Below are 121,896 nucleotides of genomic sequence, written 5' to 3'. Positions count from 1 at the left end.
ATTTTCACTCAAGTCCTAAAAGTAGATAAAGAGAAACCAGTTAAACAAATGAGCCAAAAATATTATACTTAGTCATTTATTTATTAAGGAAAATGATCGAATATTACATATTTGTGAGTGGCAAAAGTATGTGAACTCTAGGATCAGCAGTTAGTTTGAAGGTGAAAAATCGAGTCAGGTGTTTTCAATCAATGGGATGACAATCAGGTGTGAGTGGGCACCCTGTGTTATTTAAAGAACAGGGATCTATCAAAGTCTGTTCTTCACAACACATCTTTGTGGAAGTGTATCATGGCACAAACAAAGGAGATTTCTGAGGACCTCATAAAAAGAGTTGTTGATGCTCATCAGGCTGGAAAAGGTTACAAAACCATCTCTAAACAGTTTGGACTCCACCAATCCACAGTGAGGCAGATTGTGTACAAATGGAGGAAATTCAAGACCATTGCTACCCTCCCCAGGAGTGGTCGACCAACAAAGATCACTCCAAGAGCAAGGCGTGTAATAGTCGGTGAGGTCACAAAGGACCCCAGGGTAACTTCTAAGCAACTGAAGGCCTCACTCACATTGGCTAATGTTTATGTTCATGAGTCCACCATCAGGAGAACACTGAACAACAATGGTGTGCATGGCAGGGTTGCAAGGAGAAAGCCACTGCTCTCCAAAAAAAACATTGCTGCTCGTCTGCAGTTTGCTAAAGATCATGTGGACAAACCAGAAGGCTAGTGGAAGAATGTTTTGTGGACGGATGAGACCAAAATAGAATTTTTGGTTTAAATGAAAAGCATTATGTTTGGAGAAAGGAAAACACTGCATTCCAGCATAAGAACCTTATCCCATCTGTGAAACATGATGGTGGTAGTATCATGGTTTGGGCCTGTTTTGCTGCATCTGGGCCAGGACGGCTTGCCTTCATTGATGGAACAATGAATTCTGAATTATATCAGAGAATTCTAAAGGAAAATGTCAGGACATCTGTCCATGAACTGAATATCAAGAGAAGGTGGGTCATGCAGCAAGACAACGACCCTAAGCACACAAGTCGTTCTACCAAAGAATGGTTAAAGAAGAATAAAGTTAATGTTTTGGAATGGCCAAGTCAAAGTCCTGACCTTGATCCAAACGAAATGTTGTGGAAGGACCTGAAGCGAGCAGTTAATGTGAGGAAACCCACCAACATTCCAGAGTTGAAGCTGTTCTGTACGGAGGAATGGGCTAAAATTCCTCCAAGCCAGTGTGCAGGACTGACCAACAGTTACTGGAAACGTTTAGTTGCAGTTATTGCTGCAAAGGGGGGTCACACCAAATACTGAAAGCAAAGGTTCACATACTTTTGCCATTCACAAATATGTAATATTCGATCATTTTCCTTAATAAATAAATGACCAACTATAATATTTTTGTCTCATTTGTTTAACTGGTTTCTCTTTATCTACTTTTAGGACTTGAGTGAAAATCTGATGATGTTTTAGGTCATATTTATGCAGAAATATAGAAACTTCTAAAGGGTTCACAAACTTTCAAGCACAACTGTATATATATATATATATATATATATATACGCGTTTATATCTGAAATTTGATTTTATCCGTACTCCCCACATCCTGGAAATCATATAGACCTACCCACAAAAAGCTCAGCATTTCCTGGCTATTTCACTTCAACTCTGTAAAGTCCATCTTCTACCTTTGGCTCTCTCGTTCTAACAACATTACCTTTGTTGTGAAAAGGTAATTTCACAACAAGCATAAACATGTTAATTTTTTAAGCACTCTGACAGATACATACTGTACTAGATCATTTGTCTGTGAAGTACATATGTATGTCATTTATACCTTAAGTACAGTAAACATCTACATTTTATGAAACTCACTTTGTAGCTGTAAAAAGCAACAGGGATATTTTTATAAATCTGGATTTTGCATCACTGCATAATGGTCTTCTTCTCAATTAAGTGAAGTGGTCTGTTACATTACAAATAAGCCTGGATAAATATTTATTACATCCTCATTAAAGCCCCCAAATGTTATTCTGATGTCCTCTTAATTTATGTTCCTATGTTGCTAAATTACAGCAGTATCAGAAGGTGCAATCAGGCTTTAGCACAACAGAGTTGTTTTTCTACATCTAGTTTATTTTCTTATCTATTCAAATGTTTCTGCTGTGGAGACAATATTTAAATAAGGAATAACATTTGTGCTACTTTTATTTCCTAAAATAAGTAACTGAAATTTCGTTGATAATTTTCTTTATCATGCAACCCCTTTCACCAATTAGTCCACTGAATTAAGAATTTACTACACAAATACATATAGTTGTAAATGAATAACAATTAACACACTGTATATTTTTATTGATTGCTAACTTGAAAACCACATAATTACAACTTCTAATTCATTTTAAATATGAGTGAATCTACTCAACTTCCGAGTTCTTTATTTTTGACACTTAATCATAATTTCTTACATTATCTTCTAACAAAAGCACAGTCCTCTACAGTTCCGATTGCTATTAAGATGCATACTACACATGTCATCACACATATGAATTACATAGAGACACTAAATCAATTGCAATATACATTATAACTACCAAAATTAAATCTCTGTGTTAACTTTCCAGCTTTATTCTTTATTTTTGGTCTAAAACCATACAGCAGGCATCACCAAAAATGGCTCTGTCATTGAACAGTATGGGGCTACAGTGATAAGGTATGGTATCAGCTCATCTTTAGCATTGAGCTCTGCTTCTATATTGGGACTCACAACCCTCATTTAGTAATTTTGAGACTTTCTGCACAATGGTGCTAGAGTATATTCTTAAAAGAAATGTTGTCAGTACAGTAAGTATCACATTGTTGCTTGCTATTCCCTGAGATTGTCAGTCCTGTGCCCTGTGTTTGTAAGGACAATTTGGCTATTTACGTATGCATATGTCACAAAGATCCTTTCATTCACTGTAAGACCTCTCATGGCAGGCATGCCTGATATAATTTCACAAAAGAACAATGCCCAACTACAGAAGACTGTAATCACTAAGGTTTCCATATACAAATGTGATCAGTTGTTTCCTTGAACCTCTCATCAAATACCAACTACAATCTGCACCACACCCTTCACATCGAGTTTCCTTCCTGGAACAGCACATTCTCATTATGCATATACTGCATTTTGTTTACAACACACAGATAATTATATTTTCATGCCTAAATCCTTAATATACAATAAAATGTTTTAAAAATAAAAAATAAATCCAAAAATACTTGTATGAAATTAAATACTAAATGTACTTATGGTTTACATTTCTTCTTTGTTTCAAATAGCTTGGAAAGTAATTTATGGACACCTCAAAGAGACACATAAGGAAAGAAAAAATATGCATTAGTAAATTGTTATTAAAAAATGTTAAAAGGTTTACATTCTGGCTCAATTATATTTTTCTATAGTGATGTTTTGTTTACACAAGAGATGCAATACTTGTACGGTACCCCAAACACATTCGTGTTTGGACATGAATTAAAAAAAACAATACAGCTTATAATTAATATAAATATTTATTTAAATATTTATTGAACATATATGCTGATATTTGCTGCTCTTTGAAGTAGTGGCTCTTGTCTCTTCCACTGCAGTTATGCCATCTTTTGCTGACAGACAGCTGGCTTCTGCTGCACAAGAGGTTCAAACAGTAATTAACCATATTGATTGTAAGTCTATGGGCGTCTGTACGTGTTGTTGCCATGAAACCCTGACAAGGTCGTAAAGGGCAGTGTCTGAAGTGAATGAAATGATGAGATGGCTGCAAAAGAAATCACTGCAGCAGGGAAAGCGAACAGGCTGGCATGTGAGAAAAATCTCAGAAAACCTCAATAGCACACACACAGGAAAGCTCACTGATTCAGATGGAGGACACATTCACTGTGTGCAAGCTACTCACAGGAACTGCAATGGTGTTTGATAAAATATCACTGTAATGTCCTCTGACTCATAACAATTGAAGAATTTAAAAATAAACTGAGCAGCAAAATGCAAATGAGCAGCACTATGGACAAACAAATTAAGGCAACATTATTTGGTAAGTTAAATATTTATCTTATCGCTTTACATTTAGAGATCATAGCTGTTAACACATTGATGTATTCAGTCTTTCACATTGTAATTTTTAAATTTTAACTGTGCATTTCAAATGATAGAACATAAACACATCTTCTAAGATAACATGGGTACATGTTACAGTATGCATCTCTGACATAAATATTTGGGATAATTCAAAGACATAATAAATAAATGCCAAAAGATGAAGTTACAACAAAACTAAAGCATGACAAATACCATCTATAGCCAACATAAAGCATAAGCACTAAAAATGACCATAAATGTAATTTAACAGTTATAATGTATTATAAAGTTACTGGTATTTTTGTCAAGTGATACATATACCCTTTTGAAAAAGAGAATAAGGTTATGCTATAAAATACTGACATGAGATTAAAACCATAATTATTTGCAAATTATTTCATTTGATTACAGTTTTATTAATGAAATTTCAAGTATCAAAATGATGGTGTAAAATTGACATAACATGGTGATTTAAAATGAAAAATGGGAATAGAGCATTAAGTTCCTTAAAAACTGATGACACTAAATAATAAACCCTTTCTTTAAACATAGATTATTTATTAATTAGATCAATGTGTCATCTAACCATTTACTAGCATTTATAACTCAAGTATAAGAGGTTTGTTTTTTCCCAACTTAAATTATGTAATGCAGTGAATATAACACCGTTCTCCAATATTTTAATCATACTCTGCATAAACCTACTTTGAAGAAAAAACACTCTAATATTAAAATTTAATCAGTTACTGTTAAAGAAAATCAATTGAAATGCTGATGAAGAGCTCGAAAAAGGCTCTATAGCATTTTATCAATTTATTTAGTGAAGACCTAGGGCGGATGCATAATAGATTATTTGTTGCAGTAATACAGTATATTGCCACTTTACTTATTAACTGTCATAAACATCAGCAATTTTGTTTACCCATTTCATTTATATAGTTTTTACATAAGCATTATTTTAACACAATAAACACTTGGCATATTTTATAGCCAACTGCAGTGTAGACATTAACAGATATATCATAAGGCTCTATATTGAAACTATATGTTATATATATATATATATATATATATATATATATATATATATATATATATATATATATACACATATATTTGCAGCTGGAGATCCACAAAGGGAGAAAAAATTAATCAAGTATCATAAAGTACTTTTTATTCCTGAGCTATAAAATGTAAAATAAGTCTTCAATCTGTAGTATTGATATGTAATCCAAAAAATTGTAAATGTATTATTCTTGGCTCTCCAGTGAAAGGAAACTATTTAAAGTGGACTTAAAGGGCATGAACAAATAGGGGGAAGGCAAATAGGACTCCGCGCATTTTCTGCTTCTTCTTTCTTGCTTGCGTCTTCCTATTGATGGTGGACGTGAGACTGCGTTTTTGGTAAGCAGTGCGAGTATTATTGAAGTTGGGCTTGGTAATGGGCAGGATTCCTGGAAGGTTCTTTATGTCAGCGAGTACCTCATACTGTATGCTGCGACATTTTCAGTGCACAACATTCCCCGATTCCCCAATAGGCAATAAATCAGCGCATAACACACACACACACACACACACTTTTTTTATTCTTAAATTTAAGATGGTGAAGGTCGCCATCCTTTTCATAAACATGGATCTCCGATTACTTTCATTGGCCTGTCGGTTATCGAATGCTGGGTCGGCGGAGGCTAAAGCCTATCCCAGTTGTCTCAAACTTGGGTCCACTTTCGGATTTTCACGCCAGTCCATTACATGCAAACATCCAAACTCAGGGCATATATGGGATCAGTTTAACGTCGAAAACCTATCCAACTAGCACATCTTAAACACAAAAAACTTGAAGTGGTAAACCCTAGTCAAGTATTAAACAGTCGGGATTCTAACCCGGTAGCAAGAAGCAATTCAAAAGCAGAGTATTCTGTTTCTCTATATCCAATTCGCTACCAAGTAGTGCCCACCTATAATAATTAGTTTAGTTTACTGTAGCAATGTATTCACCTTTATCATATGTGTTTAAACACGTCTGAAAATATAAAGTCCTTGACTCACTGAGAAAGAAACTGTTTTACGAAGCAAATCCACAGAGAAAGCCTCCAAAAGACTGAATGATAGCCACATTATGTCGCGCCACCTTGACTCTGAAATGTGAAAGAAACATGGATGATAAAAAAAATCAAACTCTTACCAACAAACGATGCAAAAAGTGTGACCTTTTGACACGCGACGCCGCGCGGAGCCACTGAAACAAACAACTGGTCACGCGGTCCTCTCCACGCGCGTGCGTTTGTGCGCCAAAAACGTTGGACGATGTACACCGTACTGCCACGCTGCACCTTTGGGGAAAATCAAGGGAATTGTTTAAGAATATGAAAAGAGTTTTGAACATGTTCATATTAATATGACTGCGAATGATTCTTCTTATGTTGTGCCTATATGCCCGCTAAAAGCTGTAAGCTAAAGTTTAAATGGAAACTGTGGATTTATTACATGAATGGATGCACCAGCACTTAAATGCATATAAGGGTGTTAAAACGAATTTTAGATTAACTGACAATAAACCTGACAGAGGTAATCTCTTTCTTAAGGGAGAGGTTGGAAGCATGCGCTGATTGCGCGTTGCCGCACCCACCATACACTGAACTACCTGGACTGAGACCCGAGTGAAGTGGGTGACCCCTCAGCCTCACACTGGAATGGCGTGAGTTTTTTTTTTTACAGTGGCTGCAGTGCCATTTTTACCACCAATCCCCACGTTTTCCATGTAAATTGGAGGACCTTTGCTGGCAGATTAATGTCATACCCACGACGAAGCAATTGCAGGCCTTGTCGAGGCCCAACGGAGATTCGGGATTCAAACCGGCAAACTTTCCGATTGCCTGCACAGATCCCTAGCCTCAGAGCCACCACTCTGTCTTGGTTTTCTTAAGAACCGTGTAAAATGAGTACTGAAATGAAATTAAGAGGCACGGTACCAGCACACAATGTAACAAAACGACAAGCGGGTTTAGCAACAGATGGATTGTCAATTCAACGTACGAAAATACAAATGAATGAAAACATATTTCAGCAGGTAAGAAACACAAATGAGAAGGGGTTGGAGAAATGGGGAAATGGATGACCAGTTTTACAAATCTGCCAGTTTTTTTTCTGCATGGGCAATGCACAAATACAAGAAAAAAATTAATTCTCCCTTATGTTCACAAAGTATACAGAGATACATTTGATCGATTTGCATAATTGTACGGTGAATGCAAATTAATTGATTATGAACATCCATCCATCCATTATCCAACCCGCTATATCCTAACTACAGGGTCACGGGGGTCTGCTGGAGCCAATCCCAGCCAACACAGGGCACAAGGCAGGAAACAAACCCCGGGCAGGGTGCTAGCCCACCGCAGTGATTATGAACATCAAGTTAAATAAAAACAGGTGTGTTAAAGGACTATCAGCTGATATTTATACAAAACAATCATCTTTGAGTAATATCTGTTAATCAAATTGAGCCTCAGCACTGTGGGCCATGGTAGGGCTCCACACACAACTATACTGTAAATATAAACTTTTGGACAATTTGGAAATGCAGAATTTAAACTTCCGGGCATTGTGGATATGGCATTGTAAAAGAAACCACACTGGAGAACATGCAAACTCCACAAAGACAACTCCCTGGATTGGGATCCATTAAGAGGTAGCTCTAACCACTAAACTTCATTACATACTGTATTTGAAAGTGAAACAAATGCATTAGTGTGAAATTTTAATGATTTAATATACAGGGTCCTGTTAACAGAAGTGAATTAATCATTCAATCAATATTAAAGAATGTCAGTTAATTAGTTATTACATGAAAACTTTTAACAGCGAAGTAAAGTATTAAATGGAATACAATCAAATACATAAAATCTAATCATAACTGTGTTTCACATTTATTTTTATCGCAAAATTTCATACAACAGTGTAGCTCAAAGTGCTTTGCAAGATGACAATAAGAAAGTTACAAGAAAAAAAACAATGAAGATTAGGCAATAATCTTTATATATAATACGATACCGTGGATGTTCATTTGTCTGTCCAGGATTTTAAATCACCTGTAGCTCGCAAACCGTTTGACCTATACACTGAAATTTGGTACACATATACAGTGCATCCGGAAAGTATTCACAGCGCATCACTTTTTCCACATTTTGTTATGTTACAGCTTTATTCCAAAATGGATTAAATTCATTTTTTTCCTCAGAATTTTACACACAACACCCCATAATGACAACGTGAAAAAAGTTTACTTGAGATTTTTGGAAATTTATTAAAAATAAAAAAAATGAGAAAGCACATGTACATAAGTATTCACAGCCTTTGCCATGAAGCTCAAAATTAGGCTCAGTTGCATCCTGTTTCCCCTGATCATCCTTGAGATGTTTCTGCAGCTTAATTGGAGTCCACCTGTGGTAAATTCTTTATCAAAAATCCATGATTTGGAAAGGCACACACCTGTCTATATAAGGTCCCACAGTTGACAGTTCATGTCAGAGCACAAACCAAGCATGAAGTCAAAGGAATTGTCTGTAGACCTCTGAGACAGGATTGTCTCAAGGCAAAAATCTGGGGAAGGTTACAGAAAAATTTCTGCTGCTTTGAAGGTCCCAAAGAGCACAGTGGCCTCCATCATCCATAAGTGGAAGAAGTTCGAAACCACCAGGACTCTTCGTAGAGCTGGCTGGCCATCTAAACTGAGCGATCAGGGGAGAAGGGCCTTAGTCAGGGAGGTGACCAAGAACCCGATGGTCACTCTGTCAGAGCTCCAGAGGTCCCCTGTGGAGAGAGGAGAACCTTCCAGAAAGACAACCATCTCTGCAGCAATCCACCAATCAGGCCTGTATGGTAGAGTGGCCAGACGGAAGCCACTCCTTAGTAAAAGGCACATGGCAGCCCACCTGAAGTTTGCCAAAAGGCACCAGAAGGACTCTCAGACCATGAGAAGGAAAATTCTCTGGTCTGATGAGACAAAGATTGAATTCTTTGGTGTGAATGCCAGGCGTCACGTTTGGAGGAAACCTGGCACCATCCCTACAGTGAAGCATGGTGGTGGCAGCATAATGCTGTGGGGATGTTTTTCAGCGGCAGGAACGGGGAGACTAGTCAGGATAAAGGGAAAGATGACTACAGCAATGTACAGAGACATCCTGGATGAAAACCTGCTCCAGAGCGCTCTTGACCTCAGACTGGGGCGACAGTTCACCTTTCAGCAGGACAACGACCCCAAGCACACAGCCAAGATATCAAAGGAGTGGCTTCAGGACAACTCTCACAGGTGGCGCAGTGGTAGTGCTGCTGCTTTGCAGTAAGGAGACTGTGGAAGATTGTGGGTTTGCTTCCCGTTTCCTCCCTGTGTGGATAGCGCTTTGAGTACTGAGAAAAGCGCTATATAAATGTAATGAATTATTATTATTATAACTCTGTGAATGTCCTTGAGTGGCCCAGCCAAAGCCCAGACTTGAATCCGATTGAACATCTCTGGAGAGATCTTAAAATGGCTGAGCACCGACGCTTCCCATCCAACCTGATGGAGCTTGAGAGGTGCTGCAAAGAGGAATGGGCGAAACTGGCCAAGGATAGGTGTGCCAAGCTTGTGGCATTATATTCAAAAAGAGTTGAGGCTGTAATTGCTGCCAAAGGTGCATCAACAAAGTATTGAGCAAATGCTGTGATTTCTCAGTTTTTTTATTTTTAATAAATTTGCAAAAACCTCAAGTAAACTTTTTTCACGTTGTCATTATGGGATGTTGTATGTAGAATTCTGAGGAAAAAAATGAATTTAATCCATTTTGGAATAAGGCTGTAACATAACAAAAGGTGGAAAAAGTGATGCACTGTGAATACTTTCTGGATGCACTGTATATTGGTGCAATAAATGCTATTCAGTGTAAATAAGTAATAAGTTAACACAAGCCTAAAGTCAATTTTTGCCAAAGCTCTTTGCACAGTAATGTTAAAAAGAAGAATGAAAAAGTAAATGTAAAGAAAAAGAAATGATGAAAATATTACTATACTATTTAAAAATAAAAAGACAGTAGCTGGCATTATCTATAAATAATTATTAATAAAAACTGGAAGCAAGTACTGTATAGTACAGTCCTCACAGGTGGCGCAGTGGTAGTGCTGCTGCTTTGCAGTAAGGAGACTGTGGAAGATTGTGGGTTTGGTTCCTCCCTGTGTGGATAGCGCTTTGAGTACTGAGAAAAGCGCTATATAAATGTAATGAATTATTATTTATTATTATTACATGAAAAATAAGAAAAAATATGTATTTATAGTATGTGGGAAAAAAGGCGTATTACAAAGCACAAAACTGACCTCATGAAAAAGAAAAGTGAAGGCAAAAAGATGTTAATTTATAATAAACATATAAACATGTTCAAGCAGTTACAACCCACATGAGATTACCAGTTTAATGTGAATGTAAAAATGTACTGTTGAAATGTAAAAGAAAAGGACAGATTAAAGGATATAGGAAAAACTGAGAACAGAGTTGTGATGGATGCAACTATCTACCTGCGATTAACTGTCTAAACCCAGGAACTCTGTATTGCCTGTTGGTTTCCATTCCAAAACAGAACCAGTGCTTCCACCTTGTAATGACAGTTCGCATTATTCTATTTATATTTAATTGTGATTGTTTTCCTGCAAACATTTATTGTCTTAGAGATAAAAGATCTGTATTTGCTTTGTTTAGTAGATGATTATTTGATTAACATCTCATCCCTTGTGATATTACGCATTATCAGTGAGTATGAAAATACTATCTATCCATCTGTCCATTCCAGTTGAGGGTTGCACTTTTTTAGGCCTTTAAAAATACAGTAGTAGGGTGTACTATTATAATAAATATGCAATTTATCATTAAATATTATAAGTTTATTAGCTAAGACTCTGTGGAAAATGTAAATTAAAACTGAATGTGAAGATAATATTTAATTGAAAATAAAACAAAGACAATATGTCAGTTGTTGAAACTGCAAAAATTGTATAGTTTTTTGAAAAATATATTCTCATTTTGAATTTGATGCCAGTAACATATTTTTAAAAAGCTGGGACTGGTAAACAAAAGACTGTAAAAGTTGTATAATGCAAAAAAAAAAACAAAAACCTGCTGGAACATCTCACAACTAATTAGGTTTTTTGGCAATAGGTCAGCAACTTGATTTGGTTTAAGAAGAGCATTCCAGAGTCTTTCATAAGTAAACATGGTAAGGGGTTTACCACCCTGTGAAAAACTGCACAGGCAAATAGTGTAATAATTTAACAATAACATTCTTCAACTTAAAATTGCAAAGAATGTGGGGATTTCATTATTTATGGTAAATAATATCATTAAATGATTCAGAGAATCCTGAGAAACCTCTGTATGCATGGGAGAAGGCTGAAAATCAATATTGGATGGCCGAGATCTTTGGGCTCTCAGGTGGCACTGCCTTAAAAATGGACACATTTCTGTAGTGGAAGTCTCTGCATGGGCTCAGGAGCACTTCCAAAAACCATTGTCTCTGAACACAGTTTGTCGCTGCATCTACAAATGCACATTAAAACTCTACCAAGCAAAGAAGAAACTATACATAAACATGATCCAGAAACACTGCCTCCTTCTCTGACCCAAAGCTCATTTAAGATGGACTGAGGCGAAGTGGAAAATTGTCCTTAGGTCTGATGAATCAATATTTGAAAGTCTTTTTGGAAATCATGGATGCCACATCCTCTGGGCCCATCAGGATTGCTATCAGTGCTTAATTCAAATGCTAGCATCTGTGATGGTATGGGGGTGCATCAGTGCAGATGGCATGGGTAGCTTGCACATCTAGGAAGGCACCATTAATGCTGAACGATAGATACAGGTTTTGGAGCAACGTAGGCTGCCATCCAGACAGGGACGTCTTAACACGTGGGCACACTGGGCAGTTGCCTGGGGGCCCCACAAGCATGGGGGCCCCATGTTAATCTATGTATGTTGTGACTTGCTGAGTGGTTGTGTAGGTGGTGAGCCCAGTGCACTGCTTTGCCCGGGGGCCTATAGTGCTGTTAAGATGGCTCTGCATCCAGCATACGTTTTTTGCAGGAAAGGCCTTGCTTATTTCATCAAGACAATGCCAAACCGCATTTTGCACATATTACAGCTGCATGGATCCATAGTAAAAGAGTCTGGGTGCTAAACTGACCTGCCTACAGTCCAGACATGTCATCCATTGAAAACATTTGGCACAATATGAAACAAAATATGACAAAAGCAATCTTTGAACTGTTGAGCAGCTGAAAAACTATATCAGGCAAAAATGGGACCATATTTTACTTTAAAAAAAATTGTAATTGGTCTCCTTAGTTCCCAAATGTTTACAGGGTGTTTTTAAAAAAAGAGATGATGCAACAGTGGTAAACCTGCACCTGTCACAACCTTTTTTGAAACATGTTGCTGGCATCAAATTAAAAATAAGCATATATTTTTCAAAAAGCAATACAATTTCTCAGCTTCAACTTTTGATACCTAATATTTATACTACTTTTAATGAAATTTAAGATTTACATGATTTGCAAATCATCACATTCTGTTTTTATTTACATTTTATACAGCATCCCAACTTTTTTGATAAAGGGGTTGTATTATCGTCTTCTTCATTTTACAAACATTGTCTTATCCTCTAGAGTGCCTGCATATATTTTTCAAACACTTGAAAGCAAACACTTCTAGAACAGCACTGTCTTTAAAGTGTGTGTCACAATACCAAAACTAGGTTGATCAGGCTCTCTTCAGTATGTTAAACTGCAAGGCATTGCCAATACCTTTTCAATTTTTGTTGATTTACTGATATTGAGTACATGAATCATGAGACATAAGAAAGATGAGCCTCTCGTCTATTTGTGTAGTCCAAAACACATTTTCCTTATTCCTTGCAGCTGGATTATATACTGTCACACAAATGAGACATACTCAGATAAAGGTCTGGGGCAGCCACTCCTAATCTGGTATCCTGGCTGCAAAGTCGTTTTTATGAAATAAACAGCACTGATGTGCATACAATTGAGTCCAAGACAAGACTGAGGAATTAGGAAAAAGGGCAGGGTTTTAAAGGGGAAGACAGGAAGTGAGGTCATAAGGATCAGGGTCATGTTCGTTCTCCCTTGGTTCGAGCCTGGACGTGATGTCAGAGGGGCTGGAGCCAGTAAGGTCTCCTTCCATTGGCTCGGTCCAGGAAATGATGTCACGAGAGCCAGGTGGAATCTCCCGGGAATGGTCTGCAGGCAAGAGAGAAAAAGAGTCAGTGCACTCTGCCACCTCCCGGCATGTCTCAGAACTGCCGTCACTCAAGCCCTTTAGCTGCCTCCCATGCGCACGTGTGTGACAATACATTATGAGCTGAGCGCTCATTGGTTCTTAACTCTTGCACATACAGAGTCCACCTTATGACTTAAGTCAAGATCAGACTTGTTTCATTTGTTTTGGGTGAGTCACAGACTAGTGGGACTGAGTCATTGAGTATATGAGATTGCATGAATGGCTACCATGGAAGAGCGTCTCAACTGCTCCTGACTTGCTTAGTGTATGTAAATGAAGTCTGCAACTGAAAACCCTGGGAAAGTTGTGTAATGTAACAGGGCCTTTAAACACAAGTCTCTCACTGGGTCTTTCGTTTAAGGAGCTTAAAATCTGAATGCATCTTACTGTGTACTGCAGTCTTTTACAACATTTACACAATGGCATCCCATGCAACATTAAGCAAAAAAAGTAACCATCAACAGCATCCTTGATAAATAATGGCTATGTAAAAGAAAAATGGCACTGTTCTCAGAAAAACAAATTCACAAAATAGTGAAGAGATGACATTATCATGATAAAGATTTAATATACAGAAAAAGAACATAAAATTTAATATATTTCAAAAAGCAAGTGGACAGATTACTAATGTGTTCCTGATACTGGGTGTGACAATTAGAATGGGCTCACAACTACAAGTCACTGAAATAATGTCTCTGCACAGGGTACTGTAGTTTGAGCATGTGTTGTGAGTGCTTCATGGACCCAGATGTGAAAAAGGCTTGCCCACTAGAAGACTACTTGAGGCAGTGCCAGGACACACTGGATTCACAGTATATAATCTGGTTTTGGAACTCCTGAAAACTTCCTCGGAGGAGTTGGGGACCTATGCTAGGGACAGGGTGCCTTGGTCTTCCCAGCTCCTGGAGTTTAATAAATGATTAAGCAGATGAAAGTGTGTTTACCTGTGACCCTCTTCGAGAGAAAGATGTAACAGAGAGATGATGGATGGATGGATGGATGTTATAAAGTCAAAACTGTAATTCTTTGGAAATCTGTTATTGCCTATGAAGAAACAAACAAGATAAGATCGTATGATCAGCAAATGAAGGTTACTGAAAGCCAAGCCTAAATTCTTTAACCAAAAGTCCATCCTGTATTTCACCAAAACTGAAATTCACAAACAAAAATCAAACTCAGACAACAAATCATTAAACCCAGAAAATTAAACAAGAAAGTACACATGAAACTGGAAAAATTTGTTATCCTGTTTTGTTCTTCATAAACCAAGAAGTGTATGAAGCTGCCCTTTTGGTCATTGACCAATATTAACACACACAGCATACCTTCAGACATTGCCCATAGCAATGCTAAAGCAACTACTACACAAAAAAGCTCCACAAAATAACTGCATCAATTATCAAAACAAAATAGCACCAAGGGAAGATTCTAAATATTTTTAAAATCCTTAAAATTAGGGTAATAGCAGACATGAACTCAGCGTGTAACAGAAAAAGAAAGATTAAATAGAAATAAAAATAAACCCAGAAAAAATTGATTACGAAACTTTATCTTGACAAAATGAAGACATTAAATACAATAATAAATAAAACTCCTCTGAATTTTACATGCAGTCTCCCTCTCTCTGTTAAGGAAGCATACTAGATCAGTTAGTGAAGCCTTATCTATCTATTGTACAAGCAATACCTGGTTTCATGGTATTAATGCACACAGATTGGTAGAACATAACTAAATGAACTGTCCTAATGATGGAGCTTAATTTGTTTCATAATTTTAATAAATAAATTGACTTTTATGTAACCAAACACTGTCTATGCAGCATTCTCACATTCTCTGTGTTTTGTCACAGTTTTTTCTCCGTGAACTATAGTTTTCCTTTCTCATCATGTTGATGTGTGCGTTAGATTGATTTGCAATGCTTAACTAGCACCCTACAAATGTTTGTGTGGTGTGTGAATGTGACATACAAGAGGATTAATGTGCTGTCTAGGATCTGTCTCGATATACATGATTTAGTGTAGGTGAGGCTGTATGTGTGTCATCACAAACAAAATTGTTATTCTAGTTTTGAAACCACACCCCCATTTAAATTGTTACATTCCCCCTGTTAGAATTACCTCCATAAATAAGGAAATGTCTCCAGTCCTGGTGAGGTAATCTTGCAGCATCCCTTGTTCTTCCCTATGATGCTTACAAAACACTGTACTTAATTGAGACCACCTCTTTTATTTTTCTTGCATGCATATAAAAGTTGCATAATGAAGCTTTTGACTGGGGCTGACATTGCTTGTGCCAGGCAGAATTACTATAAGAATGTTTACTAAATGGACGGCACTGTGGTGCAGTGGTAGCGCTGCTGCCTCACAGTACGGAGACCTGGGTTCGCTTCCCGGGTCCCCCATGTGTGGAGCTTGCATTTTCTCCCCGTGTCTGCGTGGGTTTCTATGCAGGTTAGGTGCATTGGCAATCCTAAATTGTCCCTGGTGTGTGTGCCCTGTGGTGGGCTGGCACCCTGCCCGGGGTTTGTTCCTGCCTTGCGCCCTGTGCTGGCTGGGATTGGCTCCAACAGACCCCTGTGACCCTGTGTTAGGAAATAGCGGGTGGGAAAATGACTAACTGATTGACTATTTACTAAATATTCACAGCAAAAAATGCCCTAATAGCCAGCCATAGATGTGTTTGCATGTAATTTGTAGTGGAGAAGTGTGCCACATGGTACACGTTGTACACCACATGGTGTCCACTTTTGCTGTTAAAATTTGGCATGAAGTGGATGAATTAGTACATATATTGCTAAAACTCCCATTGAAACACATTTATTCCGTTTCAAACCAACAGGTAAAGATCTATTTATTGTTATTACTGTATTCATTTTTGCTAGGTTTACATGCATGTGCAGTTTCAAAATGAACTGATCCCAAGTACTGCAACACACGGATGTATCACCTGTTAAAAGCTCAAGCACACATGTGGGATTAGAGTACTGTAATCATAGTGGACAATTTACTTTTAACTAATGAAGTAGCATTAATAAATAACGGCTTTTAATGAGTTTAATTGTAAATCTATTTTTTCATGGTGAACAATATTAAGATATATTTACCAAATGTAGCACTAGCACTAAAACTGTAAAAATAACTGACCCCCTCAACCATTTTCTTTTATCCATCCATCCATCCATTTCCGCTTATCCGAGATCGGGTCACGGAGGCAGCAGCTTGAGCAGAGATGACCAGGCTTTCCTCTCCCTGGCCACTTCTTCTAGCTCTTCCGGGAGAATCCCAAGGCGTTCCCAGGCCAGCCGAGAGACATAGTCCCTTCAGCATGTCCTGGGTCTTCCCCAGGGCCTCCTCCCAGTTAGATGTGCCTGGAATACCTCACCAGGGAGGCGTCCTGGAGGCATCCTGATCAGATGCCCAAGCCACCTCATCTGACTGCTCTCGATGTGGAGGAGCAGCGGCTTTACTCCGAGCCCCTCCCGGATGACTGAGCTTCTCACCCTATCTTTAAGGGAAAGCCCAGACACCCTATGGAGGAAACTCATTCCAGCCGGTTGTATTTGCAATCTCGTTCTTTCGGTCACTGCCCATAGCTCATGACCATAGGTGAGGGTAGGAACGTAGATCAACTGGTAAATTGAGAGCCTTGCCTTGCGGCTCAGCTCCTTTTTCACCATGACAGACTGATGCAGAGCCTGCATCACTGCGGATGCCGCACCGATCCGCCTGTCGATCTCCCGCTCTATTCTTCCCTCACTCGTGAACAAGATCCTGAGATACTTGAACTCCTCCACTTGGGGCAGGATCTCGCTCCCAACCCTGAGAGGGCATTCCACCCTTTTTCGGCTGAGGACCATGGTCTCGGATTTGGAGGTGCTGATTCCCATCCCGGCTGCGAACCAATCCAGAGAGAGCTGAAGATCACGGCCTGATGAAGCAAACAGGACAACATCATCTACAAAAAGCAGTGACCCAATCCTGAGTCCACCAAACCGGACCCCCTCAATGCCCTGGCTGCGCCTATAAATTCTGTCCATAAAAGTTATGAACAGAATCAGTGACAAAGGGCAGCCCTGGCGGAGTCCAACTCTCACTGGAAAAGGGTTCGACTTACTGCCGGCAATGTGGACCAAGCTCTGACACCGATCGTACAGGGACCGAACAGCCCTTATCAGGTGGTCCGGTACCCTATACTCTCGGAGTACCCCCCCACAGGATTCCCCGAGGGACACTGTCAAATGCCTTTTCCAAGTCCACAAAACACATGTAGACTGGTTGGGCAAACTCCCATGCACCCTCCAAGACCCTGCTAAGGGTGTAGAGCTGGTCCACTGTTCCAGGACCAGAACGAAAACCACACTGTTCCTCCTGAATCTGAGGTTCGACTATCCGACGGACCCTCCTCTCCAGGACCCCCGAATAGACTTTTCCAGGGAGGCTGAGGAGTATGATCCCTCTGTAGTTGGAACACACCCTCCGGTCCCCCTTCTTAAAGAGGGGGACCACCACCCCAGTCTGCCAATCCAGAGGCACTGTCCCTGATGTCCATGCGATGTTGCAGAGGCGTGTCAACCAAGACAGTCCTACAACATCCAGAGCCTTGAGGAACTCCGGACGTATCTCATCCACCCCCGGGGCCCTGCCACCAGGGAGTTTTTTGACCACCTCGGTGACCTCAGCCCCTCCTTGAACTGCCACCTTATCGTGGTGGAGGGGTTTGCGTGTCCCAATGATCCTAGCAGCTCTGTTGTCTGGGGCTTTAATCCCCTTTTAGGGCCACCCAAGGCAAACTGGTCCTAGGTGAGGGATGAGACAAAAAGCGGTTCAACAAACCTCCAATGATGAATCAAACCTTTGGACAACGTTTTCCCTTGCCCGGACGCGTGTCACCGGGGCCCCACTCTGGAGCCAGGCCTGGAGGTGGGGCTTGATGGCGAGCGCCTGGTGGCCGGGCCTGCACCCATGGGGCTCGGCTGGGCACAGCCCGAAGAGGTAACATGGGTCTCCCTTCCCATGGGCTCACCACCTATGGGAGGGGCCAAGGAGGTCGGGTGCAGTGTGAGTTGGGTGGTGGCCAAAGGCGGGGACCTTGGCGGTCTCATCCTTGGCTACAGAAACTGAAACTGAAAACATTTTCTTTTATAAGTGTGTTTTATTGCAAGAACCATTAAAAGGTGGACTACAGTGGCAGAATGTAAAGCATTACTAGGATACAAAGACAGTTCCAATTTTAATAAAACCTTAGAAAAATGACATAATAATGAAACTCTAAGGATAGCCTGTAGATTCCCTGTCATTAAAATAACATTAGAAAAAAGATACAATGAATTGAATATACAACATTTTGTAATATGAGTATAAATATTAAGTTAAAGAAGTGAAGCACATTAAATACAAAAGTAAGTTCGTTGAAGTATAAGGGTAGTAGGAGTTTGGAATAAATTGCCAATCATTCTGGAGAAATGGGTTTTCTTTTGTGTTTCTGAGTTTGTCTGAGTAGAACAGTGAATAAACTGTCCAGGTTGCTAACTAAATGATTAATAAGCAGCAATAGTCCTGTGTTTATGCTAAAATATTAAAGAAATGTGTTAAATGTAGGATTGCTTAGAATGTCGTTCACGCTATCATGAGTCATGTAATAGTCATGAGAACCATCTGTCTTTAGGGTAAGAAACTAAAAAATCTGTGTGTGGGTTTTCTCAGGATTCTCTAAGAGGTCCCATTATCATGAGCGTATATACTGTACTATACTTAACCTTAGTCCAAGCAATACTAATTGGAGTCCACCTGTGGCAAACCGAATTGAGTGGACATTGTTTAGAAAGGCACACACCTGTGCATCAGGACAAAAACAAGGCCATGAAATCCAAAGAGCTCTCTGTAAACTTCCACAATCAAATTGTGGTGAGGCGTAGATAAGGGCAAAGGTATTAAACCATTTCTAAAGCTTTAAGTGTTACCAGGAGCACAGCAGCCTCAATAATTGTGAAATGGAAAAAGTCTGAAGCCACTAGGACTCTTCTTAAAATGGGCTGCCCAGATAAACTAAGTAATGGGACAAGAAGGACCTTGTTCATGGAAGTGACCAAGAACTTACTAACAGAGTTTCAAAGGTCCTCTGCTTAGATAGAAGAGCCTGCAGAAGGAGGACCATCTCATCAGCATTCTATCAATCGGGTATTTATGGTAGGATGGCTAGATGTAAGCCATTTCTAAGTAAAAGATATATCACAGTTTAAAAGACTATGAGAGCATGAGAAATATGTATTCAAGATAGTATTCAGACCCATTGCTGTGGTATTCCAAAATGTGGTGTGGTCATCTTGTTTGCTTTCATTATCCTTGAGATATATCTAGAACTTGACTGTAGTCCCCCTGTGGAAAACTGAATTGATTGGACATCATTTAGAAAGGTACACACATCTCTATATATAATCTTCATTTGGATCTTGATCTTTGTTTGTCCGCGAATGAATTAGAAGAAGAAGCACTAGATGGCAGTAGAGAGACAGCTAAAACATAGGCATTGCATTAAGAATCTCCTCCAGGCTTATACTACTGAAGACTGTAGTACTCCAGTCACACCTCAAAACACAGACATTCAAACTAAACAGATTGTTGCACTTTAAATTAACTAATCTTTATATATAATCTTCATTTGGATCTTGATCTTTGTTTGTCCGCGTATTCCACGCATGCGTAGACCACCTTCCAGTTTAGTACGTTGTTGTTACTCACGGATGTCAACAATGTGCCGGAATAACGAAAGGGGTGGTGGACAGTGTTACGCTGGTTAGCTCCTGAGGCCTGGTTAGAGAATGAGATTGCCGAAGATAAAAGGTAGGTACCTGCGTAACATATGAATGAAAGACAGACAGTGGGTAAAATGAATGACAACGTAACAGCACATTCCGGAAATTATTATTGTTACGTTGTAGCCGGCAAGTGCTGCACGTCTCACAGTTGTACCGTGGCTTGCTCACATGTCAGTGAAGTGATCCCTATTTATGCTTTAAAGAGCCTGGATACCTATGTGTCCCCCTTTTATAACCATTGCTCCGTGTATATTGCCTTACTCTTTGGAGTGCCACAAAGCAGCCTGCGAGATTGGAGAAAGGTTGAGAAGAGATCGTGAGAGGAAACGACAGCGTCGTGAAAACGAGACGGACTGTGAACGGAGAGAAGCAGAAATGCTCCTACACCACCACATAATTACTACTCGGACAGTGATTCCGAGTAGGCCGTTCCTATCGAATCACTGTCCAAGGGTTTTCTTTTGTAATTTTGTTTCCCTTATAAAAAATCATAATGCTGTGCGACGAAGGGCCCAGTTCACGACTGGCAGCCGCATTTAAACAGGGAGCCCTTCACAGACAACTTTAACACGCGCAATGTAGATGGGCGCACATGGCTAGTGTTTATATAATGTCTCACAATTTATACTGCATGTCAAGACAAAATCCAAGCCATGAAGTCCAAAGAACTCACTGTACATTTCTGCAATCAAATTGTCGTGAGGCATAGATCAGCGCTAGGTTATAAACAATTTCTAAGCTTTCAGTGTTTCCAGGAGCACAGTGACCTCAGTAATTGTTAAGTGGAAAAAGTCTGTAACCACCAGGACTCTTCCTAGAGTGGCTTATCTGGCCAAGTGGAATAACTGGGCAAGAAGGACTTTGGTCAACACAGTGCCCTGGAAACCCACTTTGTTTATCTGTTGGCAGTATTTGAATGCTTGAATACAGAAATAAGGAGCATGCCTGCCTGATTACACATGACTCAGACATTGTCAAATTTGCTGATGACACTGCTGTGGCAGGACTGGTATCTAAGGAAAATGAGCAGGCTTTCCTGAATGAAGTGGAGAGTCTGTCACACAGGTGTCAGGACATAGTCTACTCCTTAATGTCAGCAAGACACAAGAATTCATTGTGGACTTTTGGAGAAAACAGCAGAGGCACTACCACCCCCTCAGTATGAATAACACTGGTGGAAAGGGTAGGCAGTTTCATGTACCTCAGTGTAGGCATCACAGATGACCTGACCTGGTTCAAGCACATCGACATCTTATTGAGGAAGGCACAACGATGTCTTTACCACCTCAGATTTCAGCCTGCCCTCCCAATTACTAAAGAACTTAGAAGTACTCTGACAGGAACTATTACTGCCTGGTTTAGGAACCGCATACAGCAGGACTGCAAGGCTCTGCAGAGAGTGGTGTGGGCAGCTGAACCCATCACTGGGTGTGCACTCCCTAACTTCCAGGACATATACAACAAACAGTGTTGGACCAGAGCAAATTAGAAATTTATTAGTGATATCAGTCATCCAAACAACTGCATCGTCTCTGTGCTGCAGTAGGAAAAATGCTATAGCTTCTTGAAGACCAGTTCAGAGAACCTGAGGAGGAGCTTTTTTTACATAGCCCATCCACATCTTGAATGAGGACAATGTCTACAGCTACATAATTCTCTATTCTCAACTCTCTTACATGAAGTTATTTATTTAGTTCTTATTTATCACATATTTTATAATTCTATTAATAATGCAAAGTATTGTACTCAATTAACATAATGATTTAGTTTTTTATATATAAACTCATGTATTATTGTTATTGTCCTTTACATTCCTCTTAAATTTACAGTCTTACAGTTTAGCAACTAAGCATGTAACTACATATTGTACTGAATGTATAATTTGCATGTGAAAAATTTAAATTTGATTTAACTTTGCTCAACTTGACTCAAGACAAATAAACACTTTCAAAAAGTATTAATGAAATCCTTTCTAAAGCCCACATTAAAGTTAGATTGCTTAATACAGCGCCCTGGAAACCCACTTTGTTTATCTGTTGGCAGTATTTGAATGCTTGAATGCATTAATAAGGTATGTTTAGTTTTTTTTCAGTTCAATTCAGTTTATTTTTTGTATAGCGTTCTTTACTGAATTCAGGCACAGAGCGCTGTGACACATTCTCAAGTCAAATGCAAGAATAAATGCAAGTATATATTTTAAATATGGAATTAGTACACACAAAGACACAAATGTGTTAAAACACACAGAAAAGAAAGTTGAAACTGATCAGTATAAATGGAAACAAACATAAAAGTCTTTTCATTAATTATTGAACTATGGCCAGTTGTCAACAGAGCAGGGGAAAACAAAAACTCCAGTCAACAGCATCCTTGGAGAAAATAAATCTTTGTTCAGTGGTTGATTGTAAGAGAGACAATATGCATTGTCAATTTCTAGGTCTGTTCACTTTCAAAATGTGCATAGATGTGTGTTGCATTTGTGAAGTCAACTTGAAAAAGTCATGAAGCATTATCCACAATGTGTAACTGTTACAAAGCCAGTGTTACAACATGCATTTTTGTAATATATGCACATATTTTTGATTATTCCAGTTGCCATTTTATCAAAAGTTCAAAAATGTTAATTATAATATCGCTAGCTACGTTAACCATTGAACACAGATAATAGAATAAATTTAAATATATTTAAAATATCTTGTTCTATGTTTACTCTCAGCATTACTCCTGTGCTTTTTCTCAATACCCTCATGTGTTTCAACCATTCTTGCCTGACGCTTCCTCTATTAAACATGTTCCTATAAAGCCTTCTTGTCAGATGCCATCATTTTGAGGCACCTTGCTTGCCTCCTGTTTGCTTTTAGGTTACCTCCAATAGTAGATGTGCCCAACATTACACACTGTGTAAGCATCATCCATTTACTTCTAATTACTTTCTGTCGTTAAAGGTGAGTCTGGTAGTGCTTCATTAGTATCTAGCAACCCAGTGTCGATCGGTGCATTATTTGCTTTGTCTTTGTTGGAATGCTCCATTTTAACTCCTTTTTTGTAAAAAATAAAAAAATGTCACAACCAGGAATTGAATTTTGCACCTTTAACACATCATGTCATAATCACTACCACTGAGCCACCAAAGCCAAACTGAACAATCAAGACTGCTCGTAGAGACTGGACACAGACAGACAAACAGAACAGCGGTTTATTATATACAGTAGTAGATGTGGTAAATATACTGATACTCAGACTGATAAAATATGGAACTGGATTTAACATTTTTTTGTGATAATACTGTATATATGTGTGTGTGGTGTAATAAGTAGTTAAGTAAAATATACAGTAGACCCCCATTAAGTTGCAGTTCAGAGTTCACGGCCTCAGTCATTCGCGGATTTTTCCTTTAAACCTATCTTATAATTGTTAGTGGAAACCGCAAATATCCTCCGCAATTTTTATGGCTTTTATCATGGCAATACTGCACTGTAGAGAGACCAGGAAGCAACTGTAGAGGAAAACGTGGCTTAGGATGGTGAAAGTAGCCAATAGAATTTGAAACTGCAACTCCCAGCAGTCCCTGCAGTGGCTCTGATTGGTCTTCTGCTGAGGGGTGCTGGGGTTGTTGGGGTCAAAGGATGTCAGCACGGCTTTTAAAAAGGGGGCCGGTGACCAAAAGCAAAAAAAAAAGTTTTTGTAATTTGTGTTACAAGTTCCTGTCTCTCTGCCTTCTGTTGGGTTACCTGTACTTATTCATTTTGTCCTGGATCGTTTTGTGCATCTGGATTGTCTGCCGTCTGCCTGTGTACATGCAGACTGTAAGTGGATTCATGGCCATCCTGGAAAGAAAGGAGCACTCCTGAACCCGTCCACCCGTCTTCGCCATTTCAGGAACTAGCGGTAGGACTATCTTTACATTCCCATTCAACGTGTGGATCTCTGGACTATCTATTTTCATCATTAAATTTCATCTGTTGCCATTTTTCATGAACGTTTTTCATGATTTACTGTGTGTTTTTTGTTTGTGCTGTGTTGTATTTAATGTGTAATCGCCATAAGGGGAACAGGGGTGGTATAGTTGTTTTCATTTATTTCATTTGTTTTCATTACATTCTTTATTTGCTGTTTGATTACTGGTTTGCTTTGTTTTTGTCTCTGTTTGTGAGTGCGTGCGGGTCAGGCCAAGGCTGGGTGCGTCCCTGGAATCTCCACCATAAAAATAAATAAATCACAGTCTTCTCGATGGTGTGAATCTTAGCAGCACCGGACCACTACAGCATTATTCATTTCTCCTTGCTGCTGATTGACTTTGATGCATCTCCAGCTGAGTGTTCTTGTGTTTTCCGTTTTGTTTCTCTTAACCCTTAAACTGCCACAACCGGCTATAGTCGTTTCCCAGTGCAATTTGTGAGCACGCAAGAGTTGATCAGTCAGTGTTGTACATTCGTTGAGCAGCCAGCTCATGACCACTGCCAGCCCCTTGTGAGCATGGGGGCTGAACGCAGCACTAGAAGACACGGACGCCCTTCAAAAAACCCGTCTTAAAAAACGCTGATAGACTACTTTCACATTGTTCCCTTACTTGCTGGGCTTACTTGCGGTTGCTCTGTCGTGTGATATGCTTCTCGCACAACGCTACGCATACTTAAAAGCCTGAACAGCACCTGTCCTTTTTGGCTGATTGCTTTGTTTCTCTCTCCTCCCCCACACATCCTGTGCTCCTGTTGGGGGTCCTGCTCCCGTTGTGCTCCCCTATGATATTTGCCTATTCTTTTAATTGAGAACTAACTGCATACTAAGCTTGTTTTACTTCTGAAAGAGACATGTTTGTTTGAAGTATTTGAATAAAGTTCCTGTCTCTACAATCTCCTGTGTTTCTGTGTAATTCTGTGACCCAAGCATGACACCCTGCAGCACTGCAGCCTCACTGTCCCTAGGATTGAGCCGCTGCACTAGACTAGCCGGCAAGCATCAGCGCTTACCTCTGTGTGCTTGAGTGCAGCCAGTTCAAGCGCAGTTGGCTCAGTGATTTCATCCATGGCGTCAGTTACACCTTGTACATATTGTGTCAGTAGTATTTTAAATAGTTTTTACAGTTCATTAGCAGTGTGTAAAATGATTAGTGTTGCAGTAATTGTGATGCTCTTTGCATGAAAAAAATGTGTTCCATTAAAATTTCACTTTTTCTGTGTGAATTGTGACGTTTTACTTAAAGTGCAGCAAAAAAGTATTTCGCGTCCAGGGATGCATTAACCCCCAAGTATGTGGCAGTTTAAAGGTTGAAGCCCCAAGATGCCACCGAAATGCCCTGCACCTTCTAAGGCTTCTGGCAATGAAAATGCTCTTGCATGAATTACAGTACATGTAACATTGGTATTTTACATTCTAGCACTGCGGGAGACATAGCAGTACAGTACTGTGCAGTATACGGGTTTACCTTTACATTCCTTATCTTATGTATTAAGCTGAGTTTGAAATTAAAGTGTTTTGGGGGCATTTTTAGCTTTTAAACTACAAAAATAGGCATTTTTTTAACCACATCCACATTTTTTTAAGCACATTTTTCACAATTCACGGGGGCTCTAGGAATGTAACCCCCGTGAATTTTGGGGGTGTACTGTACTGCTTTCTTGCTTTATCTTGGCAAATTAAGCTCCCCTTTGGAAAGGTAAAAACTGTTGCTTCCACCTTGCTGAATTCATGGACTGAGGCTGTTACCAGTCTAACAAATACAAGCTATTCTGCATTATTTTGTCAGGATCTTTCAGACCTACCATTAGTGCAAAATTCTATATCACGGTATTTTTCAAAATTATACCGGTTTCATGCTATTCAACTGTATTTTTTTCCCATACATGAGTGGATGTTAACCAAATTTTCCACTGTAATTACTGCAGAAGACTGGCTAAGAATGACCTATTCCACTGTCATGAGAATTGTACATTGTACAAAAAAACATTTTAATGTTTAATGTAGTATTAATACCAGTTTGCATGGCCCCATAAAGTGATAGTTTTCAAGGGGGTGACACTAATGAAGAGAAGGAATCACATTGCATGACAGTTGCAGTCAAAATATAGAACCTTTTTATTGAACAAATTTTGCAAACAACTTAAAACTATAATTTTGACAACATATTTTCAACCATCCAAAGAGGCATTTAGACTTAGTAAAATATCCAGAGGTGCTTGTCAAAAGTTGTATTGCACTGAACATGTCTTAGAAAAGGAATAAATACTAAATATTTTTTGTAAACCAACTACACTTTCTGTTAATGTTAACAACCTCTGTCCACTGACACGTTAGCTATATGGATTGTAATGGCGTTGGTTATCTTGATCCACCGCTTGCTTTTTTTGTCGTAGGCAGTACCTCTAGCAAACGCATCTACAAGTAACGTCTGACTCGAGTGTCCTCTAGCTGTTTCAGTTTTACCTGAGGATGTGGAAGGTGCCAATCTTAGTTCCATACATTCATGGTACACCAAAGCATGTTTGCGGCTAAGGTAGTGCAGCAAATTGCTCATGTTGCTGCCTCTGGCGACAACTTTAGCTCAACAGCATTTGCAGTAAATAGTAATTTGGTCCACATCCGACCTTTTAAAACCAAAGTATCTCCAGACAACAGACATGGCTCCTTTTTTCGTCAAATGTTCATCATGTTCATCACTGTGTCATCATGTTCAACTTTATCGTCTGCTACAGCTTAAGTTTCTGAATGTTCTCTATCCATTTTCACCGCTCAATACCTCCACTAATGCATGTACTCTGTTGCATGCATGTTTAGCAGTGTAGCAGTGAAAAAGGTCCCCCCTTAAACAGTTTCCCGCTGCGCCATGTTCCGAGCGTTGTTTTGGCAATTTAAACCGGTATTGCGGTATAAGCAAAATCCATATCATAACAAAAATAAAAAATGGTTTTCGGTATGAACCGGTATACCTCTCAGCACTAGCTACCATTATGTGTACCCTATGAATCTACATTCAAAAGCTCAGATGGGCACTTCTTCAAGAAATGGATAGTAATATTAGATTACTTTCTTCTGTGGACAGAGCATGTGGATGATTTATAGGGTTTAGGCAACAGTCATGTAAATGTAGTTCTCTCCATGATGTAAGGATATGAGTGGAGTTAATTGATAAAACTACAAGTTTACTTTTGCACGGAAGGCTTCTTCTGAAAGATGACAATTTGACTACTACAAAAATGGTGACTATGTGCACACATAAGGTACCAGGAACAAATATACCTTCTTTATATGCACCAAGTGCTAAAGGTTTTCTCAAAGCTTGTTCCTCTAAATTCCTTATACTGGCATCTTCTGCTATTCTGTAGTTTCAGTTGGATTTAGCTTTATCCCTAGATGTTTTCCAGAAATGATGTTCACCAAATAACTTATCTTAGCAGTTTGAATTGTGGGTCATATTCTTACTGCAGCCGTTGCTTCATAACTGTCCTTTGTTTCTTTGTTCAGAACTTTGTAGTTACTGGCTAGGTTTTCATCTAAACCTGATAACTAGGTAATCGGGAGCCCGGGATTCCCGGACATTTTTCATTCCCGCATTCCTGGGAATGAAAATGCTGTAATTCCCGGAAAAACAGGAACGGCCAAGCTCGCATATATAGCATGTAAAAGTGTAAAAATCGATCAAGAAATAACAGAGTTATAGTTGAAAATAATTAAGGTGGTGCCATTGCTGCAGCTTGCACTTCATCAGACAACAGCGTTGAACAGCAACTTGAAATTGCAATGTGTCAGTCTGTTGCATCCGCATTATCTGTGCCAAGAAACTTGCCATCACAGAATGATGACAAGAAACTGGATGCATCAGTAAAAGCTGAAATGGCGGTATTTCAGAGCAACGGCAAGCGCGGATGTTGTTTAGAACAAGTCTATCAGTATCTGATGATTGTGTCGCTTACTTCAGTGGAGCGGCTGGCATACTTCTGCACGAAAGTGCGCTCTTGCCTGGACGACCGCACGCTGGACACGTTAATAATAATAATAATAATTCATTACATTTATATACCGCTTTTCTCAGTACTCAAAGCGCTATCCACACAGGTAGGAATCGGGAAGCAAACCCACAATCTTCCACTGCAGCACTACCACTGCGCCACCTGTGAGGATGTTGTGCTTTCTACGCTCTTATTACCGCAACTAAAGATACATGTACTTATATGATAGCATGAACTGCTTGTAGATAATGTTAGTCTTTTATTTGTGTCAACATATTGCAGTAGTTTTATTAAAAATAAGAGTCGGTCGTTCTAAAATCGTTCACATGTGAGATGCCCGCGCACTGTGTCATCCCCGGGAGCCCAGGATTCCCGGGAATGAAATGTGGGATTCCCGAATTCCCGGGAATGGATTCCCTACTGATAACAACTCAGCATTATCTTAAAAATCATTAGATAGGCTTCAGATTCCTCTTTAAGGCCCATTTTCTGAAGCACATGAGTGAATCTTACCAACACGAGGTTAGAGCTGTGTGGGTCATTTCTTCAGCTGCTTTTTATTGAAGGGAGTTTCTGTGAAGACTGTGAAGGCTCTTAATTGGCCAAATGTAGGTGCAACTGTTGGACCTGCTCTGCTTCTCTGAAAGCGTTTCACTGGACCATTGCTTGGAAGACTGACTACTGTCCTAAATTCTCTGGACAGTATTGTATGAGTTGGTCTAGTTCTGTGAAGCTCCAGAGCTTTAGAAATGACTTTGTCATCCTTTACAGACTGACAAACGTGTCAGTAATCGTTCTGGATGTTTTCAGGGATATGTTTTGATTCAGGTAATGATGTGCCTTTATACTATACAGTACATGGTGATAGCTTTGCACTGAAAGTATAGGTCAAAGTTAGTTAGATTTATATTAGATAGGGATGGCATAAATGAGGCCTGATTTATGACCAAGGTCACATACAAACCAGACTAATGAAATGCACTCCTGTTAACACTAATATGATCAAGTAAAAGACCTGCCCATATTCACTATGAAAATATGCAATACTTTAGTAAATTAGACTTGAAGAAAATACTTAAATATATTTTATGAGATACAGATGTATTTTTCCAAATCAAATATAATAGTAATAGAATGTATCTGGGGCAAAAAAAGGTTATGCAGTGTGACTGGAAATGCCCGCACATGTGACAAATTTCTATCAAAGTGAGTGGGCAGCTACTCTACTTTTCCCTTCCTGTTTCCTCTTTTTTCTCACCACTCATCTATAATTTTTTTCTCATTCCTTTTCCAGGAACTGGCCACCAGGCCTCCCTGCTAGAAAGTTATCATCATCCCAACTGTAGCTCGGTATTTTCAGGCAGGTAACAGATAATTTAATATTCATGTGGGCTGAAAAGAAGCACCCTCTGGTGTCTTCTGATGACCCAGCACCTCTCAGTTAAGGTGCTTCATGAAAGGACCAGATGATGAGGACTGGTCTTTGGCTGCCTGCAACAATCATTTGTTACCGAGTCTGATTTTCCTTCTTTGTGGGGATTCATTGCTGTCACCTACCTGCTTAGGGGGTATGTTTTGACATTCTCTGAATGCTGTGATTATGTCTTATCAGAAGTGTTTTATGTTCTTTCTCTGTCACAAGGTGCTTATGGCTTTACTTTCAGGCCAGAGTACAGTGTTCTCATTTTTTTATCTTTATCTCTATCTCAACTTGTTTTTCTTATTGCTAGATTTGTTCTTATTTCTTTTATTTTGCTCCTATAAGCAAACCACCTTTCCGATTGAGGTCACACTGTCTACACTGGTAAACCCAGCAACATCTGCCTTTTGGCAGTTAACAGCTATGTTTATAAATGACAAATGATGAAAAAGATTTATTGAGGAAGAGACATTAGAGAAAGAATAACTTTGTCAGGTGAAGAGTATATCCTTGAATGACTAAGCATATGAGGTCTGATAACTAAGTTCTCGAACTTGCCACTGTTTGATTACATTGGCATCACTGTACAGACAGCTTAGTAAGGTTTCATAATCTTGGTATATGTCAATGTCAATTTATTCATATAGCACTTTTAAAACAACATAGGAATGCTGTGGCCAAAGTGCTTTACAATAAAAGAACAAACAAAAAACATACAATTAACAAAAATAACATAAATAGAAATAAAATAAATGAACATAAATAAAATAAATAATTAAATAGAAGTAAGATTATAGAATCACAATGAGGAAACCATCAGTATTACTGAAGGTCACGGAAAGCAAGTGAATAGAAATGAGTCTTTAATCTTGTAGACGACTCCTTTATGTAGTGAGATAAAGAGTTCCACAGACAAGGAGCAGCAGCTGTAAAAGCCCTGTCCCCCTTAGTTTTACACTTGGTACGAGGGACAACAAGAGACAACTGACCAGAAGATCTAGGCACTCTAGATGGCTGGTGTAAAGCACACAATTCAGATAAATAGGCAGGAGCAAGCCCATGTAAAGATTCAAAAACTAACAACAAGATTTTAAAATCAATTCGAAAACTGACAGGCAGCCAGTGTAAAGAAGCTAATATTGGAGAAACAGAATCAGACTTTCTTGCCCCAACCAGAAAGTGAGTGGCAGCATTCTGGACCAACTGTAACCTGTGTATCAGGGATTTGCATGAGTAGCTTTCTCAAGATCTCTAGAAGATAAAAAAAGGCTTGATCTTACCTAGAAGAGGAAGCTGGAAAAAGCAACTCTTGACTACAGAATTAATCTGTCTCTCAAAAGAGAGGTTACTGTCAAAGATAACACTAAGGTTGCGGACTTGAGGTTTGCAAAAGAAAGAGAAAGAGCCGATAAGTCCAAGACCAATTTAGGCTTTAGCTGATGGACCCACTATAAGCACCTCCATTTTATTTTGATTCAGAAAGTTAGTTCAAAAAGACAATTGTGCAGTTGATTCATTGCAGAGTTGCAGACGGGAATATAAACCTGCATATCATCAGCATAGCAGTGAAAAGAAATGTTAAATTTCCTAAAAATAGCTCCAACAGGGTGAAGGTATATAGAGAATAAAATAGGACCCAAAATGGATCCCTGAGGAACACCACATTTAAGAGGAGCAGTAGACGAAAAAGAGGAATTTAAAGTCACTAAAAAGTGTCTACCAATTAGATATGACCTGAACCAGTTAAGAGCAGCCCCTTTAAGCCCAACAAGATGTTCAAGCCGCAACAGCAGTATCTAATGGTCAATAGTGTCAAAGGCAGTGGACAGGTCAAGGAGGACAAGGACTGCAGCGCCACCTGAGTCAGTAATAATGATCAACCAATCGATTATAAATAATTCTTTAGTTTCTCACAGCTATGTTTATGTTGATGTGTGGCAGTGTCTTGCTGAGTGGAGTTCATTATTGTTATTGCATGTTCTTGTGTGCTGTCACGAGAATGTTGGAGCTTGCATTAGAGCAACGAACAAAGTGTTTTTAGCCAGCAAACAAATAAGTGTATTGAAACACCATCCCTACTCACCTGATCTGGCCCCCAATGACTTTTTTCTTTACCCAAAGATAAAGAAAATATTGAAAGGATGACATTTTGATGACATTCAGTTTATCAAGCATAATATGACGACAGCTCTGATGGCCATTCCATAAAAAGAGTTCCAAAATTGCTATGAAGGGTGGACTAGGCACTGGCGTCGGTGCATAGCTTCCCAAGACGAGCACTTTGAAGGTGACCATAGTAATATTCAGCAATGATGTATGTAGCACTTTTTCTAGGATGAGTTCACGAACTTAATTGTCAGACCTCATATGCTTAAGACACAGTTTCCTTGGTTTTTACAATGGAGCCCTGTCTAAGGTGATCTCTTAATCTTTAGAGAGGTTCTGAAAAGAAGAATTATGTACATCTATGAGGACCTTAAATTATTTGGAGAACTTTATGAGCAGGAAACCATCCTCTTGTCTCTTTTAATTCTTTTCCTATTTAAACAAAAACCAATTTTGTATAGCATTCTAGTATCTTTCCAGAAAATTTACCTTACCTGGAGCATTTCTTCTAGTTCTCCAATTTTCTCCACTAAATGTGCTTCTTCATTTGTTTCTGTCTGTTATTTGAGAAAGTTTAGGGACTTTACAGGATGTTTAACTTAATCCTCAGCCCACAAGAGGGCAGCGAGGAAGTACTAGGGTCTCATTATATTTTCACCTGTACAGATAGTCCGGGACCAATTCTAACGAAGGTACCTTGGTCCATAATGAAATACTTCTGCTTATGGAAGTAAAGGAACCGATTGCAGCATGGTGAAAAAACACAACCTCCTCCCTGCAAATAGGTTCCCTAACCTGTCGATGTAGGTTTTTGTGGACTGATTTATTGAGCTTTTTTTGTATTGTTAACACATTTATTAACCTTTAATTCTATTTGTTTAAAATCAGATCTCTTACATTATCTCTGTAATTTGACAGTTTTGGTACTCATTTTTGTTTGGACTTGAAGTCCATTCATTGGGTTGCTTTTAATAGGGTTAGCATCTCTTCAGCCTGTAGTACATTAATGCTTGAAAGAAATCCAAAAACACAGTTACAAAAAAATATTCAAGCAGAAAGCTAGATCCTGCAGCATGACTTGCCCTAAGAATCCCCACTCACTCCAGCAACAAACTGTCACTCTGTTTTCCAGCAAATGATCCCATAGCATTCAAAGCCATAACACCAATTTTTCAAACTTAGGGCTATTAAACTGTTAACTCCTGAACAATCGTTTGTTTGATCTGTGATCAAGACTGAACCAAGGAGCTGTTTCATACATACATGCTTCTTACCTCTCTGTTCTCCATTGCCTCATTATTTCTTTATGTAGTCATATGTCCTTGGAATATGCTAGATTGCCTGTTCACTGGCATCTTAAGTGCTTGCTTTCGGGGCACTAAAATATCTCTTCCTTCCATGCAATACAGCCTAATGACATGGCCTGCTGCCAACCAGTAATACTTATCAGTCCACACTGCCATACAGATAATTTGTAATTCTTTCTTTAGCCCTTAAACCAACGTCCTTCTGTTCCATGCCACCTTGGTGCCACTTCTTTGCTAGACAGGTAACCTTCTGTGTAATGTATTTTAATTTAATTCTAATGGCCTACTGAAATAGGTTTATCCAAAAATATACTGTACATTCATATAACCAATAGAAAAGAAAACTGTTTAAATGTGTCTGTGCAATGCCTACTACATTACCATTGCACAATGTGTAATTGCCAAAGATGGATAAAGAATTGCTTATCTCTAAACTTTAGTACCCAATTACTTTAGAAGAGAGTAAGTTTATAAGACTGCAGTTCTCAGGTAAATAAAACTTTGAAATAAGTACAAATATACAAGCTGAAGGCTAAAATTTAGGTAGAAAATAATCTTAATGGATTTCTTACACAATTGTACATATAGAGTGTAAAAAAAAAAGAATTGATATTTTTTCTGTCCTAATGGACAAGAAATAAATACTGTGTTCAAAGAAATTTTATAGATTTGTAGTCTAATTAATTAGTTATAAAATGTGTTACTTTTTGTTGCAGTGTTACTGCCTCCCAGCTCCAGAGACCCAGGTTTAAGTACCAGCATGGACACGGCTTGTGGACAGTTATCATGCTAACCCGGTGTATTTGTGTGTTTTCCTCAGGGAAGACAGGTTTTCAGTTCTCATTGTTATTAAGTTAATTGGCAGTTCTAAAATGTCCCAGTATAAGTGAATGCAGGTGTATGCATGAGTGTGCCCTGCTGTGAACTGGCACGCAGTTTGGGTTGGTTCCTGTCTTATGTACAATACTGTTGAGCTAAGCTTTAGCACCTGTGACTCTGAAGTGGATAAGCAGTTTAGTAATTGGATAGAATAATGGATTTCGATTTACAGTAAATTTATTTATTTCCTCGTGGTTTACAGATATATAAAATTTCCAAATCAAATCTTTCTCTGTTCAGCCTATTTTGGGATGGTGGGAGGGCAGTGTAGATACTGAAGAACATGTATAAGATGGTGTGAGAGGTATTCCACAGCACACATGGCATGGAGGGCCAGAGCCTATCCCGATAATAATGGGTGCAATACTGAAACCATCTCTGGTTGGTGTGTCAGTCCACCTTAGGGTCCGGTCATGCACACACCCACACTAAACACACTGAATTAACTTAAAGTACCCTTTTCATTTACGTTGATAATACTTTGAGGACCAAATCTGGACACTTCTGAATTTGATACAGCAATTTATCAATGTTCAAGTATCTGTATTCAACAACATTTATTTATATAGTACATTTTCATACAAAATGTGTAGCTCAGTCTTTATAAGAAGTTAAAGAATAAAAGATTACAAAGAATACGTAAAAAATATATACAAATTTATACAATATAGATAAACAAATCAGTTACAGAAATAGATGGTAGAGTCACTAAGTATGGACTAAATTGCTATAACTACACTAATTTTCAAGTCTCTAATGGTTATACTAATAAGTTTGATGCTATAGTTCAATGATCAGGGAAGACAGGAAAATAAAAACTCCAGCTGGCAAGACGCTGGAGAAACTAAACCTCCAGGATTTGCAATGCCAAGACTGCCCAGCACTAGTATTACTGGTAGTTCAATATTGTTTTGGTGCACTGTCCTAGAAGATTAGGTGTAGTGGATCTCATCAACAGTTGGCTTATCCATATACTTTCCATTGCACATGGCCACAGAGTACTTTTGATCAAGTGGCAAAGGTACAGGATTGCATTGCAGAAAACTGGAAAAGTAAACAGAAAATAGAAATTAGTAACAGTTGTAAATGTTTAAAGTATATGATATTGCAATACATATTATAATCTATCAGGATAAAATTGACTGAGTGCTGTAATAGAATCAAAAGGTGCTTTAACTAAGTATTAATTTAGTGGGTGGGCACACTAATGCAACCATGTTTGATTTTTTTTTTCCTTTTATCACTGAACAGCTTCTGATTTTGTTTTCACCTTCTTCATTAGATTATAATTTTGCAATTAGCTGGAATAAGTTTTGACAGGATTTATCGTGGTTTCATTTGTTATTGCACAAAATCTGCAATTTTGGTAGGGGTTTGTAGACTTTTTGTATCCACTGTATATAAAGTCTGACAATTCACACTGCATCTTGGGACATAAACACCAAGACTTGAAGTCCAAGGAACTTGCGGTACACCTCTGCATTTAAATTGTGGTGAGTCATAGATCAAGGCTAGAGTATAAACCATTTCTAGAGCTTTGACTGTTCCCAATAATTGTTGGCCTCAATAATTGTAAAATGGAAGAAGTTTGGAACCACCAGGACTCCTAGAGTTGCACAGCTGGTCAAGTGGAGTAACCAAGCAACTAGGGCTTTATATGGCAGAGTGGCTAACTCCTGCTTGGAGTTTTGCAAATGGAATTTAAAGAACTTTGAGTGCATGAGAAAAATTATTCTATGGCCTGATGAGATAAAAAAAATCTTGTGGCAGAACTCCAAGCAGTATATCTGGTGTAGACTAGGCACTGCTCATCACGTACCTAAAGCCAACCCTACAGTGAAGCATGGTGGTGGCAGTATCATGCCATGGGGTTGCTTCACAGCAGCATGGACACAGAGACTGGTCAGATTTATGGGAATGATGAATGCAGCCAATTGCAGAGAGGTCCTTGAAGAAAAACTGCTCCACAGTGAATGCTACCTCAGAATGAGGCGACAGTTCACCTTTCAGTACAACAGTTTCCCGGAGCATATAGCCAAGACAACACTGGAGTGACTTTGGGTGAATTTTCTCACTGTTCCTCAGTGGACCAGTCAAAACACAGACTTAAACCTAATAGATTATCTGTGGAGAGACCTAAAGAGGCCAGTTTACAGATGCTTCCCATCCAAACTAACACAGTTTAAGAGGATCTGCCATGAAGAACAGGACAAACTATCTAAATATAGGTGTGCAAAGCTTATAGAGACTTACTCAAGAAAACTCAGCTGTAATTACCACCAAAGGGGCTTCTACAAAATACTCAATTAAGGGTCTAAATACTTACATGAATGAGTGATGTCATTTTTTGACTTTTAATAGACTTTCAAACCTTTACGAAAACATATTTTCACTTTGTTATTATTGCTTAATGAGTGTAGTTTGATGGGAAAAAATGCCAAATTTATCAGTTTAAATTTAAGACTGCACCACAATAAAGTGAGTACTGTATTAAGTGAAAGAGTCTGAATATTTTATGAGTCCACTTTAGTCTCTTTGCAATATAGTTGGTAAGTTATTTTACCAAGCACAGTATATTACAAAGTCACTAAAGTCCAAGTAAATAAAGGTTTGAACCCTGCAGTCTAGAGACCTTAAGAGTCACATGGCCTTTTTATTATTTGGAATAGCATTTGTCACTTGAGAGATAATAGGCCAGACATTATCTGTAAACAAATATTTATTAAAGATTGTCATACAATATGCTTCCAATACTTGGACAGCATGTAAAGAGATCTCTGTTTAGGATTTGGACAACGTACCACTGATCACAGTAAAAGTAAGCACAAATTTATCACACTCAATTGATTAAAAAATTTCAATATAGGTTCAGATTTAAAAAGTGTTAAAATTAATTTACTTTCTTATACCAGAAGAGACATATATTTTCACTGTTCATTATTTAATAGGAAATGAAACATTAAGTTCCCATGTAATTAATTTTATTTCATTTACTTAGTGTTACTGTACAATTAAAAGACACTTTACAGAGTGATCAGTTTGACCATACAATGACCAATATACAAAACAATCAGAACATTAAAACTCAAGTACCGGTAAGTGAAAAAATAAAATTGCCAGAAAGTCCGACCTGTAATAAAAATATTTAAGATCTGGTGTAACAACATATTTTACAAGAACATTTTCCAGCAAACCCAATATTTAGAACAACCTTGACTACCTATTTAAGATGACAAAATAGAAAAGAGGAAAAGTATAACTGAGCATTTAGTAGTAATACAATTCCAGCCTTTTACTGATTAAGGTGTGCTTATAATGCATTTTGACATGGAAAGTGATCTGTAAATTATCTGTGACAAAAGTACATGGGATCTCCTTAGGCAAATTCTATGTGATTTTAATACATGAAAATACAAGCAATTGATAATCCAGTGCACATTTTACTTTGACCATTTAAGATTTACATAGGGCAGTACTGGGGTGCAGTTGTTAGCACTGAATGTCACTGATTCAGCATCCTTGAATCTGGCATCAATAACCCTAAATCTTGCTTACTCTGTGGAATTTGCACACTATTCTTGTGTCTGCATGGTTTTTTTCCTGGGTACTACAGTTTTCTCTCACATCTGGGAGACCTAGAGTTATAGGTTATATAGGTTTATTGGTGATTTTAACTTGGCCTAGTATTTGTGTGTGTGTGTGTGTGTGTGTGTGTCAGAACAGGCTACAGTAATTAAAAAATAGAAAAGATAAACAGAGCCCAATTGAAATCAGCAATTTTGACCTCCTAATAATGTAGCACTGACAAATGTAAGAAGGACATTGGAAGTATATTTAATCACTGACTTTTAGCAGAAACTGCTGGATTTAAAACATTTACCACTTCATTTGAGGGGCTATCCTGTAGGAAGGTTGAATAGTTTTACACATAATTATATTGACAAAAGATTTCTGAACCTGTTTTCTCCTATATAAGAGAGAGGAGTCTTTCAAAGTACACACTTATACCAGGACCACTTATATCTAATAATAAAGTTAGCTAACAAAATGTTTTGGACTTCCATCCATCCATCCATCCTCTTCCGCTTATCCAAGGTTGGGTCGCGGGGGCAGCAGCTTGAGCAGAGATGCCCAGACTTCCCTCTCCCCAGCCACTTCTTCTAGCTCTTTCGGGAGAATCCCAAGGCGTTCCCAGGCCAGCCGAGAGACATAGTCCCTCCAGCGTGTCCTGGGTCTTCCCCAGGGCCTCCTCCCGGTTAGACATGCCCGGAACACCTCACCAGGGAGGCGTCCAGGAGGCATCCTGATCAGATGCCCAAGCCACCTCATCTGACTCCTCTCGACGCGGAGGAGCAGCGGCTCTACTCTGAGCCCCTCCCGCATGACTGAGCTTCTCACCCTATCTTTAAGGGAAAGCCCAGACACCCTGCGGAGGAAACTCATTTCAGCCGCTTTTATTCGCGATCTCGTTCTTTCAGTCACTACCCATAGCTCATGACCATAGGTGAGGGTAGGAACATAGATCGACTGGTAAATTGAGAGCTTCGCCTTGCAGCTCAGCTCCTTTTTCACCTCAACAGACCGATGCAGAGCCCGCATTACTGCGGACGCCGCACTGATCCGCCTGTCAATCTGATGCTCCATTCTTCCCTCACTCGTGAACAAGACCCTGAGATACTTGAACTCCTCCACTTGGGGCAGGATCTCACTACCAACCCTGAGAGGGCACTCCACCCTTTTCCGGCTGAGGACCATGGTCTCGGATTTGGAGGTGCTGATTCCCATCCCAGCCGCTTCACACTCGGCTGCGAACCGATCCAGAGAGAGCTGAAGATCACGGCCTGATGAAGCAAACAAGACAACATCATCTTCAAAAAGCAGTGACCCAATCCTCAGTCCACCAAACCGGACCCCCTCAACACCCTGGCTGCGCCTAGAAATTCTGTCCATAAAACTTATGAACAGAATCGGTGACAAAGGGCAGCCCTGGCGGAGTCCAACTCTCACCTGAAACGGGTTCGACTTACTGCCGGCAATGCGGACCAAGCTCTGGCACTGATCGTACAGGGACCTAACAGCCCTTATCAGGGGGTCCGGTACCCCATACTCTCGGAGTACCCCCCACAGAATTCCCCGAGGGACACGGTCGAGTGCCTTTTCCAAGTCCACAAAACACATGTAGACTGGTTGGGCAAACTCCCATGCACCCTCTAGGACCCTGCTAAGGGTGTAGAACTGGTCCACTGTTCCGTGACCAGGACGAAAACCACACTGTTCCTCCTGAATCCGAGGCTCGACTATCCAACGGACCCTCCTCTCCAGAACCCTCGAATAGACTTTTCCAGGGAGGCTGAAGAGTGTGATCCCTCTGTAGTTGGAACACACCCTCCGGTCCCCTTTTTTAAAGAGGGGGACCACCACCCCGGTCTGCCAATCCAGAGGCACTGTCCCTGATGTCCATGCGATGTTGCAGAGGCGTGTCAACCAAGACAGTCCTACAACATCCAGAGCCTTGAGGAACTCCGGGCGTATCTCATCCACCCCCGGGGCCCTGCTACCAAGGAGTTTTTTGACCACCTCGGTGACCTCAGTCCCAGAGATGGGGGAGCCCACCACCGAGTCCCCAGGCTCTGCTTCCTCATTAGAAGGCATGTTAGTGGGATTGAGGAGGTCTTCGAAGTACTCCCCCCACCGACCCACAACGTCCCGAGTCGAGGTCAGCAGCGCACCATCACCACCATATACAGTGTTGACACTGCACTGCTTCCCCCTCCTGAGACGCCGGACGGTGGACCAGAATCTCCTCGAAGCCGTCCGAAAGTCGTTCTCCATGGCCTCCTCAAACTCCTCCCACGCCCGAGTTTTTGCCTCAGCAACCACCAAATCCGCATTCCACTTGGCCTGCCGGTACCTATCAGCTGCCTCCAGAGTCCCACAGGACAAAAGGGTCCTGTAGGACTCCTTCTTCAGCTTGACGGCATCCCTCACCACCGGTGTCCACCAACGGGTTCGGGGATTGCCGCCACGACAGGCACCGACCACCTTACGGCCACAGCTCCGGTCAGCTGCCTCAACAATAGAGGCACGGAACATGGCCCATTCTGACTCAATGTCCCCCACCTCCCTCGGGATGTGGTCGAAGTTCTGCCGAAGGTGGGAGTTGAAGCTACTTCTGACAGGGGGCTCTGCCAGACGTTCCCAGCAGACCCTCACAACACGTTTGGGCCTACCAGGCCTGACCAGCATCCTCCCCCACCATCAAAGCCAACTCACCACCAGGTGGTGATCAGTTGACAGCTCCGCACCTCTCTTCATCCGAGTGTCCAAGACATGTGGCCGCAAGTCTGATGACACGACCACAAAGTCGATCATCGAACTGAGGCCTAGGGTGTCCTGGTGCCAAGTGCACATATGAACACCCCTATGCTTGAACATGGTGTTCGTTATGGACAATCCGTGACGAGCACAGAAGTCCAATAACAAAACACCGCTCGGGTTCAGATCGGGGGGGCCATTCCTCCCAATCACGCCCTTCCAGGTCTCACTGTCATTGCCCACGTGAGCATTGAAGTCTCCCAGCAAAACGAGGGAGTCCCCAGAAGGTATGCCCTCTAGCACCCCCTCCAGGGACTCCAAAAAGGGTGGGTACTCCGAACTACTGTTCGGTGCATACGCACAAACAATAGTTAGGACCCGTCCCCCCACCCGAAGGCGGAGGGAGGCTACCCTCTCGTCTACCGGGGTAAACCCCAATGAACAGGCTCCAAGTCGGGGGGCAATAAGAATACTCCAGAGTGGTAGAGAGTCCAGCCCCTCTCAAGGAGATTGGTTCCAGAGTCCAAGCTGTGCGTCGAGGTGAGTCCGACTATATCTAGCCGGAACCTCTCAACCTCGCGCACTAGCTCAGGCTCCTTCCCCTTCAGAGAGGTGACATTCCATGTCCCAAGAGCCAGCTTCTGTAGCCGAGGATCGGACCGCCAAGGTCCCTGCCTTCAGCCACCACCCAACTCACACTGCACCCGACCTCCTTGGCCCCTCTCATAGGTGGTGAGCCCATGGGAAGGGGGACCCATGTTGCCTCTTCGGGCTGTGCCCGGCTGAGCCCCATGGGTGCAGGCCCGGCCACCAGGCGCTCGCCATCGAGCCCCACCTCCAGGCCTGGCTCCAGAGGGGGGCCCCGGTGACCCGCGTCCAAGCAAGGGAAAATGCCGTCCAAAGTTTTCTTTTATCATAGGAGGTTTGAACCGCTCTTTGTCTCATCCCTCACCTAGGACCAGTTTGCCTTGGGTGACCCTACCAGGGGCATAAAGCTCCGGACAACAGAGCTCCTAGGATCATTGGGACACGCAAACCCCTCCACCACAATAAGGTGGCGGTTAAAGGAGGGGTTTTTTTGGACTTTAAAAGCAAATATAAGAAAGAAATACATTAATCTAATTTTGTAATCTGCTTCAGTCAGTTTAAGCTCATAAAAAGCTGGATCCTATTCCAGCAGCAACAGATGCAAAGCAGGAACCAATCATGGAATTTCAATCCATCACAGGGCACATTCCCACCTGACACAGATTTATTTTACAGTTGTCAGTTAGTCTATCAGATGGAGACTAACAAGCATACTTGTTCGCCAAGGAACAGCTCTTGACTGACTGCTCTAGAAAAGAAATGGTGTTAGTGATCTTTATGAGGATGTTTTTCACTAGTACTGTCTCAAAGCCATGTTACTAAAACATTTAGGTGAAAATATAATGCTTTTACCAAGTACTGTATTGGATGGATTTGGAACTCATTCTAGTAGGTGGAGAGAGGGATGATGCTTTTTTAGATGTTGGGTGTGTTGGTTAACGAAATGATTCATATGTGTAATTTCATTCTTTAAAAATTCTTTGATTTTCTGCTACAATTGCTTGATGTAATGTAAAGCACATCTAGGCTTTGTCTTTCACCAATTATAGCACTGCTCACATTTCTACAAAATTAAACTCTATGGTGCCACTCAAATCATATAAGCTAAGACTGCACTATTTTGACAAAAAGTTCGAATCAAAAGCAGTCAGCAATATTGTTGGCAGTGCTACTGACAGCTGTGTTATAATTTCCAAAAGCAGAATTTAAAAATATTATTTCTTTGTGGGAGATGGTTTTAGTCTAGTTTTAGGTCTATATTTTTCATTTTACGCTTCATTGGATATAGAGGTTACTACTGTGCATGTTGACATAGGTAGGGGCTCCGTAAACACTGAACAAATCTTTCATCCGTTTTGAATTGGACTGATGTGACTAGTGATTAAATGTAGTAAATCAATGTAGACCTAGGAGGGATTAGTGTGCAACAATATGTGTAGTACAGTACTGGCATAGGTTATTTGAATGAGAAAATAGTTAAGTATAAAAATGGGATAAATACAGATCTGTTTTAAATAATATTGGACAGAGCACCTAAATTAGAGGTGATATGCAGGACTGTCATAGGAAATACACGACAGCTACCATACCATTCTCAGAATCACTTAATAATAATAATAATAATAATAATAATAATAATTAATGCCACTCAACATCATGGAGGGCCAGAGAATATCCTGAAAGCATTTGGCACAAGGTTAGAGTTAGACCTAGTCTCACAAACTAACTTTATCTGCTTGTCTTTTGGGATATGTGAGGAAAAACACTCTAGGAAAAGCTCACAAAGATGGATTCACACAGACAACAATCAGAAACAGGATTCAAATGCAGATGCTTGATGCATAGCAGTGTCGATATGGGATAGAAAATGAACCCCAGGATTCAGGAAAAGACCCTGAAGTACATAAGATGCAAATTCAACAAGACTTTTCTCCGTACTAAGTTAGTTGGATACACTTGAAGAGCAATGAACTCTGCAGTGTACAAGTAACCAAGTGATCACACTTACACAGATGGATCAGATCCTGTCATTCTGATAATGATGAGTCACATTGATTACTCTTTGAACCCCAACTAATTGAATAACTGAAATCACAGACTAGAATAACCTTGATTTTGTATTGTTCTTTATAAATTATTCAATTTCTGTTATTTTTTTCACAACACAGCAGAATGCCACTTTAGTAAGATGGGCACAATGGTACAGTGTTAAGTCTGTTTGTCTTGATCATGTCATGCATTTAGGAACTTTTGTTTACATGATATGCTAGTCCTTACATCCGTCTTTCTTTGTGTGTCTCATTGCCTTTATTCATCAGACATTCTAGCCCTTACATTTGTCTTTCTTTGTGTTCTTTATTGGCTTTGTTCATTGGCATTCCCGACCCTCTTGTGGATGCAGGATGAAAGTACACTTGAGCCCAGACGCTGGATGTTTTGTTGTGATAGATAGATAGATAGATAGATAGATAGATAGATAGATAGATAGATAGATAGATAGATAGATAGATAGATAGATAGATAATCAAACTGCAGTACAAATTTATATTTTAGATGAGGCTATGGAAGACTATCTGTGTCCAAATTAAATGCACAATACGTTAATTTGACACAATTTTTTTGTGTCATAATTAAAAAGAAATCTATTACATGATTCAGTGCCTTTCAGACAATACACAATATTTCTGCTAATAGAATATGCCTTGGTATTGCATTTCATATTTTAATTCATATCCAAGTTCTTTTCATATATAAAAGTAAGGCAAACTCATATGTAATTCACTGTCTGTTTTAGTGTGCATTGTATTTCTTCCTAAGACACCATGTTATTTGTCCCATACTTAAATGAAATCAAATGATCAACCAGTATTAAGAGTTGGGGCAAAAAGGCATTCCTGTCATGGCTATGTTCTTGCACACAAACCCCTATAGACATGTTCTTCAATAGTTGGTATGACTTAGAGAAACAGTGTAATTCTGGTTTTGCTGAAAAGGTTAATTAGTCTAATGTTGTTACTTGCTAATAATTAGTGCCATTAAATTTTCAGCTTGTGGATAGTTGTCTGTTTTAACTATCTGCACTTTATAGAACATTTGATAGATGCTGAAAGATTATAATGGCCACAAATTACATTGTTGACTTACTTAGGCAAGCCATGGATGCTTTGGAGCAGCAGTAGGCTAATGAATGCGCTTCAGAAGCTAGTGAAGCTAGCAGTAGCACCACTACTGGCTCATCTACTAGTGGAGTCAGTAGTCCCGTCTTAATAAGACCTCATCTTTTTGCAAATAATGTAGTATAGGGTAAGAGGTAATAGTGTAGTAGACAGCTGATGAGAGCAATTATTGAGAATGAGGAATTTCTAGAGGTATTCTTTATGTTCCACAGTTTTCTAGAGAATGCTGTCCAGGAATTTGGCACCCTGCAGTGCAGGTGATTTAAACAGCAGTGCCACAATTTCCAGGTGGTGCAGATTTATATGCAGCAGTAGGTGAGAAAGGCAGCCTATGCAGGACAGGTCCCCTGTGAAGATGGAAGGGGTTTTCTTGTTTTGCGTGAAACAATAAATTCACCTGTTTGTCTAACGGTACAAACTGCTCATTCAATATGATATATTTATGTGTCTCCCATCTCAGTTCTCATTATGATATTTGCTTATTTTAAATCCTGTATTTCTTGACAGTGATTGAGAACAAACAGTTGTGATTGGAACTCTTCTTATACCTACATGGCAAGAGCGGCCCATGTATACAGTCAAACTGGGTGATTGCTTACAGTGACACTTGAGCAAAGACAGCCAAATGTACCAACTACTAACAGCAAAGTGCAGCGTTTTAAATAACCAACACTGCCCAACAGCATATATAAAAAGAGGAGACAGTTGAAAGAGCAGGCACTCCAGAAACACAAAGGGTCATTTTTAAAATACATTGTCTCAGACTCAGATACTGTGGATCATAGTCTGCCATTATCAAGTCAATAAGTCATCGATTCCACTAGAAACTTTGTTTTTCCTGTAAGCAACAGCATGTGTAGAGGGTTCTCAGGCACATTGGTAACAGCTGTATCTCATCCAAAACAGACTGACCAGTAGCTAACATTAAAAGGTGAGATAATTTTAAATGATTCAACAGTATAATTATGGAGGACAATGTTAATAAACTGGATACGACTTTTATAGAACATGAAATAGAAGCTGCACTTAAGAAGTTTTCAGCCATAAAGGATCAGTGTGTATGCTTCCAAACAGTAAGCCTACTTAATATAGTAATGCACGTTTATTAGTTGGTTAAGTTTGCTGCAAGTTTGGTTTGTGCAAAATTTCTTTCCCCTGTAGACATCCAGTATGTGTTAACTGACATGCAGTGCATGACCATGGGATTTGCATTGGTACAAGATGAGTGTATCAAATCATCATTAAAGTCTCAGATATCTTGCAGGGCTCAAGATATAGAATGCCATCTGTACCAATTTGAAATAAATAAAATGGTAATTATGAAACAATCAAATGAAAAAGTACCATAATATATATACTGTAGGTGACTTTTTAAATTGTGAAAAGGGCATAATTAAATAAAAATCATTTAATTATTATGAAATACAGTTTCATCGGTTTATTTTGGTTCAAAAATATAGTTACCTTATGTTTAATATGTGCAGATTTTATTTAAAAATGGGGCTTTTCCAAATACCACCCTTCTGAATGACTTTTAATGACCAATGAGCTGAACCTATTCCTATTGGTTAATCATTTCCTGTTTATTACCTTCTGCCCGGTTGAAGAAGGTAGGCTACCAAACAACTTCAGCATCACTTACATTCAAGCTAGCAAAAACAATGAGACAGTGAAGTTGTGATAGTTTTGCACATGAAATATATACATGAATAATTTAACATGCTGAACAATGGATATGTTTATTAAATAACCAAAGTTCCCAACATTGCTAGTATAAATAAACAGGGAAAAACTTTTTATCTGGAAATTCAGCATACCTAAACACAACCTGCCGTGAGGCAAAATGACATACTCTTTGACAAAAGGTGTCATTCAGCAAGATGATGAAACTTATCCAGATTAATCCATCCATCCATTATCCAACCTGCTATATCCTAACTACAGGGTCACGGGGGTCTGCTGGAGCCAATCCCAGCCAGCACAGGGCACAAAGCAGTAAACAAACCCCGGGCAGGGCGCCACCCCAGCGCAGGGCGCAACGACACACAAACACACACACCAAGCACACACTAGGGACAATTTAGAATTGCCAATGCACCTAACCTGCATGTCTTTGGACTTTGGGAGGAAACCCACTCAGACACGGGGAGAACATGCAAACTCTATGCAGGGAGGACCTGGGAAGCGAACCCAGGTCTCTTAACTGCGAGGCTATCCAGATTAATTGAGAAGAAAACACTGTATGTACCTGTGATCTTTGAGATTGCATTTTGGCAGGTAGGAAACTCTGTGCACACTGATGTCCTCCATCCATCAACCTTTGTGCACTCCTGCTGCCTGATGGGAACTGTAGTTCATGCAGACAGACATCCAAATGGTTAATGATTATATATATATATATATATATATATATATATATATATATATATATATATATATTTTGTATATATATAGGCCTATATAATAAACTACTTTAATAGCTTATTTCTTTATGTGTTTAATTATTCTTCATTTATTTCAGTGACACCAAATGCAACATGACATACTGTTAAGCCTTGCAATGAAAAATGTTATTTTCACCTGTCAAAGTAGAGAAGGCAGGCTCTTGTGACTATCTTGTTTTAAATGGTGAATCATCAGTAGAGTAGGTGTAAGTCTTTGGCCATCAAGTGACACATTTACAGCAGACACTTCAGATGCAATGAATTCAGCGTTTCTTAAATTAAAGGAGTTGCTTCCTGTAGTAATTCTGACAGAAGGGAGGATTAGAGCATTCAGTACACTTAACTTTTTCAGAGGCTGTATTTCTGTGGACTCACACTACAAAGCATCTCAGTTCACAGGTTTGCACTATGGTCAACCACCGGTTCTTAGCTACGTAATTACCACTTTTGAACAGTGTGACCTGATTACTTCCTGGTGACATCAGCTGAGATACCTCTCTCCCTCACTCAGCCCCCAACTTTTCTGCACAACATCACCACTACACCACAGAGGTGCTTCTAGTATGAGTCCACAGTACTAAACTTGGTGACAATGGTGGGATCTGTATTTTGAACAGGTGAAGTAAAGTGGCAGTGTTGCACAGAAAAGGTGGGGTCTGAGAGAGAGCTTAGTTGGCGTCAACATGAAGCACTCTGTTCGCAATGTTTAGAAGCAGTCTCTGTGTGGCTCAGACTAGAAGTTTACCTCTTAGCTCATGCTAAAAGCAGACCTACTCCTGAACCAGACGTTGCTGGTTTGAAGTTGACCACCAACAGTTAACACAGTGCAGGCTAAGGCATGGTACGATATTGGCCCCCTTGTGGCACATTAATTTTGCTATAGTCACCCTGTTACAATACTGCACTATAGTTATAATTCTACAACTAACAACTTTTCCTTTTTCTTTTTTCAGAGAACGTTCTGAAACAATTCCAGATATTTTGAAATGATAATCCTGTGCCAGAAGGGGATACCAATGATGTGCCTTGGAAGCAGCCGAAGTTATGGCGTTAAGTATACTGTACTGTTTTGTTTTCATGGGTCAGTATCCCTCCCACACAGGTTGATGGCTTGCCTTACATTAAAGCCATTGTCCTGTGTAGTGTATGTAGGCAGGCCAAGTGATGCCATTAGGCAGGGCTTCTGTGGCCTTAGCCCTTGATCTTTGAGAGTCCTCCGCTCAGCCTGTCCAGTGGACTTAAGCTTCCAGCTTCTGATCTTTGAGAGCCCTGCCCTGTTCTGCATTCTGACAGCACTTTATGAACTTTATGAAAACTTCACAGATGAACCCCTTTTTTGCATCTATCAGATTATTATCCGGGGGGGCTAAGCCCTTAGTAAGTGCTGAAGCTAGAGACGACCCTGGGCAGGCCACAGGCCTTTAAGGTAAGGCAAGCCATTAACCTGTGCAGATGGAACACTGACCCATGAAAACATAACACTACAGTACACTTAGCGCTACAGCTGCTGTTGATGCAAAACCTCCATTTATTTATCATGGCTATGAATGGTGCTGTATTAAATGATGAATAATCTGGCCGTCATTTCAGCTCCCCCATTTAAGTATGTGATACTACAAGTTAAAATAACCGCAACTAACAGCTGATTGATAACATTAATAGACTCTAAAAACAGGCATTAAGTGGGTATTTTTTTAAATTCTGAACCAATTCCATGAATGAATAAATGTATTAATAATATAAGTATTTTTGCCGTGAAAAACATAGCAGGATTTTTATGTTTTTTAAGGTGGCTTTGCAACTGCTTCATGCTCTCCACTTTCTATCTTTCTGTCTTTATTTGTGCTTGCCACTCTTGCTTTTTTATTTTTTGTTCCTTCACATTACCACCCCATAACTCCTCATGTACCACAGGTTGAGAACCCTGTCCTATATTACAGTGTATCTGTGCATGTGTGTGTGTGCCCATTTTAGGTGGGATCATTCAAAGCCTAAAAACCCTGGATTATTAATCTCACTGTACCAATCCACGTGATTTGAAAAGACTGGCTGAGGCTGAAAAGACTTCATTCTTTCCTTTCTTTTTCTTTTTTTCTCCTTTCCTCTCTCTTCATTTCTCAAGAGTCGTCTTATACATTCACTGAGCTGTGAGGCTGCCTATTCCCTGCTTTGCCAAAGGAAAACCATTCAAGTGTGGCCAGCCGGCTTTTGTCCATGTGCTGCCCCATTGACCGCTTCTGAAAAGGAGATTGTTTTTAATTACATAGGGTGAGGTTTTGGGTAGGTAGGTGGGGTTAGTGCTGAGCAGGATGGTAGCCATTCTTGAAATAATAATGCCCCCACTCATCACCAGTACAACATAATGTTATATTTTGTGTAGCAGTTTGAAATGTCTACTGAAGCAAGACATTTCCAAGAGAAAGGAATACGTATTCTGCAGGGAATATAGCATGTCTTTGGGACAGGCTAAACACATTTTCTTACTACACTGAGCAGATTAATGGGCAACCATATGCAGGCCTCCAGGGTCTCTCTGGACAAGAGATGTAGCCATGGTGGTAACAGCAACGCTGTACATAAGCTGGGGTGTAGTGAAAAAAATAAATAGAACCTATTACAGGTGTAGAAGAAAACTCTGACCAGTCTTAAAACACCAGTCCATTGCTCTCCTGAGTGCTGTAGGATGTCTACGATTTGGAACGCAGTTTTGCATTGTTTAGTAGATAGGAGAGTATTTAGGTTTGGAATGCAATTGAAAAACGCGAACGTGTGAAATACTGAGAGTACTGCTTGATGCTAAACCCTGTTCGAACTCACTTTCACAGGAGCGCAAAGTTGCGCATTCCAGCAGCCTCAAGCGCACCGCTATTGTTGGTTTACTGGGGATTGTACAGGGGGAAGGGACTGCTGAGTGATTTGAGAAAAGAATGTGAAGGGTGTATTTTCCCCCATTTAAATGCAAAAAGAGATCAACTAGTGTGCAACTGTGAGCGAGCGAGCGTGAGAGAGAGAGAGAGAGAGAGAGGCGCGCGCGCGGACGATCGATCAATAATGAGCAAAGTGGTCGGGACACCTACCTCTCCACAGCGGGGTGATGTGAAGCATGTGCCACATGTGAGAAAGAACCCGGCACCTCGTGGAGTAGCCACAAGGTACCAGTGCGCCATCACCGACTCCATTTAGAGCTGGGCGCTGCGTAGTTTACTTTTTTAGAGAAGATCTCAGAAACTTTCAATTTTAAACCATGTCACGGAGGAAGCAAAGGCGGCCGCAGCAGCTGCTCAACTCAGACGTGGGTGGCACTATCAACACTTGTGAGAAAGGTAAGATTTCCGCGAGGGTACCGCGCTATTATTCGCGGTCTCCTTATACAACCTACTCCGTGAGAAACTGGCCATTAAGCTTCCAAACTTGATCTGTTTGAAAGCTAACGTGATTTCACTTTGCGCGTGTCTGCCTGCTCGGGACAGAGGGTGTGAAGCGTGTGTGCTTGATGAAACTTATCACTTTACTGTTTACCTTTTTAAAAAATAAACCTTAGTGCGCTTGTCCAAGTTAAATTATATCTACTTTTTCGTAAAACGACTTCGGTGTTTCAAAAGAATTTAAAGTTTACGTATTCATTTTATTTTAAAAATTGAACGTTTCAGCGTTTTTGCCTTCCTAATTGTATAGCGTTTATGCGCCCTTAAGTTTAACGGTGTGTTTAAACTATTTAGACTAACAGTGTGGAAAAAGGTAAGCTAGATTTTCACAGTAAAATGAGGCCATTCTTTCAGAATCTGGAACTGAAGTCCTCGCTTCAATTTGCCACCTTGGAACTTATAACAGGAACTCCTTTCCTCTCCTCCTTGATGACAAAAAAAAAAAAGTGATTTCAATGTATAATTTTATTTGAATGGACACACAGATAAGAAGGTTATATCTTCACTGAATTCATACTCGTTTTTGCTTTCGTGATTACTATCAGTAACTGATTTTCAGAAACAATGAAACCTAAAAAAACAAAGACAAGACCTCACCATTTTTATTATTAAAAGTGGCCTTGGCCCTATGGTGTAGAGGAACCCACCTTGTCATTTTTGTTTACCATTTTTTGGAAGTGATGAGAAACCTGTCCTCTACCACGCACACACACGTTTTTTTTTTTATTTTTGCAATATTCGGTCCACAAATGTATGTAGTACAGCACAGCTGTGCTATCTTCAGTGTGTCAATGATTAGAACCTGAATAAAGTAAAGGGTCACCCATATTTTTAATAAATCCATTTGTCCTCATAGTGGTCTCATTTTTAGACTATGTTAGCTATCCTACAGTGAGCCTTGAGTTGTCATAAATCTTTAAACTTGCAGAAATTGGGCAGTCTGGCAAGTCAGAGACCTGTTGCATAACTAGCTTGTCACTTAGATATAAGTTGGATAAACAATGCTGTCAAGATAGATATGGAGTCAGTTGTTTTGATGAACTACTCAACTAGGCCACACTGGACTTTGTTTACTTTGTTTGGCTGTTTATCTTCTGTCCATTGCATTTTTTGAAAATAAGTTCTCTGCATACATTAAGTATGTTAAATAGTATTTTCTTTGCCAAATGGCACTTCTATCTTCTGTTCTAGTAACTAGTATAAATATCTAGGCTATTATATTTATACAGCATGTGCAGCCTGAGAGTTAAATAGAGCTTTATTGATATCTCCTGATGACAAAGTGAGCTTTCTTCGTTGAACTCATTAATGCTGTATTAGCCTGGCTTGTATGTTTATACTGGTTGAGACTTTGGACTTCAAACTCTGAGTTTGTGGGTTCAAATCCTACTACTGACACTGTGTGACCATGAGCAAATCTCTTCACCTGGCTCTGCTCCAAATGGAAAAACAAAATTAATGTAACCAATTGTATTTCACAAATGTTGTAAGTCACCATGGATAAAGGGCTCAGCCAAGTAACAACAGCAGTAAAAAGAATAGTCTTATTAGTCTCCAAGGTTTGTTCCATGCTGTACTGACAATCTTCATAAACCATTTTTCATGGTAAAGAATAACTACATGTGTTGTCCATATGTAAAACCTTGTATTATATATCCATTTTCTGAATGGTCAATGTCATAGGGAGCTGTAACCTATCGATGCAAGAACCATCAGAAGGGAATATCAATCCATCACAAGACAATTATTTTATTTTTTACATTTTAAATATTTGCTTATGGTCATGTGCAAGCTTCAGTTTAAGGACTTCTCTGTTAGTCCATTTTTATAATAGGAATATCAACAAATTAATTGAGGCCTAAAATGAGACAGGATATTGTAGTGGTAACATAGCCATACCTAAGTATCTTTTTTTCTTGCTGTTATTTGACGAACCAATGAGCAGAAGACATGCGCTTAAGGCCACATTTTCTGTCACCCAAAAATACTCAATTCATGAAATCTAAGATTAGCTTTCATCATCGTTACAACTTCTAACTTGCTAAGTGTGGCCATGGTGATATTGGCTTTAGCCAAATAGGTGACTCCAAATTATTAGTAAAAACGAACAGCGAATTTGTTAAATGCAGCTGCTAAGTGTTAGGCATTCTTGGCTTAGTACATAAGACTGTATACCACAAGGTTTCCAATGAATCTTCACTTCTGATTCAGTGCTTTCTTTTTAGCTTTGTAGAGCATCCCATTACTTAGCATCCTTCTACCATTTCTTGTCTTGAAATAGGAAACATTTTTAATGTCTAGTACTATCAGCACTGTAACATCATGCTCAGTCTCTAAGATAGCACCAACAGAGATAACAAGACTCTCAGCCCAGATGGAGCTTTCATTAAGTTCAGGGTGATTTTAACTTTGTACCCTGTAATATTTTTCTTCTCTGTATACCAGTGGATTTCATACTACATATCTGTCCAAGACAGGCTGATAGAGTGAACTAACCACTCTGGAGACCCAGAGTCTCATGCTGTGGTGTACACATAACAATGCCTGCCTGAGACACCCACAGTACACTTCCATTGGACAAATGCAAACATATACAAGGCCAAAGTGAACCATTAATAAACAGATGTCTGTACAGGTTTTGCCTACTCTTTGTGTATTCTAGGTCTACTACTTATTGAACAAATACACTGACCTGACAGGGGTGTTGCATTGATAGTAGGGGTAGTGGGGAAAGAATCTGAAATAGGTCTGTTAAATTTAAAAAAAAACCAACTAGATAGGTCAGTATAATACATCTCACTTTAATATTTTAATTTTACTCAGACCCTGAATAGGATTAAGTGGTTTGAGAATATTACCCTTTTATGTTTGTCCTCTTGAACCGATCCACTTAGCGCTTTCTTCACACAGAGCACTTTCACCACCACCCCCACATATTTCTAAACTTGCCTATAGTAAAAATTTCTTTCTTAATGATAGTGCAAAATCCATAACCACCCCCCAACAAAAGCCTATTAACACACTTGTTCATAATTAAAGCCATGCTGCCTCTAATGGCTGCTTTGAATCATTTTCTAAATGCTGCCCATCCTGTTGTTGTGGCAATAAGATACTATATTCATGCTGTGTTTCACCCCCCTCACTCCAAATCCTCAGCACTATTCCCGCCTCATCTTAGTAGCAGGATCAGAGTTTAATTAATTTGCTGCTATCCCCCCCACTCCACAGTCCACAAACCCCCATACCCATTGTGCCAAATAGTAGAGGAGCTGGGAAAAGACCACACAGCTCGAGTGATTGAGAATAGAAGCCTTGTGTTTGTGGGAGAGAGAGTGAACTCCAGAAGATGGAGTGGGGAGGTGTCTTATAGGGTTGGGGGGGGGGGGGGGGGGGTGTTGGCAAGTAGTGATTAACCAAAGGAAGTGAGGCGGGGCAACAGAGTGCAGCTGTCTGTGCTTTTACCTAGGGTTGTGCCAGGCATGCATAGTGATAACTGCGCATGGCATACATAGAAGTTGCAAGGTGTATATTTGGGGCCATAGGGCAAAAAGATAGGGATAAATGGCTATTGGACAGCCATTTATAATGGAGACAAACTAGAACCCAAGCCCAGTTCTGCCACCATCACTTTTACACGAGGTATTAATCCAGTTATGCGGTATATGCCTTCTGCTAATGGGCTTGCTCCAGGTGCTGCTTTAAGCCCAACACTAATGCCAGGAAACGTCCTGCCTATACTTCAGCTAGCACAGGAGGAAAAAATTACCACTGAGTGGAGCTGTACTGGGTTGGTTTTGAGAAAGGTTCAGCTCTTACTGATTACGGACCTGGTAGTTCGTGTTCTTGGCTTAAGACTGTTGTGCTTCCCCACTGTGTGCTCATTCATTTGTTCACACCTTTGAGTGTTAAATTTATGAAAGCAATGACATGCACGAATAATACGGAGTGCCCCCAAACAGCCATGCAGACCTTATCCATTGTTTAGGTCACACAGTCTTAGCGCAATGGAATTTGACCTGGTCATCTGTAGGGGCATCTCTCTGGCCAATGAGAAAGCAGGGTCAGCTTTTTGTTGAAGTTTTTGCTGCAAAAACATGACCTTTTAGCCCCTGTGGGGTTCTGCTTAGGGGCTGGAGAATAATGCTGGAGAGGGGGATGTTTTTTTGAAGTAATGGATAGATAATGTGTTGTCATGGTTACCCATATTGTGTTCAGTTTTGTCGCTTCTTGAGAGGGCTAATCTGTTAATGAAGAGAGTGTGTTTTCTGCGTCTGTGTCTATAAGATGGGGGTGGGGGTGTGAGCGGTTCTTGGAGGGGGTGAGTGGATGAGAGGGAAGAAGAGAGAGGGAACATGGGGGAAATGAAGGGGGAAGGAATTAATAACAGCAAGCTGGTAGGGAGGGAGCAGCCGCTGTTCTGAAGCAGAATCTGGGTGCATATATGGGCAGGTCTTCCATTGGCATTGTCATCCGTTCATTCATATTTCTTTAGTATTTATGGTGTATTAAAAAGTAAAAAACACAAACAAAAATAAAACTTCAATACTACACATATGTTATTGGTCTTCACTGGCACTTAGTTTGTGCAGACTTTTCTGAGGCTTTAAGAACATTAAACTTTACCAGATTGTGTGGGGTTAGTACAGATGCAACTGAGCACCTTTCCTTGAATTCCTTCCCAACTCCCAACTCCTTTTTGGCTGAATGGGTATTGATAATGGAACTTGGGCAGAGGTGCTGAGGACTGCCGATGACAAGTTCACAAAATTAGAAATATAGTAGCAACAACTATTATCAGACAAGCATATGTGTATGCAAACTAAGATTTAGACACACATACTTATAGATGCAGATTTGTGTGTGCCAATGGAGAGACAAAACCAAAACGCACAAAATAGTCTGCACAGTTTGCATACTAATATAGCAAGTTAACTATTTGTAATTAATCAAAACAACACAAGAATACACTGATGCAAAAACACATAATAGTCTCAGGCATGGACACATGCTCAAATGCACGCCTTGATAAAATCAAATAGACAGTAAAGTGCATACTTGCACAAACATACACACAGGCACATGCACAAAAGGAATACGGAAGCACATCTGCACACAGCCACATATGTGACATGAAGAGAGATACAAATACATATAGAGCATAGATATACCTATAGAAAGGGCCACAAACATACAGCTAGTTATAAGCAGTAAGTAACTATCATAGACAGAAACACCTAATACCTAGCAGTTATGTTATTAGTTTTTTATTTGATAGCTTACAACATCTGAGATACAATTGGTTACATTTCTTTTTTTTGTTTTGTTATTTTTTCCAGCTGGGGCACAGGTAGGTGAAGTGACTTGCTCATGGTCACACATTATCATTAGCAGAATTTAAGCCCACAACCTCTGGGTTTGAAGTCCAAAGCCTTAACCACTATGCCACACTGTCTGCCTAAGCATATGTATACTTAGAGATACATTCAAACAAAACAAGGAGACAAGCTCAGACATGGACACACACAAACAAGCAACCCTGACATATGCAGACAGAGAATGTAAAGACAAGCTTACAGAACTGCAGATATATATACTCCTAGGCACAAACAAATAGTGCTGGTGTAGGGTTTTGAGGTAATAGAAATAGTTGTCATAGTTACACATATTGTGAAGACCCAAAGTGAACACAAAGACATAAACACCGAAACATAGTTACTTTTTTTAGACACAAACATACACACACAAGCAGTCATAGGCTTATACCCCAATGCTTCCACTTACAAACATGCATGTGTTCGTAATGCACAGATAATCATAATGTAGACACAAATACATATGTAGTCATATGCTTAGCTATACAAACAAGTATAGTGAAATAAATATATAAAAAGATACAGACTCACAGTAGTAGGGAGAAACAAATTAATATCTACGAATACACATAAAATAATTTACAATACATTTATAATCTGTCATCCCTCGTTTGTTTGTCTATGTAAATCAGACTTACCTGCACAACTTGACATAACCACATACATATGTGTATATGTTGACCTAATCATGTAATCAGTCCCAAATGTAGATTTGGAGGACAACTGCATTTTTTTTCAAACATCATGCACAGTGTAATTAGCTATGTAGCAGAGCTTAAGAGGAACAAGCCTGCTTTTAAAAAGGCAGTCTTCCTTTGAAAAGCTCAGTTACTTGAGCTAATGGCAGACTCGAGCTCCCAATACAGATGCCCAGTGGAAATAACTCCTAGCATGAGCATAGCCCATGCATATAAAATATAGACTTAGATACACATTTGTGGGCAGCACAGTAGTTTGTGCTGCTACCCCACCACTTCAGGAAACTCCCTGGGCTGCATCTGTGTGTAATTTGTATGTTCTCTACATTTGTTTATGTTTTTCTTCTCCCACTTCACAAAAATGTAAGTGTTATATTGATTGTCAACTCTAAATTAGTTCTTTGTAAATGACTGAACGTGTCTGATGGCTCATCATGAGTTGTTTCATGCCTTCCACCTGATTCAGCTAGGATAGACTGGAGTGCATGCAACCGTAAACTCCAAAGCCAGGTATAGAAAATTAATGGATGGAGTGCTAGCAGATTAGGGGATATATTTAAAATAATACATTGATTCAGTGTAGATTTGAATTGACAATCTATATACACTACCGGTCAAAAGTTTGAAAACAGCTCTGTTTTTCCAGTTTTTCTTCAAATGTAATTAGTTGAAATGCAATGAATGACCTAAAATGGTCAGTGGTGAACTGCCAAGGGTTTAAATATAATGGTTACTTTAGCAAAAACTGAAAAAAGTAAATTTCAGAATATTACAAATGAGCCTTCTTTAGGGAACAGCTAATAGGTTACAACCTACAAATATTCTGCAGCAATTAAAGTAAATTAAGCCTTGCAAGTTGAAGCAAACAATTTGCACAAGTGTTACAGCTTCTGTCGATTGCTTAAAAACCCTGCGTCTTAAAGCAGAGTTGGGAGAAGACTGTGTTTTTACACTCTCTGAGGTACTACCTGAACAATATTACTGTGATAATGGCAAGAAAATGGCAATTAACAAATGAAATAAGACAGGGCATTATTACCCTTAGAAGTGTAAGCCTTTCATTTAGAGAAATTGCAAAAAAAATAAAATCAAAGTGTTGATCAGTGCGGTGTTCCACACAATCCAAAGACAATTGGAAACTGGAAGAAACTTTGATAGGAAGAGATCTGGCAGATCCAAAGTCACAACTCAATCAGAAGACAAGTTTCTGAGGGTCACCAGCTTGCATGACATGTGCCTCACAGCACAACAGCTTCAAGCACAGCTTAGTGATGATCAAAAAAAGCAAGTCTAAGTTTCTACAAAGTAGACAGACGCAAATTCAGCTTAAAACATAGTAGAAACATGGATAAGTATAAATCAACAGATAAGAAAACACACGGGCGGAAACAAACAATTGGAAAAATAGAAACACACAGCACACGGTACTTTAAAATGAATATAAAGTATGTACATACAAAGATTCACATTAACATACATCCTTACAAATGCACACACAATCAGAGAGGACAGACATACACAGTTACAATCAGAAATAGAAACAAATGGAATAAAACAGAAAGAAATGGATATAAGCACACATAAACAACCTTATGCAAGATACACAAACATACAGTATACATGTATACATACAAAGTATACATATATAGAAATAAAGATATTTTGCTACAAAACACACAAGTAGACATGAGAAAAAGTACTTATACTGTATAAGACAAAAAAGTCAAAGAATCAGATATATACTGACCATCTTGCACAAATTATGTGAAAGGCAATGAATAAAATAAAAATTGTTTGAAACACACACAAAGGATGTAAATAAACATATATATTTGGAAGCAAGCCATACATGACAAACAAACCTAAATACACAGATAACGCAAACAGACAAAGTTCACTGCACACAGAAATAAACTTAATCAGAGAAACGTGTAGACTGGGATGTATGGGCAAAAGCTTAGACAGAAAGGTATGGAAGCATACAAATAAAATGAATTAGAGACTCACACATAGATACACCAATCTAATAAACAGATCTATAGTATGCAAAGTACATCAAGCACACTGTAATAAAGAGATGATTGCAGCAAATCAGTATGTTTTTACTTGAACACAGTGAAAAGATCAAGTAAAATGACACCTTTTATTGGCTAACTAAAAAGATTACAATATGCAAGCTTTCGAGGCAACTCAGGCCCCTTCTTCAGGCAAGATGTAATTACATTTTGCCTGAAGAAGGGGCCCGAGTTGCCCTCTTAAGCTTGCATATTGTAATCTTTTTAGTTAGCCAATAAAATGTGTCATTTTGCTTGACTTTTCACTACATTCATAATGGCTAACACGGTGCAACACCCTAGTACTACTTGAACACAGATAATTTTTCTGATATTATACATTTCTTGAGTACTTTTCAACTATTAGTAATGCATGCTCCACACACATTCATAAGCACACAGGTCACTCAAAAAGGCACCAACAAAAAGAGATCACCAATAGTAAGGGAAAATTTAAAATGATTATTGTGACCCACTTTCAATAGCTGAATAGTTTCTTTTCCCATCATTCTCATCATCCCATACCTTTGTCCCAGCTCCAAGATAAAGAACATATTTGGTAATCTCACATGGAGGATGCTTTTTTGGAGGTTAATGTTCAGTCTAGTTCTTTGTACTTCACGTGGTTGCAACAAGCTAGTATTTTGTTGCAGAGTATCATATGGGTTTTATATTATGTTTCCCATTTTCAGCAAGATTAAGTGACCTAGTGCTCTCCAGACTCAATAGATTTAAAACAAATGGGTTTAAGTAAATAAAAAGGAGGATAGATCACCATTGAGCCTATTTTCTGTTATCTTCACTGCCATGCTCACTGGCTTGGTTAAAGAACTAATTTTTATGACTTCTTTTTTTTCTCCTAGCTGATCACACTGATGATCAGGACAGCAGCTCCCTGAAGGTGGAGGAAAGTCGGAGTCATGTCTGTGATCAGTGCTGTGCACAGTTCAGTGAGCTTTCAGACCTCAAGCAGCATCAACTTCACTGCTCTCGAGACCAATTGGTCATAATCCCCACCTCTACAGGAGGCCAGACCTCTCCTTTCCCTTCAAACCCTTCTCCAAGTGAGCTAAACTCTTCCCAGGATGATGTAAGTTCTTCTCCTGATGGGTCCACCCACTCTCAAAGCCTCTTTACCCAAGCCCCCTTTGGATATAATTCTGCACCAAATGTAGCAGAAAAATTGGGAGGAGTGAGTCCCACTGTGGAAGCAGATTCTGTTGCTCCACCAAAGCAAAATCGGAAGGAGATGGTCTCCCCAAAACTAGGGGTCTTAGCTACCACCAACACTCCTTCTGCCACGCACCCTGGATCTTCCACCCCTGGCTTGGCCTTTGAAAGTATACGAAGTCCTACTGGTCCAGTGGGGATGGGCGACTCTTCTGGTAGTAACAAAACCGGTTTGAGCATTCCTCTGATCTTGGAAGAGCTACGAATCCTGCAGCAGCGGCAAATCCACCAGTTGCAAATGACAGAGCAGATATGCCGACAAGTCCTCCAGCTTGGCTCGGTAGCCAGCCACCCCCCTTCAGCACTGACCTCCTCAGCACCACCTCGCTTGGAGCCCTCACCATTGGCATTTTATGCTTCTCTCCTGCAGGATTCCACATCTCTGTCTCCCTCCACTCCAATCTCTGCTCTTTCCTCCAAATCTCCAATTTCCCACATTCTGAAGCCTATCAAGCCTGGTCTTTTACGTCTTCTTGTTCCAGCTTCACCATACGAAGCAAGGGTAGTGGCTGATCCTAACCAAATTCGGCCAACCAACCCCTCCCAGATCTATCCTACCTTGAAAATGTCAAGTCCGAGTCTGCCACCAGGTTCTGTGCAGCCGGCCGTACCCTTCTTGTCATCCTTGCAAAACTCTGGCTCTGCTCCCCCAGCTCTACAGCATGTGAGGGAGATGTCAGGGTCATTTGAAAAAGGCTCAGGGACTGAGGACAGACACCGCTGCCGCTTTTGTGGCAAGACATTTGGCAGTGACTCTGCCCTGCAGATCCACTTACGCTCTCATACTGGGGAAAGGCCATACCAGTGCACAGTCTGCTTGAACCGCTTTACCACCCGTGGCAACTTGAAAGTGCACTTTCACCGTCACAAGGAGCACTTTCCACATGTCCCCATGAACCCACATCCTGTGCCAGAGCCACTGGATGGTGCCACCAATGGGAACAGCACCAACAAAAACAGCAGTAGCAGTGGAGGTGGCACAACCTCAACGACAGGCCTGGCCCCTGCCATCACCTCCACTGCCGCATCCTCTCTCAGCCCAAGCATCCTTCCCTTTCCTGGTCCGGCTCCCAAGGCTCCATCTACCATGCTGCCTCCTAATATGGATCTGGCTTTGCTGTCAACAGCTCACTCCTTACTGGCCCTTAACAGAGCTACCATTGGCAAGCCAGATGAGAACACTCCTCCTCAGGCACCAAAAATGCTTCTCCCCAGCCTGGCTGTCCTTCGCCCACCACAACATTTTCCATTTTCTGCATTTTCTCCCCTAACCAAGTCATCTGAGACTTCAAAACTGCAGCGGCTTGTTGAAAACCTGGAGAAGAGCAGCATGACTTCAATTGGTGGGGGGGCAGATGGGGAGAGCAATGCACCAGAGACCAATGAAAGTGGCCCTAGTGGTTACCAATGCATGGTTTGCCAGCGGATCCTGAGCTGTCCACGTGCCCTCCGGCTCCATTATGCCACTCATTCTGGAGATCGCCCCTTCCGTTGTAAGGTCTGCGGCCGTGCTTTCTCCACCAAAGGCAACTTACGTGCCCACCAAGCAACACACAAATCTCGACCCCTGGCAAGAGCCCAAAACTCATGTCCAATATGCCAGCGCAAATTCACCAATGCTGTTGTTCTGCAGCATCACATTCGCATGCATCTTGGAGGCCAGATTCCCAATCTTCCTACTCTGTCAGCATTTGGCACTGGTAGCGGCAGCAGTGGCTCTGAGGTCCCTGCAGGTAGACCAAGCATGGCAAATACAGGAGTTGTCACTTTCTGTAGGGAAGAAAATGGAGAGATCGAGAAAAGAGATAAGGAGTTAGAGGAGGAGGAGGAGGATGAAGATGAAGAGGATGATATTATGCAGCACTCGCCGCCCTTTGCACCTGAAGGTTCAGCCACTAGTACTGGTGATCCAGGATGTCCAAATTGCAAAAGCAGCCTGGCTAAGGGTGGTAACTGTGAAGTCTGCAAGCAAAAAATGGCCAAACCTGCCGACGAAGAAATCCCTGAGCCTTTAGAACATGAAGGGGTACCTTACATTCCTGAAAGTCATGGTGATCATAACAATGGCAGCATGAACATAAATGTTGGGAGCCCTTACCCTAATACCCCAGGCTCACTGGCAACTAGCCCTTCAAACTCAATTGCCAGAAGACCACTTCCCAGTCGTCAGCACCTCTGCTTGTCCTGCAATAAGACCTTCTCCTCGGCCAGCGCCCTCCAGATACATGACAGGATTCACACTGGGGAAAAGCCGTACAGCTGTAGCATCTGTGGCCGGGCATTCACTACCAAGGGGAACCTTAAGGTGTGAGAAATTTTACGTATCCATCTTCTTTTTTCTAAAAACTGCTTTAAATGTAATACTGTCATACCAGAGTGGTCATGGATTGCCTAGAAAAGATAAGCTTATACACTCGTTTTCTTGGCAGTCACTTGAAGCAAGAGTAATGTCCACCAAGGTTATATGTGTGACCTCATATGACTAAGAAGTCCAGTAAAGGCACAAGCTCTGGAACACTGGGAGCAGGAGGTTCCTTTTAGAGAGCAATTTCTGCATATTTGATTTCTATTCCTTCTCTTTCCATTACTGCCTTTGGTCTATCTCCTGTCATATGTACCATATTTGAGTCGTATCATAAGAGTCCTTCAATCGCAGCCTTTATACTGTAAATGCTTCACAGAATGTGTCTAAAAGTATAATTGTACAGTAATTGTATAATCTTAAGGAGAATTTATGTAGGAAAGGTTTGTGTGTCAAAAAAGTTTAATTATTATGGGCATTTTCTTGTGCACATTTATCTTAATGACGTCTGGCATTTATAATATAGCTTGCCTGCATATGCAATAGAGCAACTTGCAAATTTAGGCTCTTTCTGCCTTTTGATAGTTTCAATTCAGTTTCCCCAATTGCTATGAAGCTCTGTAATTAACAGTTTGTCATGGGTGACTATGTGTTAGAAGAATTGTGTAATAAGATGCCATGTGTGTATGTGCACCAGTAAAGTTGTACTCCTGTATGCCTGTTTAGAAGTATCGTACACAGGTAAAATCCAACCTTTCTTTGTTGCATAGGAGCTGAGTGCTGTAGTTAATAGCATGTTGTGTATCCTCCAGTAAAAGTCAAGGTGTGTGTTAAAGAGCCAAAGTTGCCATCCTGTCTAGTGGAGGATGGTTTAGTCAAGGATTATCCTTGTGACTGCATAACACCGGAACTATTTAATTAATGTCCAGCCTTGCATTTACAAGCGGATGGAATTTGGCAGTTATAATCTAGTTATGAGAGGTTGTATTGATGAGTTAGGAAGATCTTGCCCTTCCTTGTATCTCCAAAGTGGATGAGATGTTCAATTAAGTTCCAGTATTCATTACTACATAATACAAGCAACAACATTTATTTATATAACACATTTTTGTACAAAAAAAAAGCTCAGAGTTCTTTACAAGATGACAAAGAAAAAAATTACAAGAAACGAAAAACAAGTTCGAGATTAAACTAAGGATGAATAAATAATATACCAAAAATAATGGATAAGAATTATCCACACTTAACATAGATACACAGGTAACAGAAAAAAGTACAGTGCTTATATATATATTCATTTTTAAGTCTATAAAGGTAAGTCTGATATTTTAAATTGTACAGCAAAAGTCCTGCTGTATGTTGCGTGCATCACACATAGTTTTGTGTGATAATATGGTGTAATGTTTTTATAGTTGGAGCCTAGACTTAGTAGAGTTGTGTATAAGTGTCCAGTTTTGTATTGCCTACACAGCTAATAAATCTGTTTCTTCTGTCAGGTTCACATGAGCACTCACGTGTGGAGCAGCACTCCTCCTCCAGCCAGAAGAGGGCGACGTTTGTCCTTAGACCAAACTGCTTTGGTGCCCCTGCTACCTTCAGAGCCAATGTCTTTTCCCCCTGTAGTAGGGGTGAGTGTAGGGGGACCTATGTCTTTTTGGAACCAGTACACTGCATTTTTGTCTAATAGCCTGGGTCCCAAACACAAGGAGGTGGAGCTGAAAGCAACAGGAACCCATAGAATAACAGGTGTCCCTCCAGTAGCACCAGTGTCTGCTTCAGCTACTCTTCCTGGCACTGAAACAAGTAACATAATTGTCAAGCCTGCGCCTAGAGCTGAGGAGACCTTGGTAGATTCTCCGGAAAAGGAGATGGACACAGAAGACCTGATGGAGAGCAAGCCTGATTCCAAACCAATGGTAACAGACAGCAAGGACTCTGTGGAAGATGCAGAAACTCCATCACTTTCTCCATCAATGGTAGACACACCAACAATGAGCTGCTAAGTGGGAAAACTGGAAGAAGACAAAGAGCCTGTATAGAAACAATATCTGAGATCCTTTCCTGCATTGTCTTTATGTTTTGATAGGAAAAAAGGGACAGAGAGAACGACTTCTGAAATTTGACCAGCTTGGGAGGATGACAGTGAATAGTGCGTTTTGGCAGATGCAAGTTAATGGCTGGACATGAGGCTGTACTATGGTTTATAAAATGCTGACAGATTCAAATGAAAAAGCTTATAACCTAGCATCTGCTTGTTTTTTTTTTTTTAATATATATATTTTTTACACTGGAATGATTAAGAGTAGTAAAACATTGTATTTTGCAGTTTTGTATTACACGGGCCTTAGAATACTGTTGTGGACACTGCATCTAGATATTGCATCAGGCACAAACCATCATGATCACCATCTCCATTCTTATAATCACAAGAAAGTGACCCAGGAAGTTATTGTTAAAAAAAGTTACATTGAAATGTGTTTCCTGTTAGTTTAAACTCCTAGAAAATTGTGCAAATGGTTAAAGATTTTTTTTTAACCAAAACAAGTGAGGACTGTCAGCATGATGAGAAGCTGCAACGGGGACACCCACGGCCAACTTTTGAATGAAATGTGGTGACTTCTGGAAAATGGGCTACTTTCTACAAAATTGAAGAATGCTTGTCTAGTGTCCAGGATTGTCCTGGGCAGCATAGCTGCTTGATTTAGCTTCAGATGAATCCTGTAACTTCTTTATGTGAAAGTGTTAGTTAGGGTGGTGCAGATGTATAGCTGTTGTCCATGTCTATTTTCTGTTGATCAGTGTTACCTAATAAAACTGGAAGTTAAACCTGAACACCCACATCATCATTTTGCTGTCCCTTAAAAGGAAGTTAAGTTTAAAGTTGTGTCCCTCCAATAAGCCATAGTATTCAGGCTGTGTCTTCTGGTGACTCTTCACTTGTGCTCTGTGCTAACTTGTCTTGTTCTCCTCCACCAGTAGCAAATGTTACTGTCTTTCTTTGACTTTCATTTCAGATTCTCTGGTTCAGTAATGCCGGGCATTGCATTCCTCTGGCTATATATTTCAATTCCTCAGGTACAGTCACATGAAGTAACGTCTTACTGTTACACTTCATTTTTTCTTCCTTCATATTTCATATGGAGGAAGTATTGTTTTTATGAAAATGTTGACTTTGGGTTTGCAATGGTAGACATGTTTTCATATCCTTAAAAAATATTTTAAGCTTTTTTGAAAGATGTGTCTGTATGTTTCTGGTAAACATTATGTGACACTGGAACTCAAATAAAAATGGGCCAATTATTATAAAACTTTGAGGACAGCTCACAGCTGTTGGTCTTAAGTGCTGATTGAGTTTTCCGTGAATTCCAACTATTTAGCTTCAGGCTTTTAAAGTTTAGTGTTCTTAAAGCCAATGTTGGTAACAGCCAAACCACTGCTCAGATGTTCACTAGATTTGGCACACACATTCTTGGAGAATAGTCTTGTAAATTTTAAATTCAATCAAAGCCTGAGCATTCAACTTTTAAACATTTTCAAATGCAGTAGTCACAGCAGCTATACTGATTACAAAGAACCATTTCTTAGGCTTTATTTCATGAACACAATGTCTAGGTGATTATAGCAGGTACATAAATAAAAAAGTTTCCTATTTTCAGTATTGAAATCATCAACTTCACTTCATCAGTTGAGGGTGTTTCTCCTAAGAGCATCCCAACATATGATAAATGGTAATGTACTGCCAGCACACTGAGCAGTGAGAGACGATCGAATGCACAGGACCAGAAAATGAATTGTTGGTAAAATTCAAAACAAAGGTCGATACCGAGAGACAGAATAAAATACTTTTTTTGGCAAAAACCAGATCACTAACCCAAAATTGAAAGATATGAATGAAAAACTTTAGGAGCATTTGTTTTCTAAATCACAGGTGGTAAGTGAAACATCACACCAGTGTTTAAACCATTGTTTTAGTAACATCAGACATTGCACTGCACTAAACAGCCCTCATCGCCAGTGGAGAATAGAGTCTAAGAATAGGGCCCATGAAATGGCAGTACCCATTAATAAACAATATAGTGTTGCACAAAACATAACAAAAAATAAATATAAAAGAAGTGCTTCCTTCCAGAGTTATCCTGAGAAAAACATTTTTAAAGGGAGAAAACTCATATCGGGTGAGGATTTTAGCTCTTTCAGTTTACATTTTTTACATCTTAAATGGAACAAACTATGATTAAAGGATTTATTACCAAATTCAGATAGTTAAATGCTATTTATTTTAACCTTTCAAATATAGGCCATATATATATAGGCCATGCATATTGTAATCTTTCTAGTTAGCCAATAAAAGGTGTCATTTTGCTTGGCTTTTCTCTAAATATAGGCCAAAAATTGTAAGTCCAAATATTTTTAAATTCCATAAAAATACAAATTAAGTTTTTTTTTAAAATATATTTGCATTTGAAGTGCACCAAAGTGTGAAAATTCTTGCATACTATATATTTTGATAAATTTACACCGTGTACTGTGCTCAAGCTGTAAATATGGTGAAAGTCACATGCTAGTTAGAGAACGCCTCAATATGGTTTTATTGCAGTATTTAGGTCAAGATATGATAACTTTTAAACTACATTTTTTTTACTGTGATTAGGTTCTAAAATGTACTGCAGCGCATTATTCCCTTATTTACCTGAAGTTAAAGAAATCATTTCACTTTGTGCAAAAATGTGCCAATCTGTTATAATTTGTGACTACCTAAAATGTTTTAACTGTGGAAATAGATTTCAAGTATCTGAGCAGTATCCCCAAGAGGAATGTGGGTATTCAGTTATGGCACACAAAATGCACAGCAGAACATCTTCTAACATCTGCTCTGGTCGCCTTAATGGTTGTAGCAGAGTTGTGAGCACATAGTGTACGATGGAATGTTTCAGGTTTAAAATATGCATTTTGGATACATACTGTAGAAAATGTTTGTGTAAAATTCAGTTGGACACATACATAGACATGCCCATATGTGGTAAATGGTACTAGGCAATTAACAAATTATTTTTTTATTCAGAAAGCGGCCCTTGCAAACACTGCAGACAACTGTTATAAGCAATTTCCAGTGAGGTTTCTTCTGCACAAAATGTACTATGTGGGACAGAAAGAAAGAGAGAATTCTGTTTTGCTTATTTTTATTTTTTTTATTAGTTTTTTTTGCACTTGTTTATTTTAACATTATGACAGTGATGTCCGCACCTGTAGTTTTTGTGCACGGTAAAAGCAATGTGGTTTCTAACAAGGACACCCGTTGATGACCATGTGATCACTGCCACTGCTTGGTGGTTTGATGCATTGGGTGAACCAAATCCAGATAATGAGAGAATCTTTTGCCTGCTCTCTTTTGAACTTGTGCTTTGTTTCGTGTATTGGGCTTTATGTGATCTGTGCCTTTGACTACTGTATGGTATACTAAGTATTTTGGGGTGCCTGACCCCACTGCTACTTTATCCTGTCTTTTGGCATTTTTTTCAGTGCTAGAGGAAACTAAAAGGAACTTCCATGAAGCCCTTAGTGTTAGGACCCTTAGTATGTCTTTGTCTATGACTTTGGTTGGTGTTTCTGGATACTCTGCTCATGTTCTCCTGTCCTCAAGTGGATGGCTGCTGACTGCCACTTTGACTATGACTATAGCGTGTCTCATTTGGTGCTACTTGTTAAATCACACAGCCTGCTTCGAGCTTCCCAAGATGTTCAAGCCTGGCCAGTACTTGAATGGGAGAACATCTAGGAAAAGTTTGGGGTGCTGCTGGAAGTGGTGTTGGTAAGGCCAGCAAGGGGCACTTACCCTTTGGTCTGAATGTGGATCCCAATGCCCCAGTACAGTGATGGGAACAATGTGCTGGAAAAATGGTAACGTCCTTTGGATGAGAGATACAACCATGATCCTGATTTTCAGTGGTCATTAAAGACCCCCTTGGCATCCTTCTTAAAGAGTAGGATGTATCCTGATGTCCTGACTAAAATGCCTACCATAGTCTAGTCATTCTGGCTTTCAATTAATTCCTCATATCTAAATGGCTATCTCCCCTAAATGGTGGTTAAAGTGGCTCCGTACTCACTATGTAAAGTGTGTTGAGCAGTGAGAAAAGTTCTATATAACTGTGAAAAATTATTATTATAACAAAAGAGATCTGAAGGGAAAGACTTGCACATTAAACCCATTCTTTCTTTTAACACTGAAAAAAATGAACCCATATGCTTCACTTAAACAGTTTGTTAAATTGCTAATGTTACTGGTGTGCCACCTGTGGGAATGCAAAAGCAGTGGATTTTGTTTTGTAAGTTTCAGATGTTTTATTTCTATTGTGCCTTCCTAGAAGCCATAATATTCATTTTCTGCAGAAGGGGCAAAAAAATGCATCCGTTCCCTCTAGTGATTCTTTATTCCAGCACTTCTGATTCTTTACCTCAGCTTCTTGGCAATTTCTACTCTTCATTTCATCTACTTCTAGAACTTCATTTCTTGTGGTGTACTAATTTGACATTGTATACTCTGCTGACTTTAGGATGAGGCAGAATCTTCCCCTGACATTCAACTTCATGAATACCTTAACCATAGATGAAAACTAGGTAAGGAGTACCTGAGGTAAGATGGTTTGTTTTTTTCTATTCAATAAAATGAAGCTGTGTATTTTAATAAATTTTTGCTGGTCAGAAAGAGTGACCATATGTTACTCAGTGGCTGGACAAGTAAGAATTTCACTGCCCTGTGTATGGCTACTACTGCTACAGAATTCCTCTGAATCTTAATTTCTGTGGTGACGTGGTGATGTCTTCCTCTAACTCCACTTCTTCTTCTATAAGAAACAGGAGGCAAAACATTCCTCTGACATTTTAGAGCAACATGAGGCAGTGCCTTTCTTTGACTCTTTGCTTCATCTCCATGGGTACAGTAACATGAGACAGTGTCTTCATCCAAGCCTTCACTCAGTTCCTCTGCTGTAACAATGTAAAGCAGTGTCTTCCTCTGCCTTTTTAACCAGAGTGCTTCCTCTCGTGTTAAGCCATATCTTCTTCCTTGATACTGGTGCTCCATTTTAGCTCCTGAGGCATCAGTGTGGGACTGTTTTTTCCAATCCCATTACTTCATGCACCGAGTGGTATGAAAGCCTTAGAATCCCTCGTGGGCCCTGCTTCATGTCCCCTGCAGAAGATAAAGGGGGTGCTGGATATTAAACAGAACAGCTCATTAGCTGTCTCCTGCTTGCCTGTGTCAGAGCCTCCTTTGTGTGGCGGCCTGCTTTGTGCACTCAGCTGTCGTATCCCAGGCAATCACTTGCAAAGCACTAAATTTTTCTGACAACAACAGTCTTTAATCCACGACACCCGGCTCTAAACTCTGCTCACAGCGGAGATGGGGGAGGGACCGTGCAGGTTATCACAGCTGTCCTTGAATGCCGAATGATTCCCAGAAGAGGGCTAAGTAAGTGACCGGAGCCCTTTAAAGGGGAACTGGACGGCTTTGAGAAGTGCATTACTAAGGATAGTCGCTTGCGCCAAACAGTAGCACCCATGGCCTTTGAACAGGTGGGCATTATCTCAGTCCAGCTAACCAGAAAGTTATTGAAACACACACTAGGACTGGAAGGTTGGCAAAATAAAGTGTCAGCAGCCACTGATGAATTTATAGGAGGATGGTATTAGGGGCACGCAGGTCTATGAGAATGTTATGGCCAGTACCGGAACTTGGGTTCAGCTGGCACCTCAGCTCAGCACTGGAGTAGTGTGAATGGAAACCGCAAGCAGCAAAATGGTACGGAGTTTTGAATGCAGGATGAATACCCCAGTGTGGCACAAACTATGGCTTAACTGGACCAGAGAGGACAAGGAACAGGACCCAGGAACATCTAGGACCTCTATCATCTGTGATTACATAAGGTTCATTGGATCCCCTCAGAGAAGCAAAAATGCAACAGTAGAGCCGAAGTAAACTCCAGTGTGAGTCAAGATGACGCAGGGAGTTGAATTGCATATATCCGAATACTCTCTCTAACCCCTTTCAATGTTGGTAATCCGTGAGATTATAATAAAAAAGTAATAATCTGTGTGGTAGTGTTTAGATCTGCTACTTTTACTGGGTTCAAATCCTGTGCCTAAATGCTGCTTATATGTGTCATGGTTGGTTATTTTTTATTGTTTGTTTAACTGTATATGTTTTTGAGGTCACTGTAGCTATTCCTGACTTAAAGATTTCTGAATTAAGGTTATTTCTATCTTTTGTTTTTGTAAATAATTTTTTTTATTTCATTATTTTGTTTTGTTATTACTGTTGCTCACATGGATGCTGAATCTTTTAACAGCTTCATGAATCCTTTCTTTGTCTGCATTATGTTACGTCAATAGCGTGAGCCTTGCCCAGAGTTCATTGTGTTAACTGTGAGAGGAGAAATTTACCGGCAGAGTTTGAACATTCATATGTTTTCTGTTTTAACATTTCAGCCAGTTAATAATAAATATTAAGAGATAGAGGGCGGCACGGTGGTGCAGTGGGTAGCGCTGCTGCCTCGCAGTTATGAGACCTGGGTTCACTTCCCGGGTCCTCCCTGCGTGGAGTTTGCATGTTCTCCCCGTGTCTGTGTGGGTTTCCTCCGGGTGCTCCGGTTTCCTCCCACAGTCCAAAGACATGCAGGATAGGCGAACCTAAATTGTCCCTAGTGTGTGCTTAGTGTGTGTGTGTGTGTGTGTGCGTGCACGCCCTGCGGTAGGCTGGCACCCTGCCTGGGGTTTGTTTCCTGCCTTGCACCCTGTGTTGGCTGGGATTGGCTCCATGACCCTGTAGTTAGGATACAGCAGGTTGGATAATGGATGGATGGATGGATGGATTAAGAGATAGAGGAGTTCAGTGTAGTCTCATTATCCCTTTGTGGTGGTTTGCACGAAGTGGCATATCGTGAGTCACAACACAGAAGCTTCGGAGTTTAGCCGGATTCAAAGCCAGAGTGCAGCAGCACAGCACTGCAGTGAACACTGGTTATAATGAGATAACTTAAAGTCACATGCAATCGCTTTCTTTCCTCCCTCATACTGCTTGATCACCTTTTGTGTCAAGATCAATTGCCTTTTTTCCTGTACAGTAGTTGTAAGACAAATCTAACTGAACGTAGTTGAAACCGCTGCAGGCAATACACTGAAATCGAGATGAATGACTCACAACATACGGAGCTGGTGTGGCAAAAACTGTAGTTTGCCCGTGAGACGCAGTAGCAGTCATAAGTTAAATGATCATAAGATACATACCTCGTAAGTCAGGAACTACCTGTAATTATCTCCACTTGTATGATAAAGTTGTTTGGGCTGGCTGTACAGCTTTCTCCATCCACGTAGAAACATTTTATTTAACTGGTCAGTTTCTCTTGATGTTTTCTCAGAGTAAACATACCTGCTCTGCTCTCAGTTTGCAACAAGTAAGAGCAGCAAGCAGTGATGTGTGTTTTATGGGCTGAAGGCATACCAGGGAACAAAATCCATAGAAGGCTTTCTGCACAATATGGAGACAGCGTTTTACCATGGTGAAGTGTTTATGAATGGTTTCAGATGTTCAAAAATGGCTAGACAATTGTAAAGTACAAAGAAGGAGCCTGTCCAAGTCCACTTCCGATGACAACATCGAGCTAGTCCATATCTTAATTCTGACGAATCACTGAGGATTTCAGCCTGTGGTACATCAAGGCCATAAAGAGTGGATCACTGCTCTTTACTCTTCTTTGGTGCAAATGGAGAGCAGAGCGGACAAATTTACTACTTGAAAACAACAAGAGAATCTGACTGGTCAAGGTTGAAACTTTACCACTGTGACCCCAAACTTGCCATGTTTGAATACATGTGAGGGGAAGACTTCACAGCTAATCCAAACAAAATTATCACAAAAGTGTGGGTAATTATTGACTTAACCCTCATTCTTAATTTTGTGCTTGGCAAATGCCATATTGTTTTGCTTCTGAGCTGCCACTTTGTGACTTTGCCCTTGCTATCAGCTTCATCAGAGGTCACAAACAAAGTAACACTATGTCACAAGGTATAAACTTTGTTTCCTGGAGTCATTTCATTATCCAAGTTTACATATAATTTCACAAAAAGCACACAGCATCTAAGTTCATTTGTGTCTAACTGGTTCTCTGATCTCTTTTTTCACTTTGAGTTTTTTGACTATGAGTTAGGATCGCATTTCAGGTTTCATCGCTTTGATCTCTTGTCTTCTAGCTATGCCTTTTGCTTTAATTTTGACTCCTGTTTATCTTCTGGTTCATTCTCTGTTCCTCATGGCGTATCAATACGGAGTTTGCATTTTCTCCCCATGTCTGAGTTGAACTTCCTTCAGGTACTTATTTTCTTCCAAAATCACCAACAATATATGGCTTGGCAATTCCAAATCGGTCCTCTTTTGAGTTTGAGTGTGTGCATTTGTGTAAGTGGACTGGTGCCTTGTGCCCACTGCCGTCAGGATGGCCTCCAACTGCCATGATCCTGAAAAAGATTGCTCCATACATTCTTTCAGTAAAAGTTTATTCCTCCATTTTCTAACCACATCTCTCTCTTCTCTCACATCTCTTTAGGGTTGTGGGGAGCCAAGGCTTACAAACCATAAACCAATCAGAGCACCAGGAGTACAAGGCATTCTGATTGGTGGAGAGTAAGAGACATTTACAAATTAGAGAGCAAAGAGCAGTCTGCAGAAGGACAATGCAGGTACAGTAACCGATTCAGTTTTTTCTAGTGCAATGCAAACATTGTTTTGTCAGTTAACATGGACATCTGCATTCAAGTTATACAAGGATCAGAATTCTGATTAGAGTCATCAAGAGCAATAATAGAGATAAGAGAGCAATAAGCAATCCGCAGTACATCAAAAAGCGGCAAGCGAACCTGTTCTGAAGAAGAACGGAGGTGCAATAAGTGATGAACGCTTTGTAAGCCTTGTTTTGTCTGTTTAAATAGGGGTCTGCTTTGCTTTTGACAATTTAACTGAAGACTACAGCATTAGCTCACAGTATGCCCTATGTAAAGGACAATGTGGGTGAGCCGGCATCTTGGCCAGGATAATCTATGGTACCTTCCCTAGACAGAAAGAGAAGTTGGGAACATGCACTGATACAGCGCTTTGCTACACTCACCACATGATGAACAACCTCAAGATCCCAAATTAGGACCCGAGCATGGCTGTGCAATGGGTGACACTTCAGCACCACACTAGTTCAAATGGATTGGAAAAGTATGAGTTTTTTTTTTTTTTTTTTTTTTTACAGTGGCTGGAATGCCACTCCTGCCACCAACCCCTGAGTTTTCCCTGCAAGTTGGAGGACCTGATGCTGGTTAACATCATACCCAGAACAGAGCAATTGCACGTTAAGGACCTTGTTCAAGGGCCCAACAGAGCAGAATCACTTGTGGCATTTATGGGATTAAAGCCTCAACCTTCCGATTGCCGGAGCAGATCCCTAGCCTTAGATCCACCACTCCACCTTCCCCAGGCAGGAGGCCAGAATAATGGTAGGATGGATGTGCTAGACGTACTCCCAGGTCTGGCTTTGATGGGAGTTTCCCTCTTCCTCAGCTGATTGAGTGGAGGAGGACGAAGCTTACCTAGAAAGGGGCAAAAAAGGGAAAGAAGTTGAGTGGTAACATGAAGAAAAGTCTATGTGTTGGAAGGTAATGGTGTAGACTTGCGGCTTGTGTGTAGCAGTTGTGTTTGCGGCTTGTGGTATGAAGCAATGGGTACCGTTGCACTGAAGGTGAGCTCCCCAAAACAGTAAAGAACTTCCATTATATTTTTATCTATCACACAATCTTAACTGACCAGAGAGCCTCCAATGCACTAGTTGGATCATTCAACAATAATGCTTTCAGAATGGCAAGTGACATTTTAAGCCACATGCACCAAAATAAACCTTTTATTGTCAACAACCAGCACAGCATACATTAAGAATGGGACCAAGTGGGGTCAGCTACCCGGAGTGATGGTAAACTTTCCAGAGCAACCCGGTGCTTTGTGTGTCTACTGAGCAGATGTGTTATTGGGGAGGGGGAGGGGGAGGGGGAGGGGGGGGGGGGGGGGTCAGACAACCCTTCTAAGGGAATCTGAATATATAGTAGGATAGAGCCTGGATCACTACAGGAGAGGCTATGTGCACAAGTGCAGCAAACCACACATCTGCAAGTGGACAAGGGGCTGTGAGTGAGGGCATCCATGTGAGGGGGCAGACTTATTGTTTTGGAGGCATTGCACATGACCCAAGCAGCAGGGAAATTTGCTTAAATGTGTCACTATGCTTAAATATATCTGCTCATGAAGAGCAAGAACTGTTAATATTACAGTATATGGGTCTCTCTCATTCTGGTTATTATTATGGCTGGTGTTAGGAGTGGGATTGACCAAAAAAAAAGCCTGAAACAGGGAGGTCATACAATGTAGGAGATGGCACATGGATCAGTGATTTCAACCTACAGGCTATCATCCCATGAGATTTTATGAAAAGAATGGAACATTCTTTAGAGAAAGCCTGTGGTAACCCCAGCAAATGAAGGTCAACCTGGCCAAAAAGAGCCCCATGTACACCACTAGCTGAGCTTCACAGATCACCGACCATCCACTCGAGCCAAGTACAGGACACCTGGGAGCGGTGACATGCTGGCAATGAGGACAATGCTAAACAATTGTTAAAATAAAAAAAATGTACTGCTTGTGCAATCCCATTCTTCACATCTGAAAGGTTCAGCTTGAGTCGGTTCAATTGATCAGGCTTTTGAGAAATTTGCAGTCACAGCCACTGCTAAAGGATACTAGCAAACACTTCTTTAGGTTGTTGCGTTGAAAAGGAGGGGTCTTGGAAGTGCTAGAAGACCGGTCACAGGGAGATTTAACAGAGCTGCACTCATTACTGACCATATAGGAATCCTGCTTTGGCTTGACTGAATCCTTGATGGAATTTGAACAACAGCTGTACTCATTTTGTCAGGTTGGCATGCGAGACCCTCGGTATGTATGCCGCCAAGACTTCATTCGGTAACCAGCACAGTTTGGTGCAGAATGCGTCGCTGAGGGGTCTCTCACCAGAAGTGCTGCATAGTGATAGTAAGCACACATCATGGAAGGCAAAGATGAGCCATATCCATTGTTAGCTCTATGGACATCCAAAGCTTCTGCCATGCACAAAGAAGACAGCAGATAGAACATTAGTCCAGGAACACTGGTGTGTGCAGGGCAGCACTGGAGCAATCGACAGTCCTAACAATGGACAAAAAAAAAAAAAAAAGACTTTACACCCCCTTCCTGTGGCAGTGGAATAATGGCAAGGTAAATGGTTTTGGTGGACACTGTGGCTAATGGCACCAATCATGTGATCAGAAATTCACTCTATGGACTTTATTCTTTTTCTGATATTGAACTTTTTATAATCTGGCTGATCCCCTCTCCTCATTTGACTTTAAAAATAATGAAATAATAATTAATTCTTTACAAAAAATGCTCTTTATAGGGATTCAAGTAGATCAGCACAAAATTCAATAATGCCTTTCAGATCAATCTATTATATTGTCTATCTATCTATCTATCTATCTATCTATCTATCTATCTATCTAGCCATCCCATAATAATATAGTGCCTTTCACACAGTTCTTTCTTTCTTTCCCTCCTACCCGCTACTCCTAAAATAAGCCCCTAGGATGGAGTCCACCTGCTAGCCATCTTCACTTCTGGCCACATATCCTGTGTTCAATTCGTCTGATGCGGTCTGCTGTGTAATGTTTTTGTTATTGCGCTTCTTTGAAGAATTCACATCCCCCCCTCGCTGCTTTGGCCTAATGGCTAAGACACTGCAACTCAATCCTCATTTTCAGCCACAGTTCCATCCCACACGCCCCAGCCGCCCCCCACTCATGTCTGCGCTTCAACTGTGAATGTATAATCTAGTTTTAGGGCCCTTGGGAGACGGAGCATGCTTCAGCAAAATTAGGGGCAAAGCAGGAAGCTTAGTCTGGAGTGCAATTGCATTGAAGAGTAGGGTACACTAAGTCAAGCACAGTCATGAAACATCTGAGGGGATATATGAGGAAACTGTGGGACATGAAGAAAACCTACAGACACAGCCCCGAGAGCTGTGAGCCACTGTGCTGCCGCAGTTGTGATATGCTCCAGTAATTGTTGCATAGCTCCATACTGGTAAGGCAGTGAGAAGGTCACTCAGGCGGCACCCCTGTTGCTTGAGCATCCTTACTTGGAATGGCTGGACAAAAACTCACAGAGCACAACCATCTTAGCCAGCCCAGCTATAGGGAAAGGAGAACTCCTCTGCAGAAATCAGCTGAGAAGTAAGAAAAGATATTAATTATTACAATTAAAGTGCACACACCTACAAGTCTTAGAGATTTGAATATAACAGTACTATGCTCATCCCTATGGCCACTCAAATTAAAAAAGTCTCATACAAATTGGAATAAAAGAATTAATCAGCCGTGGTAATCTAAATACGCTGGCAGCCTGGTGGCTACAGCTGAATCTTTGGAAGCAGAGATGGCTGTCGTCTGACATTTTCCTAACCTGCTTTGTAATGCAGAGGGCTGCTGCAGATCAATAATTTTTCTGCTAATTTAGAGAGCGTTTCTGGCTCTCTTTTTATTCTTAGTACTAAGATTCTGAAATCAGCATTAAAAAAGCAAATGTCACTGTTTTGTCTCCTTTAAAACAATTCCCTTTCCTTTGAAGAAACTGCTATTTTTACACTTCAGACTCATCGGCTATGTGCTCAGATCAAAGGTCAGCCTGTTATCAAGCTCTTCAGGGTCGAACTAAATTCAAAAATTGTCACAAATTCTCAGCACAAAGCATGTCGCACATAAAAGGCGGCCGTGTGTCTGCCCGGCTGCCCTGATCCCTCTTGATTGTCTCCATTCTGCTCTCCTCTGCTGTGGTATTGATCGAGCGTCCCTTTATTCACACCTCATGGCGACTCCGAGTGAATAATAATGAGAATTCAGACGGCGTGATCACATCCACTTCAGCAAACTGGCAGCTAGGGCACAGGCCAACCATACCAATCAGGCTGAGCGCTCTAGGGTGGCACGGCGGTGGTGTGTTTAGCACTGCTGCTTCACAGATCCAGGGTCTTGAACCTTGCACTCAGTCTTTGTCCTTGTGGAGTTTGCACATTCTACACACATCTTCATGGCCCGCCGAAGGTGTCCTGGAGTGGTGTACTCGATCCCACCTTCCACCCAGTACTGCTGGAATAGACTGTGGCCCCCTTTTCCCTGTCATTTGGAGCAAATGGGAGAATGGCATGTTTTAAAATATTTAACACTTTATATAACACCTTAACAGCAAAGGAAGTGTTGAGAGTAAATAGGATTTAATGTAAATAAAACTGTAAGCTGTTTAACTGTCTTTTAGTCTGTCTGTCTGCTTGTTGCCAATCACCCAAAAATGGATTTTTCATGACAGTTTCCATGTGTGTGGCCATTGGTCCAACTTAAAAATATTAACTACAAATTTGTTGGTACGCCTCCACGAAAAAAGAAGAACCCACAATTGTCTCTGAAATACCTTAAAACCAACAATACTAATTGGCACCCATCACTGTTTGTTCCACATTCAACAAGAATCAAATGTTGCTTTTAGTTTTGATTTAACAGAATAATTCAAATAATAACACAAATGCAAAATTTAAATGGACAAAAATGAAGGGGCCCTTACCCTTCCTTTAGATGTAATCACTTCAAACAAGCGATTCCCGTAGCTCTCAGTGAGATTTCTGCCCCTGACCACAGGTCGTTTGGCCCACTCTTCCTGAGCAAACCATGGCAGGCAGGTTTCAGTTCTTTCTATAGATGGTTGACAAGATTCAAATCAGTGCTCATCGAAGGCCACTTCAGAATAGTCCAATGTTTCATTCTTTCAATAATGGGTCTTCTTCCAGTTGAGCCCACTGTCACTCAAAACGTGAAGGATGGTGTGATCAGACACTGATGGTCCTTGATCTTAGGGTTCAGCTTGTATCTACTTGGAAGTTACCAGTTGTCTACCATTCTCACTATCCTTCTGCCCATTCTAGGGTCAGTTTTCATCTTGTAGCCGCGTCAAGGGAGGTTGACTGCAGCCCCGTGGATCTTAAACTTCTTAATAACATTTGCAACTGTTGTCACAGGAACACCAAGCTGCTTGTAGACGGTCTTACACTCTTTCCCTTTAACATGCTTATTGATTTCTGATCTCCTCAGACAATTCTTTCCTTTGCATTCTGTGGTCCATGTTCAGTGTGGAACATATGATGATTCCTAACAGCAGAGTGACAACTTTTCCCCATTTAAGGCTGAATTGGAGACATGTGTGATACTAATTACAGAAAATAGCTAGTTGGAAACATCACTCTCATTGACCTATTTATGATCTTTTCATGGGGTGCCAACACATTTGTCCAGGTCATTTTAGAATATCTCTGTAGAATAAGCAATATTTTTCCACACTTGCTTTGCGCTACTTGATGACATATCAAAGCAGTTGTTGAAAGCTGATCCTTCAGCTAGGATGTTGGATATCTCTGGGTCCACGGTTTTTGAGGCTGATCCTCCAATTAGCTGTGAACCACCCAGTCTCACTGAGATTGCACAGGGGGTGAACCAGCTGAGGGGAGGAAAGGCTGCAGGGATCTGTGGTATCCGGGAGATGAACTTCACCAGGCTGGTGGTAAGGCTGTCCTCCTGGCATTGCAAGCAATCTTTGCTTCCATTTGGGAGACTGGTATCATCCCAACTGACTGGAAAATGGGACTTGTCATCTCTATCTGGAAAAGGAAGGGTGATCGCCTGGATTGCAGCAACTACAGGGGGATAACACTGCTCTCGGTGCCGGGTAAGGTCCTTGCTAGGGTCGTCCTCAATAGGATCCGTGATCACTTGCTCACCTACCAGCAACCGGAACAGTCAGGTTTTACACCTAAGAAGTCTACCATCGACCGCATCCTGGCACTGAGGATTCTCATGGAGTGCAAACACGAATATCGACAGAGTTACATTGCAGCCTTTGTCGATTTTTATAAAGCATTCAACACAGTTATCGAGCTGCCCTGTGGGAAATCCTGAGGGTTCGCGGGATCCCCTCGAGGTTGCTGAATATCATAGCCGGCTTGTGCACTGGTCCTGTGAGTGCTGTGCAGAGTGGAAGCGGAACCTCTGTGTTTTCCCCAGCTGATTCTGGGATTCGTCAGGAGTGTGTTTTTGCTCCTACTCTGTTCAATACTTGTATGGACTGGGTGTTGGGCAAGGTCGTGGGGTCCAGCGGCTGTGGGGCATCTGTTGGTGAAGAAAGATTCACAGATCTTGACTTTGCTGACGATGCTGTGATCTTCATAGAGTCAATGGAGGCTCTGATTGGGATGCTTGAGAGACTGAGCGAGGAGTCTGAGTGTATGGGCTTGCAAGTGTCCTGGATAAAAACCAAGACCCAGGCCTTTAATGACCTCTTAGGCACAGCCATCAGCAGTGTGTCTGTCTGCGGAGAAAGTGTTGACCTCGTCGAGAGGTTTACTTACCTTGGCAGTGACATTCATGGCTCTGGTGATTCTTCCTATGAAGTCAGTAGACGAATTGGGAGAGCATGGGGGGTCATGAGGTTGCTGGAAAGGGGTGTGTGGCGCTCCCGATATCTATGCAAAAGGACGAAGGTCCAAGTCTTTAGAATCCTGGTGCTTCCTGTCTTGCTATATGGTTGCGAGACATGGGCGCTATCCAGTGACCTGAGACAAAGACTGGACTCCTTTGGTACTGTCTCTCTCCGGAAAATCCTTGGGTACCGTTGGTTTGACTTTGTGTTGAATGAGCGGTTGCTCATGGAGTCCTGAATGAGGCACATTACCGGCATTGTGAGGGAGCGTCAGTTACAGCACTACAGCCATGTGGCGCATTTCCCTGATGGTGATCCAGCATGTAAGATCCTCATTGTTGGGGACCTGAGTGGCTAGACCAGGCCAAGGAGTCACCCTCATAACACCTGGCTGTGGCAGATAGAGGGTCATTTCCAGTGGGTGGGAATGGACTGCGTGTCTGCCTGGGGGGTTGCCAACCGAGATCCTGAGTTGTTTCGTCATTTAGAGGGTGCGGCAACACTCTGTACCAGTGCATGCTCTCCAACTTGACTTGACTTGATATCAAAGGTATGCAGGGATACACTGGCAGACAGCACATCTTCAATGAGCTGTAAGGACACCAACAAATATGTCCACATCTGTATATGGAGCATCAGTGAGAGGGGTTGTAATGGAGGCAGACAACCCCAAAAAGAAGCCTTGGCCAGCAGGGACTACAATTCCCATCAGGCAGCAAGAGTGTGCTGAGGCTGATGAGATGACACCATTCTCAGTTTTGTGCCAGCCAAAGCAGGATCTCATCTAAAACCGCAGGTACAGCATTTTCTTCTCAGCTAATTTTGATAACAATGTTATTGTCTCACTGGATTGCAGTTTTTATCAAAGAGTGTAGCATTTTTGTCTTCTCTTGGGTTATGTGTAGCCATGTTGAGTTCCTAAAAAAACAGTTTATTCCTGTTTATTTTCATCTAAACCAGGGGTCTCCAACACGTCGCTCTTGAGCTACCAGTAGCTCGCAACCCCTTTCCAAATAGCTGGCCAAAGGGTTAATGAATCCTACATAAATTTGAAAACTTGATTAGTCAAATTAGGGGTGTGCGATCTTTCCAAAAAATCATATCACAATCCACAATCTGAATTGCACTCAGTCTTTTCAGTGTGGCATACACTTAAGAGAATATTCGGACTCAAACTCATCAAGACCTGAGTAAAACTTTATTTTAAATATCAAACAAAGTTGAATTCAATTGTTCTCTCGTTCGCTAGCTAAACAGAGTTAAGGAACACGCCTCGAAGCTGGCAAGTGAGTGAGGAAGGCCCCTCTCCTCGGCCTGCTGCGTGTTTCTTGGATTCGCGCAAATAAATTGGCACCACAAGCGAACTCTGATACATAGTGAAATAAGAGAAGTCACAAAATCAACCGGAATGTTCAAGCAAATTATAGAAAAAACCCAATCTAAATCAGTTAAGTAGTTCTCTCATGAAAAACAGACAGACAGACATTGGATTTTATATATTATATATTAGTAAACCTTCAAAATAATGTGCAGTTAAAGTCTCAACAGCATTCTCAGCATTTCTGGAGCTTAGTAGAGCCAGATAACTATAAGAATCTTCACCAAGCAGCTCTGAAAATGTCTGCTTTGTTTGGGTCTCCATACCTCTGTGAGTCTGACGTGAATGTCATGAAATCAAAGTTCAGAACAAGATTGACAGACAAACATTTAAATGACTCCAGAAGAGTGAAACTAAGTGGCTCCACTCCGCCATACACCTGCCTCTCTTGTTGACTCCATGCAGTGCCAGTCATCTGAGTAACTAAAAAACACATCACACATGCAACTGGACTTGTGAATACAGTGAAACAGTGACATGGAACAAAATGACAAATGAATAAGGAATATCTGTGTATTTGGAATTGCATTGTTTTGTTTTGACAGCATTCATGTTTTAATTCAATAGTGTGAGATACACTAGAAAATGCATACTGACATACAAAATGCACTTGCGGGTCAACTAAATATTTTTATGTGATGTTTTAAAGCAAAATTTGAGTTATGGACACCAACATTTTGTAAATGTTCAGGCAAAACAAGCGTATTCAGTTTGAGAATAAACGTTAGAAAACATGAGGAGCTCTCAGCCATTTTCATTTTGTAAAAGTAGCTCTGAGGGGACAAACGGTTGGAAACCCCTGTTCTACACCCTTTTCTTAGAAATATAGAGGTCCAATAGATGTGTATGATGATGTCAAACCCTTAAGGAGCAATGTTCCTTTCTTTTTAACCCCCCCCCCCCCAATAAATGCTTTTAAAACTCTAAAAGCACAGTTTCATGTTTGTGAAACTGAATGCGAAACTGCGTGCAAAAGAAGACACTACCTATTATTATGTTATATTATACGTAACCATCTGAGAGAGATTGGGGCAGCTAGACAAGGAGAATGGCGTCCTGCTCCATGTTGGGCAAATGTGCAGATAGGAATTGCACTACACTGTGCACATGTGACAATAACGGAAATAAAACTGGTGACGCTATATATATATATTTTTTTATCAAAGAAGCACATTTCATTTTTGAAGACGCCAGCGTTATTGGGCACCTGCATATTGTTACTAAGTGTGATAAAGATAAGCCACAATGAAACAGAATGGCACGTGGTACCAAGTTGCTCTTGATTAAGTTATGGTAGAACGAGATGGCACTCATAATATTTACCGTTTCTTCATGGCAGTCTATTTTATGATGAGGCAGTTAGCATTTTAGGCTTCAGTGCCAAAGCCGTGTCGGCGTCCGAATAAGTTGCCCCCCACATTGTCCCTAGTGTGTGCTTGGTGTGTGTGTGTCCTGCGGTGGGCTAGCACCCTGCCTGGGATTTGCTCCTGCCTCGCACCCTGTGTTGGCTGGGATTGACTCCAGCAGACCCCCGTGACCCTGTGTTAGGATATGGCAGGTTGGAGAAAGACTGACTGTCATTTCACCCCCGGTAATTTTCACCACCACTATATTTTGCCCCGGTATTTATGTACATATCTGTAATTGCATTTAAAAATTTAATAAACCTTACCCAACATTGAACATAAAAAAAGTTCACTCAAGTAGTGTTCTTATACGACTCACAGATCAACATGTTACTCTGAAAACAGTATGCATGATTGCGTCTATAAAAGGTGAGTACTGTATTGTACTTAAAATTTAATCCGTGTTATGAGATATAATATTGTACTAGATTTTGCACGTTTTTTTGCCAGCACTACGGCCGTTTCAAGACGTGCATTTAAGGTTTTCACCGCCTGATTATAGGTGGTGCGTGCCGTGTTGAAGAACCATCAACACCTCGCAGACAGTGCAATATCAAAACTGTTGTGTCACCACTCATGTATTACTTTCTCACTGAAAGCGTTATTTTTGAATTGTGATTAAACCTAAAATCAACTTTATAAGATATCATGGGGGCGAAATGTGAGAGGCAAAATTTCTGTAAACCTACAGTGTCATGATTTGTACCCATTTTAAATCAATGTTGAATGAATCAACTTTTTAATTGATTTTTTACAAAATGATCCAATACTGCCACTGGTGCTGCCTCCCATAATAATACACAGACCTGCAGTGCTGTTTCTGAACCCCAATACCCCTGGACCCCCATACTGTAGATGCTTTCCGAGGGCCATGGATTCAATTATTCAACAAGCCAACTAATTTATCAACATTTGATTAAACTTCCATTAGTGAAACCACATTAAACCAAGAATTGCAAAGAAGTAGCATTCACGGTTCTCCCCCAGTAAGGAGCTACAGCAATTATGGAACCCAATCGGACAGAAAAAAAACAAATTCTCAACTGATAAGAGCAGATAAATTAATAAAGTGGTAGAGTAGATGATGGATGGGACAGACAGCAATAACAAAAGGGACCACGTTTAAAAAAAAATAAATGCAATCACAGAACTATTGGAGTGGCATGGTGGTGTAGCTGTAGTGCTGCGGACTGGCAGTAAGCAGATCAGGGTTCACATCTCGGATCGTGGTGACTGCATGTTCTCACCGTGTGTGTGCTCTGGTTTTCTCCCACAGGTGGACTGGCATTTCTAAACTGGCCCGTGTGTGTGTGTGTGTTTTCACCCTGCGATGGACTGTCCCTGTGCCCTGTGCTAGCTGGGATAGGCTCCAGCACCCCCAACCCGTGACCCTGTTCAGGACTAAGAGTGTTAGACAATATTTGTGTCATGTCCGTCATTTTCTTTCTCACCTTAACCCACTATACAAGCCTACTCGGGCAATGCCGGGTACTTCAGATTGGATTAAAAAGCTCAGCATTGAATAAAATTGAAAGTTAAATGCAAGATGAAACAGGACTGTAGAAGGGACACGTGGAGCACAAATAAGAGCAGAGGCGGCCTTAGGGCTGACCAACCCCACACGCGGCCGCTTATGTCAAACGCTGTTACCGGTATGTATGAACTGTATAAACTGGCGCATGAATTTAATAAAAATAATGTTAACATACACCGAATTTTCTCATTACAGTATTCAGCTACATTTTTGAAAGATAACATGCAGACTTTATCAAAAAATAACGATATAATCTATTAAAAAAGTGCAATTCATAATTCATAATGATACCACAACAGTGCAAAATGTGATGCAGGGTCTCTTCTAGAAATGTCCCCAAATTGCAAGTATACTCTGAGTCTCGATATGCAGGATGTCATAGTCATAACTCACGCTGATGTCATGTCAGCCGGTTATCATGTTTCTGTGCAGTAATATTCGGACTATGGAATGTTTTCAAAGATGTACATGTATGGAATTTTGCCTTGAAGAGGGATTTTAAAAGGGTTCCTCTTAGAAGCATTTCAAATATATATATACAGTATATGTGTGTACTGGAGAATATAACTTGACAAATCCACTGAAATGGGACACATGGACCTCAAAAGTGGGCCCCCCCTTAGGTGCCACCCCCAAATGCAGCTCTTAAATAAGACATAAGAAATCAGGCAGGATCAAACCAACAGACACTAGAGCCAGAGTGAATTAAATCAAACTGAGTCAAGGCAAACATATTACCTGGGCTTTAGGGTGGCATGATGGAGGCGGTCTGTGTGCAGTTTACACTTCCTGTCTGTGTCTGTGTGAGTTTTCTCCAGTTTCATCCCTCATCTGTGTGTGTTACGTTAACTGGCCCAGCAGGGTTGAGTGTGCCCTGGATGTCCACATTTAGTGCCTCTCATTTTGTTCCAACATATACTCTGACTTCTCTGAATGAGCAAATGAATATGGTGGGGACCTTTTTGTGCAAAGCATTTTGTGAACAGCAGGGGCCACTATTGGACCAGGTATCCCCTCTGCTACTATCCACAGTCTTCTTCGGTTTCTGCATTCAAATCCAGACGCTAATTAATGAGTCTGTGTTCTACTCCGCATCTTCCAGCAAGTTACTTTAAATTTACAATTTAAAGATTTACATTTCATGTCTGGCATCATCGACCACTCTTTGTGATTTTCTGTTTTCCTTTGTCTGGACTAGGGCCCCAAAAGACGAGGGTCAATTAAAAAGTAAAGGCTATTTGAAAATTACGTGTTAACCACAATGAATAGGAGCTGATGTAATACAACACATTCACAGTGGCTTATGGGTAATTCAAACTCACACAGTGCTGCGCTCTGCTGTTAGTTTAGTTCAGGGGTCGCGAACTCCAGGCCTGGAGTGCTGCAGTGGCTGCAGGTTTTCATTCTAACCCTTTTCCTAATCCGTGACCAGTTTTCATTGCTAATTCACTTTTTTCCCCATCACTTTAATAGCCCTGTTGGAAGAGTTCAGCCCTCTGAATTGATTCCTTTCTTCATTAAATGACAGCCAAACAGAAATGAGATGAGAAACGAGCTAACAGATGACCGGCTAAACTGGGGCTTCAAACTCCAACCAATTTCACTCCAATCACTTTCTTAATGAGAAGCCAATTCTTGCTGTTAATTAAACCCGTTATTTAATTCCATGGCTTGTTGCTGCTCTCATTCTGCCACAGCACACATTTCGAAAACTGTTGTTTTTCTGTTCTTTCTAAGAGCACCGTCAAAACGTTTTGGTGACCTGAGAGATCAACCTTACCAAGACCACCACCTCTCTTTAATTTCAGATATTGGGGTTTGATCCTGCCTTGCACCACATGTTCCCAGGATTGGCTCCACCATCTCACAAGCACCACCAGAGTACTGCAGGTTCAGAAGATGTATGAATAGGTGACTTTTTGGGGGGAAAATGCAGAAGCCTTAAGATTCTATGATCTCCAGTGGATTCCGAAAGTATTCAGACCCCTTCACTTTCTACACACTTTGTGTTGTAGATTTCATTTTAAATGGACATATTTGACATCTTTGCCCATCAATCTACACTCATTAACCCAAAATGACAAAATAAAAACCTGTTTTCATTTAGGTTTGCAAATGTATTAAAAATCAAAAATCAAAATCTCTTATTCATAGAAGTATTCAGACCGTTTGCTGTGACACTCAGAATTGCGGTCAGCTGCCTCTTGTTTGCTTTAGTTCTTCTTGAGGTCTGTGTAGAAACTGACTGGAGTCCACCTCTTGGCAAACTGAACTTTCTGGACATCGTTTAGAAAAGCACACAGCTGTGTACAGACAGTCCCACAATTCACACTGCATGTCAGGATAAAAACCAAGCCATGAAGTTAAAGGAACTCTCTGAAGTCCTCCATAGGCACAGATGAGGGCAATGTGACCAAACGTTTTCTAAAGTTTTGAGCTCCGAGGACCACAGTAGCCTCAATAATTGTGAAATGAAAGAAGTTTGGAGCCACCAGGACTCTTCCTAGTGTTGGCTGTCTGACCCAGTGCCTTGATCAGGGAGGTGACCAAGAACCCAATGGTCATTCTAGCAGAGCTTCAGAAGCCCACTGCTGAGATGGCAGAACCTGTCAGAAGGATTACTGTCTCATTTGCATTCCATCAGTCAGTTAGTAATGGTAGATTGGCCAGATGAAAGACACTCTTGTGGAACATACTGTAGCAGCCTGCTTGTAATTTGCCGAACAGCATTTAAAAGGTTCTCTGGTCTGATGAGACAAAAACTGAACTCTTTGTGCATAACTGCAAGAACTGTGTTTGGCCAAGACCAGGCACTGCTCATCACCTGCCCAGTGCTGTCCCAAAAGTGAAGCATGGTGGTGGCAGCATCATGTTATGAAGGTACTTCTTAGTGTCAGGAACATGGAGACTAGTCAGAATTGAGGGGGGGATGTATGCTACCAAATACAGAGAGATCCTTGAAGAAAACCACCTCCAGAATGCATGCAACCTCAGACTGAGGCGACAGCTTACCGTTCAGCCCGACAATGAGCAGAAGCGCACAGCCAAGACAATGCTGGAGTGGCTCTGGGACAAAGTTTCTGACCGTCCTTGACTTGAGCCCATAGAACATCTGTGAAGAGACCTGAAGATGGCAGTTTACAGACACTTCCCATCCAATCTTTCCAGGCTTGAAGGTCTCCCAGGAAGAATGGGATAAACTATCTAAACGCAGGTGTGCAAAGCTTGTAGAGACCTACTCAAGGAGACTCAGTTATAATTTCTGCCAAAGGGCCTTCTTTGTGAATTTCACATTGGGATTAATAAAGTATCTATCTATCTATCTATCTATCTATCTATCTATCTATCTATCTATCTATCTATCTATCTATCTATCTATCTATCTATCTATCTATCTATCTATCTATCTATCTTCTACAAAGTACCAAATTAAGGGTCTGAATACTTATATAAGTGAGAGATTTTAGCTGTTGATTTTTATTAAATTTGCAAACCTTTCCAAAACAAGTTTTCACTTTATCATTATAGATCAGGGATGTTGAACTCCAGGCCTGGAAGTCCGCAGTGGCTGAAGGTTTTCATTTTAACCCTTTTCTTAATCAGTGACCAGTTTTCACTGCTATTTAACTTCTTTTCCCTTCATTTTAATATCCCTGTTTTTAAGGATTCAGTCCTGTGAATAGACTTGTTTCTTCATTAAATGACAGCCAAACAGAAATGAGATGTGAAACGAGCTGACGGATGACCGGCTAAACTGGGGCTTCAAACTCCAGCCAGTTTCACTCCAACCAATTTCTTAAAGAGAAGCCGATTCTTGCTGTTAATTAAACTTGTTATTTAATTCTATGGCTCGTTGCTGCTCTCATTCTGCCACAGCGGACATTTCCAAAACTGTTGATTTTCTGTTTTTTTTTTTCTAAGAACACCGTCAAAATGTTTCAGTGATCTGAGCAGGGTCAGCCTTACTGAGACAATCACCTTTCTTTACTTTCAGATACTGCATAATGGGCAGAAGTGAGCTTGTCATGTGGCAGCTCATTATTGTTTGGCTACTAATTAAGGAAGGATACAGGAGAAAGTAGGGTGAAATGACACCTTTCATTGGCTAACTAAATAGATTACAAATGCAAACTTTTGAGGCAGCTAAGGCCCCTTCATCAGGCAAGGTGTAAGGCAGGAGAAAAACAACAAAGGGGCTTGAATCAACTAAGGCAAAAGAAGTTCATTAGCAGCAAAAATTGGTCACTAATTAAGAAGATGGTTAGACTGAAAACCTGCAGCTACTGCAGCCCTCCAGGCCCGGAGTTCGACACCCCTGTTATAGATTATTGAGCATAGATTGATTGGCAAAAATGGTAAATTTGTCAGTTTAAAATTAAGTCTACAGAATAAAGTGTGCAGAAAGTGAAGGGGTCTGAATACTTTCTGAATCAACTGCATATACAGCAATTATCAAGAAAAGGATCTTTTAGGTTAATTCGTCTTAGCGCTCTCACACTACTTTAAAGGGTTAAGGCCAGATGTTCCCAGAGATGCTCCATGGCGTTTATGTCTGAGGCAGAGAAAACTCTGGTGAGTGTCACAGCTTGCTAACTGATGCGTTTCCTTTCCGAGTCTCATTTTATTTTTTTCTTTGCTTGAATTTTTAAACCCCCTTTGGGGCCGTCTTGAATGGACCCCTTTGTAACAGAGCAACAAGATCACATTCAGTGGTGACTTTGATTTGCTTTTATCCGTCTGCATTTGCATCAAAGGAACTGAAAAGTCTGAGATTTAATAATGTATGACCCTTTCCAGTACCAGTTTATTCTTAATATTAGGCACACTTCCACTTCAGAGGTTAGCACGCTCTACAGTAGAGTAATTACAGGTTTGAATAAAAGAAGTGAACTCAATGTACAGTATATACACAAAATACACATATATTGGATTAGTGTTACTGTAATGTTTTACATATGAAATATATACAGTGGTCTGTAGGGGGTGCTCATTAGCCATCTCCCAAACCAAGATGAATCCAAAGAGACCAGTAGTTGTCTTATTAATAAAAATACTAAATAAAAGGGATGAAAAACTACAGAGAGAGCATAATGTAAGAAATAAAGAAGAAAGGCGTCAGCTTACCGACCCTCAGGACCCTCACTCAGTTCAGTTCATTTTTTTGTATAATGCTCCTCATCATGTATCAACTCAGGCTGTAATAAAGTTACAAGCACAATGCAACTTTTACAAATGAATTAATGCACACACATCAAAATAAAGGTTAGGCTACACACACAGTCAAAACATGTAATTCCAGTCTGTTTAACAATCTACAGTACGTCATTAATATTATCTTTGAGATATTGGCAATTGACAATGGAGGAGAGGAGAGAGAGAAAAGCTCCCTGGTGACCTGCTCATTATTTTGGGTTGCTTTAAGTCTCTCTGCTGCCCTCTAGTGTGCTGGAGGACTTTCATGCTGTCAGTAACCTCCATCTTTCCAATACTCAGTTCCTAAGTTCTGTGGATAAGTAATGGAAGTAAAGTCCAGTTGTAGTAACTGCCTGTCATCCTGGCCCCCTATTTACAATACAAATTCCTACTCTGAATACAGGGAGGGTTCACAATGCCTGCTTAAAATGTTCACCCCCTTGGAAGTTTTGACATTGTATTGTTATGTTACATTGAAACATAGTGAAGGTAATTTGGCCTTTTTGACACCGATCAGCAAAAAAAAAAACTTCTTAACGTCAAAATGACAACAGATCAGTGCAAAGTGGTCTAAATTAACTACAAATATAAAGCACAAAATAACTGATCTTGTAAATATTCGCCCCATTTATGCCAGTGTTTCGCAGCCATGACGGCGTTGAGTCTATGTGCACAGGACCCTCTGAGTCGTGCTCGTGCTTTGCACATCTCCACACTGACGCTTATACCCCATTCATCTTCTTTGCCAAACTGCTCCAGCTCTGTCAGGTGCCATAGAGATCGTGAGTGAGCTGCCTTTTACAAGTCCTCTACGGAATTTGAGATGCCCTGACTCTGGCTCAGCCACTCCAGGACATTCTCATTGCTGTTTTGGTTTCATCCTTGGTGTCATAGTCTTGCTGGAAAACAAATCTTCTCCTATAGTGCACGTTTTCTGGATGCTGCATCAGGTTTCCCCCCAAGATTTCTCCATGTTTTGCTACATTCATTCTACCCTCAGAAGCCTTCCAGGGCCTGCTCCAGAGAAGCGTCCCCAAAGCCTGATGCTGCCACCACCCTGCTTCACGGTGGAGATGGCGTGGTTTTGATCATGTGCAGTGCCAAAACAAAACTTCATTTTGGTCTCATTAGACCATAAAACCTTCTTCCTGCTGACTTCTGTGACTCCCACGTGTCTTCTGCCGAGATGTTGAGCATGTTCATTTTAAGCTGTGGCTTTCTCTTTGCCGCTCTCCCATAAAGCTGTGACTGGTGAAGCCCCCAGGCAACAGTTTTTATTTGCACAGTCTCTCCTGTCTTGTAGCTTGTCACTCCTTCCTTTTTCAGTTTTTGTGGACGGCCTGCTCTAGCAGCCGTGCCACATTCCTTCCATTTCCCCATGATTGATCTAACTGGACTCCAAGGGATATTCAGTGACTTGCATGTTTTCTTGTCTCCAACCCCATGACTTTTGCTTTTTAATCCCCTTTTCTTACAGTGCTGCCTTTGGTGTTCTTTTGTTTTCATGGTGTAGGTTAAGCCACCACAGGTTGGCCCTTAGACTACAGTGAACTGAAACCCCAGGCAGATGACCTCCATTGAACTAATTCTGGGACTTGTAAAACCAACTGACTGCTCCGGTGATGATTTAGGGGTGTCATATCAGGGGGGGTGAGTACTTATGCGATCACATATTTTGCATTTTACATTTGTAATTTACTCAGAACACTTTGCAGAGATACATTTTCATGTCAACATTAAAGAGTCTTGAGTGAGAAATGACAAATGAAATGCAATGTGATTCAATGTCGTATATACAGTATCAAGAAAGATGAGGAAACATTTTAAAGATGAGCATATGTCTTATAGGCACTGAAATTCCACATTTCGACTGCACCTGTAGGAAACACTCAATTTATTTTAAGCACCAATCGAGTTGCAAATTACTTAATAATACAAGAAATATTCAGCATTCTGTTCAGCCAGTCTATCTGTGCAGAGCTTTCTCTTTGACATTCAAAAGGCACTCCAGCTCAGTTAATTGGTGCCCAGTATGGGTGTGTGAGTGTGACCTTTGACAGACTGGCACTGCACCCATGCTTGATTCCTGCCTTCCATTAGATGTGGCATAGATAGGATCTGGCTCCCCATCATCCTGAAAATAAAATAAGCAAGGACAGTAAATGGGTGGATGGGTGGTGTGATGCCAGCTGCTTCCAGAGGGAGAGGGTGAAGGTAGAAAGATTAGTTTTGGAATGGCAGCAGAGGAAGACAGGAACTTTATTTTTAACTACAAAGGAATGCCCCACCTAAAGCAATTACAACTATTATTGAACCACAGGTTCACAGTCTTTCATTTTAAAGAGCTGCTGTTCATTTACAGATCATGTGACCCAGTATCATTTCACACGAGTATCGCTTTACATAAAAGTGTAAAAGTGTGCTTTTGGCTCAAATATCTGAACATCATAAAAGTTGGACTTTATTCTGGGAGGCATAAATGAGTCTGCTGTAGGGAAGGAGAGGAAAAGATGAGTTTAGGGTGAAGGCTCACTGAGAGGAGGAAGATGGGCCGGAGTCCCAAGTGACAGATACAGCCAGAGAGTTGAGAGATTAGAGCAACACAAAAAATTGGCCATTCATCCCAAAAAAAGCTTGTCCATCCTATTCATCTTGATTGTCCAAAATGTGTGTTTTGAAGGCCACCACACTACTAGGTGACTTTTTCCATTTGTGTGTAGTTCTTTGTGTTAATTCACCCATTACAATTTTCTGCTGTGTCCCTGTGTTCTGGCTGAAGAACTAATTTTAAAGTAACAGCCTGGATCTACTGTTCTAATTCTGTTCGTCATGTTAAAACCTTCCGCCATGTCACCTCTTAGTCTCCATTTGCTTGAGGAAGGAGGGAGCTTTGATAGAACTGGGGGGGATGAAGACTGGATTCCTTTGGTACTGTGTCTCTGCGGAGAATCCTTGGGTATTGCTGGTTTGACTTTGTGTTGCTCATGGAGTCCCGAATGAGGCACATTACTTGCATTGTGAGGGGGTGTCAGTTACGCCATATGTCGCAATTTCCCCTAGTGTGATCTGGCTCACAGGATTCTCATTGTTAAGGACCCGACCAGCTGGACCAGACCAATGGGTCACCCAAGTAACACTTGGCTGTGGCAGATAGAGGGTCATTTCTGGAGGGTGAGACTGGACTGTGGTCTTGCCAACCGGGATCCCGCGCTTGTTCATCACGTGGTGGGTGCGGCAACATGCCATATCAGTCCATGCTCCTCAAACTAACCTAACCTGACCTGGAGGGATGAGAAAGTGGGTAAGCCATCCTAGCTGGTAGAACAGGATCAGTGCACAATCAGTGGTTATGGGCCCAGTGGCCTTATTTATTTGGATTTTGATCTCTGCTTTGTGGGTTTCCTTCCCTTGTGTGCTGTATCATGTACAACATTTAATTAAAACACTGTATCTTCAGACTGAAGAGAGACTTCAACTTCTACCGCCTTCTACTTTCACATTGCATATGGTGGTCCAAGTAAGAATTTCACATTACTCTGTACCTGTGACAAAGCTGAACCATATATGATTATATTCTTAAAAGTATCATTCTTTTTCAGGAGATGAACTGGAGTTTTAGAAGGATCACACTACTCAGTCTCCCTGGTAAAAGCCTATGCTAGGGGACTAGAACTGAGGGTCTGTCTGTTGGTTGAACCTCAGATTCAGGAGGAACAGTGCTGATTTTGTCCAAGTCGCGGAACACCAGACAAGCTCTACACCCTCCCAAGAATTTTTGAAGATTCGTGGACATGGACATATGCCCAGCTCATCTACATGTGTTTTGTGGACTAGGAGAAGACATACAACTGTGTCCCTCACCGTGTCTGGCTGTAGGAATGTGGGGAACCTTTGTAACCCGAGTGAGGGCATTGCCAGCAATATGTCAGACTTGATCCCCTTGGGTGTGGGACTCCGCCAGGGCTGCCATTTGTCACCAGTGCTGTTCAAAATTCTTATGGACAGAATTTCTAGGTACAGGCAAGGGTTTCAGTGGTGACTTCAGGATCGCATTTCTCTGATTTCTGCAGTTCACATGGTCCTGTTGCGCACTGTGGTGGTTTGTGGTGGTCACGATGAGGATCAGTCCCCTCAATTCTGAGGTCATGGTTTTCATCTGGAAATGGGTGGAGTGCCCTCTTATGTTTAGGTTTAGGAAGTTTAGGTATCTTGAGGTCTTGTTCATGAGTGAGGGAAGAAAGGAGCTGGACATGGACAGGCGGATTGGAGTGGCGTCAGAAGTTATGCAGATGTTGTATCAGTCAGTATTGAAGAAATAGCTGAGCTGAAAGACAAAGCTCTTGAGTCACCTATGGCCATGAGCAGCAGAAACAACTAGACAGCAGATGCAACCAACCTAACTGGGCTTCCTTTGCAGGGTGTCTGGGCTCAACTTTAGAGAGAGAGTGAGGGGCGCAGACATTTAGGAGGAGCTCATAGCAGAGCCGCAACTCCTCCACATCAAATGGAGCCAGGTGAGATGCTTCAGGCATCTAATTAGGATGACGCCTGGATGCCTCTCTGTGAAGGTATTTTTTTTAGCCTGACCAACTGATGAAAGACATACGGGCAGACCAAGGACACATCAGAGAGCTTATATCTCCTACCTGACCTCCCCAGAGAAGTTGGAATCGATGGCAGAGAAAAGGGACGTCTTTGCTAAGACTGCTGCCTCCATGACCCGGACTGGGTAAGCAGTAAAAGATGGATGGATTGATCGTTTTGACTCCGCTTTTCCTCTTTTATCTAAGTGGGTCGATTCTGAGTGCTGGTGTGTGCGTCAGTGTTCCCTATCCAACGTTCGCTCCTGCACTGACCACCACAACCCTGAACTGGATTAAGCAGGTTTGATAATGGATGAAGGTGCGGCTCTGTTATTCCACTGATAATTTTCTATCAAGTTAATGCGATACCCTCTTGTGTTTATTTATTTAAGCACACTTTTTAAAGCCTACATTTTCTAATGTCTGCTTTTTGGGTAAATTTCCATTTAACAGGAGTTTTTCTTGTTGTTTTTTTATCTCTGATTTGTGACACAACTCCTTGTCAGACTGACTGACTGTCACTTCCATTGAGATTGGTGCCCATCCTGAACAGCTTGATAAGATGACCACACAACTCGTCAGATTGCTGAAGGATGTCGGATGGCCGATAACTACAGACTCCCTCTTCCGTGGGTTTGAATTGAGTGTTTCCATCTGAAATCCTCCGCAGGGGAGACCCTTGAGACGTGACTACTTGGCTTAGACATGACCTGCTGCTTGTGGACAGAAATCACAGGTGCGTTTCAGCTGACGGACTTTATCAAAGCCAAACAAACCCCGTGGATATGGGAAAGTACATATTGAATGAAGGGAGTATCTTATCAGAAAATGCTTTGGATTGTGACAAATTTAGATGTCATTTGAATTTGTATTCATTGTGAGCTGACACGTGAGCAGCACAGAGTGGTGGGAACAGATGGCAGCGGCTTAGTAACACGGGCATTTTTTGCTTGTTTTTCTATTATGCCTTTTTCTTAATCCTTAATAACATGATGTCTGTATGTACACAATGTACATTTGACTTAGTGACTTGCTCTTACTTTGCAGAATCGATGCCCCACTGTTTCTCTTCCCTTCCACATGAGGTTATGATGCCAGGCACACTTCCCTTCTTAATGTGTAGGTTAGGATATTGATCAATTAAGCTGGCACATCCAGGCCTGGGTCCTGCCTTGTACTCAAAGCTGCTGAGTCCCTGCAACAGTACAATTAGAATAAATTCTGGGCTCACTGGTATTTGTGTTTTTCCACAAGCTCCCATTAGACCAGATTATATCAGAACACAAGCAGATGACGCACAGCTTTACTTATCTATAGAACCTAATGAACCCCAGTGGTCTGGCCTGCCTCATCCACTGTGTTACTTGCATTTTTGAATGGATAAGTTATAATTTCCTCAAGCTAAATAAGGAAAATAGCGACAAAATGGAAATAGTGGCGGTCTTACTAGAAATAAACTCGATCCATTATCATTGAAAGTCTAGGAGGAAGAAAAGAACTCTGAAATCGCATATTAACCAGTGTCACATGTGGCTGGGGGTGGTACCCAGCCGGGACGCCTGGAAGGACCGGAGGAGGGCTTACGCCTCCCCCAGATCACCACCCTGGTGGCTTTGGGGATCATGGGTACAGAGCTTTGAAGCTCAGCCCTGTAGGGGCCCGTGGTCACCGCCAGAGAGCGCCCCAATGCCATTGGAGCCCTGGCCCTCAGCACTTCCGCCACACCAGGAAGTGCTAGGGGGAAAAAGACCAGGGACACCCGGAGTGCTTCCAGGTGCGCAGCCAGCACTTCCGCCACACTGGGGAGTGCCGGCAGAAAATTGTCGGGGGGCACCTGGAGCACACCCGGATGTGTATAAAAGGGGCCGCCTCCCTCCATTTGATGGCTGGAGTCGGGAGAGAAGGAAGACAAGGTCTTGGAGGAGGCAAGGAGGAGGCCTGAAGAGGCATTTGGTTTTGGCCTGGACTTTTGGAGACTTGGGGGTTTGTGGTGCACTTATTATTGTAAATATTATTGCAAAATAAACGTGTGGTGGTGCTTAATACCATGTCTGCCTGTCTGTGTCCAGGGCTCGTTCCACACCAGATTACTAAAACAGCACCTATCTATCTATCTATCTATCTATCTATCTATCTATCTATCTATCTATCTATCTATCTATCTATCTATCTATCTATCTATCTATCTATCTTTGAGCTACATCATTTGTATGAAAATGTGCTATATCCTCTTTAATAAAATCCCTGTGTGCGTTCAGGTGTCCGTATGTGTGTGTCTTCTGGTGAAGTGTGCATGCACGGGGCACGGTGCAATGCGTGATATTACTGTCAGAGAAAGTTACAAGCGTTTTACGGAAATACAAACCAGTATTACTGCGAGAGGAAATTAAAGGTACACAATACAGTGACGCATATTACAGCCACATACAAGCCAGTATTACTGTCAGAGGAGATTAAAGGCATATTACCGACAAGCACGCCTATATTACCACTAGAGAAAATTAAAGGTATATTACAGACGTACAAGCCAGTGGACGTACAAGACAGTATTACTGTCACAGAAAATTAAAGACACACAATGCACGGCGGCGGCCCACGAAGAACGGTCAGCTCAGCAAGTAAACATCAACAAAAGAAAGGCTGAAAGAAAGAAAAATCCGACCAACGAAAAGAATGAGGTCAAAGTCCCTTGCCATTTAATATAGACTGTTCCTACTAATGTTTATGCACTACTGTTCTAGCGTCCGTTATTGTAACAGGCTAAATGACTAGTAAATAAATATTGTTGTTGTTTGTCTAGCAAGTGATGTTCCTGTGATAAGGTTTGGAGTTCTGTGACCCTGCAATGGATTAAAGAAGTTCTGAAAATTGAATGGATAGATGAATGAATGAAAACAGAATGTAGTGTAGGACGGTCCCAAATGAGAAGAGTGTGAACCAGACAAGCATATGCTATGCTTAGACTTTTGTCTGCTTAGTCATTATTATCACCATTTTGTTGGTTAGAAGAACTGTTGCATCTATGGTCACTCATATCTAGGACAAAACAGAAAATAGCACATACGTATATACAGTACAGGTGGGAGACTGAGTCACGTGATCCCAGCAGTAATCTTTATAAGTGCAAGCGAGCGATGTACTCGGCAGGCATATGCACAACAATGGAACCAGGGAGTCGCAATGACTGCAGGGGTGTTGTTCTGTAAGCCTTTATTATAAACATGCTTACCTACTTGACATCAGGATGAACAGGTTAATGCTGTTATCTTTTCCACAACTCTATAAAGCTTCATTATGACTATTACACCATTATGTAGCTTATATACTTGACAAACTTCATTTTGTCAAGTATCTTCAATTTAATTTTGCATGAGAGGGGAGTCGACTTGTTTTTTGCACAAGGGTCTGTCAAGTTTTACGTATGTCATTGTAACTAATAAGACAAAGACTAAGAAAATGTAAGAAAGTTGGTGTCCTGAGCAACCTCTTTTCAAGATTCTTTAGTTTTGACTGTGGACTACTGATTTTTGTCCCGACTCTGAGTATTGTCCAGACCTTTTTGATCAAGTGATTGAAAACGTCTCAACCTGACCCCGACTAGTCTCTGTCTCTGCCCTTTTACTCTGCACCATTCGCTCTTAACGTTAATTGATACAGTCCTTGTTTTATGGAAAAATCATGATAGTAAATTATCTTTATACAGGGGTGGGCAAAGTCAGTCCTGGAGGGCCGGAGTGGCTGCAGGTTTTTGCTCCAAACCAGTTGCTTAATTAGAAAACAATCCTTGCCAATAATTAAATTGCATGGCTTGCTAGCGCTTTAACTCTGCCATGTCAAGTCATTCTCATATCCTAGATTTTTTTTTCCTTTCTAAGGATAACATCCAAATGATTTGAAGTCTAAAATGGATGAGTAATTCTTAGTCCTTCACTTTTTTCTCTTCACTTTCCTTCCAAATATTTAATTAAACCAAATAGTGCATGATAAATACACATAGGTGTAAATGGTAACAAGCTAAAAGGACAAATTCTGGTTTCCTTTGTCATTTGCATCTTATTGCTAATAAGGAGCCATTAAAAACCAAGAATACAGCTGTTTAAGACTAAAAAAAGCAATAAGCGTTCAAAATCTTAACGAGCGAGAACACTAAAGTGAAGCAGAAGTGTTACTTGAGCAATAAGAGCTTCTAATTAAGCAACTGGGTTGGAACAAAAACCTGCAGCCACTGCGGCCTCCAGGAATGACTTTGTCCACCCCTGTCTTTCTATATAATACACTACTGTGGCTGTCCGTTTGTCTGTCCAGGATTTTAAATCACCTGTAGCTCGCAAACTGTTTGACCTATTGACCTTAAATTTGGTACACATATACTGCTTGATGTCTACTATCTGATTTCGGGGTGATGATTGACCTCCAAGGTTATTCCTCTTTTTATTTTTATTTTATTTTATTGTAGAATCAACTCTCAGCAGCGGCCAGCAGGGCAGCTGTGCGGCGCATGCATATGGGTGCCGCTCTCATCCCTACCACCTTCGCGGTCACGTCCTCTACCTCCTCATATCTTGCATCATTCTTAAGGCAGATTGAAGACTTAAGTGCTAGCTTAAATGAAAAATGAAAGAAATGTACTAAGTAATTACAACACAAACACTGACTTAATCAGTTTTAACGCATAAAGATACAGACGAAAGAAGAGAAAAAGTGGACCACTAGAGTGAAGAAAAGAAGAGCTGCTCAGGAAGCAGCAAACGCATCAACATCTGAGCAAACAAATGATAAACGTACAGAGAAAGAAAGAGGATGAAAACTAGGAATGTCAAGTCAAGTGTCTTCACTGCATGTTATCATGTAGTGCACTGTTACTGGTTAGGAATATTTATAAATAGTAATATTGTCAAGGATAAGGGGTACAGTAAAGTTGATATTAGCATATTCAACCAATGGCAACACATCTCCACGAAAATCAAGAATATATTAAAGTATTTCAGTTTCCTGATGTCCCCCTTTGACCTGTTTCCATACTGCTTGTGCATTGAGGCTCCCAATGTGTGATTATGACAATGAGTTAGCACTCTGTTCAGCATTAGACCGCCAGACGTCATCTGTATTATTATTGTTGTTTATTATTGGTAGCTTTTAATATAATTTGTTGATGCATTTTGCATAATTGTTTTCTTTGCATTAGCTACTCTGTGTACTATTATTTCTTTGCCTTTTTAGGTGTGTTTTTCTGTAATTATTTTCAACATGCAGTGTTATTGTACAGTACTCTTTTGCAACTATTTAACTTTGACTGGTACACATTTCTTACCAAAAATACAAGGAACTGAATGAAGGTGCTGCAGGTTCTCTTCAAGGCTGCCAGAATAGCTTCAATTTATATGACCAACATTAGATAACATTAGATAACATTAGGGTTATGTTCAGGATTAATACCACATGCGGTATCTTGAAATTTGTACTGTTGCTGCTACAACCAAAGTGTTTCAGCATCACGTTTGAGCATTTCCAGAAAGCATTTTTGGTACCAGCCAAGAACCCAAACCACGAGGTCTACCTTTACCATCTCCAAGTATGATTCAAGCATATGGGACCGCCTGACGTTTGACTAATGACTTTGAGGCCTATCTCACAACCTTTGAGCCTGATGCCAAATTGACAAGACCCACCATAGGGTCTGCGCAGAGCTTCATCTTGTTCAAATTCCGGGTCCTTCATTACTCCTTTATAGAGAGCACTGCGTATTATTATTGCTTTCTCATTTGATTATTTTTGCCAAAGGGAATTTCTCTTCTGCGATTGTGGCTTCCTGTGACCATGTTGTTATGAGGTGTCCAGTAATTATGTCTGAGTAACTGTAGGTTTAGATCTCGAGCAAATAAAAGATTCTTTGTGCTCCTCAGTGTGAAGTCAAGCTTGTCTTAGCATTCTAGCTGAACTCTAATAATGGTTTTGGCTTTCCCTTCTGTTTATAAAGGTTTAACGTGTTTAGATTTCAGGCTGGATCCTCAAGTTAGTCTCACCATACTGTTTTGGTTCTGGGGTGTGTCGATGTTCTCAGGTTTGGTGTTATTTGTACGTTAAAGCTATCCAGTTATCTCATAGGTTTTTCCCAGTATTATTCCATAATAAGATTTTGCTTAAACTTCTCTGTTGTTTAATGCTTTAAACTATTTTGCCTTGCTATTTATTATTAGGTTAGTTCTGTTATTATGTTCTTTCATTTACTTTTTAAGTTTAGAAGTTTGTAAGTTTCAGATGCTCCTGCCTAGAGACTTAACTTGCTAAAGTCCAATGTTGTTATCTAATTAATTATTAATTAGGTAATGATCTAGTCATGTGGTTTATTTGCGATCATCTGCTAATGCTACTCCAACTGATTCATTTCCTTTGTTAATTGTGTTTTTGACTTGATCTGCTTTACATAAATTTTAAACTGACCTCAGAGCCTCAACTGAATTACTGTACTTCATTCTCCTCATGTACGTTTTTTTGTTTGATTTGGCACAGGTTTCTGACCTAAAGTCACTTGAGATGACATGGGGGAGATCTTGGCTAGACCTGAGGGGCTTTCTCATTGCCACAAAGGGAGTCAGAAGTAAGGACTGGTAAGTAGGACTGAAGAAGGGAGGCTTAGAAAACATCCATTGAAACAGGTAAGACCATCTTGGTGAGGGAAGGCTGTAGTGAGAAATGTGGCCCAGAAAGCTGGCCTTGTTAGTAAAAGATCAATAAATCAAAGCGAACTTTATTGTCATCTCAACCATATAAGATACTCCTCTTAACCTATAAGGCACTAAATGGTCTAGCCCCTGCCTACTTGAGTGTCTTGCTCCATCGTCACAATCCCCCTCGTGTTCTTAGATCTGCAGATCAGCTGCTCCTAACCGTTCCCAAGGCACATTTTAAAGCTCGTGGTGAAAGGGCTTTTTCTGTCTGTGCACCCAAGCTCTGGAACTCCTTACCTTTAGTGGTTAGGCAAGCCACTTCAGTCACCACATTCAAATCACACCTAAAAACGCACTTCTTCACATTGGCTTTTAATTCTTAACCTGTCTTATTCCCACTTGCTTTTTGCTATTTCTCTGTTTTATTGGGTCCCCTGACCTGTTTTTTAGTGTCTCTGTTTTAATTCTCTCTTAATGTTTGTTTTTAATATTTTGCTTTTAGTCTTGCTTGTTTTAACTGTACAGCGCTTCGGTCAGTTGTAATGCTGTGTTTTTAAGCGCTTAACAAATAAAAATGGTATGGTATGGTATATACAAGATAGACGAAATTGCGAAGATCAGGGTCCACAGTGCAACAACATGAAGGGCAAATAAAAATTAAAATTAAAACACAAACAAGACAAGACATTGTGCAAAGACAAGACAAAGAATTAGCAGCGATATTGACGTGTAGTAAGCAATGTGAACATTGATGCAATGTATGGTATTGTGCAATCTAGATACATAAATACAGTACTGTGCAAAAGTTTTAGGCATGTGTGAAAAAATGCTGTAAACAAGGAATGCTTTCAAAAATGGAAGTGTTAATCATTTATTTTCATCAATCAACAAAATGCAGTGAATGAACAAAAGAGAAATCTAAATCAAATCAATATTTGGTGTGACCACCCTTTGCCTTCAAAACAGCATCAATTCTTCTAGGTACACTTGCACACAGTTTTCGAAGGAACTCGGCGGGTAGGTTGTTCCAAACATCTTGGAGAACTAACCACAGATCGTCTGTGGATGTAGGCTTCCTCACATCCTTCTGTCTCTTCATGTAATCCCAGACACACTCGATGATGTTGAGATCAGGGCTCTGTGGGGGCCATACCATCACTTCCAGGACTTCTTGTTTTTCTTTACACTGAAGATAGTTCTTAATGACTTTGCCTGTATGTTTGGGGTCATTGTCCTGCTGCAGAATAAATTTGGGGCCAGTCATACGCCTCCCTGATAGTATTGCATGATGGATAAGTATCTGCCTGTATTTCTCAGCATTGAGAACACCATTAATCCTGACCAAATCTCCAACTCCATTTGCAGAAATGCAGCCCCAAACATTCAAGGAACCTCCACCATGCTTCACTGTTGCCTGCAGACACTCATTATTGTACTGCTCTCCAGTCCTTTGACGAACACTCTGCCTTCTGCTACAGCCAAATATTTCAAATTTTGACTCATCAGTCCAGAGCACCTGCTGCCATTTTTCTGCACACCAGTTCCTATGTTTTCGTACATACTTGAGTCGCTTGGCCTTGTTTCCATGTCGGAGGTATGGCTTTTTGGCTGCAACTCTTCCATGAAGACCACTTCTGGCCAGACTTCTCCGGACAGTAGATGGGTGTACCTGGGTCCCACTGGTTTCTGCCAGTTCTGAGCTGATGGCACTGCTGGACATCTTCCGATTTCAAAGGGTAATAAGCTTGATGTGTCTTTCATCTGTTGCACTGAGTTTCCTTGGCCAACCACTGCGTCTACGATCCTCAGTGTTGCCTGTTTCTTTGTGCTTCTTCAAAAGAGCTTGAACAGCACATCTTGAAACCCCAGTCTGCTTTGAAATCTTTGTCTGGGAGAGACCTTGCTGATGCAGTATGACTACCTTGTGTCTTGTTGCTGTGCTCAATCTTGCCATGACATGAAACTGTCTTCCACAACCTCACCTTGGTAGCAGAGTTTGGCTGTTCCTCACCCAGTTTTAAGCCTCCTACACAGTTGTTTCCGTTTCAGTTAATGACTGTGTTTCAACCTACGTGTGACATTGATGATCATTAGCACCTGTTTGGTAGAATTGGTTGATCAAACACCTGACTAGAATCCTACAAAATCCCTGACTTTGTGCAAGTGTACCTATAAGAATTGATGCTGGTTTGAAGGCAAAAGGTAGTAACACCAAATATTGATTTGATTTAGATTTTTCTTTTGTTTGCTCACTTTGCATTTTGTAAATTGATAACAATAAATAATCATTATTTATATTTCTGTAAGCATTCTTCATTTTTCCACACCTGCCTAAAACTTTTGCACAGTACTGTATATTCAATAAATATGTAAAATAATAAATAAATAATAGATAATACAGCACAGTGTGAGGAAGTACAGAAATGGCAGCATGACTTAGTGTATAATAATAGTTGTTTAACATGTGTAAACAATGACAGATCAGAATGATTCACAGCAGAAGGATGTAAAAGTGCAGTGTGCAAAATACTTAAAGGTCAGTATGAAATTTTCAGTTCTTTTCTACATGCACACTCGTCTTTGCAGGAAAGTGGCTTGCATGTATAAAAGTTCTGTTTTTAGAGGTGGTTGAGGGAGTGTGGAAGATCCCAGGGAGCAGCATGGTGTTAAGGAGTCTGACAGCTTGGGGGTAAAAACTCTCCTGCAGCCTGGCAGATCTGGATCTGATGCTGCAGTATCTTCTCTTGGGTGGCAGAAGTGTGAAAAGTCCATGTGAGGGGTGTAAGGGGTCCTGCTCAATGCTGCAGGCCTTGCGGACACTGCGTTTGTAAAATGTTTCCTGTTGTGAAGGGAGAGGCACCCCAATAATGTTCTCTGCTGTCTTCACTATCCTTTGCAGGCGCTTGTGGTCGGATATGTTGCAGTTGCCACACCAGACAGTGATGCAGATGGTCAGAACACTCTCAATGGTGCCACTGTAGAACATGGTGAGGATGGAAGGGGGAAGACTTGCTCTATTCAGCCGCCTCAGGAAGTGTAGTCTCTGCTGGGCTTTCTTGATTAGTGATGAGGTGTTATGTGTCCACGTAAGTTCCTCAGTTATGTGCACACCGAGGAACTTGGTACTCCTAACAGTCTCCACATCTGAACCGTTGATGCTGAGTGGGATGTGATTTTCTGAAGTCCACAATTATCTCTTTTGTCTTGTCAACATTGAGGTATTGAGTAAGGCACCAGCACTGTCTCTGTGGTCTGTAGTTGTGAGGGGTCAGGATATAACATGGAAAATTTCTCACGGTTTAATAATAAGTACCATGAGCTGTGGTGTTTGAAGAAGCACTTTGTTGCTATTTATCCGTTTGTAAATCAGGTGGTTAGGAATAAAAGCCTTATCAATCACAGAGAATGACACCATTATTGTCATGTACGCCCTTCTTTCCATGCACAAGCATTAAAAAGCTATAAAACATTTAAAAAATCACCTGTGTAAACAGACATAATACTTGGCTTCATTCAGCTTACCTAAAAGAGCAAAATGTTCCATGTTCATTTAACTATTATATCATTCACCTCAAAATGCTACTAGTGTGGGCCACTATTTGCAAGAAATGAAAAATGGAGAGAGCCAAACCCACTATTGTCAAACCAACCTTCCCTCTTTTAATTGAAACCGGGAATCCTGGCGTATAATGAAATGTGGAGTGCAATCTGGGGCACAGTGTGCATGTGGCTGAAAGATGGCCGTTACAATGCATGCAGCTTGAGCTTATGTTTTGTGGCATGGCTCGGCATGACAAAATTAGATATTTATGAAACTATCTCACGCATGTCTTCAGTTCTACCAGTGTTGAGATGTGAACACTCTGAGCACAGCACCCTCAAACTTGTGCAGGAGGTAGCCATCAGTATTAGTGGCACCATTGTCCACTCTTATGACCAGAACATGCACTCCTGATGGATTTCAGTCTTAAGGATGTTTCTTGCCCAGAATGCCAGGTAAGACACAATCCAAAACAACTTTGAGTGCTTAAGAAAGTTAGTGAGTACACATATAAACCTTTCACACATATTTTTAGAAAATCTACGCCCAATGGCTGGAGGTTAGCAAATATTATCACATTATATAAAAAGGGCGAGCAGGCTGATCTGAGTAACTATAAGCCAGTAAGCTTGATGTGTATCACAGGTTAATTAATGGGAGCGATAACTAAGGGAAAGATGTCAAGATAGCACCTGTCTAGGGCAGTGGTGCTAGTAAATATTTTGCATGGGTTTAGATGTGGAGGTCATGTTTCACTAATATGTTTGAATTCTAAAAGGAAGCAATGAAAGTACACGATAAGAGAGGTAATATGATAATATCTGTCTTGATTTTCACAAGGCTTTTGATAAGGCACCACACAAAAGGTTAGTGATCAAACTAAAAGAAATGGGAATCCAAGGTGCAGTGCATAGGTGGGTACAAAATTGACTCGCACACAGGGAGCAAAGGATTTTGGTGAGGGGGGCCTTTTTTTTTAGAATTACATGTTGTTAAAAGTGATGTCCCTCTTGTGTCTGTGCTGGTTCAGCTGCTGTTTTAGGTATACTAGGGGGCTTCGCTCACCAATAACCCCCCCAGCCTGCGCTACATGCCAGCCACTTCATGTATCTGCTGCTTGCGTTGTGAAGAGGGGGACTGAGTGCACCCCAAGGACACGCGGTCGATCCACCAAAACCCCCTCTTAAACGGTGATAGAATGGTAAACAAATAGTTTTTTTTTTACCTCCTCTTTGCTCGATCAGCTGCTGCTGCTGCTGCCGTGCTGTGTGATCTGCATCTTGCGCGGTGCACTTCTGTCATATCACCTATGTCCTTTTCATCAATATCGCATTGAATTTCTATTCTGTGTTTGGAATGACATCATGACAACACAACGTATAACTGCCTGTGAGTGAATATCGTTTCTTTCTCTCTACAAGAAATGGCATTCACACAAATGAGAAATGATTTCTCTCGCAGGATTTTACTTTCACCAAACAACAAATCTTTTCATTCTCGTGGATACTACTCTTCATTGGGAAGAAACACTACTTTTCCCTGATGGCAACATGAATCAGACGATCTACAAGTCTCTGACTGAAAGTTTAAAACCGAACTATTTACAATGTTCTACTTTGTCATCTACTCTTTGTCTTTTATTTCCGGCCCCGGGCCTGGTTAAATCTCTTAGCACAAAGACTCGTCTCGCGGGACGTGAAAGTGTCTCTCTGATTTTTTTTTATAATAGAGAGACATAAACAGTCTAAACAAGAACATAAATCAATAAGCTGATTAAGATAGCAGAGGATATCAAATTAGAATTATCTAAATTATTACATAGGGATATGGACAGCATACAGGCTTGGGTCGATTTGCGACAGATGAAATTTAATGTAAGTAAATGTAAAGTATTAAACGTGGGAAGCAGACACGTTAGATTTGAAAACAAAATGGGAAGTCTGAAACGTGAAAGTACACCTCAAGAAAAGTACATAGCATACAGAAGCAATCAGGACAGCTAAAGTTACATGACACACTAGTGCGGCCTCACCTCATGTACTTGGTAAAGCTTTGATCTCTGTACCGCAAAAAGACATAGTAGCGCAAGAGAGAGTCACCTATACTACAATGACCTATTGGGACATTTAAACCAAATACTGAAATAGACATTGCAAATGTTAGAAGCAGTGGATAGGGGAGAGGAGATCACAACCAAAGTCTTCTCCTTGTCTTTGATGAAGTGCCAGACATCTCCATAGTTTTCTTCGCTTTTGGGGTGCACTATAGGAGATAGTCAGTAGTGATTCAGGATTTAATCCAGGGTGAAACAGCAATTAGATACTTGGAATATTATAACATAACATTTTCAAACCTAGTAATCTCTTATTTTTATCTAAGTCAGAAGTTTTCTTCTTTTTGTAATTCTTTGTGTGTATTTCAGTAGGCTGTTGTTGTTTATTATCATATTTTGGCTCCTGTAAATAGTTTAATTTTCCCCTTGGGACAAATGAAGTTAGTTTTTTCTCTCTTACTATCTATTTATTTATTTCAAGGATTGCAGGGTGTCGGCTAGACCTACTTTATGTATTAGACAGAGGCTTTCTCATTTCATCTAATAAATAATCAAGAAGGTTTGTCTGTCCCAGTGTTCATCATAACGCAATCACCAAGTGAAAAGAAGAATAAATATCAAAAGCTACAGTTTCTGTAATTAAAAAAATCATTTAAATGCATGAACATGATTAAAAAAATTAAGGAAAGCCCTAAAACAGTAAATTCTAATTTAATTCAGAAAAATAATTATATATCAAGATTGTGAGAAATGTGGCAGCACTGTCACTTCATCCACACTTAATCGAGGCTACTATTCTAACCGGAATCAGAAAGGGAGAAGACATTTTCATCCACATATATCAATGAACTCCCTTTTGAATTCAAACAATTTCAATTTCCAGTATGTCCTGCATTTGCAATGTCCATAAATAAAGGGAAAGGACAATCATTTAAAGTTACTGGAGTTTACCTCAGAAAACCACGTTGTTCACATGGCCTGCTATACGTTGCCTATTCCAGAGTAGGATCAGGAAAGAATTTATACTTTCTTACTCCTAATGGCGAAATGAAAAATGTCGTGTATCATAAGAAACTCTTAATACATTATTCGTTAATAATGTCAGTTTGACTTTTGAACAATATTTGAATAACCAGTAATGGCGCACTGCACGTTATACACTTGACTTATAGTTTTCATTTCTTTCTCTCTGCGTTTATCATTTGTTTGCTCAGAAGTTGATGCGCTTGCTGCTTCCTGAGCTGCTCTTCTTTTCTCCACCCTAGCGACCCGCTTCTTCTCTTCTTTCGTCTGCATCTGTTCAAGTTAAAAACTGATTAAGTCAGTGTTTGTGTTGCAATTACTTAGTACGTTTTCCTTACTTTTTCATTAAGCTGGCATTTAAGTCTTCAATCTGCCTCAAGAATGATTTGATATATGAAGAGGTAGGAGAAGTGACGGCAAAGGTGGTAGGGTTGAGAACGGTGCCTGAACGCATGAGTCGCACGGCCGCCCTGCTGCCCGCTGCCGAGAATTGATTCTACAATAAAGTAAAATAAAAAGTGGAATAACCTTGGAAGTCAATCATCACCACGAAAGCAGATAGTAGACGTCATGTAGTATATGTGTACCAAATTTCAGGTTAATAGGTCAAACGGTTTGCAAGCTACAGGTGATTTAAAATCCTGGACAGACAAACGGACAGCCACGGTAGCGTATTATATAAGAAGATAAATTCATTGCCAAATAATTAATGGAAACTGTTTTACTTTTCTACAACCTGAGCAACTGCCACGCATCCCCGCTAGTTGAACAATACAGAGAGGACCAGCCGCCCCCCATATGTAAAAGTGATAGCCTTTAAACTGCATTCCATGTGTGTAATATCTGGTTGGCTCCTTCCAAAAAAAAAAAGTCTGATCTAGAAGATTGTCAACGGAATGAGTTGGAGACAATTGAGAGAGACAGGAAGACAGGAAGGAGTGACATGAATGGATAACAGGTTTGGAAAATAAGAGAAGGAAGTCAGGTTTATCCAGAATGTCCTCATTTTAAACAGGAGGACAATAGATTACCAGGAGAAACAGGCTTCAAGAGAAGGTTATGTGTGACCAGGAAACACATTTCAGCCATTAAAAACTTCAGTGATACTGGCTGTCTTGAGCCAGGTAACCAGAGGCTTGGAATCGCTAAGCTAGGAATCAGAAATGCTAACCAATAAGAAGTCCAACAATTGCGATAACTCAATGAAAAAGACAAAGCAAAGTCAAAAACAGATTTTGTAGCTTTGATTTTATCTATAGAAACTATGAAGTCTTTCCTTTATCTATCATGAACTTTGGATGGGGAACAAACACAGCCCCTCTCCCTTAAATAAGACAAAGTCTGCCACTTTAATAATTAGCACATGCACAGCTTGGTCCCCTCAATACTAAGGTGTCCTCAGAAACAGATGCAATGATTATGCCAATGATGTCACCATTAATGCAACAACAAAATAACATAAAGCATAAAAATAGCAATTTCAACAAATCAAAAAAAAAGAAAAAAATGTAAAATTCCTCAAATATTCTCAAACCACTGCAAATCTTAATAGATATGTGACAAACAAGCAAATTCAACAGTGGAAAAAGACAAAGCTGCATGACAATGCAGAGGTGTAAATATCTAATTGGGTGGCCAAAGGAGACCAGAGCTGCCGCCATATCCAAAGGCCAGTGAAGTGTCAGAGAATCTGCGGTTGTTCTGCCACAAGTTGGTCATCTTTGTAGGCCACCTTGGCAAGTTTTTATGATCAGAAAATTAACATGGACTGTGATACTTTGCAAGGGTCAACACTGAAAAGAACATAAGAACCTAAGAAGTTTGAGTAACGAGCAGAGACCTTCGAGCCCATCAAGCATATTTGTTTAGCCAATAGCTAAGCAGTCCCAAATATTTAATTCACATGCTTTTTAAAGGCTGTCAAAGTGTCTGCTTCAGCTGCATGGCTCGGTAGTTTGTTCCAAACTCACAGTGCTTCCTGTCTTCGGTCTTTATCAATACCTTTGAGGATTTTGAAGACCGATATCAAGTCCCCACACAGTCTCCTCTGCTTGAGACTTCTTCTTCTTTTGGCTGCTCCAGTTAGGGATTGCCACAGCGGATCATCTGTCCGCATATTGATTTGGCAAAATTTATACCGGATGTCCTTCCTGACGTAACCCTCCCCATTTATCCGGACTTGGGCAGGATTAATTCTTGGAGTCTGTCATATGACATGTCCTTAAGTCCTTGGAAGCACCTGGCTGCTCTTCTCTGCACAGTTTCAAGTGCCACGTTTTGTATTTTTTGTTGCAAGGGGGCTAGAACTGCACACAATACTCCTGATGTGATCTCACTAGTGCATTATATAGTCTAAGAACAACATCTATTGAAAGGACAAAAGATTAAGCATCTACACCAAATCACACAGCAAAAAGTTTAGTTAATAAGAGTCTATCCAGATGTGGAAATAAAGAGAAAATGCAAATCAAATGAAATGGATCCACAATACTGGATGCCGCATAACATGTGGCACCAGGGTATGAAACATCATGTCAACCATTCCCAGGATCACATAATGGCAGCACTGACGAAAAGCCAACCCGTAATGTGTCAAATAGAAACAACAACATCAGCAAGAAATAACTGCTCCGGAGAAAATATACAGTGAAAAGAATGGCTTTCTCATGCCCAGTCAAAATAAATTTTCAGTGTTTGCGACATCGTAAGAAGGTGGAGAGCGCTGCTTTTGATGGCCGACCTGCATGAAGTGATGAGTTACATCTAAGGAATAAAGATACGGGTGAAAGGCATCAAGCAGTAAGGCGTTCTGAGCAACTGTTCCACAATCCACCAGAAAATAAAGAGGGAGAAGAAAGGGATGTGTATTATAAGAAACAGAGGTCTAAATGTGAAGGACGTGGACTTGGTAACATGAACAAATAACGGAATTAAGATGGGGACCAGAAAAATAAGTTAGCAGAGAAGAACAGAAACTGGGCTAAGCAAAATAACTTGGCCAGTCTGTGAGTGTCGCCTCCTATGCCATGCTACCCATTGATAAACTCACCAACTGGCTTGCTAATTCCTATTTTCTAATTATAAGTTTCATGACAAAGAGCTGTTGGCAAAAACCTTTAGTAGAGATGCCAAAAGGAAAACTGCTGTCATCACTCTCCCTGGGCATTGGCAGTACCATGTTCTCCCTTTTTGACTTCTTAAGGCAACAAAGACTTTTCATCATCACATGGTCAGATTGTAGCAACTTCACGGAGTCTTGATGGCAGCACACCCAGATAACATTGTCATCTTTGCACCTATGTGAGAAGAACACAACACCTATCTGTTATGGTGAGTGCAAAAAAAGCAGGATAGTATTCATATTAACCCTGTTAAAAGATAGGTTTATATAGAGAAGGAAAGCTTATGTTTTGTATAATTCAAGTTCCTTGTGGAAAGGTTTAATTACTTCTGCAGTGACATTCATGTCTCTGGTGACTCTTCCTATAAAGTCAGTAGACAGATTGGGAGCACATGGAGGGTCTTGGAGTTGCTGGAAAGGGGTGTGTGGCACTCCAGATATCTATGCAAAAGGACGAAGGTCCAAGTCTTCAGAGTTCTGGTGCTTCCTGTCTTGCTATATGGGTGCGAGACATGGACGCTAAACAGTGACCTGAGACGAAGACTGGACTCCTTTGGTACTGTGTCTCTCCGGAAAATCCTTGGGTACCGTTGGTTTGACTTTGTGTTGCACATAGAGTCCCGAGTGAGGCACATTACCTGCATTGTGAGGGAGCGTCAGTTACGGCACTGAGGCCGTATGGCGCGATTCCTTGAAGGCAATCCGGCTCACAGGATCCCCATTGTTGGATGGACCAGGCCAAGGGAATGCCCACGTAACACCTGGCTGCGGCGGATAGAGGGTAATTTCCAGAGGGTGGGACTGGACCGCATGTCTGCCTGGGGGGTTGCCAACCAGGATCCCGAGCTGTTTCATCGTGGCGTGGGTGCAGCAGCACACTGTACCAGTGTATGCTCCCCAACATGACCTGACCTGACCTGAAGTTCCAAATGAAACTACAGCCATCCATGATTTAAATATTATTGGAATAGCTGAATCTCAAAACCAAGACATAAATATGGGCATTCCAGGGAGTGATGGGATTTTGAGACACTTTTCAGTGCCTCAAACTAATTAAGGAAAACGTAAGGGAATATAATAATACAATTTCATTTTTTCCCATTGATGATGCCTCTCAGGTCTCAAAGATGCTTCTCTGGTCTGCCTCAGTATTAATTACCTCTAAGTTTCATCTGCATTGTATCTGACACTAGCAGGAGTGCTCCATGCTGCCCAGGGTGGGATAAAGTGTAGGTCTTATCATTCAATAAATTTGGGGCTCAAACCAGAATTTCACTGACTAGATCCACTGTGAAGAGTAAAAAGAATTTTGGAACAAAACACAGCCTATGGTTTTGCCTTGTATAACTGGGAAATATGTGCCCAGTTTCTTGGAGACAGGTTCAAAAGTGTAAATCTGCATAACAGAGAAACGCACATTCAGCTTTAGATATAAGAATGGACAAGTACGAGAACTAACATAGGACACTGTGGGAGAGAAACACATATACGCTATATACAGTATATATATATATATATATATATATATATATATATATACTGTATATATACTTATTTAATTACAATTAGCCAAATGTACAGCTTTCTGTGGCACAGTGGTGTGTGCTGTTGTATCTGAAGCAGAGTCCTTGATTTGAATCCCACACACAGTCTTTGTAAAAAGCACTTTTTTCCCCATATCTGCATGGATTCTTTTTTAAATGGAATTCCAGTTTTCCTCCAATGTTCTCCAAAGCATGTGTGTTAGGTTAACTCCAAATTGATCCTGTCATGGTCTAGCACCCGTTGCTGCTGTGAGAGACCCAAGTCCCCTATCACCCCAAAACAGATAAATGTTTGGATAACAATGTTACATTATGTTATACTTCTTCACTATCACATAATGATAAGCATAAGCTCTTCCATCCTTGAATGTTTTTCTTCCGTCTCCATGCCCTGGGAACTTTCTAACTCAGGGCCTCCAACTGCTGCCCCCAGGTGACAATTGGCCAAGGGTCAATTGGCCAGTCCTGTAATGTATGTGGTCACCCGTTTATGTCCTGGAGACACATATTTATCATTTTTCTCTCTGGGTTGTGATCCTTCCATTACTTTACAGAATCATTATTAATATCCTTATGGTGTATGTGACATCGTGACCTTTGTTGATGGAAGTTCACTGGTATAGAGACTAGAGTTGCCACAGCCAATATGTCATCTACCAGCCCATCTTATTTTTCCAACTCCTTTGCTATACTTTCTCAAGCCACTAGCCACTGCAGTCCCATACAAATCATTGGCCATGATACATTTTTCCATTATTCACTTTTTAAACTCACTTTATCAAATTCAAACTTGGGGGTTGAAGACTGCTCCCGCAGAAACGAAATAAGGAAGGACTGCACCCTGGATAGAATGCCAATCAATTTCAGAGCACCATTACATGTCTTCTTCTTCTTTTCGCTGCTCCCGTTAGGGGTCACCACAGCAGATCATCTTCTTCCATATCTTTCTGTCCTCTGCATCTTGTTCTGTTACACCCATCACCTGCATGTCCTCTCTCACCACATCCGTAAACTTTCTCTTAGGCCTTCCTCTTTTCCTCTTCCCTGGCAGCTCTATCCTTAGCATCCTTTTCCCAATATACCCAGCATCTCTCCTCTGCACATGTCCAAACTCAACGCAATCTCGCCTCTCTGACGTTGTCTCCAAACTGTCCAACTTGAGCTGATGTCCTCATTTCTAATCCTATCCATCCTCGTCACACCCAATGCAAATTTTAACATCTTTAACTCTTCCACCTCCAGTCTCCTGCTTTCTGGTCAGTGCCATCGTCTCCAACCCATATAACATAGCTGGTCTCACTGCCGTCCTGCAGACCTTCCCTTTCACTCTTGCTGATACCCATCTGTCACAAATCACTCCTGACACTCTTCTCCACCCGTTCCACCCTGCCTGCACTCTCTTTTTCACCTCTCTTCCACAATCCCCATTACTCTGTACTGTTCATCCCAAGTATTTAAACTCCTCCACCTTCGTCAGCACTACTCCCTGCACAACTCTTACACAACTCTCTGCCACTCCCGACTTCCTCATACAATACCACAATGAGGCACCCTGTCATATGCTTTCTCCAGATCCACAAAGACACAATGCAACTCATCCTGGCCTTCTCTATACTTCTCCATCGACATCATCAAACATTGCATCTGTGGTGCTTTCCTGGCATGAAACCATACTGTTACTCACTAATCATCAGCTTTCACTACTGTTTCCCATGACTTCATGCTGTGGCTCATCAATTTTATCCCCCTGTAGTTACTACAGCTCTGCACATCCCCCGTATTCTTAAAAATCGGTACCAGTACACTTCTTCTCCACTTCTCAGGCATCCATTAAACAATCTGGTTAAAAACTCCACTGCCATCTCTCTTAAACACCTCAATGCTTCCACAGATATGTCATCTGGACCAACGGCCTTTCCATTCTCCATCCTCTTCATAGCAGTCCTTACTTAATCCTTGCTAATCCATTGCACTTCTTGATATGCACATCATCCAACCATCTTTCTCTCTCGTTCTCTTCATTCAGCAGCCTCTCAAAGTACTCTTTCCATCTGCTCAACTCTCCTCGCTTGCGAGTATGTTTCCATCTTTATCATTTATTACCCTAACCTGCTGCACATCTTTTCCAGCATGGTCCCTCTGTCTAGCCAATCAGTACAGGTCCTTTTCTCCCTCCTTAGTGTCCAACCTCTCATACAACTCATCATACGCCTTTTCTTTATCCTTCGCCACCTCTCTCTTCACCTTGTGCCTTATCTCCTTGTACTTTTGTCTACTTTCTGCATCTCTCTGACTATCCCACATCTCCTTCGCCATCCTCTTCCTCTGTATACCCTCCTGTACTCCCCCATTCCACCACCAGGTTTCCTTTTCCTCCTTCCTCTTTCCAGATGTCACGCCAAGCACCCTTCTTGCTGTCACCCTTACTACTTCTGCTGTAGTTTCCCATCGGTCTGGCAGCTCTTCACTGTCACAGGGCACCTTTACACATTCAGTCAAGTTAGATTTGCCAAATTAGCAACAAAACAAAACCTGGGGATGTGGGGAGGAATATTCTGAACTCCTTAGTTAGTTACAGGTTCCTGAGGAGTGAGGGCCACTGCTGGCAATGTTAGTAAAGGAAAGAGATGAGCCATGGAAGTCCTCGCTGTCACCTGTAATGGCTTCAGTTAGATTTCCCAAACAGTCTGCACTCCTTTAGGATGAGAAATGAAAATCTGGAGAAAACTCAGAAAGGCATCAAGAGATGATCTGGACTACTCCTTGAGGCCCCACATGCTTCAGCACACATGGCGCATGCATGCTTACCACATACACCTTTTGTTTCTTAGGGCATTTGTTTTATTTGCAGCATATTGCAACTCAAATGGAGTCCTTCCAGACAGCACTCTTGTCCGGTTATCCACACTGAAGTTTCGTGTGAATTGACCCTGAGGCAGTTACACAGTGGCAGGGGGGCTGGAGCCTGTGCTGGCAACATCAGCTATGGAACGAATTAATGAAACACTTGATTGTCCCAGATCAGTTTGGGGGCCCATGTTGGCCTAACAAGCAATTGATGTTCTGGAAGAATAAGGAGAACAACTCAAGCGGACATGGGTGAAATTTTCATAATGGGACAGTTGATTTACTCCATTGTTTATTTTCCCTCTCTGCCCTATTAACTTCAACTTTATAAACCCCAATGTTAATTGACAATTAATTAATTAATAGCTAACTGTTAATTAATTGACAAGTCAATGTTTTTTTGGTGTCGCTATATGCCTGAGTGTGCCCTGTGATGGACTGGCATCCACTCATGGAATAAGTGGGTTGAAAAACTGATTACGTATGAGAGTCATTCTTCACTTTTTAATTGCTTCATGGTGGCCTGTATTATAAAAATGGTCCCTAAAAAGTAACTTTTCATAACTGTAACATAATGCAGTGATTCTCAAAAACTATTACGGCTGTGCCAATTTCAGCATCAGTGATCCATCCCTTCTTTATAGTTAATTGCACTGGTGGACCAAAAAAAAGTTTTCTGACCCGATGTTATCTTCCTGTATTTTCTGTGCTGCATCCAAAATGTTTTTACAATATCAGTATCCGGTAAGGGCGGCACGGTGGCAGGCTGGGTGCATTGGCGATCCTAAATTGTCCCATGTGTGTGTGTGTGCGCCCTGTGGTAGGCTGGTGCCCTGCCCAGGATTTATTCCTGCCTTGCGCCCTGTGCTGGCTGGGATTGGCTCCAGCAAAACCCCTGTGACCCTGTGTTAGGATATAGTGGGTTGGAAAATGACTGACTGACAATCAGGTAAGGTCTTTGACTGACGTGAAAAATACATTTTGAAAGTATTGTCTATTTACATGCTTAGCAAAATCACAACTATATAATCTTTACAATGGTTTTTGATTCTCTGCTGTACTTTCTCTCTGGAATGTGTCTCCTAAGAGTCCAGCAGTAGTCAGCCAGCAAATGGGACCCCACTTGCCTTTGTAACACTTTCCATACTTGAAAAGTCCTGTTGAAATCACTCGCCATGTTCATCACCAAGGTTTTCAAGGAAAAATGACGTATTGTACCCTGTTGTTTAGTATGACTTGTGAAGGTCATTCACTGTTTCAGGAGAGTTTTCAGCCTTAAGATTTCCCACAACTTTTGTGCAGACACATTTATAGCTTTGCCAAGCCGCTTTCTCAACTTCATTCAATTCTTCTTCCAGCCTTTAATCTGTTAACCTTTCCCTGATCTGAGGACCTACAAAAATGCCTTTCTTAATCTTGCCATCAGTGATCTGGGGAAATATATTTCTAGAATATATGAATCCTGCTTATGTTTTATCCATTGCTTAAGAGAGTTTCCCATAAGTCCAGGTTTGATTTGCAGAGGAGGAAGGTAATCTTTCTCTGACTTAACAAGCGGACTGTTTACCAAGAAGGGCTGTTTCTAGCTTTGTCACATGACCCTCATGGAGTTCTGTGCAGTTGAATATCTGGGGGGGGAGGGGATTGTTTAGATAGATAGATCTTTATTGTCATTGTCACTTTTACAAAGGAACAACGAAATTGAAGGTGCAGTCAACTCAGTGTGAGGCATAAAAGTTAAAAAGACAAGAAGAGTGAAAATAATAACAAACTGAATAGTAATAAAAGTACTTTACAAAATATACAAATTGCACTGGTTGACTTAAGGTCTATATTGCACATTGGAAGAATGATATGGAACAGTTTTATTCTGAGTTCAGGGCCATGATTGCTTTTGGATAAAAGCTGTTTTTAAGGAGGTTTGTCCTGGTTTTCATTGCTCTGTATCTCTTGCCCAATGGCATAAGCTGGAAGAGGCAATGACCGGGATGTGATCATCTTTTTCTTTCAGCTGCTCCCATTAGGGGTTGCCAAAGCAGATCATCTTCTTCCATATCTTTCTGTCCTCTGTATCTTGTTCTGTTACAACCATCACCTGCATGTCCTCTCTCACCACATCCATAAACCTTCTCTTTGGCCTTCCTCTTTTCCTCTTCCCTGGCAGCTCTATCCTTAGCATCCTTCTCCCAATATACTCAGCATCTCTCCTCTGCACATGTCCAAACCAATGCAATCTCGCCTCTCTGACTTTGTCTCCCAACAATCCAACTTGAGCTGACCCTCTAATGTACTCATTTCTAATCCTGTCCATCCTTGTCACACCCAGTGCAAATCTTAGCATCTTTAACTCTTCCACCTTCAGCTCTGTCTCCTGCTTTTTGGTCAGTGTCACCGTTTCCAACCCATATAACATAGCTGGTCTCACTACCGTCCTGTAGACCTTCCCTTTCACGCTTGCTGATATCCGCCTGTCACAAATCACTCCGGACACTCTTCTCCACCCACTCCACCCTGCCTGCACTCTCTTTTCATATCTCTTCCACAATTCCCATTACTCTATACTGTTGATCCCAAGTATTTAAACTCATCCACCTTCACCAACTCTACTCCCTGCATCCTCACCATTCCACTGACCTCCCTCTCATTTCCACACATGTATTCTGTCTTGTTCCTACTGACCTTCATTCCTCTCCTCTCCAGAGCATATCTCCACCTCTCCAGGGTCTCCTCAACCTGCTCCCTACTATCGCTACATATCACAATGTCATCAGCAAACATCATAGTCCACAGGGACTCCTGTCTAATCTCGTCTGTCAACCTGTCCTTCACCATTGCAAATAAGAAAGGGCTCAGAGCCAATCCCTGATGTAATCCCACCACCAACTTGAATGCATCCGTCACTCCTACCGCAGACCTCACCACGGTCACTCTTCCCTCGTTCATATCCTGTACAACTCTTACGTACTTCTCTGCTACTCCAGATGTTCTCATACAATACCACAGCTCCTCTCGAGGCACCCTGTCATATGCTTTCTCCAGGTCCACAAAGACGCAATGCAACTCCTTCTGGCCTTCTCTAAGCTTCTCCATCAACATCCTCAGGGCAAACATCGCATCTGTGTTGCTCTTTCTTGGCATGAAACCATACTGCTGCTCACTAATCATCACCTCACTTCTTAACCTAGCTTCCACTACTCTTTCCCATAATTTCATGCTGTGGCTCATCAATTTTTATCCCCTTGTAGTTACTACATTCCTGCACATCCCCCTTATTCTTTAATATTGGCATCAGTACACTTCTTCTCCACTCCTCAGGCATCCTCTCACTTTCCAAGATTCTATTAAACAATCTGGTTAAAAACTCCACTGCCATCTCTCCTAAACACCTCCATGCTACATGTATATCATCTGGACCAACGGCCTTCCCATTCTTCATCCTCTTCATAGCTGTCCTTACTTCCTCCTTGCTAATCCGTTGCACTTCCTGATTCACTTTCTCCACATCATCTAACCTCTTCTCTCTCTCGTTCTCTTCATTCATCAGCCTCTCAAAGTACTCTTTCCATCTGCTCAACACACTCTCCTCGCTTGTGAGTAGGTTTCCATCTTTGTCCTTTATCACCCTAACCTGCTACACATCTTTCCCAGCTCGGTCCCTCTGTCTAGCCAATCAGTACAGGTCCTTTTCTCCCTCCTTAGTGTCCAACCTCTCATACAACTCATCATACGCCTTTTCTTTAGCCTTCACCACCTCTCTCTTCACCTTGTGCCTTATCTTCTTGTACTCTTGTCTACTTTCTGCATCTCTCTGACTATCCCACTTCTTCTTTGCCATCCTCTTCCTCTGTATACTCTCCTATATTTCCTCATTCCACCATGAGATTTCGTAACTCTTCGCTACCACCCAGAGCCTGTCTCACCTCCTCCCTAAACTCAACCTTGCAGTGTTCCTTTTTCAACTTCCGCCATTTGATCCTTGGCTCTGCCCTCACTCTCTTCTTCTTCTTGATCTCCAACTTCATCCTACAGATCACCATATTATACTGCTTAACTGCGCAGTGGTAGTGCTGCTGCTTTGCAGTAAGGAGACTGTGGAGGATTGTGGGTTCGCTTCCCGGTTCCTCCCTGTGTGGATAGCGCTTTGAGTATTGAGAAAAAGCGCTATATAAATGTAATGAATTATTATTATTATTATTATTAACTACACTTTCCCCTGCCACCACTTTGCAGTCTTCAATCTCCTTCAGATTGACTCTTCTGCATAGGATGTAATCTACCTTTGTGCATCTTCCTCCACTCTTGTACGTAACCATATGTTCCTCCCTCTTCTTAAAATACGTATTCATCACAGTCATGTCCATCCTTTTGGCAAAATCCACTATCCTCTGACCTTCTTCATTCCTCCCCTTGACACCATACTTACCCATCACCTCCTCGTCTCCACTGTTCCCTTCACCAACACACCCATTGAAATCTGCTCCAATCACCACTTTCTGTCCCTTGGGTACACTGTTCATCACTTCATCCAACTCACTCCAAAAATCTTCTTTCTCATCCATTGCACACCTACCTTGCAGGACATATGCACTAACAACATTCATCATCAGACCTCCAATTTCCAGCTTCATAATCATTACTCTGCCTGACACTCTTTTCACCTCCAAAACACTCTTGACGTGCTGTTCCTTCAGAATAACCCCTATCCAATTTCTCCTCCTATCCACATCATGATAGAACAATTTGAATCCACCTCCAATCCACCTGGCCTTACTCCCCTTCCATTTAGTCTCTTCACACACAATATATCAACCTTCCTTCTCTCCATCATATCTGCTAACTCTCTCCCCTTACCAGTCATACTGTCAACATTCAAAGTTTCTACCCTCAGTTCCACTTTCTTTACTTTCCTCCTCTCCTCCTGCCTCCAGACACATCCTCCCCCCCCCCCCCCCCCCCTTCTCTTTCTTCGGCCAACAGTAGCCCAATTTCCGCCAGCACCCTGTTGGCTAACAATACTGGTGGCAGTCATTGTTAACCCGGGGCTCGACCGATCCGGTATGGAAATTTATATTGTTGTCCGCATATTGATTTGGCAAAATTTTACGCCCTTCTTGACGTAACCCTCCCCATTTATCCAGGCTTGGGACCGGCACAAAGAAACACATTGGTTTGTGCATCCTCTGTGGCTGGGTTAATGACCGGGATGTGATGAATCCTGTGAAATGTCTATTGCTTTTTTGTGGCATCAGGAGGTGTAGATTTGTTCCAGAGTGGGGAGGGTACAGCCAATTGTTCTCTCCGCCATCCTGACGACCCTGTGGAGCACTTTCCTTTCTGAGTAAGTGCACCTGCCGTACCACACACACACTCCGTACGTGAGCACACTCTCAATGGAACAGTGATAAAAGGCAAGGAGCAGTTTTTTGGGGAGATGGTTCTTTCTGATGATTCTCAGGAAATACAGTCTCTGCTGCACCTCCTTCAGCAGCTCCTTGGTGTTGACGCTCCAGGTCAGGTCATCCTTCAGCTCAATGCCCAGAGACCTGAACACCGGGACCCTCTCCACACAGGCCCAGCCAATGATGAGTGGCTGGATGTCAGTTTTGTTTTTAGTTTTCCCCATGGAGTTTTGGGTGTGTTGTCCATGATTGTCAGAGAGTGTCACAGCAGGAAAGGGAAGTTCTTGATCACTAGGGTTCTAATACCAGAGATCATGAGATGGTGGGGGGACAGCTCCCTCAAAGATCAAGGGATGGATGCCTAATTAAAGCGACCCTCCCTTCATACTGCCAAATGATATGACTAGGAACAAGCAAAACATGTTTTTGCCACTCTTTCCCATTGCAGTGGTTCTTTTTTCCATTTATTGTCCCACTCATACAAAAAATAAGAGGATTTGGTGTAACCAGACCAAAGTGTAATCACCTTTAGACCTGCACAGATATCCCACTTGTATTCCTGATACTGAATATTCTCTAAAACCAACTTCTTGTTCTCATATGACTCTTTCATGTCAGTAGCATGTCCTATAGGTGCAGAAGGGAATTTATTATGGAGAAGGACAGCTTTCCAACTCTCTTCTGAGGAGTGAATGAATGAACAGGCTTCACGTATCCACATTGTGTTCAACAAGAACTGAATTCAAAAAAATCTAATGTAATAGTGATTAATATTTGAAAAATATACACATTTTTATCTGAAGATTTGTTCTTTGTTTTTGCTGCCCTGGTATTTTGACTTTTGTCAGTGCTGTTGTCAGTCTGAAAAGTGCCGAGTGAGTGAAGGCAGAAATTTGATCATAACTTGGTTTGTATTTATTTGCTGGACTCTACAGATTTTAAAAGTGGCATTTCCTCACCCCGTTTTTGTGTAAACATTGTTCAATTATTGTTGTTATTTAAACATTATCCAGCTCTTTGTATCCCATCCATATGTTTTAAAGCTGGTTGAGCAGATCTGTTGTTTACTTTGGCAACATTTGGAACCATTTTGGGTGAAAAAATGAGAGCACGGATCACATCTTCTGCTATCGATGGAGTGCTTCTTATATTTGTTAGTGTAGGGATTCTGCTAATTGATGATGTCCTTTAAAATGAAGTAGTTAAAAAATTCTGAGCTTCTTTAAGTTTCCAATCAAATTAGATAACTGCAACACGATTGAACCAAAATAGTCATCATTGATGGGTCTTAAATAGATCGTAATGTGACCAGGGCCAGATTAAGGCTTTTACAAACCCTAAGCACTTAAAAGATTTTGGTGCCCCCATATTTATGAGCTGCACTCCCTCTCAGTGGACGAGTGAACAGGACAGCCGACACAACCAAGACAAGAACAATCACATGAGGTGTTGTGGACCATGTGGCAGTTACCAGATTGTAATTTTGTTGTATTCCCAAAATTAATACATATCATTAACATCTAGTATTGCTGTTTTTATTATTGGATGTACATACAGTCATATGAAAAGGTTTGGGAACCCCTCTCAGTCTGCATAATAATTGACTCTCCTTTCAACAAAAAAAGATAACAATGGTTTGTCTTTCATTTCCTATGAACATCTGAGTACTGCGGTGTTTTCCGAACAAAGATTTTTAGTGAAGCAGCATTTACTTGTATGAAAATAAATCAAATGTGAAAAACTGGCTGTGCAAAAATGTTGTTCCCCTTGTAATTTTGCTGATTTGAATGCCTATCACTGCTCAATGCTGATTACTTGTAACACCAAATTAGTTGGATTAGCTCATTAAGCCTTGAACTTCATAGACAGGTGTGTCCAGTCATGAGATATAAAGGTATTTAAGGTGGTCAATTGCAAGTTGGGCTTCCCTTTGACTCTCCTCTGAAGAGCAACAGCATAGGATCCTCAAAGCAACTTTCCAAAGATCTGAAGACAAAGATTGTTGAGTATCATGGTTTAGGGGAAGGCTACAAAAAGCTATCTCAGAGGTTTAAACTGTCAGTTTCAACTGTAAGGAATGGAATCAGGAAATGGAAGGCCAAGGGCACAGTTGCTGTTAAACCCAGCAGGTCTGGCAGGCCAAGAAAAATACAGGAGTGGCATATGTGCAGGATTGTGAGAATGGTGACAGACAACCACAGATCGCCTCCAAAGACCTGCAAGAACATCTTGCTGCAGATGGTGTATCTGTACATCGTTCTAGACTACAATTCAGCGCAATTTGCACAAAGAACATCTGTATGGCAGGGTGATGAGAAAGAAGCCCTTTCTGCACTTACACCACAAACAGAGTCACTTGTTGTGTGCAAATTGTCATTTAGAGAAACCAGATTAATTTTGGAACAAAGTGCTTTGGACTGATGAGACAAAAATTGAGTTATTTGGTCATAA

General features: G+C 40.9%; 1 protein-coding gene across 2 annotated transcripts; it reads left to right on the top strand.

Moving 5' to 3' along the window:
- Positions 1-3,813: 3,813 nt before the first annotated feature.
- On the top strand, positions 3,814-64,570 carry LOC114645789 (sal-like protein 2). Of its 2 annotated transcripts, none has more exons than XM_028793634.2 (3): positions 3,814-4,075; positions 58,849-61,520; positions 63,014-64,570. In XM_028793634.2, exons 1-3 carry the CDS (start codon positions 4,027-4,029, stop codon positions 63,518-63,520), a joined length of 3,228 nt encoding a protein of 1,075 aa, XP_028649467.1. In that variant the 5' UTR covers positions 3,814-4,026; the 3' UTR covers positions 63,521-64,570. The 2 variants fall into 2 exon arrangements, with proteins under 2 accessions (XP_028649467.1, XP_028649466.1); XM_028793633.2 differs by lacking the exon at positions 3,814-4,075 and adding an exon at positions 49,352-49,759.
- Positions 64,571-121,896: the final 57,326 nt, after the last annotated feature.

This window comes from Erpetoichthys calabaricus, chromosome 2 (genome assembly GCF_900747795.2).
Source record: "Erpetoichthys calabaricus chromosome 2, fErpCal1.3, whole genome shotgun sequence".
NCBI classification, from domain to species: domain Eukaryota; kingdom Metazoa; phylum Chordata; class Cladistia; order Polypteriformes; family Polypteridae; genus Erpetoichthys; species Erpetoichthys calabaricus.
The sequence above is the reverse complement of the archived record's forward strand: the minus strand, read 5'-3'. Positions and strand labels throughout refer to the sequence as shown.

Coding starts and splice junctions, on each gene's coding strand:
- LOC114645789 (XM_028793633.2), top strand. CDS start 49,681: ATGTCACGGAGGAAGCAAAGGCGGCCGCAGCAGCTGCTCAACTCAGAC. Junction 49,760..58,848: donor TATCAACACTTGTGAGAAAG/GTAAGATTTCCG, acceptor TTTTTCTCCTAG/CTGATCACACTGATGATCAG. Junction 61,521..63,013: donor CTACCAAGGGGAACCTTAAG/GTGTGAGAAATT, acceptor TTCTTCTGTCAG/GTTCACATGAGCACTCACGT.